Below are 122265 nucleotides of genomic sequence, written 5' to 3'. Positions count from 1 at the left end.
CAAGTTCCTTGGGGAAATGGATAAGTAACTTATTCAATTTCTCTAGTCTGGGAAACTGGTTGTTTCAAGGAATCCTGACTATCCTATTTGGAATTCTAATAATCTTTGTGTGTTTTCAATTGATTTCTTGTTGTATCCAAAACTGCACAAGACACACCATCCATCAGGTTACCCCTAACCAGAGTGCTAATCTAATGTTGTTAAATGTCACCAGTGAAAGTAATGAAAAAGAACGATTGATATATGGAATCCAGTAAGTCATTGGTCATGGGCGTAGCCTTGACCAAAAGGGGGGATTGTGGAAGTATAACATTGTATAAGTATAACGTTGTATAAGGGGACATGCTGGATACATTGTATATGAGAGGGCATGCCAAAACATGTTACAAAGTATCTGAGGGAGCACACGTAGGGACAGTTAGCTTTTGAATGGAGAAGCAATTAAGATAGAGCCAGCACATCTAAGAAGCAGGCATCAGAATGGAAGGTGTGAAGGGCAATTAGTTAAGTTAACTGGAAGCTGTTAAAGGAGATTGTTAAGGGTGGCAGGTAATTGAAGATACGTGACTGGTCTCAGGGATCTCGAAGGGTGGTGACTAAAATCTTTTTCTTCTTTTGTCTGTAACTTCTCTGTAACTTGTTCTCCAAAAAACTGTATAAATTAAGAGACACAAGCCCCACTCGGGGGGCTCACTTCTAAATGTATTAGCAGAGCAGCTTTGCTAATAAAACAGAGTGGTCTGATAAATTGTGAGTCTGAGTCAAACTTTGACAAGTGTGAGACAATATATTCAAGTAATCTTTAAGAAAAGTTTTGTAAATGAGTTCTAATAGTTCATGGATTAGGGATCCAATCTTATGGGGTGCTAGGGGCTTCTGTGTAGATTATTTAGGTTAATCTTTCTATCTACTCAGTGGGACTCAGTGCTCAGTCTAGAAGATACCATCAGAAATGCTTAGTTTTGCAGTTCTCAAACTGTGGATTTGTGTCTCCAGAGGTAACATGCTTCTTAACAGGAAAAATGTTTTTAAATAAATAAATATAGAGAGGTGAGAAATAACAGACCTCAACTCTATTGTCCCTCTGCAAATTTGTGTACACAGAGTCAACCCCTTACCTCTCTTTAAAAGTGAAAAGTTTCAAAAAGTTCAATGAATAGAAGATTGTTGGGGGCGGAATAGATCTGGACAAGTAGAAGAAGTCTGGAGATAAATGTGAGAAGCGAGGGACATAAGCTTTTTTGTTAAACTATTATGTTTGCTGTTGAAGAAAAAAAATCCAGAATACTTAACGTTGTTGTTTTAGTTAAATAAAACAATTTAAATGTCCATCTGGTGATGTTCTCCTAATACAGCCTGGCAAAAAAATCCTCCAAACATTATTGTTTAACCTGTTGAATTAGAGAGAGTTCACTTCCCAATGACTTCCTAAATATCTGCTTCAATTATCTTTGGTAAATGAAATAATCAAACAATCATTTATTTTCTGATATAGCTGTAAAACTCATCTGAAAAGTTTTCAAAAGAAATCACTGTTTAAAAATGTATAAAAATGAAACCTACATCTATCTCTGAGTTGTGAAGAATATGTGTTAAGGTTATAACAACCAGCAAGAATGCACTTTTATGTAGAAAACCATTGCTACAAAATATGAGCACCACCTGGAGACTGGTGGCGTATGCATCCAGCACTCTTACAAAAACAGAATGCCATTATGCCCAAATTGAAAAGGAAGCTTTAGCCCTGGTACATGGTTGTAAAACAAAGATCGTTCGTTCATTTATGGAAGACGAGTTGTTGCAGAAATAGACCACCAGCCTGTGATATCAATGGCAAAGAAGGGCTAGTGGACACTCTGCCCAGGTTACAATGACTGGTTTTCAGATCCAATTGTCTGATTTAGAAATAGTCTAAAAACAAGGAAAAGAGTAGGTGGTAGCACACTGTAAAGAATTGGGACCTATCTTATAGGACATACCTCCTACCCGGCCAGGCGTTGCTCTTGCTGAGCCAGCTCACCCCCTGGGGACAGTGTACCGAAGCTCTCACAGACTCCAGGGAAGCAGTTTCCAGCAGAGTTAGGTATTATTTTAATTTATTTCACGGCTTCTTAACAAACTAATCAAACTTCACTGCCTCTTTCCTCAGAGCCCGCACATGCTGAACAGTCACTTCCCCAAGTCTGCCCGTCACACCACTAAGCTCAGCAACCCAAACGTTCCTGGCTCTTCCCTTAGAGCCTCGATAATACAGTTGCTCCAAACCAGTGACCCCTCAGCTTTCTAGGAAGTGTTGCTGACCCCCTCCCTCCAAATCCTGCTGCCCTCTTTTATGAGAATCAGCCAATTAAGTGCCAGCTCTTTTCCCCAGGTGCCGTGGATGGGGCTAATCAGCCAGCCAGGTGCTGGCCTCTGACCACAGAGGAATGGTATCTCTCAATACCTTCATACACACACATTGTCCAGACCACTTGATCAAACTGGAGTAGAAACAGAGGTGAAGTCAGACAGAGTGCATGTCCACTTGATAAAGAATTGTCCCGGCTCAGAAAGGATGTGGAATGAATTTGCTGGGACTATAGCTAATGACTAGACTTTACAGAGGGTGATCAAGGCTATTACCACAGGGTGGACAGGACATCACGTATCAAGTCCATATTTCCAGTTCAAAGCAGAACTGTCTCTCATTGATAGTGTATTGTTTAGAGAAAATAGAATAATAATAGTGCCTAAGATGTTACAGGCTGACATGCTCACAAGAATACACGAAGGCCACTTGGGCATGGAGAAATGTAACCGCAGAGCTGGAGAGATACTGTATTGGCCACAAATGAACAATGAGATGGAGAAAATTGTTAAAATGTGTGAAACATGTCAACAGTACCAACCTAAACAGAAAAGAAGAGCCTATGCTGGTATACAATGAACAGATAAGGGCATGGTCCAACGCTGGTGTGGAGTTAGTTACATATGCAGTAAAGACTATGTTTTGATTTTGGATTATGATTCTCATTCTCCAAAGGTTGTTTCATTAGAAAATACCACATCAAAATGTTATAATGTGCATGAAACCCATATTTTCCAGCCATGGAATCCATGAAGTGATTATGTCTGATAATGGTCCACAGTTTGATAGACATGAATTTAAATAATTGGCTGCAGTGTATGGGCTTAAGCAGGTAACTTCCAGTCCCAAGTATTCTCAAGCCAACCGTTTTGTAGTGAATAGCGTGAAAATTGTGAAAAGACTTTTGAAAAAGACCCCTGACTCAGGTACAGAGCAGCATCAATGAATCGTGGGCTGTCACTTGCAGAGACATTGTTGGGCAGGAAGTTGAGAACAAGACTCCATAACTTAGTCGTGAACCCTAATGGCAATACTGACTTAGGTGTCCATAAGGAACATTGTAAGCGTAAGCAAAAGATATATCATGACAGCAGCTCTAGTGTGTTGGAGCTGTTGAAGCCCAGCGATTCAGTGTGTATTCATGATAGTTCTTGCCAGGCACAGAGGCCAGTAGTGATTCATGGTCACCGCACTATCAGATGAAGTACAAACTCCTGCAGGGCATACATTTTGGAGGAACAGGAGACATCTGCAACTCTTTCCTGAAGAAGAGGGAGGTAAGGTGGCAGATTCTTCACTGGTTTCAGAGTAACAGCCGTGTTAGTCTGTATTCGTAAAAAGAAAAAAGAAAAGGAGTACTTGTGGCACCTTAGAGACTAACCAGTTTATTTGAGCATGAGCTTTCGTGAGCTACAGCTCACTTCATCGGATGCATAGCATATCGTGGAAACATAACCAAATTGCACATTGCAAGGGTGAAGCTTGTTTGTGCAGAAGCCAGCGCACGCTTGGGAGCCAGGTCAGTTCAGTGGAACCAATTCCTGCAGTAGCCATGAACCACCACACCCCTCGCCCCGTCTGACCCACATGCTCAGCACACTGCACTGATAAGTGCACAGGCCCATCAGCTTTTCTCTCTTTCTGAAATTTTACTTTCTTCCTTCGGCGCAGAAGGAAGAAAGTTCCATTAGCCAGTTGCTTGTTTCTCTCTCACTGGAAGGTGCTCAGGTGGTGATGAGCACAGTATGAGCCCTGATTAGAATAGATGCACAGAGGATCCTCCACCTGGATTTCTGAATTACAGCAGTATGGTGGCCTTAAAGGGACATAGCATTATCAATGGAAATGCCCCAAAGGGCAGGGAAAACCACCCACATGTTGTCTCCTGTCTGTGTTTGGGTGAGGGGCTATTGGGAGCCAGACCTGCCCAAACCTCAGGCCTTTAGGTCCACTCCAGATGCCCTGCAACTTTTCAGGACTTTCAGACATGTAGCCCCAGGAGCTATGGCTGGTGTTGGAATCAAGGAAGGAATCAATTGAATAGAGAGGTAACAGAGAATCATAGAATCATAGAATCATAGAATATCAGGGTTGGAAGGGACCCCAGAAGGTCATCTAGTCCAACCCCCTGCTTGAAGCAGGACCAATTCCCAGTTAAATCATCCCAGCCAGGGCTTTGTCAAGCCTGACCTTAAAAACCTCTAAGGAAGGAGATTCTACCACCTCCCTAGGTAACGCATTCCAGTGTTTCACCACCCTCTTAGTGAAAAAGTTTTTCCTAATATCCAATCTAAACCTCCCCCATTGCAACTTGAGACCATTACTCCTCGTTCTGTCATCTGCTACCATTGAGAACAGTCTAGAGCCATCCTCTTTGGAACCCCCTTTCAGGTAGTTGAAAGCAGAGATATGGGTCCTCTCCGGAAGGCTGCTGAGACGATGGTCCTGGAGTTACGGGCCCCACAATTGTCTAGATTCATTTAAAGCAGGGGAGGTGTGTGACATTACTGACAAACTGGGACCATATAGTTCATTGTTGCAACCAAGGTCCTGTCGTGGCACCAAATCTTCTATAAAGGGGGTCATATACAGTGTCTAAGACAAGGTTATGGTTTGCTGGTTATGATTATGCTATCTGGGTGCATGTATCATTTTTGTATTTAAAGTTATAAGTATTGACTCTATACTGTCTGTATTTCAAACTTGTGCCGTGCTTCTGGGTGACACCCCAGACAACTAGAATTAATAATTTCTTTGCTGTACTGGAGAATCCCAGCTTCTCCCAGCTCGGCGTGCTTTGGAGAAAGATACGTTCGGCCATAAAATTTATTCCCATCCATTCCCTTGTGCTGATCTACCGGACGCTCAGTGCTGCAGATGTAACTCTCCACCTCTACCTGATACCCAACGACCACTCACTGAGGAAGGTAAAACACAATCCGATTTATATAGCACTCCCACTGCCAAGATGGCTGGGCTCTGCCCAGCTGTTAGAGTGAAAATGAGCCACATAAATACACTGAAACAGCTAAGCAAAGTACTGAAAAGCCAAGCACCATGCATTGCTCAGAGAGGGAAAGGGAGAGGCCTGCCTGCCAGCCACTGCCACTAAGGAAACCAGAAAACATCTCTAACAGTGGTAGTGGTCTGTGCAGGGGATCTGAAATTTCTCTCACTGAGGGTTTAATACTGCCACCCATCGCTGTCATATTTGAGCAAAAGGTCTAGAGGGTCAAATCCTGCTGATGACCCAGTGGGGATCCTTATGGCTGCACCTGATGGAGTCTTTTTCCCTTTTTTTTAACTGGATTGTTTAATTCACAGAGTAAGAACATCCTTAAAAACCAGTTTCATAGTTTAAAAACGTATGGTCAATTATAACTTGACAGAACAAATCCCAGCTTTTCCACACTGCGGTCACGTTTCACCCATTTTAATTGCTTGTGTCACACACTGGGAGGTGTGAGGGTTAATAGATGTGGCTGTAGCCCACTGGTGTGTGTGTAATACCCCATGGTGGGGGACTTGTAACACAGACTCACCAGAGGGCTATGTGGACTGTAGTCTTTTCCCTTTCTGATGCTTTGTGTGAACAGAGAGCTGGCTGCAGTTCAATGATCCCTGTTCATACTTCTCAGAAATGACAATGCTTTAAATTGACAGGCCATTGAAGAAGAAGAAATGAAGTGGAAGTTAAGGCATGTGCCCAAGCCTCCTCAGACTGACCCTCTGTACTTTGGGTCTTGGTACCAGGTGTCCGGGCCATCAGATCTTGAGATAACCCCGACAGTAAGTGGGACTGTCCCTGGCTAGCACTAAGGCAGGAAACACTGGGATTCCCTGCCCCAGAGCTGCTGTCAGAATCCACCTTACTAGTATTCAGAGTAAACAGGGACAGTCATTTGTGTTGTGAGGTATTAATGGGATCAAATACTTAACTGGTGATTCTTGTCCCCATGAACAGGGTTAAACTGATTAGGTTTGGGATTGTAGAAGGGTCGTCAGTGGGCTGGGTGGCCTAGTGCTTAGTGTCCACTTAGCTGGGGGTGGGGTAGAGGTAGGGGAGCCCGGGCCCAGCCACTCCACTGGGCTCTGACCCAGGAGGCTCAGCAGCAAGGAGGGTTGGGGACCCCCTGTGTTACCATCCCTGCGTCGCTTCCTACCACTGCTCTCTCCACTTCTGGTCCCAGACAAGGAGAAAGAAAATATAAAAGGGAAACCAAACTGTCAGCCCCAACCAGGCTCAGCACACAGTCCTGGAGGCGTCAGGGAGGCGTCTCTGACATCTTTGCATGAGCCTCCAGCATGTCTGCATTCCTCCCTGTCCCAGCCTTCCTCTTCTGACCCGGGCTGCTCCCTTTTCAACCCTGCCTCCAGCTGGAGCATGCTCTGCAGGGCTGGAGGGGCAGGGTGGGGCTAGCTGGGCCCAGTATTGTCCTTTAACCCCTTCCTTCCCAGTGTGGGGTTTGTATACCCCACACAGGGATCAAGAAGGAATTTGTCCCAAAGCTATATTGACAGGGACCTAGGAGGTGGGGTTCACTTTTATCTGGAGCATTGGACAGTGATCAGACCCTACAGTCAGCTGTAGGTGTCCCACTATCAGCTCTGGGAGATGTTCTGTGTTTCTCTGCTGGGTTTCATGTAGACCTTTACATTCGGTCCCAGACTAACTGCAGCAGCTGGCCTTTCAGAGGCTTTGGCACATGTCACATCTTGTGTCTAACCCTTTGATACTGAGATTTGTGATTTCCTGAAGGTACTCGGTCAGGGCCCACCTACTATACAAGTGCTACCATATCATGAACTGGTTACAAAAGTTTCTTCCTGACACAGTTAAAGCCTGGTTCTATTTTGCAGTGTAGACATGATCTTAACCATATCCCTGAACTGTACAGCAGCCCTAAATTGTCCAAGGTTTTGGCACAGCTCAGGGACACGCATAGACTCATAGATAGATATTAAGGTCAGAAGGGACAATTATGATTATCTAGTCTGACCTCCTGCACAATGCAGGCCACAGAAACTCACCCACCCACTGCTGCAATAAACCTCTCACCTATGTCTGAGCTATTGAAGTCCTCAAATCATGGTTTAAAGACTTCAACGTGCAGAGAATCCGCCCAAGTGACCCGTGCCCCATGCTGCAGAGGAAGGTGAAAAACCCCCAAGGTCTCTTCCAATCTGCCCTGGAGGAAAATTCCTTCCCGACCCCAAATATGGCGATCAGCTGAACACTGAGCATGTGGGCAAGATTCACCAGCCAGATACCCAGGAAAGAATTCTCTGTAGTAACTCAGATCCCACCCCATCTAACATCCCATCACAGGCCATTGGGCCTATTTACCATGAATAGTTAAAGATCAATTAATTGTCAGAATCATGTTATCCCATCATACCATCTCCTCCATAAACTTATCAAGTTTAATCTTGAAGCCAGATAGGTCTTTTGCCCCCACTGCTTCCCTTGGAAGGCTATTCCAGAACTTCACTCCTCTGATGGTTAGAAATCTTTGTCTAATTTCAAGTCTAAACTTCCCAACGGCCAGTTTATATCCATTTGTTCTTGTGTCCACGTTGGTACTGAGCTTAAATAATTCCTCTCCCTCCCTGGTATTTATCCCTCTGATATATTTATAGAGAGCAATCATATCTCCCCTCAGCCTTCTTTTGATTAGGCTAAACAAGCCAAGCTCCTTGAGTCTCCTTTCATAAGACAGGTTTTCCATTCCTCGGATCATCCTAGTAGCCCTTCTCTGTACCTGTTCCAGTTTGAATTCATCCTTCTTAAACATGGGAGACCAGAACTGCACACAGTATTCCAGGTGACGTCTCACCAGTGCCTTGTATAACGGTACTAACACCTCCTTATCTCTACTGGAAATACCTCGCCTGATGCATCCCAAGACCCCATTAGCTTTTTTTACGGCAATATCACATTGGCGGCTCATAGTCATCCTGTGGTCAACCAATACTCCAAGGTCCTTCTCCTCCTCCGTTACTTCTAATTGATGCGTCCCCAGCTTATAACTAAAATTCTTGTTATTAATCCCTAAATGCATGACCTTACACTTCTCACTATTAAATTTCATCCTATTACTATTACTCCAGTTTACAAGGTCATCCAGATCCTCCTGTATGATATCCCGGTCCTTCTCTAAATTGGCAATACCTCCCAGCTTTGTATCATCCGCAAACTTTATTAGCACACTCCCACTTTTTGTGCTGAGGTCAGGAATAAAAAGATTGAATAAGATTGGTCCCAAAACCAATCCCTGAGGAACTCCACTGGTAACCTCCTTCCAGCCTGACAGTTCACCTTTCAGTATGACCCGCTGTAGTCTCCCTTTTAACCAATTCCTTATCCACTTTTCAATTTTCATATGGATCCCCATCTTTTCCAATTTAACTAATAATTTCCTATGTGGCACCGTATCAAACGCCGTACTGAAATCTAGGTAAATTAGATCCACTGCGTTTCCTTTGTCTAAAAAATCTGTTACTTTCTCAAAGAAGGAGATCAGGTTGGTTTGGCACGATCTACCTTTTGTAAAACCATGTTGTATTTTGTCCCATTTACAATTGACCTCAATGTCCTTAACTATTTTCTCCTTCAAAATTTTTTCCAAGACCTTGCATACTACAGATGTCAAACTAACAGGCCTGTAGTTACCTGGATCACTTTTTTTTCCTTTCTTAAAAATAGGAACTATATTAGCAATTCTCCAGTCATATGGTACAACCCCTGAGTTTACAGATTCATTAAAAATTCTTGCTAATGGGCTTGCAATTTCATGTGCCAATTCCTTTAATATTCTTGGATGAAGATTATCTGGGCCCCCCGATTTAGTTCCATTAAGCTGCTCAAGTTTCGCTTCTACCTCGGATGTGGTAATGTCTACCTCCATATCCTCATTCCCATTTGTCATGCTACCATTATCCCTGAGATTCTCATTAGCCTTATTAAAGACTGAGGGTATGTCAACACTGCGGAATTAGGTCGAATGTATAGAAGTCGGTTTTTTAGAAATCGGTTTTATATATTCGAGTGTGTGTGTCCCCACAGAAAATGCTCTAAGTGCATTAAGTGCATTAACTCGGCGGAGTGCTTCCACAGTACCAAGGCTAGAGTCGACTTCCGGAGCGTTGCACTGTGGATAGCTATCCCACAGTTCCCGCAGTCTCCGCTGCCCATTGGAATTCTGGGTTGAGATCCCAATGCCTGATGGGGCTAAAACATTGTCGCGGGTGGTTCTGGGTACATATCGTCAGGCCCCCGTTTCCTCCCTCCCTCCGTGAAAGCAAGGGCAGACAATCGTTTCGCGCCTTTTTTCCTGAGTTACCTGTGCAGATGCCATACCACGGCAAGCATGGAGCCCGCTCAGGTAACCGTCACCGTATGTCTCCTGGGTGCTGGCAGACGCGGTACGGCATTGCTACACAGTAGCAGCAACCCATTGCCTTCTGGCAGCAGACGGTACAATATGACTGGTAGCCGTCATCGTCATGTCCGAGGTGCTCCTGGCCATGTCGGCTGGGAGCGCCTGGGCAGACATGGGCGCAGGGACTAAATTTGGAGTGACTTGACCAGGTCATTCTCTTTAGTCCTGCAGTCAGTCCTATTGAACCGTCTTATGGTGAGCAGGCAGGCAATACGGATTGCTAGCAGTCGTACTGTACCATCTTCTGCCGGGCAGGCAAGAGATGACGATGGCTAGCAGTCGTACTGTACCACCTTCTGCCGAGCAGCCATGAGATGTGGATGGCATGCAGTCCTTCTGCACCGTCTGCTGCCAGCCAAAGATGTAAAAGATAGATGGAGTGGATCAAAACAAGAAATAGACCAGATTTGTTTTGTACTCATTTGCTTCCCCCCCCCCCCTGTCTAGGGGACTAATTCCTCTAGGTCACACTGCAGTCACTCACAGAGAAGGTGCAGCGAGGTAAATCTAGCCATGTATCAATCAGAGGCCAGGCTAACCTCCTTGTTCCAATAAGAACAATAACCTAGGTGCACCATTTCTTATTGGAACCCTCCGTGAAGTCCTGCCTGAAATACTCCTTGATGTAAAGCCACCCCCTTTGTTGATTTTAGCTCCCTGAAGCCAACCCTGTAAGCCGTGTCGTCAGTCGCTCCTCCCTCCGTCAGAGCAACGGCAGACAATCGTTCCGTGCCTTTTTTCTGTGCGGACGCCATACCACGGCAAGCATGGAGGCCGCTCAGCTCACTTTGGCAATTAGGAGCACATTAAACACCACACGCATTATCCAGCAGTATATGCAGCACCAGAGCCTGGCAAAGCGATACCGGGCGAGGAGGCGACGTCAGCGCGGTCACGTGAGTGATCAGGACATGGACACAGATTTCTCTGAAAGCATGGGCCCTGCCAATGCATGCATCATGCTGCTAATGGGGCAGGTTCATGCTGTGGAACGTCGATTCTGGGCTCGGGAAACAAGCACAGACTGGTGGGACCGCATAGTGTTGCAGGTCTGGGACGATTCCCAGTGGCTGCGAAACTTTCGCATGCGTAAGGGCACTTTCATGGAACTTTGTGACTTGCTTTCCCCTGCCCTGAAGCGCATGAATACCAAGATGAGAGCAGCCCTCACAGTTGAGAAGCGAGTGGCGATAGCCCTGTGGAAGCTTGCAACACCAGACAGCTACCGGTCAGTTGGGAATCAATTTGGAGTGGGCAAATCTACTGTGGGGGCTGCTGTGATGCAAGTAGCCCACGCAATCAAAGATCTGCTGATATCAAGGATAGTGACCCTGGGAAATGTGCAGGTCATAGTGGATGGCTTTGCTGCAATGGGATTCCCTAACTGTGGTGGGGCCACAGACGGAACCCATATCCCTATCTTGGCACCGGAGCACCAAGCCGGCGAGTACATAAACCGCAAGGGGTACTTTTCAATAGTGCTGCAAGCTCTGGTGGATCACAAGGGACGTTTCACCAACATCAGCGTGGGATGGCCGGGAAAGGTACATGACGCTCGCATCTTCAGGAACTCTGGTCTGTTTCAAAAGCTGCAGGAAGGGACTTTATTCCCAGACCAGAAAATAACTGTTGGGGATGTTGAAATGCCTATAGTTATCCTTGGGGACCCAGCCTACCCCTTAATGCCATGGCTCATGAAGCCGTACACAGGCAGCCTGGACAGTAGTCAGGAGCTGTTCAACTACAGGCTGAGCAAGTGCAGAATGGTGGTAGAATGTGCATATGGACGTTTAAAGGCGCGCTGGTGCAGTTTACTGACTCGCTTAGACCTCAGCAAAACCAGTATTCCCACTGTTATTACTGCTTGCTGTGTGCTCCACAATATCTGTGAGAGTAAGGGGGAGACGTTTATGGCGGGGTGGGAGGTTGAGGCAAATCACCTGGCTGCTGGTTACGCGCAGCCAGACACCAGGGTGGTTAGAAGAGCACAGGAGGGTGTGGTACGCATCAGAGAAGCTTTGAAAACCAGTTTCATGACTGGCCAGGCTACGGTGTGAAAGTTGTCTTTGTTTCTCCTTGATGAAACCCCCCGCCCCTTCGTTCACTCTACTTCCCTGTAAGCTAACCACCCTCCCCTCCTCCCTTCGATCACTGCTTGCAGAGGCAATAAAGTCATTGTTGCTTCACATTCATGCATTCTTTATTCATTCATCACACAAATAGGGGGATGACTACCAAGGTAGCCCAGGAGGGGTGGTGGAGGAGGGAAGGAAAATGCCACACAGCACTTTAAAAGTTTACAACTTTAAAATTTATTGAATGCCAGCCTTCTTTTTTTGGGGCAATCCTCTGTGGCGGAGTGGCTGGTTGGCCGGTGGCCCCCCCACCGCATTCTTGGGCGTCTGGGTGAGGAGGCTATGGAACTTGGGGAGGAGGGTGGTTGGTTACACAGGGGCTGTAGTGGCAGTCTGTGCTCCAGCTGCCTTTGCTGCAGCTCGACCATACAGTGGAGCATACTGGTTTGGTCCTCCAGCAGCTTCAGCATTGAATCCTGCCTCCTCTCATCACGCTGCCGCCACATTTGAGCTTCAGCCCTGTCTTCAGCCCGCCACTTACTCTCTTCAGCCCGCCACTTACTCTCTTCAGCCCGCCACCTCTCCTCCCGGTCATTTTGTGCTTTCCTGCACTCTGACATTATTTGCCTCCAAGCATTCGTCTGTGCTCTGTCAGTGTGGGAGGACAGCATGAGCCCAGAGAACATTTCATCACAAGTGCGTTTTTTTTTCTTTCTAATCTTCACTAGCCTCTGGGAAGGAGAAGATCCTGTGATCATTGAAACACATGCAGCTAGTGGAGGAAAAAAAAAGGGACAGCGGTATTTAAAAAGACACATTTTATAAAACACTGGCTACACTCTTTCAGGGTAAACCTTGCTGTTAACATTACATACATAGCACATGTGCTTTCGTTACAAGGTCGCATTTTGCCTCCCCCCACCACGTAGCTACCCCCTCAACCCTCCCCCCTCCCTGTGGCTAACAGCGGGGAACATTTCTGTTTGGCCACAGGCAAACAGCCCAGCAGGAATGGGCTCCTCTGAGTGTCCCCTGAAGAAAAGCACCCTATTTCAACCAGGTGACCATGAATGGTATCTCACTCTCCTGAGGATAACACAGAGAGATAAAGAACGGATGTTGTTTGAACGCCAGCAAACATACACTGCAATGCTTTGTTGTACAATGATTCCCGAGTACGTGTTACTGGCCTGGAGTGGTAAAGTGTCCTACCATGAAGGATGCAATAAGTCTGCCCTCCCCAGAAACCTTTTGCAAAGGCTTTGGGAGTATATCCAGGAGAGCCGCGAATGCCAGGGCAAAGTAATCCTTTCACATGCTTGCTTTTAAACCATGTATAGTATTTTAAAAGGTACACTCACCGGAGGTCCCTTCTCCACCTGCTGGGTCCAGGAGGCAGCCTTGGGTGGGTTCGGGGGGTACTGGCTCCAGGTCCAGGGTGAGAAACAGTTCCTGGCTGTTGGGAAAACCGGTTTCTCCGCTTGCTTGCTGTGAGCTATCTACAACCTCATCATCATCATCTTCTTCTTCGTCCACAAAACCTGCTTCCGTATTGCCTCCATCTCCATTGAAGGAGTCAAACAACACGGCTGGGGTAGTGGTGGCTGAACCCCCTAAAATGGCATGCAGCTCATCATAGAAGCGGCATGTTTGGGGCTCTGACCCGGAGTGGCCGTTCGCCTCTCTGGTTTTCTGGTAGGCTTGCCTCAGCTCCTTCAGTTTCACGCGGCACTGCTTCGGGTCCCTGTTATGGCCTCTGTCCTTCATGCCCTGGGAGATTTTGACAAAGGTTTTGGCATTTCGAAAACTGGAACGGAGTTCTGATAGCACGGATTCCTCTCCCCATACAGCGATCAGATCCCGTACCTCCCGTTCGGTCCATGCTGGAGCTCTTTTGCGATTCTGGGACTCCATCATGGTCACCTCTGCTGATGAGCTCTGCATGGTCACCTGCAGCTTGCCACGCTGGCCAAACAGGAAATGAGATTCAAAAGTTCGCGGTTCTTTTCCTGTCTACCTGGCCAGTGCATCTGAGTTGAGAGTGCTGTCCAGAGCGGTCAAAATGGAGCACTCTGGGATAGCTCCCGGAGGCCAATACTGTCGAATTGTGTCCACAGTACCCCAAATTCGAGCCGGCAAGGCCGATTTAAGCACTAATCCACTTGTCAGGGGTGGAGTAAGGAAATCGATTTTAAGAGCCCTTTAAGTCGAAATAAAGGGCTTCATCGTGTGGACGGGTGCAGGTTTACATCGAGTTAATGCTGCTAAATTCGACCTAAAGTCCTAGTGTAGACCAGGGCTGAGGCAAAGTATTTGTTTAGATATTGGGCCATGCCTAGATTATCCTTAACCTCCACTCCATCCTCAGTGTTTAGCGGTCCCACTTCTTTCTTTGTTTTCTTCTTATTTATATGGCTGTAGAACCTTTTACTATTTACTGTTGAATCCCATCTATCCTACAAATTGGAACCTGGCTTTAACAGTTTCTAGAACAACCACATTGTAACCAGGTGCCCTGCCATGGCTGTACTTCAGCTCGGACAGACCCTTACGAGTCCTGGCAGCTGTATGTTCCCCTGGCAATTCTCTTGCTGTTCTGGGGAGGAGATGTGGCCTGGTGCATGTGATTGTTCATTCCTGCTCTTGGCTGAGGAGGGAGATTCTCCCAACCCCTTCTCTCTTTGCTTCAGCAACTGCACTTCTGCTATTGGAGCCCAGTGGAGCAGCAGTCATATATTGAGATCTACACCAGGGTGATGGAGAAGGAAATCAGGCTTCATGTGAATGGTCAAGATGATGGCAGCTTGGTCTGGGAGGCCTTGGTGAGGCCAGGTAGGATCAGCAGATTGTAGTTCCATGTGGATGACATTTTGAGCAGAACTTCAGGGGAGATGGGGTGGTTATTGTGAATCATGCTGATGCCGGAAGCACAGTGATCTGGGAAAGGTACAGAGGCCCCGACCCAAAGCCCATTAACGTCTGTGGGAGACTTTCTATTGACTTCACTGGATTTTGGCTGGGGCCCTAAATCAGCTGTCAGAGATTTGCAATCTCCATCGCTGAGGCAAATAATCTTATTCAATTGAACTGAATCCTGTGGATCAAACACCACTAAATCCCCTTCCCCTCTAACCAGGGCAGTTTATTCTCCAACACAGAGATCAGCACCCATTGAAGGGAGCCATGTTTGCTCTGTGGTGGGGATCAGCTGCGGTCCCTGCAGGGAGGGCAGATGTGGGCAGCAGTCTGTCACTAAGGAAAAGGAGCCCGAAAGGGAATCCTAATTTTGTCAGGTCCCACCCCTGAGTTTAATGTGAAGACCTCCCAAGGGAGAGAGGGAGGGAGGAACCAACTGTGGGGGGGGTTGCACGGCTGGTCTCCTGGGTTCCCAGTGCATACATAGCAATGCATCTGACCTTTTAAATTCAATTTCCAATTAAAATAAAATAACCAGGATACACATCACAGTGCAAGGGGGAAAGTGCAGTTCCACACTACAGGCAGAGATAAGAGAAATATCCAGCTTTTATGGTACATGGCCCATTTTAAAAAAATCCAAAATCATCCATTCTACTCTCCATCACTTTTTTAACTCGATGGAGAGAAAGCATCGACTAGCAAGTGATGCCAGGCAGGGAATTCAGAGACTTGTATCACACATTGAACAGGCACTCAAAGGATAGGATAGGATGAGAAAAGAGAGAAAGAAAACACACTGTTAGGGATGGAAAGTGTCACCGAAAATTGCAAAGAGAAGAGCACTGGGTTTGTGGCTGATGTGCGATGAGCGATGTTAAGAGGGGACGAATTCTCTGCTCAAACATCTGGAGAGACTGCACTCATTAAGGCTTCCAGTTAAATTCAGCTGAGAATGTAAGACAAGATTTTGTGTTCCTAATCTCTATGTATCTCTGCCAAGAGCTGCTGACCCTCTCAATATCGTACAGTTAGTGTGAAGAGACTCTCACACACTTTGCATCCTCCCTAAGGAAGTTAGTCCAGCGAGCTCTAAACAGCACCACCTTGCACCCCCAGAGAGAGGGTAACTTATTTCACAGGATGCTCTAGTATCCCCCAGAATAATGGTTAAGTCCTAAACCCCTGCGATGGGACAAGTTCCCATGCAACCTAGGAGGGGATTAATGAGCTTCTCTGCGCACACTCAGCTCAAACCCGATACACCTGTAAGGCCTCTGCGGCCTGGAGAAGGCTGGCTCCTTGGGCAGTGGGAGGTGGCACTCGGAGCGAAGCAGAGCTCCATAGCAAAGCTCCCAAACCCCTGGCCCAAGCAGGGACTGCCCACTAGGGGAGCAGCTGGGGATCGTGCTGCCTGGACTCTCTAGATAAGTAGAGAGACCTTTTAACTTTGGGGTTTTTGTTTTTCTCTTTGAGCCTGGACCCCTCAGACTGACAAGGCGTTACCACCCAGCTCTTGCTCAGAGACTGTTACTCCATTCACCTTACAAGGACAGCGGGTGAATTTAGGCTGACTGAGAGACAATGGGATGGTTATATTGTTCTCTTTTCCATTTAGACTACTGATAAGCCCCAGAAACAGGAGAACTACCCCTGAGACTCGTAGCCAGAGGGACATTCCCTGCCCACTGTCCTTTGGCAGACCAATATTATAGTAACACTTGCAGCCAGAGAAGGGTGTTGGGGACAGAAGAAGTGCATGTCCCCACCCCATGGGGTGATCTGGAACAGTGGCTCTCAACCCTTCCAGACTACTGTATTCCTTTCAGATTTGTCTAACATACCCCCAAGTTTCACCTCCCTTAAAAACTACTTGCTTACAAAATCAGACATACAAATACAAAAGTGTCCCAGCACACTATTACTGAAAAATTGCTGACTTCCTCATTTTACCATATAATTATAAAATAAATCAATTGGAATATAAATATTGTACTTACATTTCAGCGTATAGTATGTAGAGCAGTATAAACGAGTCATTGTCTGTATGAAATTTTAGGTTGTACTGACTTCACTAGTGCTTTTCATGTAGCCTTTTGTAAATCTAGGCAAATATCTAGCTGAGTTGATGTGCCCCTGGAAAGCATCTGCGTATCCCCAGAAGTACATGTACCCCTGGTTGAGAACCACTACTCCAGAGGCATGGTCTGCAACACCCCCAGAATATTTTGATGCTGGTTCCTCCTGAGATTCCAGAAATTATCTTCAGGAAATTAACCAACTCTTTGAAGATTCTGTGTGTGAAGGGAGCTATCCAGTACAGCTTTAGTGACAGGTCAAACACCTGGCTAGCCAAGGGGCTCTTGGAATGCAGAGCCTCTCAGATTGCCCTTAGCCTCTGATAGTCTCCAGTGTTATCCAGGCCTCCCACAAATGAGAGAATCAACTGGCTGCTTGACTGATTCCTTTCTTTTCTCTTCTAGGGGATGTTAGTCTTTCTGCTTTGTCCTCCCAAACGCTCACAGGTCAGTCTGATTTTTACAGAGCTTTGAGTTTCCATAGTCTGAATCCATTCTGTTGGCACATCCAGTCCTCCTGCTTGACACATAGACACTGGAGATGGAAAAAGACCTACTAGGTCACCTTCTCCATCGCTGTGACCACTCTCTGACCAAAATCCCTGTAAGCTAGAGTTAAGGTTGCAAAGACATATCAATTCCCAATGCTCTGCTGAAATCTTATCAGAATATCAAGAGTTGTAAAAAAACCAAAAAACCTGAAAGCCAAAAAATTCTAAGTTAAAGTTTTAAGATTATTAAAAAAACAAAGTGTTCAAAGTTCTTGATAATTACCCAATCCTAACCTTAACTCTGCCATGTGTGCTGCCATACCCTTTATTCTGACCTGTTGAATTGCTTTTGTTGTATCAGTCAGGACTGGGAGCGCTAGAAAATACATGACTTAGAAATTGGTTTCTGCAATTAAAACAACCTTTCCACCCCTGCCCACCCAACCCCTAACAGGGCTGGCTGTGGCAAGCTCGCTCAGAGGCGGCAAGTTATATGGGCCTGTGGTCCCCATGCTCCAATATTCAGGAACATGGGCCTGGCTCCACCAACGTTTGGGCTTATATTTTCAGAGCCGTCCCATCCATAGGACAGACTGAGGCAACCACCCTGGGCCCCACGCTTTGGAGAGCCCTGCGCTTCAGGGGAACCCGGGGTCCAGGACGGCCTGGGGAGGTAGCGGGGGGTTTGGCACCGGCAGCAGTGAGCGACGCAGCCCCAGCCCACCCTGTCTCTTCCCGCTCCGCCCCTCACCCTGCTCCCGCTCCACCCCTTCCTCCAAATCCCCGCCCCGTCTCTTCCCACCCGTGCTCCACCCGCACCCCACCTCTTCCCGCCCCTGCTCTGACCCCTCCCTGCCCCCATTCCACTGAATCCCCGCCCCGTCAAAGAGATTGCACTACACTACTTTGTGATGGGTTCGGTCACAGAGACCCCCTTGGGACTGTCACCTGATGTGCTGAAATTACCTCTGAGCCCATTTTCCCTGCCAGCTTGGGATTCCAGAACCCTGCCTTATTGAGCCAGGCACTCTAGCCTGCTGCAACACAGACCTAGGGTCTGATCCACGTCCCCAAAGCTGGAGACTTAACTAAAAACCACTCGGCACCTGTCTCCAGCACCCAGACACCCAGCTCCCAGTGGGATCCAAACCCCAAATAAATCCGTTTTACTCTGTATAAAGCTTATACAGGGTAAATTCATAAATTGTCCACCTTCTATAACACTTTGATAGAGAGATATGCACAGCTGTTTGCTCCCCCAGGTATTGATCACTTACTCTGGGTTTATTAATAAACAAAAGTGATTTTATTAAGTATAAAAAGTAGGATTTAAGTGGTTTCAAGTAATAACAGACAGAACAAAAAGAAAAGGAGTACTTGTAGCACCTTAGAGACTAACAAATTTATTTGAGCAATAAATTTGTTAGTCTCTAAGGTGCCACAAGTACTCCTTTTCTTTTTACGAATACAGACTAACACGGCTGCTACTCTGAAACCAGACAGAACAAAAGTAAGTCACTAAGCAAAATAAATCAAAAACATGCAAGTCTAAGCCTAATACATTAAGAAACTGATTACAGATAATATCTCACCCTCAGAGATGTTCCAGTAAGCTTCTTTCACAGACTAGACTCCTTCCTAGTCTGGGCCCAATCCTTTCATCTGGTACAGTCTTTGTAAGATCCAGCAGACATCTCAGGTGGTAAGCAGGGGTTTTCTCATGACTGGCAGCCTTTGTCCTGCTCCACCCCTTTTTATATCTTTGGCATAAGGCGGGAATCTTTTGTCTCTCTGGGTCCCCACCCCTCCTTCTAAATGGAAAAGTACCAGATTTAAGATGGATTTCATTATCAGGTGACATGGTCACATGTCACTGTAAGACCCCCTAGTCTCTATTCCCCATGGGCTGGCCCACACGTACACAGGAAGGCTTTCAAGTAACTAAAGCCATTTACAACTGATTGTTTCTGGAGCACCCTTAATGGCCTCCACTTAATATGTTTACATCATTGATACAAGTCTATATCATATTCTCCTAACTTCAGATATAGAAATAATACTTGCAAACAAGTAGGATGAACACATTTAATAGATTACAAGCTTTCTAATGATACCATACAAGGGGTATTTAGCGTAAAGCATATTCCAGTTATGTCATATTCATAAGCATATTTCCATAAAGCATATGGAGTGCAACATCACACAGGGCCCAGTCCAAATCCCATGAAAACCAATGGTAAGACTTCCCCTGATTTCTGTCACATTAGGTTATCAGTCACGCTGGCATGAATCTGGAATAACTCAGTTCTCCTCAGTGGGGTGACCCTGGGCTTACAGTGGTGAATGGGAGAGCAGACATTGGCCAGTTAGCAAATGGGAACCGGATTTATAGACACTCTGGAACTCTCTGGCCTTGGGTTTATTTTCAAACCCTGACATTTTTTGGTTTGCTTCTTGCATTTACCATTCTGCAGCGCTGTGTGCAGTGCGGTGACATGTCACCACTCCCCTAGCTAGCTAGCTTCATTACTCATATGACCCTAGAACCGGAGCCCCTCACAATCTTTACTGTATTTATCCTCCAACACTCCTGTGCAGCAGGGCAGAGCTAGGATCGCCGTTGTACAGATGGGCACAGAGGTGTAGAGAGGCTGAGTGACTTGCCCAAGGCCATGCCAGGAATCTCTGGCAGAGCAAGGACTTGAACCCAGGTCTCAGGCTAGTGCCTGAACCACTGTACAATCTTTCCTCCGCTAGGGAGACTAGTCTGCAGTCTAACGATGCCCCTGCTAAGAACTGGTTTCATGGTTTGGGGGGAGGAATAGCTCAGTGGTTTGAGCATTGGCCTGCTAAACCCAGGGTTGTGAGCTCAATCCTTGAAGGGACCATTTAGGGATCTGGGGGGAAAATTGGGGATTGGCCCTGCTTTGAGCAGGGGGTTGGACTAGATGACCTCCTGAGGTCCCTTCCAACCCTGATATTCTATGATTCATGGTGTACATCCTAAACCTTCCCCGGCTCATTAATGATCACATCGCTAGCTGTACCCCACCATGGGAGAGGCTGCTGGGAGGGCCTGGAATGTGTAGCAGTGTTGGCTGTTGCACCAGAACCTCAGGGTTGTTCAGCAACCCTTTGTCGGTGTCTGAAGTCAAAATGGAGGAGTCCTTACCTACCATATGCAACTGTAAGTGACTTTATAACCTTTCTGCAAAGGCTGTGTGCTTTGGGCTAGCAGAGTCTCATGTACAGGGGTGGGAGCAAGTTCCTGCAACCCAGAATGGCACGGGGGAGGAAGACTAACGCAGGGTTTTATCTCCCATGTACAGCAAAGTAATGCAGGGCTGGTGTCTCCATTAGGTGCAGCCTTCGTGGGGAAGCACCGGAGGCAGCTCCGTGATCGAATGGGACAGATCCAGCCTGTGCTGGTGCGCTTACGGGTGGCCCAGCTACTTAGCAGTGAAGAAGAGGAAGAGGTGAGAAGTGAACAGACAAGTCGAATGATGAACGATGCCTTACTGCAACTGGTTGAGAGGAAAGGAGCTCGGGCCCAAGAAGAACTCTACCAGACTCTCAGAGAGACGGACCCTTACCTTGTACAGGACTTGGAGCAATCCAGCTAGGAACTGGAGATTCTGCTAACTGCCACTGTGCTCCTGGCCGTGCCATTGTCAGGCATCACGGAGCAACATGATTTACATCACGTGAGCTTTTCAAGCCTTCTGACACAGCCGCTGGGCCTACGTCTCACCACTCTGTGCCACACTAGCAGTGCAAAGGAGCTGGAAAGCTGGCTGACCATTCAAGCTGGGGATTCCCATAATAGCTGACTCTCTGACCCCACTCACAAAGGCCCCGGGGGCCCGCCGCAACCAGGCCCAACTGAGAGCAGCCCTGACTCCTAGTCCAGAGCCTTCACCGATAAACCATCTGTGATAAATTAAGGGGGGATAGCTCCCTTTTATGGACATCCAGCCAGCCAGTTAGCTACTTGCTTTACCTGTAAAGAGTTAAAAAGTCTCCCTGCATAGGTAAAAGGAAGGGAGTGGGCACCTGATCAAAAGAGTCAATGGGAAGGCTAGAACTTTTTAAAATTGGGAAAAAAACTTCCCCTTTGTCTGCCTGTTGTTGTTCTCAGGGAGAAGAAGAGACAGGGCTGGAACTATGCTGTAAGAAGCTTGGGCCAGGTATGAAAATCATCTGAATCATACCTAGAAACTACTAATTTGAAACCCCAGATATGTAAGTAGATCAGGAATGTCTAGAAAGACGTGATTAGGTTTATCTCTGTTTATTTCTTTATGCCTTGTGGACTCCTCTGTGCTAACCCCAAATGCTTTTGTTTTGCTTGTAACCTTTAAGCTGGACCTCAAGAAGGTTATTCTTGATGCTTAATTCTTGTAAGTGGGTTTTTAAAAACTAGCAATAGCCTGAGTTTTCAAATCTATTTTCTTTCTTTTTGTTTGTAAGAAAATTGATCTTTTTGAAGAACAGGATTGGATTTTGTGTCCTAAGAGGTTTGTGCACATGTTGTTTGATTAGCTGGTGGCAACAGCTGATTTCCTTTGTTTTCTTTCTCAGCTCTTCCCTGGAGGGGGAGTGAAAGGGCTTGAGGGTGCCGCACAGGAAGGAATCCCCAGGTGCACCTTCCTGGGTTCTCAAAGGGGTTTTTGCACTTGGGTGGTGGCAGCATCTACCCATCCAAGGTCAGAGAGAAGCTGTAACCTTGGGAGTTTAATACCAGCCTGGAGTGGCCAGTATTAATTTTTAGAATCCTTGCAGGCCCCCACCTTCGACACTTGAAGTGCCAGAGAGGGGAATCAGCCCTGACACCATCCTTGCTCCCTAACAAAGGCACTGACACCTATAAGAACTCTTCAGCTGGCTCCCAGCAGCTCAAGGCCTCAACACAGGAAGTGCCTCCTTTGCTGATCTCCCACCCCAAACTGGTCCTTAGGGGCCAGGCTGAACTCGAACCCTTGCAACTAAGGAAGTGTGGCCTCCAGCACAGGGGAATTCTATATTAGACCTCATCTTGACAGATAAAGAGGGACTGATCACAGAACTAAAAATTAATGGTAACTTACATACAAGTGATCATGATTTGATCACACTTACGATGTGCAAACAGAATAAAGTCCAGACCAATGATGGTGCTTCAAAAGGGCCAGTTTCACAAAGCTGAAAACAATTATGAGCCAAATCAGCTGGGAGTAAAAAAGTCAATCAGAAAAATGTGAATGACAATTGGGAATTGTTTAAGGGCACTGTAGTAGAAAGAAAGAGCCTGAAGCATGGGCCTGGTGCAAGGCCTGAGGCCTGAACCAAAGTCAGCAGAAGTTACACTCTGAGCAAGTCAGGCCCTGTCAAAAGCAGATGCTCCCCTGCAAGCCAGTATCCGGTACACAAACTCGGCACCAGTATTGCTGGCATTGCTAAAACACACAGAATACGTAAACACATTCCAGCAGGCCAGCACAAGAACCCCCCAACCTAGCACACAATAAAATGGTGTGACAAAAGTGATGAATGGTGATATTTTGTCTGAAACATCAGGAGTGAAAGTACAAAGCCAGGTGGCAAATAGGATTGTTTTATCTGAAACATCAGGAGGAAAATACAAGGGGAGGTAACAAACATGTCGTGAAACACAAACGGTGATACGTAAGTTGTTTATCCCAGTCTATAAATATTGGGATACCTCACCTTAACCCTTCATCCAGCCTAGGGGGCAGTGGAAAGTCTGACTGAGCTGCATCCATTGTCATAGGCATACATGTCTTAGGGCATGTCTACACTAATGGCTGGATCGACGGGCAGCAATCGATCCAGCGGGGGTCAATTTATCGTGTCTAGTATAAACGCGATAAATCGACCACTGATTGCTCTAGCGTCAACTTCAGTACTCCACCTCAATGAGAAGCGCAAGGGGAATCAACGGAAGAGCATCTCCCGTTGACACACCACAGTAAGGACACCACGGTAAGTAGATCTAAGTACGTTGACTTCAGCTACATTATTCACGTAGCTGAAGTTGCGTAACTTAGATCAATCTCCCCCCATAGTGTAGATCAGCCTTTAGTATCCTTGTAGAGTCTGCCAGGTGCTATTGCTTTGTCGACAATAAACCTGGCCGGGTGCCTTCGCTACTAAACCAAGTCTTGTGGTCATTGGGTAGTTTGATTGAGGTCTACTGTGCCAGCTATCTGCGCAGAGCTGGGACAGGACACAAAGAACACACACACACACAGCCAAACATCTGATGACAGACACTTTACTAGATGCTCAAAAAGCCACAATCGAGGAAGAAGGGTGTACTGGTTAAAAATGCCTGTTTGAGTGGGGAAGTGAAGGCAGCTGTAATATAATACAAAATATAACAAATGAAAGAAAGGGGAAGTTGATAGAAATGAATATAAATCAGAAGCTAAAACTGATATGGGAAGCAAAGCAACACAAGGGGAAATGTATGGCCAGCAGAGACAAGGACAATAAGGAGATTTTTAAGTATATCAAATACAAAAAGAATCCTTACATTCTTTTCTGGTCTGTTACTAAAAGGAAATAGTAGAATTAATTATCAATAATAATGCAGAAAAGGCAGAAGTGTTCAATAAATATTCCTGTTCTGTATTTGGGGAAAAAACCAGAGGATGCAGTCATATCATATGATAACATTTTCTATTCCACTAGTATGTCAGGAGGATATTAGACAGCAGCTACTAAAGTTAGACATTTTTAAATCAGTAGGTCTAGATAACTTGCATCCAACAGTGTTTTAAAAGGGCTGGCTGAGGAGCTCACCGGACTGTTAATGTTGATTTTTCAATAAGTGTTGGCGCATTGGGAAAATTCCAGAAGACTGGAAGAAAGCTCATCTTGTGCCAATAGTTTAAAAGGGTAAACGGGGGGCCCCGAGTAATTATAGGCCTGTCAGTCTGACAGTGATCCCAGGCAAGAAAATGGAGCAGCTGATACAGAATTTGATAGAGAAAGAATTAAAGGAGGGTGTCCTTAACGTGGGTTTATGGAAAATAGATCCTGTCAAACTATCTTGATAACTTTTATTGATGAGATTATAAATTTATCTTTTATTGATGAGATTATAAGATTAAAAGGTCATAGTGTTTGATGCAATATACTTCGACTTCTGTCAGACATTTGAATTGGTCCCACTTGACATTTTGATTTAAAAATTAGAAAGCTATTTAATGAACATGGCACATGTTAGATGGATTAAAAACTGGCCAACTGATAGGTCTCAAAATACAGTTGTAAAGGGGGAATCATCATCATCAAATGGCTGTGTTTCTAGTAAAAAGAAAAGGAGTACTTGTGGCACCTTAATGAAGTGAGCTGTAGCTCATGAAAGCTTATGCTCTAATAAATTTGTTAGTCTCTAAGGTGCTACAAGTCCTCCTTTTCTTTTTACGGATACAGACTAACACAGCTGCTACTCTGAAACCTGTGTTTCTAGTGTGGGCCTGCAGGAACTGGATCTTGGCCTTGTGCTGTTTAACATGTTTATTAATGACTTGGGAAAAAAAACCATAAAATCATCACTGATGAAGTTTACAGATCACACACAAATTGTGGGAATGGTAAATAATGAAGAGGACAGGTCACTGATTCAGAGCAATCTGGATCACTTGGTAAGTTGGGTGCAAGCAGACAATATACATTTTAATATGGCTAAATATAAATGTATACATCTGGGAACAAAGAATGACATTGCTTATCCTGTTTCCAAAAATAAATTAACGCTTTACAGCCGGTGGGTCACAATACAAGGGAGAGGCGAAACTGAGTGACAGATGTTATCCATACAAATAAATCGGAAGAGTGCCAGTTCTCCACACCATTCATATGCCAAATGGAGGACTAGTCTGTGGGATGGTGCAATGGGGTGTACTCCACACACTGGCTCTAAGGGCTGAGGTAGGCCAGGTGGGCCCAATCAGCCAATTAAGTAGCAAAGGGTAATATAGGCTGAGTGGGGAGCTTTGACTAGAGGGAAGCTCACCTGGGTAGAGGTGGGCTGGGCTAGTATAAATCCTGGAAGTTGGCAGTAAAGGAGGCTGGGAGGAAGTTTGTGGTCATGTTCTGTGTATTAGAGAGGAAAGGAGGGAACCCAGGGAAAGAGTAGGACCCTGAGGGCCTGGCAGGAAGGGTGGACCTTGAAGAGAGCAGGGTGGAAAACAGAGCCCATGGGACATGAGGTAGGAAGCAGCCTAGAAAGTGAGCAGCAAGGACTGAACAGACCTTGGCTGCGTGTTGTAGGGTCTCTGGGCTGGAACCCAGAGTAGAGGGTGGGTCCAGGTTCCCTTACCCACCACTAGGGAAGTGGCACTGGTGGGCAGTGAGCTGGAAGACTGCCTGGGTCACTGCAGGAGTGGCTGAGTCTGGACAATGGGTGTGAGGCCTGCCTGGCACCACGGGTAGAAAGTGACTTTGAAAGACACCCTGGAAGGGGAAAACGTTACTAGTGACCTGGCTGGATGGCTGAGTCACCAAGAGGAGGCTGCAGCTCCTGGAACAAGAGGGAGCTACAGAGGAAGACACCAAGTGACAGCGTGCCGCAGGAAGGGCCATTGGCCTGGCAGAGCTAATTCCCAGAGCGGCCAGGAGGAGGTGCCATCCTGAGGTCAGTAGAGCACCCCTGTCCCAGATGGTAAAATGCTTTGAAGACAAGCTGCTTTTAGGACCTTATTTAGATGTTTCAGAGGGAGCCCTGCTGTGTGTGTTCCCAGTTCTGAGGCTAAATGTAAGATGGGGAGTGGGTTGTATCGTTCTGATCTGAAGTGGAGGACAGGTGACTTCGTTCATGTCCCGCCTTTTCCATGCGTTGCTAAAACTCCATCTGTGAGAAAGCTGTTCCCATGATTTGTGCACAGCTCTGTAGAGTGCCCCTCTGGACAATGGCTGGTGACCTCATTTGGATCACAGCTATGGTAGCCATTTGCTCCTGGCCTAGCACCAACTGGTTGGGAGTCCTGAAGATAGCACTGAGACGACAGAGGGCAGCCCCTGACCTGGCCTCAGCACCCTGTACTTGGTCCAGCAACCGCTTGTGGAGTGGTGTACTCTCCTCTCATACTACATGGCTTGCTTCAGCTGGCCACGTGACCTGTATTCCTTTCTATAGCGTCTGGCAGGAACCAGGAGTGTACGTTGCCTTTCCCAATGACTCTGGATAGCCTCAGCTTTCCAGACAGTCTCCTGCAATATTGTTAAGAGTGCTGGGAACTGATCTGCCCAAGTGCTGATCTCGAGGAGCAAAGTCCCATGGACCTGTGTGAAATAGCTTTGTATCCCACTGGGTTTTTCAGAGAGAAGCCCTGAGGCTGAAAGCTGGCCAGGTGAAGGGACCACACCCACAGTACTGGCCTACTTGTTGGAAGCTAACCCCACCCGGAGTTTTCTCACCCAAAGAAGGGGGCTGAGGCGTTTGTCTAGACTCAGCTGCCTGTGAAGGGCCTGCTGAACTGGGAAGAGTGCACACTGGGAACCTTCTGGCCTAATAAAACGGAGGCCAGAGGGCTAGGAGGGAAGAACTAGGCCACTTCCTGCCAGCTTGTTCTTCCACAACTGGGCTGCTCTCCCTTGTCGCTACACAGCCCTCTGCTGGGGCAAGTGGTGAGAGCCATAGCAACCCACAGGAAAAGCTGGGAACAATACCTGGACTTCAGGGCAGGGTGACCCGCAGCAGGAGCTGGGGACAACAGCTGGCTACTTTCCAGCCTTTACATGTGGCAGGAAAACCCTGTCTCTCTGTTACATCTGCCCAGGGTGCACGAGGAGAAATACACCACTATCCTTGCCTAGGGCATCAGCAGAGCTCCTAACAGCACTTCACAGCGCTCAGTACTCTGCCTCTGGTTGGTTTTAACATACAGATTTTCCTGTTGGTCCTCCAACTCTGCTCTGGACTGCTGGCTTCCCTGCCCTAAGGAGCAGGCTGCACATCTACACGGGCGTCCCAACATGGCTCCAGCCTGGCCTCTTCTGCTTTGAGCTGGGGAGCAACGCTGAGCTCAGCTTGCTCTGAAAACAGTTGCAGGGGCTAGCAACCTCCCTGCCCTCAAAGAGCCTGGCCTGGTCTCCCTTCCCCCACAGACCCTTCAGGGAGTCTTCAGGAAGGTACTGGCCAGAGGCTCCCCAGAAGCTGTAGGCCCCTCTAGGCAATATGTGGGGGTGTATTTCCCAGCAGATCTTGGTCTGGGATATCAGCAGGGGTTCCCTGGGAGGAAGGGGGGAACCTGTTACACAGGAGGGAGCTGGGCCCAAAGCCCCCGTACGTTACTGCACTCTGCAGCACTGCCTGCCTCTGTGCTGTGTCTGGTGCCCTCCAGCCACAATCTGTAGGGAAGCAGAGGAGAGGAGCTGGCTGAATGTCACAGATGGCGGTGTGGGCTATGGAGCACGATCACCCAGGTGAGTTTCCCTGGCCGAGCTCGCTCCCTGACGCCAGCTGCTGCTAACACGTCAGCAGGGGCAGCAGAGCTGGGGGACGATCTCTGCAAAGAGCAAACCGCCCTGGGAATTCAACACTAGGCTGGACTGTTTGTCAGGAAAGCAGACAATAGGCTGGCGTTTCCCTCAGCAACACTGAGGAGGAGGGAGGGCCGGGGAGCCGCCGTCCGCTGGGGAGGAACTTCAGGGGGCAGCAGAACCCCCTGCTGCCAGTGCCTACCAGGGCTGGGTCTGGCCCCAGGCTGCTGTGCCCAGTGTGATGGAGCTGTGGTCCTAGCCCACTGAAGAGCTGTAGCATTTGACACCTTCTTTGCACACTACAAGCACAGGGCAATGGTGAATCAGACCTCTGGATGCCAATGACTGCCTTGTCCTCGCGCCTCACTGGAGATCTGAAAGCAGGATCTTCTGCTAAACTGGACAATTCATCCGCAGGAGTATTTATCCTCCTCCCTCCTAACATTGTTTCAGAGCCATAATCAAGAGACTTATGGGAAGTTCAGTTGTACAGAAAAACAATCAACAGTTCCTTACAGCATCCGAGCAGACATCCACAGCCACCCATAGTAACTCTGTGGTGATGCAGAGTTAGCAACAGCATGTGCACTGGGTTGGTGAAGTCTGTCTCTGCCGCTGAGTCAGCCTAAGAGGTCACAGTAACTAACTTCTAGCAACGAGGCGAAGGCAGAAGTCCTACCAAGAGCTCAGCAGGCAGCCTCAGCCAACCATGACACAGTCCCTGTTGTGGAGACTGTTGGACGTGAATTCAGTGGAAGAAAATTAATGCACTTGTTTTTAAGCCTCGCACAACAGCATCAGTTGTTCTTTGTGGCTTTTGTCCTTCCATCCTCTCAGCAGGCAAGGAAAATTTTAAACAATTATGTAAGGTAGGCAACACCCACACTGACAGCCATTCTTTGAGGATCTCCAGGGTCAGGCACACTTGGATGGAGCAGAACAAATGCTTTCAGGACTCTGGCACCTTTCCAAGTACTGGCCCCACCCCAGCATGGATGACAAGATTACCTGTCCTAGCCACGTTATCTAAGTCAAGACTGCTATTCAGCACAACACACACAGGAACACTCAGATGCGATACATAGTGTGAATTTACTGTATTGGCACGTGGCTGGGTTAGCCAATCTGCTTCAAGAGTGCTCAGTGTGATAGAATATGAGCTGCACAAAAATACAGGTAGGCTTGATTCTTCCTTTTCTTCCCAGCCCAAGGGATGTTAGGCTCTGCTTCATCCTCCTAAGGTCATAGGTCAGTGAGATTGGGCAGGGGTTGGAATTTGAGTATCTGAACACAACTGTGCAGGGGGCCATATGGAGTCCTGGATGAAGCACAGCAATGAGAAATGGAAAAGGTAGAATCATAGATATGTAGGGATGAAAAGGACTTCAAGAATCAGCAAGTCCAGTCCCCTGAGCTGCGGCAGGACCAAGTCAACCCAGACCATCCCTGGCAGGTGTTTGTCCAACCTGTTCTTAAAACCTCTAAGGACAGGAATCCCACACCTTCCCTCTGAAGCCTATTCCAGTACTTAACTACCCATAGAGATAGCAAGTTTTTCCTAATATCTATCCTAAATCTTCCTTCCTGGAGATTAAGCCCATTGCTTCTAGTCGTGCCTTCAGTGGACATGGAGAACAATCGATCCATTGTACATCCACACCTTGAATACTGCATACAGTTATGATTGTCCCATCTCAAAAAAAGACATTAGACTTGGAAAACATACCAAGAAAGGCAACAAAAATGATTGGGGATATGAAACAGCTTCCATATGAGGAGAGATTAAGAAGGCTGGGACTGTTCCACTTGGAAAAGAGATGACTGAGGGGAGGTATAATAATCTATAGAATAATGACTGGTGTGGAGAAAGTGAACAGGGAAGTGTTATTTACCTCTTCACTTAACACAAGAACAAGGAGTCACCTAATGAAATTAATAAGCAGCAGGTTTAAAACAAACAAGAATGTAGTTAATACAACACACAGTCAACCTCTGGTACTTGTCAGGGGATGTTGTCAAGGCCAAAAACATAACTGGGTTCAAAAAAGAACTAGATAAGCTCATGGAGGATAGGTCCATCAATGACTATTAGCCAAGATATTCAGGGATGCAATGCCATGCTCTGGGTGTCCCTAAACCTCCAAATGCCAGCAGCTGGCCCTGGCTGACTGGGTGGATCACTTGATAAATTCCCCTGTTCTGTTCACTCCCTCAGAAGCATCTGGCACTGCCATGGTCAGAAGACCGAATACTGGGCTAGACGAACCATTGGTCTGACCATGTATGGCCATTCTTATGACCACAGTCGTCTTTATAACAGCCTTTAACATCTTTGAGGACTGGTATCAGGTCCCTCCTCAGTCTTCTTTTCTCAAGACTAAACATGCCCAGTCTTAACCTTTCCTCATAGGGAAGGTTTTCTAAACTTTTGACCATTTTTTGTTGCTCTCCTCTGGACTCTATCCAATTTGTTCACATCTTTCCTAAAGTGTGGTGCCAAGAACTGGACACAGTACTTCCGCGGAGGCCTCACCAGTGCTGAGTAGAACGGGACAATTACCTCCCATGTCTTTCATATGACTCTCATGTTAGCACACTAGAGACTATTAGCCTTTTTCACAACTGCATCACATTGACGACTCATTCAATCTGTGATCCCCTCTAACTCCCAGACCCTTTTCAGCAGTGCTACCACCTTGCCATTTATTCCCCATTCGGTAGTTGTGTATTTGATTTTTTTTTTTTTTCCTTCCCACGTGTTATACTTTGCACTTATCTTTACTGAATTGCATCTTGCTGATTGCAGATAAATTCCCTAATTTTTCAAGGTCACTAAATCCTGTCCTGGAAGCGCTTTCAACCCCTCCCTGCTTGGTGTCATCTCCAAATTTTGCAAACATTCTTCACTCTATTATCAAAAATATTGACTAGTAGCAGACCCAGGATTGACTCCTGTGGGATCCCACTAGATACACCCTCCCAGTTTGACAGCAAGCCATTGATAACTACTCGGAGTATGGTCTTTCAACCAGTTGTGCATCCACCTTTACTAATTTCATCTAGACCACGTTTCCCTAGTTTGCTTATGAGAATGTCATGTGGGACCACTTGCAAATTGACAGTTAAATAATTTGTCCCCGTATCTTTGCAGCTATTGAAGTTAGGCTGACAGGTCTATAACTCCCCAGGTCCTCTGTTCCCTTTTAAAGATAGGTACTGCGTTGGCCCTTCTCCAGTCCTCTGGCATCTTACCCATCCTCCAGGAGTTCTTGAAGATAATTGCTAATAGTTCTGAGATTTCTGCAGTTAATTCCTTAAATACCCTAGGATGAATTTCATCAGGCTCTGCCAACTTGAACACATTCAACTTACTTAAATATGCTTTAACCTGGTCTTTCCGTATTTTGGCTTGCATTCCTTCCTCCTTGTTGCTAATATTAATGTATTGAGTAGCTGGTCACCATTAACCTTTTCAGTCAAGACTGAAGCAAAATAAGCATTAAGCACATCAGCCTTTTTGATGTCGTCAGTTATTAGCTCTCCTTCCCGCTACGTAGGGGACCTGTATTTTCCTTTGTCTCTCTATTGCATATGAGATTTATCTTATTCCTTCCTGCAACTAAGAAGACTGTCCACTTCTGCATGGATCTGTCACAGATCTCCAACATAACCAGTAAATCACCAGAGTAAAGATAAAACTTCACAAGAAAGGAGTGAAACAGCAATTTTATTATACTCAAAAATGAAGAGTAAAAGACCCAGAACACTTTGTGCTGGTTTCTTACCCTACCAGTTGATTTTGTGGTTATTGTTAAGTACCATTAGAAAGCAGTTAATTCAAGGTCTTAGTCAGAAAAGAATCAAAGTATTATTTGTATTAGAGTGCCCAGGGCTCCTGGTCAGGGATAGGCACCTTACTCATTGTAGCAGGCACTGTCGGCAGTAGGGCAGCATGCACAGTGTTGAATCCCAGAGGATTTGCAGTGGTGTCAGTTCTTGCAGATGCTCCCAGATCGAAGCGGGGGCTGCGGACTTTCAGAGCACCAACGGCAATCGCCTCAACAGGCGATGCAGGCCAGCCCAAAATTACAGCTGTGATGCTATCGCTTCTTGATGGAGGCCAGGTAGGCAAACCAGAAGAGAGAAACGAGGTTTCCAAACAACACCCGAAACTGTGGAGAGAAGTGTCAAGATACAGACCGGCCTGGGGCTGACAGTCCCCTAACTGCAGTTCCTGGGACAGAACTGGGTCACTTACTGCACTGGGACGCGACACCCCCTTTGGATACAGATGTGAGTGCCCGTGTCTTACTGACAAAAGTGTCAGCATCTGTCTGGATTTGTGCAGTCCTTCACACCTGAACAACTGATTGTGGGCAATGGGGCCCTCAACTCTGCAACTAGCTGAGGAGCAGTAACAGATTCAGGCCAAAATCTTAAGCACAAGAGCAATTGAGGGGGTTGCTAGCGTGGAGGACAGAAATATTAAAGGAAGGGGAACTTAGGGTGATTGATAAGGGGACCCTGGACATTATACTAGTGGGGAAAAAAGCCCACGCTATAAACCTGGATGTAGGGCTGCAAAAGTGGTCAGAATTCCCAGGCAAGGACATCATGTGAGCAGGCAGAGACTTACCTGCATAGGGACGTAATTGACATTAATGAACTGGACTGGGGTCCACACTTTCCAGTTCATTTTGAGTGCTACCCAGTAACCACTCTTTATCTTCTCAGCAAACGCAGACAGATCCTTCCCCTGGAAGGCAAGGAACACCGGTGATGGCCAGGGAGGCCAGGCCTAAACTCCAGAGGAAGAGGCCCCGACTCTCACCCTTACAGAGCCCTAAGCCATGTGAGCAAAGGGGTTACAAAGACACAGATCCTAACAGAGCGCAGCCAGAGAGAAGTACTCACCACCTGTGAGACCCAGGTGCACACGATGTGCCAGAGGTGCATCACACTAGCCAAAGCTGGCCATTCCAGCAGAGGGGAACAGAGCAACTGGCCATGCAGCACGCTCAGGAGATCACTAACATCAGCCTGGGGTTTAACATGAGCATCACCGCTGTGTAGCAGGGCAAGCCAAGGCTCAAAGCAGCTGAGTGAGCTACTTCAGAGCTCACAGGAAGACAGCAGCAAAGTAAGAAGATCCCCTGCTCTGACCAACAGGGCCTGTCCTAGATCATCGGTGACCAGGAGCTAGATTCCGTCCAGGCACATAAACACATAGCTACGTCTATCTTAGCTATCTGTAGCAGTATCCAGAACCACACACCAAACCCTACAGCCTGACTTCAGCACACACTGGAGATAGGCACCTACCTCCAACAGGTTCATGACGAAGAAGAAGAGCAGGAGGAAGGGTGGAGCAACAACCAGACGGTCCAGCAGAAGCCTCTTGACCATGGCAAAAGGGACATTCGATGGGATCAGCTGCTCCAGGTACAGGTAGAAATAGTGACTGAGTGGCCCTGTGAACAGGAACCTGACAAACCAGAGGGCATGACTGTGCTTCATCACTGTCCTCCAGCCTTCCCCAGGCTTCCATCCAGCCCCAGCTTAGGTTCTTAGCTGGCCCCATTACCACAGTATCTGAGCACCTCACGATCTTGAATGTGTTTATCCTCACAACACCCCTGTGTGCAGGGCTCTTATCCCCATTGTACAGATGGGAACTGAGGTCCCGAGAGACAAGTGACTTGCCCAAGGTCACAAAGGAAGTCTGTGGGGGGGAAGTACAGTGCTACTGCTCTAACCAGACCATCCTTTCTCTTGCTCCAGAGAGAGATGTTAATGGTGCCATAACAGTGAGGGGGGAAGCACTTTGCAAAGCAGCGTATCCTGCTTCTCACACCCCTCCAGGAGGAGAGCCCACCAACTCAACATCCTCTCTGGACAAGTTCACGCCCATCACCATGGTACTGGAGCACGTTCCAGAGGTGCACTAAGCAATGTAACTAGCACCTGTGACTTACCCATAGATGGCGAATCTCAAGGGCCCGCTCAGGTCCAGGCTTTTGGATGACCCTGGCTTTTTTCGGCTCCTCTCAATGAACTGGGACAGGAGGCTCCCAAGCGCTGACAAAACAGCACTGCAGGCAGAGGGAAGGGGATGAGATCAGAAGCCAGCCAAATAACCCAGAGTCCAAGAGGGAACCTGAGCTCTGAGCATAGCCACTGGAGAAGAGTGCAGTAGCTCCAGGACCAGTCAGATCAGGGTGGGAGCGCTCACTAATAGGCACAGCAAGCTCTGAGGCTTCACACTTCGTGCATGCTCGCAATGAAACCCAGCCAACATGGGGGGCGGCACGGATTCTACATCTTTCATCTAGATTTAGTAGCACTGGCTCGCAGCCCGTGACCAGCGAAATGCTCCCAGCAGCCCACTATGGGGCCCACCACTTTCAACAGAAGAGAATGGTTTTTGTTGTTTTTCAAATTTAAAGCTTCTGACCCTTACGGCTGTGTGGCAAACATGCCCAAACGTGACCCCTCCCCTCTTCCCCCCCCACATGGTGCAGCCTTTCAGACTCAGCAAAGTGCCTGTGCGACCTGCTCCTATTTATCTCAGTGATGTGTTGACTCTGAAGACTAATGATAAAAACAAATGGCAGTGTTGGTAACTATTTTACTACAGACCAACAGCAACAGTATCTGGGTAGTTCACATATGCAGTGCAATGGAAATCAGAGATTCGGTCAGGTTCCCCATTTCCTACAGCTCTCCTCTGCTTCAGCCAGCCTCATTTAAAATATCCCCAGTGATGGGGCCTTCACCCTCTACCTTGGTGAGAAAATTCCAGAGCCAGATACAGCTCACCATCAGGCAGCTCTTCTCTTCCTGATCTTTAAGCCATGTTTTCCTTCTCAGTTTCATCCTCTCACTCCTAGATGTGCCTTGGCGCTCGATGTGAGCTACCAGGGAAAGAGAAGAGTAGGGCAGCAACCACCCCGCAAAGGAGAAGAATTATAGGAGGAAGGAGGTGGCAAATGAGGTACCAGCAGAATTCCACCACCTTGCCCAGGCCCTCCCTCTTTTGAGTCCTGCTTCTGTGGCAGACCAGATCTGTGAACTGCAACCCCATCCATTCAGCAGGGTCTTAAACACCCCTGTAAACTGGCCGCTCTTCTGCCAGCTGCCAAGCTGACAGCCATGCTGTCTGCAGGGTCCATTCACTTGAAAGTGTCCTTTAAATTGCAGCTCTGCTTTGAAAATAGCCCCATGAGATCTGCTCCCGGTGTGTGCCAGTCAGAGCTGCAGGCTTGGGGGGACAGGAAATTTGCGCTGCCCTGAAAAGCCAACACAGCTGAGAGAGAGAGAGAGAGCGCGAGCTAAAGGCTCCTGCTTGTGCGTGGGCAAGAGAATAGTTTGCTGTGGGCCAAATCCTGCTTTCACTGACACCTGTGGCAGCCTTCCGCATTGATCGCAACGAGCATCTGATCAGCCCTAAATTCCATTTGCATACACCTACGCAACCTCACCGGGGCAATGGAATCACAAGCCCCAGCCCTTTTTTACTGGGGAGGGTGCGTGGGAAGGAAAGAGCCCGGCTCTCTCAGCCTGGGGGAGCGTGCTGGGCCAGCGGAGAGCAACACAACACATCTATACCTATCAATGGTCCCAGGTGACTGACAGTCTCCAAGACACCGATTATACTCCGCACTTGGGTAGCGTGGCTCACCAGTGGATCTCAAAGAGCGTTACAAGAACAGGCACTATTATCCCTGTTGTACCAACGTTTCGGTCTCTGCCAGAAATGGACGTTGAAATTCTTCTCCCTGATCCCAAATGCATAGCCCTAACTTCCCCTCCCTTCTGGCTGGTTAGTGCCTCAGGGAGGGGAAGGAAGGCCAAGGCCCATGGAAAGAATAGGCAGTAGCTGGTGAGAAGGAGCAGCTTGTCTGTCTCTCCATCGTACGCCCATGGCACACATCACTGTAGCAGCTGAGCACCTCACAATCTTTAATGTTTATCCTCACAAGCCCTGGTGACATGAGGAGGTGCCATTTATCCCCATTGTACAGATGGGAACTGAGGCACAGAGACTAAAGTGACTTGCCCAAAGTTACACAGGGCAGTCTCTGGCGGAGATAGACTTGAACCCAGGTCCCCCAAGTTCTAGGCCAGCACCCTAACCACTAGGCCACACCTCTTCTCCTTTGGCCCACCCAATCAGAGGCCATGTGGTGGGAAATTGCGCCGATGGCAATGGAGATGGTGAAAGGGAGAAGGCGATGGGGAAAACAGGAGGGGAGGGTTTAAAGAGGGGAACAGCAAGAGAAGAAAAAGCAAGAGAATGCTCTGAGGTTAGCCCAGTTATTCACATTGGGCTGGGTTCCATTTACTCTTCAGCGTATCAGATGGCCACGGGGCAAACACTGAGTACTTCACTCTTCACCACACCTTCAGTCAGGAATCTCCAAGTGCTTTACAAACACTAAGGGCAAGTCTACATTACAGTGCTACATCAGCACCGCTGCAGAGTCTGGTGAAGACGCGCTATGGGAAAGCGCTCTCCCGTCGGCATTACTCCACCTCGGCGAGAAGCGTAAGCTATGTCAATGGGAGAGTGGCTCTCACCATGTGGACAGTGCAAAACTTGTGTCGGTCGGGGGGGGAGGGAGGGGGGGCGAGCTTTTTCACACCCCTGAGGGATGTAAGTTAGATTGACTTAAGCAGTAGTGTAGACCTGCCCTAAGGCTCCCAACCTTCCTGCGAGGCAAGGCAATAGTGTCCCCATTTTAGAGCTGGGAGAAACAGAGATGAAGCAACTTGTCACAAGAGTCAGCAATGGAACCCAGGAGTCCTGACTCTTAGTTCCTCGGCTCCCATCAGCTGCAAATCACAAGCTGGGGCATGTCCTCACCTGAACGTGTGGGTGCTTGGTTTGCCAGCCCCACACTATCACTTGCTCAACACAGATCTGCTTCTCGCCAGCACTATCTCTCGCAGTATACAACATCTCCGTTTCCAGCTCAGAAACCTGGGCAAGGAGTTATCCCACCTCCACCATTCAAACCCAGATACGTCTGTAGCACAGCTTCAGAGTGCATCCCCAGAGCCTGCAAGTCCTCTTTGTACTGCATGGGAGCAAGACCCCTTCACTTCCCCCTTCAGCATGTGCTGGGAGGAGGCTCTGTGGACAGCAGCACCTCCGGGCCTAACAGCCATGGCCCTGCTGACAAGCTCCTGAAGGCTTGGTTAAATCAATAGCAGAGAAAATGCCTTAAGATCTCTGACCAGGGCATTAGGTTGGATCCAGTCTGAACTTTGGCCAGGCAATCAGATTCCTCTTGTTCTGGGGGAAGCATAAAGGAGGCTGTGTTGGTGAGTATCTGAGTGTCTGTTGTGGGGACAGTTTGACCGTGTGCTTGACTGGTTATTTAAAAAGTGTGAATTGGGAGTGCTTTGTTCCAGGTGAGCCTTGAGTGGGCCAGACTGTTATAAAAAGCCAGTCAGCTGCGAACCAGCTGAGCAGCGAACAGCAGAGAGCCTAACAGAGGGAGTTCGCCTGGGGAGAGCCCACTGAGGCTTACATCTTGCCGGCTTCTCTGAGTAGTTACTACAACTCCTAAGGAAGCTCGTAGAAGGAAGTCAATATGGATGGGGAGTGTTCAGCTGTTGTGACCTGCACTGGATGTGCCATGTTTGTCTTTCTTCCACAGGACAGAAACGACTTTGTCTGTACAAAGTGCAAGCTGGTCTCCATATTGGAAGAGAAGGTTCAAGGTCTGGAGCAACAGGTATCGACCCTGCGTTGCATAAGAGAAACTGAAGATTTCCTGGACAGACATCAGGATATGCTTCTACGGGCACAATGTTCTGAAGATTCAGAGCAGGCTGCACTGCGGGGACAGGAGGATGGCGAAGAAATTTGGCAGCATGTGACCTCCAGAAGAAGAAAGGGGAGCGTCCATGTACCAGCAATGCAGATACAGGTAAGCAACCATTTTCATGTTCTCTTTCATGTTCAGGTACTAATGCGGAGAATGGACTAGATGATACATCTGAGGGAAGGGAACAGAAGGAGACTCCGCCGATTGGAAGGCATGAGATGCACTGTCTTAAGGTTGGGGGTTCCACAACCACCGCTCCCAAGAGAAAGAGGCAGGTGGTGGTGGCCGGGGACTCTCTCCTCAGGGAGACTGAGTCATCTATCTGCCGCCCCGACCGGGAAAACCGAGAAGTCTGCTGCTTGCCAGGAGCTAGGATTCACGATGTGACGGAGAGACTGTCGAGACTCATCAAGCCCTCGGATCGCTACCCCTTTCTGCTTCTCCACGTGGGCACCAATGATACTGCCAAGAATGACCTTGAGCGGATCACTGCAGACTACGTGGCTCTGGGAAGAAGGATAAAGGAGTTTGAGACGCAAGTGGTGTTCTCGTCCATCCTCCCCGTGGAAGGAAAAGGCCTGGGTAGAGACCGTTGAATCATGGAAGTCAACGAATGGCTACGCAGGTGGTGTCAGAGAGAAGGCTTTGGATTCTTTGACAATGGGATGGTGTTCCAAGAAGGAGGAATGCTAGGCAGAGATGGGCTCCACCTAACGAAGAGAGGGAAGAGCATCTTCACAAGCAGGCTGGCTAACCTAGTGAGGAGGGCTTTAAAACTAGGTTCACCGGGGGAAGGAGACTAAAGCCCTGAGGTAAGTGGGGACGTGGGATACCGGGAGGAAGCACGAGCAGGAGCGCGCGAGAGGGGAGGGCTCCTGCCTCATACTGAGAAAGAGGGATGATCAGCGAGTTCTCCAGTGCCTATACACAAATGCAAGAAGCCTGGGAAACAAGCAGGGAGAACTGGAAGTCCTGGCACAGTCAAGGAATTATGATGTGATTGGAATAACAGAGACTTGGTGGGATAACTCACATGACTGGAGCACTGTCATGGATGGATAGAAACTGTTCAGGAAGGACAGGCAGGGCAGAAAAGGTGGGGGAGTTGCACTATATGTAAGGTAGCAGTATGACTGCTCAGAGCTCAAGTATGAAACTGCAGAAAAACCTGAGTGTCTCTGGATTAAGTTTAGAAGTGTGAGCAACAAGGGTGATGTCGTGGTGGGAGTCTGCTATAGACCACCGGACCAGGGGGATGAGGTGGACGAGGCTTTCTTCCGGCAACTCATGGAAGATAGTAGATCGCAGGCCCTGGTTCTCATGGGAGACTTCAATCACCCTGATATCTGCTGGGAGAGCAAGACAGCGGTGCACAGACAATCCAGGAAGTTTTTGGAAAGTGTAGGGGACAATTTCCTGGTGCAAGTGCTGGAGGAACCAACTAGGGGCAGAGCTCTTCTTGACCTGCTTCTCACAAACCGGGAAGACTTAGTAGGGGAAGCAAAAGTGGATGGGAACCTGGGAGGCACTGACCATGAGATGGTCGAGTTCAGGATCCTGAGACAGGGAAGAAAGGAGAGCAGCAGAATACGGACCCTGGACTTCAGATAAGCAGACTTTGACTCCCTCAGGGAACTGATGGGCAGGATCCCTTGGGAGAACAACATGAGGGGGCAAGGAGTCCAGGAGAGCTGGCTGTATTTTAAAGAATCCTTATTGAGGTTACAGGGACAAACCATCCCGATGTGTAGAAAGAATAGTAAATATGGCAGGCGACCAGCTTGGCTTAACAGTGAAATCCTTGCTGATCTTAAACACAAAAAAGAAGCTTACAAGAAGTGGAAGATTGGAAAATGACCAGGGAAGAGTATAAAAATATTGCTCGGGGATGCAGGAGTGAAATCAGGAAGGCCAAATCACACCTGGAGTTGCAGCTAGCAAGAGATGTTAAGAGTAACAAGAAGGGTTTCTTCAGGTATGTTGGCAACAAGAAGTCAGTCAAGGGAAGTGTGGGCCCCTTACTGAATGAGGGAGGCAACCTAGTGACAGAGGATGTGGAAAAATCTAATGTACTCAATGCTTTTTTTGCCTCTGTCTTCACGAACAAGGTCAGCTCCCAGACTACTGCCCTGGACAGCACAGCATGGGGAGGAGGTGACCAGCCCTCTGTGGAGAAAGAAGTGGTTCGGGACTATTTAGAAAAGCTGGACGAGCACAAGTCCATGGGGCCGGATGCGCTGCATCCGAGAGTGCTAAAGGAGTTGGCGGATGTGATTGCAGAGCCATTGGCCATTATCTTTGAAAACTCATGGCGATCGGGGAGGTCCCGGACAACTGGAAAAAGGCTAATGTAGTGCCCATCTTTAAAAAAGGGAAGAAGGATGATCCTGGGAACTACAGGCCAGTCAGCCTCACCTCAGTCCCTGGAAAAATCATGGAGCAGGTCCTCAAGGAATCAATTCTGAAGCACTTAGAGGAGAGGAAAGTGATCAGGAACAGTGAGCATGGATTCACCAAGGGCAAGTCATGCTTGACTAATCTAATTGCCTTCTATGACGAGATAACTGGCTCTGTGGATGAGGGGAAAGCAGTGGATGTGTTGTTCCTTGACTTTAGCAAAGCTTTTGATACGGTCTCCCACAGTATTCTTGCCAGCAAGTTAAAGTAGTATGGGCTGGATGAACGGACTATACGGTGGATAGAAAGTTGGCTAGATTGTCGGGCTCAACGGGTAGTGATCAATGGCTCCATGTCTAGTTAGCAGCCGGTATCAAGTGGAGTGCCCCAAGGGTCGGTCCTGGGGCTGGTTTTGTTCAATATCTTCATAAATGATCTGGAGGATGGTGTAGATTGCACTCTCAGCAAATTTGCGGATGATACTAAACTAGGAGGAGTGGTAGATACGGTGGCAGGTAGGGATAGGATACAGAGGGACCTAGACAAATTGGAGGATTGGGCCAAAAGAAATATGATGAGGTTCAACAAGGATAAGTGTAGGGTCCTGCACTTAGGACGGAAGAATCCTATGCACCGCTACAGACTAGGGACAGAATGGCTCGGCAGCAGTTCTGCAGAAAAGGACCTAGGGGTTACAGTGGACGAGAAGCTGGATATGAGTCAACAGTGTGCCCTTGTTGCCAAGAAGGCCAATGGCATTTTGGGATGTATAAGTAGGGGCATTGCCAGCAGATCGAGGGACGTTCCCCTCTATTCGACATTGGTGAGGCCTCATCTGGAGTACTGTGTCCAGTTTTGGGCCCCACACTACAAGAAGGATGTAGAAAAATTGGAAAACGTCCAGCGGAGGGCAACAAAAATTATTAGGGGACTGGAACACATGACTTATGAGGACAGGCTGAGGGAACTGGGATTGTTTAGTCTGCGGAAGAGAAGAAAGAGGGGGGATTTGATAGCTGCTTTCAGCTACCTGAAAGGGGGTTCCAAGGAGGATGGATCTAGACTGTTCTCAGTGGTAGAAGATGACAGGACAAGGAGTAATGGTCTCAAGTTGCAGTGGGGGAGGTTTAGGTTGGATATTAGGGAAAACTTTTTCTCTAGGAGGGTGGTGAAACACTGGAATGCGTTACCTAGGGAGGTGGTGGAATCTCCTTCCTTAGAAGTTTTTAAGGTCAGGCTTGACAAAGCCCTGGCTGGGATGATTTAGTTGGGGATTGGTCCTGCTTTGAGCAGGGGGTTGGACTAGATGACCTCCTGAGGTCCCCTCCAACCCTGAGATTCTATGAAGCTGAAGGGTTAAGTTGGTGCATGGAGTGCTGGCAAGAGCTGCCAACCTGACTGCTCTGGACACTGGTGTTATTCTCTAGACCAGGGGTCGGTAACCTATGGCACGCGTGCCAAAGACAGCACGCAAGCCGATTTTTAATGGCATGCTGCTGCCTGCCAGGTCCCAGCCGCCGGCCCCACTCAGCCCGCTGCCGAACCCAGGCCAGCAGCGGGCTGAGTGGGGCTGTCGGCCGGGACCCAGGCAGGCAGCAGCATGCCATTAAAATTCCTGCCCACCACCCCCAGTGGGGGCAGGGTGAAGAAGCTTGGTCCTGCCGGCTGTTGCTGCAGGGCAGACAAGCTCTCCCCTCCCCCGCCTCTTCCCCCAGCTTGCTGGGTTCCTGCCCCTCCTCCTCTCCCTCCCTGCCACCGATCAGCTGATGGCCCTTGTGAGGGAGTGGGAGAAGCAGAGGGAGCGGGAGAAGCAGAGCCGCAGCGCTCGCGGCTCCGGGGAGAAGAGGAGGGGATGGGGGGTGGAATCAGGGCATATCCCCTCCAGCCCCCTGCCGTGAGCCACTCTGGGCAGGGGGCTGGGAGCAGCCCCACGACCCTAGCCCACACCCCCAGCCCTCTGTCCTGACCCGTACACACCCCAGCCCTGATCCCTGCACCCCCCCACACACACTCCCAGCCCTCTGCCCTGACCCCTGTACCCCCCCATGACCCCAGCCCTGATTCCAACACCCCCCACGCACCCCATGCCATGACTTTCACCCCCCCACATTCCTACCCCCACCCTGAGCACCAAACGGGAGCTCCTGCCCCCCCCCCACATTCCCACCTGCACCCCTCGCACCAAATGGGAGCTACCCAGGTAAGCATGCCACACCCCAACCCTGAGCTCCCCCTCATTCTAGCTCCTAGCCAGACCCTACACCCCAACCCCCAACCCGCTCCTTCACCCCCAGCCCTGTGCTCTCCCACCCTCAGCTCAATGCAGAGAAAGGAAGAGAATGGGCTAGAACCAGGGAGAAGGTAGGTGCCCACTCTACGTGGGCAGGGCCGGGATCCCAGACCAGCAGCAGGCTGAGTGGGGCCAGCAGCCGGGACCCTGTCTGGCAGGAGCCAGAGGATGGAACCCCAGACCAGCAGCGGGCTGAGCCACTCATCCCACTGCTGGTCTGGGGGCCCGGCCACCGGCTCCGCTCAGCCCGCTGCCGGTCTGGGGTTCTCACTGCCGGCCCCTTGCCAGCCGGGGTTCCAGCCGCAGGCCCCGCTCAGCCTGCTGCTGGCCTAGGTGAACCGAACCGCAGGCTGGCAGCAGGCTGAGCGGGCCGGCAGCCTAAGATCAGCATTTTAATTTAATTTTAAATGAAGCTTCTTAAACATTTTGAAAACCTTGTTTACTTTACATACAACAATAGTTTAGTTATATAATATATAGACTTATAGAGAGAGACCTTCTAAAAAAAGTCAAAATGTATTAGTGGCACGCGAAACCTTAAATCAGAGTGAATAAATGAAGACTCGGCTCGGCACACCACTTCTGAAAGGTTGCCGACCCCTGATCTAGACTGTGGTAGCACCTAGGGACCCCAATCATAGGAGCAGGGCCCCACTGCACTAGGTGCTGTACAAACAGTCCTCTGCCCTCCATTATTGACAGAGCAGGTACAGCCCGGGCAGGGTAAGTTTCTCCCATTCCAGCAACACATCTCGTCCCTGCCCTGCAGGGACCTGTCTGGTTTAGAGGGGAGCTCAGTGTCGGTGACCCAGTGAGTCCGTGGTGCCTCTGCTGAGAAGAGCAACCACTGCAGGCTGTGCCGATGTCTTCAGTGAGTGAGCAGGAGAGACCCCCCCCAAAATCACTGCTCACAGGCTGCTGAACTCCGCCCACTGTGACATCTTGTAGGTCTGCTGAATGCAGCTGGCTCAGAAAGCGGCCCAGAGGTAACATCCCCCGCAGCCCATACACACATACAGCCCCGCTTTCCCCTCACTGCCTGTTATAGCCACATGGGTGAGAGGACTGCTGCTGCACCTCGCTAGCAGGCACAAGAACAGGCTGACAAGTGGTGTGCCAGCCCCATGGAGTGCACTCAGACCGGAGAGCAAGGGGGCGAGGGCCAAGCATCCTGCAATCCCACAGCAGCTGGGCCTCTGCCCTGGGAACAGCCCTGCCAGACACCTGGCGCTCTGTCTACATGGGGCAGGCGAGGAGCACAGTGTTAGCTGGCACCATGTTAACCAGGACTCTGCCCTTGGGTACGCCAGGCCAGCCACGTCCAGGGAGATGCAAGCTGGGCCCAGCTAAGGGCAACTGCGCAAACCCCAGCAAAGCAGGGGGGGTTGGTCCCAGTCTCTCCCAGTGGCGGTGGGGGGGGGCTGGCTCCCCGGCTGCAGGGAAGGAGGTCGGTCCCGGTATCCCGCAGGGGAGGGGCTGGTTCCCTGGCTGCGGGGGGGTGGGGTGGGGTCGGTCCTGGTCACTCCTAGGGAGTGGTGTAGTAGTTCCCTGGTTTTTTGGGGGGGGTCGGTCCCGGCTCCCCGGCTGTGGGTGGGGGGGTCGGTCCCAGTCACTCCCGGGGGGGGGCTGGTTCCCCGACTGGGGGGGAGGGGGTCGGTCCCAGTCTCTCCCAGGGGGTGGTGTAGTAGTTCCCTGGTTTTTTTGGGGGGGTAGGTCCCGGTTCCCCGGCTGTGGGGGGGGGGTCGGTCCTGGTCACTCCCGGGGGGTGGTGGAGTAGTTCCCTGGTTTGGGGCGGGGGGGGGGTCTGTCCTGGGGAGGGGGGGCTGGTTTCCCGGAAGGGGGGGGTCTCTCCCGGGGGGAGGTCGGTTCTCCGAGTGGGGGGCGGTCCCGGTCTCTCTGCCCGGTGCTCACCTGGACGCCGCCTTGGTGAGCAGCGGGTGGAGCCGCAGCAGCAGCAGGTACCGGGCGAGCACCCTGCGGGGCAGCGGCCCCGGCGGCAGCGCCTTGGAGAGCGCCGGGCACATCGCGCGGCCGAACTACCCTGGGCTGACTACTGCGCGTGCGCTCTTCGCCTCCGGGCCGGCGGGAGGGGCCAGCTGGGCGGGTCCAAGGGGCGCAGCTCCGAGTGCTTGAGTCTGGGCAGGTAGCTCGGGGGCGGGACCAGACCCGCGCGGGGCGGGGTTATCCGTGTTGGCCCAGAGTCAGTATCGCTTGGAGGTGGGGTTGTGGCTAAAGGGCGGGGCCTGCCTCGGGCTGGGCGGGCCGATGGAGAGGGTGGCCTCTCTCCCATTGGCTCTCGGAGGGGCGAGCGCCAGAAGCGCCCTGTGATTGGCTTAGCGTCCGGAGGCGGAGACTGGGCCCGGCGCCCGCGCAGGGGGCGGAGTCAGGCACATCTCGCGGGAGCTGGGTGCAGCGCGGGAAATTCCACTGCCGGCCGGGGACGGGGAGCTGCCGGCGCCGGGATGGTGCTGAGGAACAGCGGGCGGCGCCGCGCCGAGCCCGCGGGCGGGGACCCCGACACCCCGCGGTGAGGGGCGCGCGGGGGTGGGGCCGGGCCGGGGCCGGGGCGGCCGCGCGATGGGCGGGGATGGGGGGCTCCCCCGGGCAGCCCCGGCCTGACGCGCTGCTCTCCGCAGGGACGATGGCTCCGGGCTCTCCGCCCTCAAGCGCCTGGAGCGCAGCCAGCGGACCGACCGGATGGACGCGCAGTTCGGGTTCGAGCGGGCCAAGGAGCCGGGGGAGAAGACGGGCTGGCTGATCAACATGCACCCGGTAGGCGGGGCCGGGCCCGGCGAGCGAGGGGGACGGGGGGTGGGGCTGCGCGTGGCGATGCCGTTGGCGGGGGGCTCACGAGGCCGCACGGAAGTGGGGGGCTGAGCGGGGGCCGCCTGTGGTGGCGGTGCACAGCGGGACAGGCTGGGCGTGGGGGGGTCTGGGGCGGGGCGGGGGCTGCGGCGTTCTCGGGCTCTGTGCCCTAGGGCGGGGGCTGTGATGTGCTGTCTTCCCCTCTCCCAGGCGGAGATCTTGGACGATGATAAACGCTTGGTGAGCTGTGTGGATTATTACTTCATCCAGGAGGATGGGAGCAGGTTTAAGGTGAGTCCCTTTAACCTTGGGTGCAGAGGACGGAGGACCGGGAGCAGCTGCCGTTGGAGGGCACAGAGGAGTCTGGCTGCATGGTTTGGGGGAAGACTTTGCAGAGCTGTACACTAGAAACCACTTCCTGACTGAAACTGGAGGATTAACACCAAAGGGCTGCTCCTCCTTTGGGCAGAAGTCACATTGACAAAGAGGGTGCAGAAGGGAGTTGGGTGGCTGCATTAAGGGGTACAGATCCTGCAGGTTGCCTTGCAGTTCAGTTGACTGGTTCTCCTTTAATCCCTAAAAGGACATTGTGAGTAACACTAAGGAAACAAAAAGAAAAGGAGTACTTGTGGCACCTTAGAGGCTAACCAATTTATTTGAGGATAAGCTTTCGTGAAGTGAGCTGTAGCTCACGAAAGCTTATGCTCAAATAAATTGGTTAGTCTCTAAGGTGCCACAAGTACTCCTTTTCTTTCTGCGGATACAGACTAACACGGCTGTTACTCTGAAACCTAAGGAAACAGAAAGACAAGCTGGGCAAGGTAATATCTCTTATTGGACCAACTGTCCAAAAGATTACCTCACCCATCTTGTCTTTCTAACCTCCTGGGGCCAACATGGCTACAACAACACCACATACAGCTAAGGAAACAGTCTGATCACCATTCCAGCCTCACGTCTGTGCTGCCAGGTGTAAATAGGGGTGGTTGGCTGGAGGTGGGATTAGGCCCCATGCATAACATATGCCTGCATTGCTGTGTATCTCATGCCTCAGTCAGAGGCAGGTGAGGATATATGCACAAGGTTTGCTCATAATGGCCAGTGATCGCTGTGGTAGCAGGAGGTCAGTGCTGGTCTCATTGTGTGGTACCTCGCTGCTGCGTGGGTGGGTGTTACTATAGTCTCTTCTATGTTCTTGCTCAGGAGTTCTGCTTTTCCTAGGCGTCCAGATGCTTTAATTCCTTCTTGATTAGATTTTAAGGTGGGCAATTTACTCAGCCATGGAAATCTGTCTGTACGGGCTGGAGTGGGAAGGGCCCCTGTTGGACTCTGCTTGAGAGCCAGAGGTGGGTGGGGAGGGTGTGTGTGTGTGTGCCCCTGGACCAAGCTGAACGGTACATGGGAAGGTGTGTGTTAGACTATTGTCTGTGCAAGAGAAAGAGAGACCAGAGTGGGGATATACAGGTCTGTTTGTGTCTCTCACACTAACACATAGCGGGTAATGTGCTGAACTACATGCCTCTCCCCACCTACCCAGTGCCATGCTGACTGTGTCTGCTCTTTTCCAGGTGGCCCTGCCCTATAAACCATACTTCTATATTGCAACCCGGAAGGTGGGTATGGACTCCATGGCTGTGGGGCTGGCAAACAGGGCTTCGGGTAGAGTGTGGAGGCAGACGTGGTTATGAATCAGGGATGTGAGTTAGGCAAGTGTGGGGCTGGGACAGCAGCACATTAACAGCCTGAGAGAGCTTGGGGTGAGGTCCTGGCCAGGGAGAAAGAAATCCATGGTTATAGTTGGGCTTGGAGGGATCAGATTTTTATCGGTAAATGCTGATTTTTGCTGAACACCCACAAACCAACGAAAAATGTTTCCATGGCTAACAATCGAAATTTACAGATAGGCCAAATAAGAAAACTGCTGCTTGAAAAATCATTAGAGTTTGATTTAAGGATGTTTACTTTGTATATTTTGACATGGGATGCTGACAATTTCTGTTTTAACTGTTATGAAGCTTAAACTTCTTGAATTTCAACATCCCCTGTCATGAAATAATTGGCTGGTCACCTTTGCCTACTTTCCTGCAACTGTGAAAATATAAATTGAAAAAAATGTTTTAAAATGAATATTAATATTCATTAAAATGACAAAATATTGAATTCAGCGCTTGTTGCTGTGCTAGTTGAGCTGTCGAGCTGAAAGGAGATGGGAAGCAGCTATACCAAATGTACATGATCTTTCTGATGTGTTTCGGGGGAGAGTTGCTTGTGTTTCTGAATGAGCTGCCCCTCAAAGGACCAGCCACCTGGTACTCTTGCTCAGCGAGCCCTTCAGCACCTAATCAGCAGCCCTCTTTGGCTTCTGCACCAATCCTGTTGCTGTTCAAGGCCCAGTAAATGGCTGAGGGTTCACTGTCCTGTCACTCTGCCCCTGTGGAGAACTCACCTGGTTAGCTGCAAAATTGTGGGCTTGGCTGACAGTTCTGGGGTTTTACATTTTAAAAAACAAAACCAAACTCTTCTGCCAGGGTGGAAGAGATTGGTTTCGAGTCAGGCCACTATTAAAGCCCCTGAACATCTAGAGGTCCAGGACACAGCCCCAGGTAAGACAGTATCTGCAAATCTGTTCTGCTTTGATGGGCAGGGCTTTGGCTGCCCTCTTGAAGCTCTAGTCTCTGTGCAGGGCTGCGAGCGGGAAGTGTCCTCCTTCCTCTCCAAGAAGTACCAGGGGAAAATCGCAAGGCTGGAAACGGTTCCCAAAGAGGATCTGGACTTGGTGAGTAACTACTCTGCCCCCTGCCCTGTTGCTGGCAGGTTGCACAGCTCTAATGGGGGAGCGGTGTACAAGTCTGGGGAGAGTGGGATGCGGGCAGGTCTGTATGCTCTATTCCAGTCCTGTATTCTGCACATACCAGGCACAGGGCCTGGACATTGATCATGGGAAATAATGTTGACTCTTGACAGGCACTTTATCTGTCCCCTACTTTTCTCCCCATCCACACACACCTCAGCCCCTTGTTCTGTGGTCTCTTCTCACCCCATCTCCCCAACTCCTGCTGTCTGTCTTGGTCCATCTCCTTTCTTAACTGCCTCTCGCTAGTACAGTCTCTCCCCACTATTCTCACTATCTTTTCCTCATTGGCTGGTCTGCCCCTTTGTAGCCAAATCACCTGGTGGGCCTGAAGCGGAACTACATCAAGCTATCTTTCAACACTGTGGATGACCTGGTGAAGGTGCGGCGGGAAATCTCTCCTGCTGTGAAGAAGAACAGGGAGCGGGACCAGGCAAGCGACACCTACACGTCCATGCTGTCCAGGTAGATGTTCTCCTCTTTGGCAATACATCTTGAGGGGTTGGTCCCAGGGCCCAGCAGGATTCCCTTATGTTCTTGTACTGTGCTTAGCAAGGTGTTCCCCATGTGACCCAGACCTACCTCTTCTCTAATCAGGACTGAAAGGGTTTAACTCTAGCTCTGTTTCCTTTGCTCGGTGTTAAGTTTACAGGTCCTTATGTCAGTTGCTCTGGATGGGGAGGGAACTCCCTAAGCTGATGCTTGCCCTGGTGACCACAGCAAATGTCCCAGTTCTCCTTTGTCCATGCAGATCCCACTCAAGGTGAGCGTGAGCCTCCTACATGCAAATTTCTTGCACATGAGGCGCATGTGCACCTTGAGTGGGATCCACACAGACAGAATACCACAAAGAACCACCGTAACCCTAAGGGAAGTAACTGTTCTTTTCCTTTTCTGAAGCTGGCTGCTGGATTAATAGGGAAGAGTTCCTTCTGGTGACTGCCCTAACATCTGCTGGTGCTGCACCTCCTAGTGTCCTGTTCATGTCACACTGACTAGAGCTGCTGCAGTGTGTTATCTTCATTCCCCCTGAGTCTGAGACCTGTGCATAGACTGATTATTTAAACCATCCCTCTCCCCTGCACCTTGCAGTGCTCTAATTGGTGGCAGCCTGACCATGGATGATGAGGGGCCCTCGAAGAGGTCTGTCAACCAGATGGACAACATAGTGGACATGCGGGAGTACGACGTGCCCTACCACATTCGTCTGTCCATCGACCTGAAGATTCATGTGGTGAGTGAAGAAGCCGGTGTGCCAGGAGGGACTTGTAACTGGGTAGAACGTTTGTTCTAGTGCTGTGCCCTTGAGGGGCAGAGGTGATGGAAATTCAAGGGTCTCCATGGCAATGACTCAGTCTCTGTGATGTCGGCAATTACTGTTAGCCCTGTTTTTCAGCTGTGGAAACCGAGGCACAGCAGCTAAATGGCTTGCCCAAGGCCACATCTCGATCCAGTGACAGAATTGGGATCCTTAACACCCAGCCCCCTGCTCTAGCCGCTTAGCCTGTACTGCCCTTCTTTCATATGGCATGTATTAGGTGTCAGTTCAACACCCAGCACATGGTACTGGGAGACGCCATGTTAATGCAGCTCCTCTGATTCTCTCCTGCTGCGACAGGCTCATTGGTACAATGTCCGCTATCGGGGCAGCATGTACCCTCCGGAAATCACCCGCCGAGATGACCTGGTGGAGCGTCCGGTGAGTGCTCCGATTAGGGTGGGGCAGTCTGTGCCTCTCCTGCGTGGCTGGTTATTCTCTGCTTGAAGTTGGCTTCCATCAGTGAAATGGTGAGGTTTTCCCAAACGTGGCTGGTCTTGTACCACAGCCTTCAAAGGGATCATAGTGCAAGCTTAGAGGATGGGCTCAAGGTAGCTGCTTGGGTTGATTAGGAGGTGATGTGATCAAGCAGTGTTTCTGCCTCACTTCACTCGAACATTATCTCTGCTCGCACTAGCCTGGAATCACATTGTCCGGATCCAGGCTCCCATGCTGACCTTGATGTGTTGGGTCTTTTTCAGGATCCTGTTGTGCTAGCCTTTGACATTGAAACCACCAAGCTCCCCCTGAAGTTCCCTGATGCAGAGACAGACCAGATCATGATGATCTCCTACATGATTGATGGCCAGGTAACAGTCCAGCCAGGGCTGCTGCTTCCACACACTCCAGCAGCAGTCAGGCTGTGATCCCACCCGTGACTTCAGCCAACTTATCTCCTTTTTGTCTTATTGCATATTGCTTAGTGTCTATGGAATGGCTCAGGGAGTGAAACTAATATCTACACCAGAGACTGCAGGGCTCCCAAGGGCTTTCCTTTCAGTCTTCTCTTACAAAACCTTGCACTCCTCCCATCTGGGGCTGGGGGCCCCCTCTTTGGATGAGCAGCAATACCTGGGAGGGTGTGGGGAAAAATCCAGGACTCTACAGCATTGTCTCTTCCCAGTCCCCAGCACTGAGCCAGAGTTGAGGTCTCCCAACCTGTCAAGCCTGGTGACAGGCACAGGTCCTTGTCTGGCCAAAACAATCTGATTGCACTGGCTAATGTACCACCAGCATCTTCAGCCCCAAGGACTGGCCAAGCTGGCTCTGTGGAGCTCTCCCCAAGTACACTGCACCTGCGGTGCAGGCGTTCACTAGCCCTTCTCCTTTGCTGCCTCCTAGGGCTACCTGATCACAAACAGGGAGATTGTCTCTGAGGATATTGAAGATTTTGAATTTACTCCCAAGCCGGAGTATGAGGGTCCCTTTTGTGTCTTTAACGAGCTGGATGAGGTGAGTAGGTTCGGTTTGGAAGACAAGAGATTCAAATTGCTACCTGTCATCCACTGAGGTCTAGGCAGGCCAGAGAGCTGGCTGCTTCCTTTGGGGATTATAATGTGATCATAGTGCCAGTCACAACACATGAACAGCTTTTGTTTCCTATGTTTAGTCACGCTAGAACAGATCAGGTCCTGCGAGAAGGAGAGCAGAGGGTAGGTTACGTTATATCCACGTCTCACCTTTCTCTTAAATCCAGGCCCATTTAATCCAGAGGTGGTTTGAGCATGTCCAGGAGACCAAACCCACCATCATGGTCACTTACAATGGGGACTTCTTTGACTGGTAAGGATGGAAGTGGAAACCATAGGGCAGTCCCTATGCCAGGGGCAGGGAGTTCCAGGAGCAGGCACTAGACCATGTGTCCCTCCTTCATTTCCAGGGAGTCACAAGGTGACTGTGCAAGGCTGTTCCGATCCATGTTGAGTATTCAGCCACCCTCTGTCTTGGAACACCCTCTCTTAAGAGCTCTTTCTCCATGCTGTGAGACTGATCAAAGCCCGTGGGTCTCAGACCCCAGACTACAGAGTCCTGCAATGTGGGGGAGGTGGGGTGCAGAGCTGCGTCTCTCGCAGTGGGGAAGCAGCTCCTAGCTTTGAAGCAGTGACCCTGGATGTTCCAATCTACTCACTTCTGGCTTTCCAAGCCCTGCTCTGCCACCTGCACAGCCACATCTTGTCTCTGGGGTAAATACCACCATGTTTACATGCTGCTGATCCCAAAACTGGTGGGCAGTGAACAGAGAGGAGACAAAGAAAACTGCAGAGTGAGCTGGGGAGAGGAGAGGAGAGCAGCTGGGGGGCTCTAGCCAGCCTGGGTTGACTGATCATTGAGTCCTGCATCCAGATATAGAATGTCACTGAATAGCCATGCCCATCCTCTGTGTAACTCTGTGCCAAGGGGACTCTTAGGGTCCAAACTCTGTACTGTAGCCGCAAAGGGAAGGGGGCAGGGAGGAGCTCTGGCTTACATGATATATAAAAGAAGCCAGGTTTGAAAGCACTCCTCCAGGGGAAGAGGGTTGAAGGTGCCTGTGTTTGTGAACCCTCTGTACTATCTCAGCCTTCCTCCCCAGGCCCTTTGTGGAAGCCAGAGCAGCAGTGCATGGAATGAATATGTACCAAGAGATTGGATTCCAAAAGGACAGCCAAGGGGAGTACAAAGCCTCCCAGTGCATCCACATGGACTGTCTAAGGTACCAGACGCTGCCTCCATTCTGTGCACCTATGGCTCTGAGTAGCGGAGCACTTTTGTAAAGTGCCTGTTCCCAGAGAAGCGTGGACACTGGCTGGCACGCTGCCCCTCAGGAGACGTTGCTCGCTGGCTTCATGCATAGTGCCTCATTGCATTGGTGGGTCAGTCTGTTATTTGGCTGTTCCATGTCCATTGCTGGGTATGCTAGGGTCTGGGTGGTGCAGCAAGCTAAGGCCTGGACCTGGCAGCCTTCTTTTCAGGAGTTGTCAGCCAAGCCAGAGCACTAGCAGACAAGTCCCAGAGGAGTTGGTCTCATTGCCTAGCCGGTGGGTTATGACATTTCAGCCTGCAGTCTGAGCTCAGGGACCCAGGAGAGGTGGAGGAGGGACATTTGTGCAGCGAGGCAAATCCTCCACAGGGAACTGTGACAGGAATGAGTGTTTTAGTCAGTCCTGTTCCTATGGGATCTGCCGTCCGGATAGCCACCTTCCTCCTGCTGGCAGTCCCAGGATCACGTCCCCTGCACTCAGTGATTTAATGGAGGTGGGCTGGGGCTGGGTGGTGGTTTGAGGTAGCAGAGAATGCAGATGAGCAGAATTGAGGGCACTGGCAGAGATGCCCAGCCCCTCCCTACACTAGGCCTGGCTCCTGGTACCTTGGATGAAGGCCCTCCCCCCACTTGTCTGAGTTATAAAGGTCCTGCCCATGTGGTTCAGGGTTTCCTGGGGCAGGGTGGCTCATGGCTTCCATTCACAGGCCGGCGCTCTGGTTCCTCTCCTCAGGTGGGTGAAGAGAGACAGTTACCTCCCCGTGGGAAGCCACAACCTGAAAGCAGCAGCCAAAGCGAAGCTGGGCTACGACCCGGTGGAGCTGGACCCCGAAGAGATGTGCCGGATGGCTACAGAGGAGCCTCAGGTACTCTCCGCTCTGCAGCCTCTGGACCTAGTGGTCAGGAGACAGGCCCCGGGAAGCCTGGGGCACTGGTCCGCATCACTGATCATTTGGGCTAGTTCTGGGTGGGGATAAATGCCTTTGGCTAATGCAGTGGGCATGGAAGGAAGCTGGAGGGTCATTTTGGCCTCCTGTATTTCTGGCAGCCTTGGATGGGGTTCCCGTGTAATCAGCTGAGCCCGCCCGGGGCAGGGGTGAGGGGATCCCTCCTGGTGCTGTCATGTTGATTTCCCTAACGGGGGACCTGTCAGTCATCTACCGCAGGTGAAGCACTTGGGCCGTAGAAGTACTGTGACGGTGCAAAAGTTCACTTCCACTAAAGCAGGGGGAAGGCTCTGTGTACACATGGACAGGGCGGGGCATCAGCTATGGAGCATTTGTGTGGACAGGAAGCAGTCTCCCCACTCCCAGCACTATGGGGCATATGGGCAGTTACATGGCAAGTGGCCCTTTCCCTCGTCCCCTCAGAGCTGAGGGGCCTCTGAGCATACAGCTCGCAGACAGCCTTTACTGTCTGTGGCTGCCCGCTGCCCACACCCCCCAGGCTGTAGCATGTGCAGCGGGGAACAGGCACGGGGCAGGCGTCGCTCTGCTAGTCTCCTGTGCTGAGCTCGCTTGAACTGATCCAGCTCTTTGCTGTTTCCCATCAGACACTGGCCACTTACTCGGTGTCCGACGCTGTTGCTACCTACTACATGTACATGAAGTACGTGCACCCGTTCATCTTCGCCCTGTGCACCATCATCCCCATGGAGCCCGACGAGGTGAGTGCTCAGGAGCCAGAGCCCCTGCTGGGCCGGGCAAAGGAGCGGAGTGCTCTGTGCCAGTGGAACGCGGCCATGCTGGCAGAGGGTCCCTGTTGCCAAGGGGCTGAGACATGAGAGTGGACTTGGTGGGCGCCCATGTCTGTCAATAGTGGCTGTGGCTCTTGCAGTGCTCGGAGGTGCTGAGCACTGGCAGCTCCCAGTAACTTCAGCTGGAGTTCTGAGTGTTCAGGACGTCTGCTGATCGGGCTCCCACCAGTGTTACACGGGGCTCTGGGCGTTTACCCAGTAGAGGGCACTCTCCTGGGCCACATCAACTCAGGGATCCGTGCAGGAGCTGTGCCTGTGTCTGTGTCTGTGCTAGCAATTTTGAGGAAGTCTCCCCCTGTTGCACTAATACTGGTGGCGATGGGAGGGCTGGGAGACGTGGCACGGGCAAGTTCAGGCACCTACCAGAGGGCAGCAGTGTCAGTGTTAATGCAACAGCCACAGCTTTCTCCCAGTTACTAGTATAGGTGCAGTCTGCAAGACTCCATGTGTTGTTCACAGTCCCCTAAGGGATCCCCTTCCGGGGCAGGGTGTTCTCTGCTTCCCACTGTTACCACAAGCTGGGAGTTGCCAAGCCAAGCACCTTGTCCCACTGACACGTGGTGCTGTGACAGGGCTGGCTCCCCTGGGTGGCTTGGTCTTGGTTGTGTGTCCTGACGCTGGGTGCCCCTATGTCTCTCCCTGCAGGTGCTACGGAAAGGCTCAGGGACGCTGTGCGAGGCGCTGCTCATGGTCCAGGCCTATCACGCCAACATCATCTTCCCCAACAAGCAGGAGCAGGAGTTCAACAAGCTCACAGAGGATGGGCATGTGCTAGACTCGGAGACCTACGTCGGGGGCCATGTGGAGGCGCTAGAGTCAGGAGTCTTCCGCAGCGACATCCCCTGCCGCTTTAAAATGGTGTGAGCCTAGGTGTGATCGCCCCTCCCCCAATCTCTGGGGTGCGGAGGGGTGTAGAGAGCACATCTGGAGACTCCTCCCCCCGGCCATTAGTAGTTACTTTCCTTGGTGTTTTCTGTTGTGCTGGGATCCTCTGGCTCTGGGCCCCTGAATCCAGACATGGCTCAGACGGGCTTTCCGGAGCTGGAACTAACCAACCGAGCCAAAGGGAATGTCAGGATCCCCCTGCTCTCCCTCCTGCTTCAGCCATGCCTCTCCTTGCTTTGTCTCTCACCCACTCTCAACTGGGTGCTGCTTTCCACAGCACTCCCTGTACCCACCCTCCCTTTCCACCTGCAGTCCTGGGTGCATGCCGCTCGCTGTGTGTTTGTTGGGCTTTTAGACTGTACGATCCTTGGGGACGGGGGTCTGTATAATGTGCTGTGTATGGATCCAGTGCTATGGAATAGGTCAGCCCAACAATGATCGTTCCTGCTGCAGAAGATAGGGCGGCACGTAGGTTGAATACAAGAGGACCTCCTTGTTAGAGCTGACCCTTGGGTTCTAGGGACAGCAAGGGTGTACTAGGAGCTGACGACTAGGTCAGCTTTGTCCCAGGTGAAACTCTGGGGTGTGTGGGTATGCTCATAATCCTGGAAACATGGCTTTCTGGCTGTGAGAAGCCTCCTGTTTCATGCCAGCTTTGTGGCAGACCGTATGGCAGTTGTAGAGCCTTGTAGGGAAATGCTGCATCTGCCTGGAGGGCTCTGGCTGGATCTGGGTCTAGGATGCACAGTGCCTGCCAAGGATCTGCTGGTGACCTACACTGTTCACAATCTGCTTGTGCCCCCATCTCCTTCAGTGCAGTTAGACCCTGGGTTGGATTGTCTCTCCTCATCACAGGCAAATGTATGGCCCTTACCATGGGGAGGGAAACACATCCTCGAGTAAGCTGTAGGTCAATGTGGAGAGTGGCTTGTTGCATGGATGCCTTCCGTTGTCCTAGGCCCATCTAAAGCAGACAGAAGAATGGGCAGCTCAATAGGAGTTTGTAGTTGCTTTCGTCCCCCAGGCCAGCGAGGGAGGTTGGGTGAGAGGAGCTGGAGACAGCCTCATAATTACTCATTCTAATGTCCCCCCAGAACCCTGTTGCCTTCGACTTCCTGCTGCAGCGTGTAGAGAAAACCCTCCGGCATGCCATTGAGGAGGAGGAAGGTTTGCCACTGGATCAAGTCACCAACTTCCAGGAGGTAGCTTGGACCTAGTCCTGATTCCTGCCTGTGTGGGGGTGTGACACGGCTTGGGGCCTGTAGGAGGTAGTACATGGTGTTTCTCTAGACACACACAAACAGGAAATGGGCTTATCATATAACCGCTTTAGCTATTGTACTTTTCAGCCCTTAGTTCACCTCTTCCCTGCCTGGCCCCCCTCCCCCGCATACCTCTGCCTGGCCCCATTTCCGTTGTATTAAATAGTTGACGTCAGAAACTGTCTCCTGTGACTGAGGCTAAGGGGAATCAGTGCTGCTGAAGATCAGAATGCAGCCCATTCTAAGCTTCGTGTGCCGTTAGCTCTTTCTCCGGGTCCTCGTGCGCTCTGTGGTCATAGGAAGGTGGGGGGAGGGATAGCTTAATGGGGGGAGGGCTAGCTCAGTGGTTTGAGCATTCGCCTGCTAAACCCAGGGTTGTGAGTTCAATCCTTGAGGGGGCCATTTAAGGATCGGGGGCAAAAATTGTGGATTGGTCCTGCTTTGAGCAGGGGGTTGGACTAGATGACTTCCTGAGGTCCCTTCCAACCCTGATACTCTATGATTCTATGAAAGTTGAATGACATACTTGTCCCTGTGGAGGGGAGCCCGTGCTGCATGCTCTGCTCAGTTGCTGATTCACTCCTGTCTTGTTTCTGCCTCTTCCCCTCACCGCAGGTGTGTGATGAAATCAAAGTCAAGCTGAACTCCCTGAAGGACATTCCTAACCGGATCGAGTGTCCCCTCATTTACCATCTGGACGTGGGGGCCATGTACCCCAACATCATCCTTACGAACAGGCTGCAGGTAGGTAGCAGGCAGCCTCCTCCTGGGTTTGCATCCCAGTGGGACACGGCTCAAAGACAGGGCAGCTAACTCCCTGCTCAGGAGGAAGTGCGGAAGCAGGGCTGGGTACTGTCAGTTGGGCATTTGGCAGGGCCTGCTATAAATATGGCTGCCAGCGGGTCAGAGGAGAGAAGCCTCTGAGGAGGCAGAGCTCTGAACCCAGTTGCTAGAGGCCTGGGGTTAGAGCCAGGTTCTCTGATATATATATCTCTCTCTCTCTCTCTCTCCAGCCCTCAGCGATGGTGGACGAGGCCACGTGCGCTGCCTGTGACTTTAACAAGCCAGGTGCCAATTGCCAGCGCCGGATGACCTGGCAGTGGAGAGGGGAATTTAGTGAGTGTTGCTCTGCTGCTTGCAGAGGTTCCTTCGTTGTGCTACCCTGCGGGGAGACCCTGGAGCCTGGCCTAGGAACAGTCCTGCCCTGACTCCTGCTCAGACATGCTCATGGCTGTCCTTCCCTTGCAGTGCCCGCTAGCCGCAGCGAGTACCACCGCATCCAGCAGCAGCTGGAGTCAGAGAAGCTGCCCCCGCTCTACCCGGACGGCCCGCCTCGTGCTTTTCATGAGCTGTCCCGTGAGGAACAGGCCAAGTTTGAGAAGAAGCGACTGGCGGGTGAGAACTAGCTTAAAATGACACTTACGAACTCTGAGCACGTGGCACCTTGTGGTTCAGTTTGCTCCATCGGGATGCTGAAGGGTCGCTTCTCCTAAAGATATTTCTCCAGATTAGCTTCCCCTCTTTGCCTAGTCCATGCTGATACAATCTGCGGGCTCTAAGGGATAACCCACTGCCAGCTTGTAATGGCACTATAATTTAGAAACTGGCTACGCAGGCACAACTGGCTTTCTCCCTTCCATCTGTCATCCTACACCCTTCTCTGTCCATGTGCTGAGTGCTCTTGTAACCAGCTGCTTCTTCCTAGCTGCTGAAGTTGGAGTTACTTTGCGTGCCAAGACAGATCATGTCTGCTCTCAGCAGGCTGTTACGCCAGCTCTCTTCTGAGGGTCCCCATTGGGGCTGGGCAGTGAGTTTCTAGCCCTTTGGGTTGTGAAGAAAACCCTCCATGGCTCCCTGCTGTAGTCTGTGGACAGTGCTCTGGATTCTGTATGAGACATGATCAGCTGCATTCATCTCTGATGAGTTTTAACTCTGAAACCTAATGATGAATAGCAATGTCAACACCGTGAGCATTTTTAATGCTCGTGAGCCACTGTTTAGCAGACCCATCCCCCTATTCCAGGGCTGTAGGCCAAGCCTGGGTTTGAGAGGAGCATGAGGTGAGCACCATCCCTCTTTTTGTATGCCCCCCATCCTGACCCCTGTGTTGGCAGGTGCTGTTTCTCTCTGCTGTTATGGCCTGCCCCGTGCAAACCTTAGTTGCTGCCGCCATCCTCCTGTGCCCACCTGTCGGGGTGAGCCACCCCTGTGGTCTCTGGCTAAGCTGCCTCTGCTGTCTCTCTGGCACAGATTACTGCCGCAAGGCCTATAAGAAGCTACATGTCACCAAGGTGGAGGAGCGCGTCACCACCATCTGCCAGCGGGAGAACTCGTTCTACGTGGACACCGTGCGAGCCTTCAGAGACCGTCGCTATGAGTTCAAGGGGCTGCACAAGGTGTGGCGGTCGGATCCCTCTGTCCTGGGTGTCACTGGGGTAGCCACGAGTTCCCTTTTCCTGGAAGAGCTGATCTCTGCTTCCAGAAGCAGCTAGGCTGTTCGTTCATCCAGGGTTGGCTGTTCACCTCGCTGTGCTCAGGAGCTCTGAGGCCAGCTTGCTGAATCGGACCCAAGCTTAGAGCAGAGACGGGTCACTCCATGTGGCAGTTCCGGGAGGGCTGAGGGGACATGCCTGGGTCTCACCACTGATCCATCTTACTCAGTAAGCAGCAGCTGTGAGGCATGAACAGCTCCAAGACCCAATCACTTGCTACACCGGTGAGCTGAGTGGCTGCATATTTAGTTCATCCGGGATTCAGCCAACCCTGCATCCAGGCATCCTGTTTCCTTGCCCTGGGTTCAGTTTGGGGCAGCACATTTAAACTGAGACAGCCATGAGGTGAGAGGACTGCAGACTAGAGACAGGCTGGGAGGGGAAGGCTGAGAGCTGGGTGAGGGAGAGATGGGAGAGGGGGACCCTAAGCATACAAATTGCTCTAAAGGGGACAGGGATCGGCTCCCCTCCTCCCTGGAGGCAGGGAAATGCTGCAGCAGAGCAGTACAGCAAGAGGGATTTTACTGTAGGCACTGGGGTGAGCTGGCTGTGGAGTCCCAGCTACTGGAGATGGGGGCTGGGCTGTGGATGCTCATCGAAGGGAATGGCACAGAGCTGGGAATCAAAGCCCATCGATTGGTTTTATTCCCTTTGCTGAGCTGTACGATGCCTAAGACTCTGCAGCCCCTCGCTTCCGGGCCCAGAGAGCTGCAGATCAGCTGTCCACCTCTTGTGATGTCACGCTCCTGTCCCAACACCAGTCGGGCCCTCCAACAGAGAGCGGTTGGGACCGGATGTTCCTAATGCATGTAGGAAAAACCGAAAGATCTTTGAGTCTGTCTCCAAAAGGGCTCAGCAAAGGCCCAAACCATCTTTTGCTTTGCAGCTTATCTTTAGTAATTGCCTCAGTCCTGCCCCCAGGCACAGGGGTGGGCTAGAAGGCCCTACCAACCCATATGGCTCTGCTGTTGGATTTTATCCCATCTCCTCCCACCTTTGCAGTTTGCTGGCGTCTGTGCAATGAGATGGGGGCAGAGCTGATCGAAGGCAGCTCGGCTGCTGTTGTGTGACATCTGCGAGGAGCGTGTTCTTCAGAGCTGAGGGTGAAGCAGGAAAGCTCCTCTCCATCTAGCATGAGATCTTGTTCCCTATGTCCCGGTGAAAGGAATGTAGAGTCTAGGCAATTGATCCCGGAGCACCCATGCCTTACTGCGGGCTGTTATCTTGGGGAATAACTGGATGCTGCTAATGTCTGTAGCGGCTGGGCAGGAGCATTCTGACCTGTGCGTGGCGCGCGCGCGGGCTCTCTCTCTCTCTCAGGTGTGGAAGAAGAAGCTGTCTGCGGCCACAGAGATGGGAGACGCCACCGAAGTGAAGCGCTGCAAGAACATGGAGATCCTGTATGACTCCCTACAGCTGGCACATAAGTGTATCCTCAACTCCTTCTACGGCTACGTAATGCGCAAAGGGTGGGTGCTGCCTGCCGCCCTCTCTGAGGGGAGCTAGACACACGCTCCTCCTTGCCACACCCCTGCTGGGAGATGCTTCAGGAGGGAGGGGTCGCTTTAGGAGGGAGGGGTCACTCCAGTGATTCTGCCCACTCCTTCCCCAGCTTCTCACTAGTTTTCAAGCCTGTGAGTGCTCCCTGTACCACTCCCCTTACTGCTGTTGTTATGGCAGCACCTAGAAGTCAATCCAGAGCAAGACCCCTTGTTCTGGGCCCTGAACAACCAGAAATAGACAGTCCCTGCCTCAGAGAACTTACAGCCTAACCAGACAAGTCATGGGAGGGGAAGGGGATACAACCTATCACTGGGTGTCACTCTCTTGCTCTTCAGCCTTCCCTTCTGGGGCTCCTTGCCATGCCCTTTCCCCAAAGGTTGGCATGAGCTCACTGCCAGCTCCTGTTCATATCTGTCCCCTCTCTCCACTAGGGCCCGCTGGTACTCCATGGAGATGGCTGGGATTGTCTGCTTCACTGGAGCAAACATCATCACCCAGGCCAGGGAGCTGATCGAGCAGATTGGGTAAGTGCTGGAGGGGGTTAATGACCATGGGGCAGGGGCCTGTGGGAGGATTGGGGGAGAGGCCTTGGCTGCAGGACCATCCCGGTGGGACACATGGCATGAGGGCTTGTGAATCACAGCAGAGATGTGGGTTACAAAGGCTCTGCCACCTGCAGGTTCTTCCATCCAGCTGCCCGTGTTAACTGGGTGTGCTCTGCAGAAAGGGCCTGCCCTTCTCTCTGCCAAGCTGTGCTCTCTCGTCCTAGGAGGCCGCTGGAGCTGGACACAGACGGAATCTGGTGTGTCCTTCCCAACAGCTTCCCAGAAAACTTTGTCATCAAATCGACCAATGCGAAGAAGCCCAAGGTGACAATCTCCTATCCTGGTGCCATGCTGAACATCCTGGTGAAGGTAAATCCAGCCCCACCGTAGACCAGCTGGGATGGGGTGGAGAGGGAAGGACAGGAGAGGAGGACTCCAGCGGACCTGCTCTCCCAAAGGGGAGAGTAATCTTGGCCTTCACCCACGCGTGGAGCCAGTGAAGGCTGCTCTGCCTTTGTTGAGAATTACAGGTGTTGGGGGCCACCCTATAGGGCAGCTTCTGTTCCAGTACTATCTCACCACGAATGAACAGGCCCTTGGAGCTTCACTTGCTGCTTGCCCAGTGCCAACCTGTGGAATCACTAGCACAAGCCTGGCACCTTGAGGGTGGGGGAGAGAGTCCCAGAAACCTGCAGCACAGTGCAGATGCCAGCTCATAGAGAGCAAGAGCCCAGGATTTGTGTGTGCACACGCTCTCTTCAGTCTGTGCACGCTGGCTAAATGGTACCATGACCCCAGGGACCCATGCAATGCCCCTTCGCCTGTCTGCCGGTTCCCAGCATAGAGCCTGGCTTTGGACCTTCAGAGACTGGAGTGCAGCATGCTGACCTCTGCTCCTCACTCTAACACAGCACGGGGCTGAAGGCTGCCTATACCCCATTACTGCCTCACTAAAGCCTCTGTCAGGATAGTTTTCTGCCACCCTCTCCTCCTCTGGTCCAAACCCAGCGCACCCTGCTCCTCTCTGTCCAGCCCACCCTATACCAGTCCCCCACTGGCTGGAATCAGAGTGAGGTGCTCTGTAAAGCTTTTATTTTGTGTCCTGCTGAAGTGCAGACCAGGAGGCAAGACTCAGTCAGGCATCTCAGCGAGCTGGCAGATAGGTGCTCCACCCTAGGGTCGTGGGAGTGTGGCTTGTCCTGTGGGGTGCCAGGCTGGTGCCCATTGCCCTGGTGAGGGAGCAGGGAGTGTTTGCTGTCCTTCCCTGCTCGTTTGTGGGAGCAGCGGGTCCTTGGGGGGTCACTCCAGGTGGGTGTGTTGGGGGAATGTCCCCCTTTTGCCCCGCGGATTGCCAGGCCAGCAGTGCAGTGAAGTGGTCCCATGACGCTGTGTTTATAGGAAGGCTTCACAAATGATCAGTACCAGGAGCTCGTGGACCCAGCTTCGCTCACCTACGTTACCCGCTCAGAGAACAGCATCTTCTTTGAAGTGGACGGGCCATACCTCGCCATGATCCTCCCAGCCTCCAAGGAGGAGGGCAAGAAACTGAAGAAACGGTGAGTGTCACTTTGCTCAGAGGGAAGAAGGGAGGTGGGCAGGTTGGCTGTTCGTGCTCTCCTTCAGTCTGATAGGGGCGTGAGGCAAGCCAGACCCTGCTTCCTTACCTGCTCAGCACTGCACAGAACTCATGAAGTGCAACAGTCCAGATTCCAGCTGCAATGTGAACGAGGCTCTACTGCACCCCAGGGCTGAACTGACTTCACCCGCAGTAAAGTGGGGTGAGCCTGGCCTCGGGAGCACCTTCTATTGTTAACTCTGGTTCACCCGTAGGAAGGTGTGAAACGTGCCAGTAGGCCAGAAGAGTGCCTAGCATTGCTGGGGTAGCCTTAGCTCTGTTTGCTGGCAGAGATTTTAACTGGGCAGCCTCCATGTTACATCAACAGAATCTTTTGAGTTATGTTGGACCTGATTCTCCCTTGACTTGCAGCCCAAGCAACCCCATTGAAAACCTGGGAGTGTAGGAATGGCCAGATGGGCTTAGACTAGTGACCCATCTAGTCCAATGTCCTTTAGAGGACAGAGCAAGGAAACTCACGCTGGGCAGCTATGAAATATTATTAAGTGAGAGCTTGACATGAGGGCTTAGATCCCTTCCAATTCCCTGTAACTGCCGTTCTCCTGAGCCACACAAATATCTGATCGTTGTTTGAATCCCACTAGCCTTCTGGCCCCAGGAATGTGCTGTGGCAGTTCTTCTCCTGGATTTCCTGTCTGTCAGCTCAGCAGCAACGACAGGGCCCAAATGAGGTCTTGACACCACTTTGTCTTGTACCAGCTTCATGGCTTTGGTGATCTTTAATCGTCTCTGTTCTGTGTCATTCTTCACCGTGTCTATCCAATGTATCCTTGGTCTTTCTCTGTTTCTGGTTCCTTGCACTCCTGGTACATATCCCCATGTGTGGTATCCTTCTTGAAGTGTCCAAACCATCATCCTCCTCTTTCTTGAATCTTCTGTAACAGCGTTATTTCTTGCCCTAACCATTTTCTTCTCTTTGTTTGTTTGTTTTCTGCAGTCTTCTGTTTTCCCCTCAGCCGGTTCATTTCCGCAGTCAAAATCTTGTGTTCGTCGGCTTTTCTTATACTCCAGCAGTATTGGCATGAGGGTGCCTCAGATACTCTGGCTTCTGCTTTTATCAAAATGTCTTTACCCTTCTGCAAGATCTAGAGTTTTCCCAAAGTGGTAACAGCTAGACAGTCTTTTTTTTATCTTCTCAAATCCCATTCTTCAATACTAGTCCTTTAAGGTACACAGTTTGTTCTAGTTCTCTCTCTGAGTTTGATCTTTACCTCTTTCTCTTGTCTTCCAGTTGCCATAGTATTTGTCTTCTCCATGCTGCTCTTCAGTCCAAATGTTCTGCTGTCCCAGTTAACCTCATCACTTATTCTCTATAAATCATCCTAGGTCAATGCTGTGAGTCAGAATCATCGCTAATTGAAGGCTATGCACTGTCCTACCACATAACATGACTCCTCCCATTTCATCTGTCAGTGCTACAGCCATGACTGCTTCCAGGACCAAGATCTGATGAGAGCGTCCATCCTTGTCTCACGTCTACAGTTGCTCTGCACCATTCCATTTGCTTCTTTTCTGCTCTCACCACACTCAGAAACTTGCTGTGGATATTTGCTCCATTCTTCATGGATGCCATATGTTCTCATAGCTTGCCATAACCCTCTCTGCCAAATGCAATCAAAAGACACTGAAGTCTGTTGTAACAGATTTGGTTGTGTTCTATGTACTTCTCTGATATCTGGCTCATCACAAATAACTGATCTATTGTGCTTCATCCTTCTTGAAATCCCACCCATTTCTCTGCAAGCACTGCTTCGTTCTCGTCTGCAGTGCGTTGGGGAATGCTTTCCTGGCGCACTCAATGAGCTGATTCTTCTGTCATTGCTGCACTGACTCTTCTCCTTTTTTATATATCAGACCTATTATCGCTTCTGCCCGTTCACTTGGCACTTGCTATGTGTAGATCTCTGCCTGGCTTGTGTCTCGCCTTCACCATGTGTTCCTTGCCTGCTTGCAGCGATGTGACGAAGTGGGACTGTTCTTAATATTTCCTCTGAATACTGTAGGGGTGCCTCAGTTTCCCCTATGCATTTCTTAAGTTTCTAGATGGTGGGATAAAAGGGTGTAATTGTTGCAGAGCAAAGGGCCAGTGTACATAAATGGCCAACACTCTGGCAACTGATGGCCTGGGCCCTTCCCCCCCTGCAAGGTGATAGCTAAAGGGTTGGAGAACAAAGGAATCAAATGACCTCCTGGCCCGGGAAAGGGACAAAGCCCAGAGGATGGGGGGCTGGAGGGGGAGTCAGTTTGGGGCTGGCTGGGGATGTGGAGTGAAGTGCAGATGTGGTTGTCTGGCTCACTGCCCCCCAAAATGGACCTGGCTGAGGGGTCCTGTTCTCTGTACCTATAAGCTCTGTTTTAGACTGTGTTCCTGTCATCTAATAAACCTTCTGTTTTACTGGCTGGCTGAGAGTCACGTCTGACTGTGAAGTTGGGGTGCAGGACCCTCTGGCTTCCCCAGGACCCCGCCTGACCGGACTCGCTGTGGGAAGCGCACGGAGGAGCAGAGGAGGCTGAATGCTCCGAGGTCAGACCCAGGAAGGTGGAAGCTGTGTGAGCAGTGTGTCCTGCAGACAGGCTGCTCCCAGAGAGGAGATTTCCCCAGAGTCCTGACTGGCTTCGTAGGGAGCAGTTCCAAAGCATCGCCCGGGGACTCCGTGACAAGCAGCTCTGAGCTTACGTCGGCACCTTTTTCCTTTAAGTTCTTTTGCTACTTCTAAGAATTCCAGCATCTGTTCTCCCTGGTTTGTGCTGAGCAGCTTCTCCAGGATGGTTTTCCCCATGTGTTCTGCACTTGTTACAGCTCTTCAAAGTGTTCTTTCCATCACTTACTCTTTGCTTATTCACCCCCCGTTATTATTCCACACTTGTTTTTCACTGCCGACATCTTCATCTCATTTGTCCCCCTATATTGCTAATTTCTCTTATATTGAAATATAACACCTGTCACATTTCTCTTTGTGGATTCTTCTGCTTTCTTACATTGTTCTCTTATCCAGTTGCTTCTGTCTCTTTGCTTCCTGTTTTGTGTCTCTGGTCAGCCGACTGTACTCAGCTCTTAAACGTACATCATCCTTTTTTGTTCTCCTTTAGCTTCCTATGCTTGTCACTGTATTGCAGCACTTCATCTGCTATCCGCCTTATTTCCTCTCTTTGGCCTTGCAGCCCAACACTTACTCACCCACTCTCATAATCCCTTTTTGTACACGGTTCCCACGTCTCTTCAACATTCATTTCTTCTTTTAGCAGAGACGTGATGTTTTTCCACATGGCGTATTTTTAGTCTCTCCTGATACCCAGCTCTTTCAATTTGTCTGCATCATGGATCTTGGTTTTTGGCACTTTTTAGATTTCTCTCAGCCTCAACCTCATTGATGCCAGGACTAATTTATGATTTGATCTGATAACAGCCTCAGATGATCTCCACACTTGATTTATATCTGCAATTCACAAGTACAAAGTCGTTCATGTTCTTCGTTTGCCCCTCGGGTGATATCCATGTCCACTTCCTCTGCCACTTTCTTTGTTGAAATAGTGTGTTCGCTGTCACCAGGCTGTTACTTAGGCTACTAAATTTCTGCCTTTCTCCTCTTCTGTTTTCTTCATCTACATCTGCCTATTGCTCCAGTCCTGGAATTCCAGTCCGATCCTACTTTTGCTTTAAAATCTCTTGAAACTCCTTGTAATGTTTTCTGTAGATCTTTATAAAATTTGTCAATTTCTTCCTTGGGCACTGCTGAGGTTGGTGCATATTTGTACTGTTGTAACTGCTCAGATATGATTCTGAATCTCATCTTCGATGTACAAGGAGATAGCAAGCTAAATGCTGTAAGAACCTGTCTTGCCTTCAGCTTTAGCAGCAATGCAACTCCATCCTGATGCCCGCCATCTTCTCTTCCCACTGTGGATGTCCCATTTGCATCACAGTACAATTCTCCTTTTGCCTTCCCATCTCATTTCATGGTAAGGGAATCCAGTCAGGGGCCTGCCAACGCCTGTTAAACTGAGGGGCCATCTTCTTGCTCAACCCTGCTCAGTTCCTGTTTGCAGGTAACTTGCTGAAGGATGGGGGCAGGTGCAGTTGCTGTTCTGGGTGGACACCTTGGCCTCTTACACACTGAACCAATTGCTGCCCAGAGGTCCTGCCAACATGTCCCATAGTCACATGGATGGTGGATGGCCTTCCATAATTCTCTGCATTCACGCTCCCCTGGAGGCCCCGGTGTGGGACTGACCCTCCTTTGGCATCTTCAGAGTGATGTGGATACTCTTGACCTCTTCTCCATGTGCCCAGCTTGTTTGGAGAGCATGGCCCTGGGAGGCTCGAGCTGGTTTGTGTGCACCCATGTGCACTGGTGATTACTAGGGCAGGGGATGCGAACTGCAGAGAGAGCCACGGCTTGCGGTTGGAGGGGTGTGTCCTTGTAACAAGTGATGCTACAGCATCTCTCCTCTCTGATTACGCTATCAGCTTCCTCTGCCCCTTTACAAGCAAGCAGCTTCCTCATCCTCCCCTGGGAAGCTCTCCAGAGCTCTGCCCTGCTTTTCTCACCCCCGTCCTGCGCCATCCGCTTCTCCCTGCTTCCTAGGCGTGGAGCAGTGCCCCGTTCAGTATCCACCCCCTGCCTGTTCTGTCCCACACACAACTCCTGGAGGCCCTCCCTTGTCTGGAGCGTTCTGGGAGCTCTGTGGAGCAGGGCTCTGTTATCACTCAGCCCCTTGACTTTTAGCTGTGTGAATTTGGGTTTGATTTCTAGCACCACAGTCCTTGGCCAGCCTGACAATGCGGCTGGGGGTGTCCAAGAGCACAGCAAGGCCCATCTTTACTGGCAGGGAAAGGACATCCCCTGGAGTGCTGGGCAGTCTCTCACAAGCTCTGTCTCCCAGGTACGCAGTGTTCAACGAGGACGGGTCCCTGGCTGAGCTGAAGGGGTTTGAAGTGAAGCGGCGTGGGGAGCTGCAGCTGGTTAAGATCTTCCAGTCGTCCGTGTTCGAGGCCTTCCTGAAGGGCACCACACTGGAGGAGGTTTACGCCTCCGTGGCCAAGGTGGCTGACTACTGGCTCGATGTGCTTTACAGCAAGGTGAGTGCCCAGCCTCTTGCTTCTCTGTGCTGTAACGTGGGCCCTGGAGGGGAGATGGGCGCAACCCCCTGGATGGGAGGACAAGGGGTGCACTGGTGCCCTGCCGCCAGGAGCTAAGGGAGAGCAGCAAGGGGAGGACAGACGTTCTCTCCAGCGACCTGCTTGTCCCCTTGTTTCCCCAAGGGCCATCCCGGCTCTATGGCTTTGGTTCTGTCTGCTGCTCCTGACGTCAGAGGAGAACAGGACCCGTCGTTGGGCTGTGTTTGCAGCACTCCCTTGGCTGCTGTTGTCCGTGTTGGGCTAATATTTGCCCTTCTTCTTCAGCAGCTCCCATCCCGGGATGAGTCTAGCCCCCTGCCCAGAGGTGGGTCACGAAGTCATTCCCATCCACCGCTTAGTCACTCCCCAGCTATCAATCTCAAAGACATGTAACAAGGCAGAGCCAGGATACTGGGTTCCCCTCCCCGCATCCTGCAGGGAGGTCAGAACCCGGTGTTTGACATCAGGCTGTTGTCAGGGAAGTGGTGGTGTCAGACTGGGCGTCCTGAGCTCCGCCCATGGAGGAGGAGGAAGGCCTGATCGAACACGCCCAGCCTTGGCCAGCCCCGTAAGAGACATTACTGAAGGATGGAATCAGGTGGTTAAGTAGACGTCTCTTTGTAGCAGCTCTGATTCTTCTGCGCGTTCCCCCAGCAGGGCAGTGCTGCTCAGCTCTCACTGGGTTCATTTCACGGTGACCCTCGCAGGGTAGGACGTGGCCATGAGGGCTCTGTGGAGTCTGGCCACCTTCCCTGGGTCAGAATCGGAGAGCTCTGACATAGACAAAGCCAAGAAATTGGGGAGAGTGGGTAACTCTAGGAAACAAATGGGGGCGCAGGGTCCCCAAGGGACACTTGGGAGCTTCCAGTGGCCGCTCTCATGCCTGATCAAGATGATAAAATGCCCCTAAATTGCCATAACATGACAATGTAAAACAGGGTTGTCCCCAGACACACACACACCTGCCCCCTCCAGCGAGGCAAGCTGTAGTCAGTGTTCTCAGTATACCTTAGATTGTAAGATCCATGGCAGAGAGCGGGTGGCAGAGAGCATCTCGTATAGTCCCTCCTCCCCCCCCCCCCCCCCCCCCCCCCCCCCCCCCATAGAGGACCGTATGCTCCTGCAGCACTAGTTAATAGCAACAGGGTTCCCACAGACGCACTCTCTCCCCAGGCTGCCAACATGCCGGACTCCGAGTTATTTGAGCTGATTTCCGAGAATCGCTCCATGTCCCGCAAGCTGGAGGATTACGGGGAGCAGAAATCCACCTCCATCAGCACGGCCAAGCGCCTGGCCGAGTTCCTGGGGGATCAGATGGTGAAGGATGCTGGGCTGAGCTGTCGCTTCATCATTTCCAAGAAACCGGAAGGGTCACCAGTCACCGAGAGGTAAGTCTGCTTTGAGAGGCACTGGGGCCCACCACAGGGCGCAGGGGCAGACCATAATGAAGGCAAGGGGGTAAGATGGACCCTGCACCTGCTAGCTGCAAAGAGCCCCAATGGGACACTCTGGGGAGGACAAGCCATGACGGTCCTTGGCCTCCCTGCGGGCTTGGAGAGGGGGTTCTGTGCTGCCAGCACCCAGTGGATGATGAGTGTTCCTGTGTTCCCCAGGGCCATCCCGCTGGCCATCTTTCAAGCCGAGCTCACTGTGCGGAAGCACTACCTCCGGAAATGGCTGAAGAGCCCCTCCCTGCAGGACTTCAACATCCGAACGGTAAGTGATCCGGAGACACCGGTACCAGCTAGGAGCAGCTCCCTCCTGGGTGTTACTGTGGGGGTGACTGCCCGTCACTGGCACCTGACCAGGGGTGTGGCTAGTACATGGGCACAAAGGGGCTGTGCGGACCCAAACTCCCTGCGGCTGTGTCTCTCAGCAAGGTGTAGCTAGTGAGCCCGCTGCTCTGCCTTCCCTAGTGCTAACTGTCACCCTGTCCCTGCACCCAGATCCTGGACTGGGACTACTACATCGAGAGACTGGGCAGCACCATCCAGAAGATCATCACCATCCCTGCAGCGCTGCAGCAGGTGAGGAGCCGGCGGGGCGGCTGGGCCTGGAGGGGCTGGGTCCCTGGCCTCCCCTCTGCAGCCGGCGTGACAGGCCATGTCCCTGCAGGTGAAGAACCCCGTGCCCCGGGTCCGACACCCCGACTGGCTGCACAAGAAGCTCCTGGAGAAGAACGACGTGTACAAGCAGAAGAAAATCAACGAACTGTTCACTAGTGAAGGCAAGAGACAGGTAATGGGGGTGGGGCTGAGACACAGCAGGGGACTGGCCGATGTTGTTTGCCTAGGCCATGTGGGGCCCTGTCTGTTCCTGCACCCTGGCCACTACGGCTGAGCCCCCCTGCCCTTGTTCCCACCCCAGGTCACTGCCAACCAGCCCCAGGAGGGCACCCCGTGCACACAGGTTGCCGACATGGAGGATTTTGGGGCTGCCAAGCCCCTGCAGCTGTCGGTTCCCGTCGCCAGTAAGCGCAAGCGGGTCCCAGTGGAAGGGGAGAGCCAGGAGATGTCTCAGAACCTGGAGCTGACCCAGTCCTGGCGGGAGATCCTGGGCCCGCCCCCACCCACTGGCACCACAAAGGTAAAGCAAGCTCCAGTGGGAGGCAGGGCAATACTATGAGATGTTCATGGGGAGCACGCTGGTCTGGGGAGCGGTAGGGGGGGAATGGCAGGCCTTAGCCCAGCTCCCTGGCCATGCCCAGAGCCTGTCCTGGCTGGGGAGTAGGAGGGGCTGGGTTGTAGCAGATATCCATGTCTCAGGGGATTGCCCTGACCGTGCTGGGCATGTTTGCAGCTCCTGGTCACAGTAGCTAATACTATCTCCATGATCCTCGCCCCAGTCACCCCCCTTTGCTCTCCGCCCAGGAGGAGCGCCTGGCCTGGCTCCGGTACCACAAGAAGAAGTGGGAGCTGCAGGCGCGGCAGCGCCAGGTGCGCCGGAAGAAGCGGCGGCTGGAGGATGGCGAAGTGGTGCTGGGTGGGGGCGTGATCCGGGATGGGCCCTCCAAGGGGCTCAGCAGCTACCTGCGCAGGACAGCACGCAGTATCCTGGACCTGCCCTGGCAGATCGTGCAGGTAGCAGGCAGCAGGAGGTGGGGTGTCTCTGCTGAGTGTGTCACGGGTGCTCAGCCCCCGGTTGGAAATCCCTCCTGCAGACTCCCTGAGCCGCAGCTGGGTGAATCCCAGGGAGACCAGACGGGACCTCCCAGCCCAAAGGCCAGGTGGCTCTGTATGGACACTAGCTCCCATGACAGAGAGGGGGCTCGACCCATTGTCCTTGGCCAGGATTGCTGGGTGGGAGAACCCTGCTCATCCACTGTGGCTCTGCCATTGAGCCCAGCGACCTGGGGCGGGGAGAAAAATAGCGTCTGGACCTTGGCCTGGAGCCTCTTGGGGCTGTGGGCTCCTCCTTCCGTTTGGGCGCTGCCTCTCGCTGCTGCAGTGCCCGTCGTGGCCTTTGAAATCTCCTGCCTGGCCTGGAACTGCAGCCTGAGCATGTGACAGTGATTGGCACCTTGCCCAAGCACAGAATGCCTGGCCAGGGGCCAGTGCTGGCCAGGATCTGCTGGCCCTTGTCACACACTCAGAGCAGAGGGCCCTGGTGGCATGTGCGCAGCTCCTTTCAGAAGTGGTGTCACTGACTGTAGGCTCCCTGAGCCGCGCCTATGGAGCAGACTTCAGTGGGGATCTCCCCTGGCTCAGGGCCTGGATTTGAGCTAGGAGGGGTTGGTCTCCAGCCCCAAGAAGAGAGCACCCCGGGGGGCAGTAACTGAGCGTGTGCAGGGGATCGGGGGGCGAAGGCACGGCATGGCCAGGCCGCCCCTCCCTCTCAAGTCCGAAGGTTGAGAAAACATCCAGTGTGGCTAGCGGCTCCAGAGGGAGGGGCAGTATCCTGAGTAGGGGGCCCGACAAGCCCATGGGGGAAGAGTGAGTAACTCTCTGCGCGCTGCCTCCCACCGAGCGTCTGAGCCGCCTTCCCGCCTGCAGGTTGTGGAGACCAGCCAGCCGGGCCTGTTCAGGCTGTGGGCTGTCATCGGGAGTGACCTGCACTGCATCAAGCTGAGCATCCCGCGGGTCTTCTACGTCAACCAGCGGGTGGCCAAGCCAGAGGAGGGAGCCGCCTACCGGAAGGTGAGGGGACTGCCCTCGGCTCCGCCGGCTGCACACGGCAATGAGTCAGCTGCCTGGGGAGTCAAATCCTGTCAGCCACAGGCGAAGTGCAGACAGTTTGCTGTGCAGACCCCTCTACCCAGCTCTGCCAGCGCCCCTCAGTCCCAACCTGCAGCCCCTGCTATCCCAGCCCTGTCCCCGCACTGCGCTGCCAGCACCCCTCAGTCCTGACCCACTGCCCCCTGCTCCCCCAGCCCTGCTCCCCCACTGCGCTGCCAGTGCCCCTCAGTCCTGACCCCCTGCTATCCCAGCCCTGCCCCCCACACTGCTCTGCCAGCGCCCCATAGTCCCGACCCGACCCGCAGCCCCCTGCTATCCCAGCACTGGCCTACTGAGCAGAGGCAGGCAGTTATGGTGATTTTGAGATGTGCACAGTGGATGAATCCACCGGACTCCTTTACACGTGGGAATGGGCTAGCGCTGGGAGGTGGGTGGCCCATTCAGCCAGGGCCTGAGCCAGCTCTGGTAGCAGCTGTAGTTCTGTAGCTCTCCTGGGGACGATTGGGGCTCCCCCCACCCATGGGAGGGGTGCAGACTGGTGTATGGTTGTGTGTCTTCCTGGCAGGTGAACAGGGTCCTGCCCCGCTCAAATCTCCTCTACAACCTGTACAAGTACTCCGTCCCCGAGGACATGTATCAAGAGCACATCAACGAGATCAATGCCGACCTGTCTGCCCCAGACATCGAGGGAGTGTACGAGACTCAGGTGATTGCGCCTGGTACTCAGTGGGGCTCTTCCCGCAGAGACAGACCTGGCTTCTAAACTGCAGGCCAAACCTGGCCTCAGGTGGGGGATGGGAACACAGGTTCCCGTGGCCCACTTGGATGTTACCCCAGCCCGCCTCAGGCCTGGGAGCCTCCTGCCTGCAGCATCAGGTGCCCTGTCACCAGAGGCGTCTAAAACACAGCCTTTCCCCCCAGTGCCCAGGCTCGACAGGGCTCTCCTTCACAGACCTGCAGCAGCATGTGCCATCCTTCTGCCCGGGAGCTGTGGGGTGAGGGAAGGGGAAGCAGGTCGCCAAGTGAGATCACACAGGGAAATGGGGCAGTGCAACAGAACTGTCCGAGCAAGCCACAGTCCCTCCCCCGGTGACTGCCCCTCTGGACCGCCCCCACCCACATGAAGAGCTGCTGGCCCAGCAGCTCTTCCTGTGACCAGGGCTTCCTAAGGAGGCTGATGAGCTCTACCCCTCCCTAGGTGCCATTACTGCTGCGCGCCTTGATCCACCTAGGCTGCGTGTGCATGGTCAGCAGGCAGCTGGTCAGGCATCTCACCGGCCGCGAGGCTGAAACCTTTGCCCTGGAGCACCTGGAGATGCGCTCGCTGGCCCAGTTCAGCTACCTAGAGCCAGGTAAGGCCCTGAGGCTGGGTGTGTTGGCAGGAGGGCTGCAGGGCCCAGCCCCAGGGCTCTGACCTGTCTGCTCTGCGTTCCTAGGGAGCATCCGGCACATCTATCTCTATCACAACTCCCAGGGCAGCAAGGCGCTCTTTGGCCTCTTCGTCCCATCGCAGCGCAAGGCCTCTGTCTTCGTGCTGGACACGGTAAGGCTGCGGGCAGGCGGGGTGTCTTTAGAGGGGCTGGGGCGCTCTGTGCTGCTTTGGATCGTAGCTTCCCAGTGGACTCCAGCAGGAGCGAGGCAGCGCTGTTCTTCAAACCCCTCTCAGCGTGGAGAAATGCAGCCTCCCTGGCCGTGAGGACTGGGGGCCCTGCTCCTCCCCCATGACCTGCTCTGCCTTTGGCACAGGTGCGCAGTAACCAGATGCCGAACCTCGCCAACCTGTACTCGTCGGAGCGCAGCACAATGCTGGAGAAGCTGGGCGAGGAGCTGCTCCCGCCGGACAAGCACACCTTCGAGGTGCGAGCCGAGACCGACCTCAAGACGGTCTCCAGGGCCATCCAGCGCCTGCTGCTGGGCTACAAGGTAGGAGCCTGGCGAGTGAGCCGCAAGGCTGCCCCCAGCCACTGGGCTAGGCTAGACACACAGGCGCAGCAGTAGACCATTGGCGGGTGGCACAGCACTTCACACCCGCCCCCAGGCCCTGGCTGGCCAGCTGTTGCCCTATCTGGTGCAGTCTCTCCCCAGTGCAGGACAAGCCTTGCAGCTAGGCTTCCTGACTTGTTCCTTGGGGCCATGTCCCCACAGCCTCTGCTCCCAGGGGTCCCAGAATGCACTGGGACCTGCCAGCTCTGCAGGGTGCTCTGACCCGCTGCAGGGGCAGGTGTGATCAGCCATGGGCACTCGCTGGCCAGGCTGCAGTTTCCCCACCTAGACAGAGGCCTCCGCACCCCCCAGAGGGGTTGTCCTGTGTGCCCCAGCCAGCCCCAACTCCCCTCCCCTCCCCCCTGATGCAGGACGAGCGCAGGGGCCCCACGCTGATTGCTGTGCAGTCCAACTGGGACGTGAAGCAGCTGGCGAGTGGGATTCCCGTCTTCGAAGAGTTCCCCTTGGTTCCCGTGCGGGTGACGGATGACATCAGCTATGCTGTCCTGGACTGGCAGCGCCATGCTGCCCGCCGCATGATCCGCCACTACCTCAACCTGGACACCTGCCTGTCCCAGGCCTTCGAGATGAGCAGGTGAGCCGCTGTCTGGGGACAGCGTGGGTGGGGGAGGGTGCCTGGCACAGTGGGAGCGCCAGGAGCTGTGGCTGGCTTGTCCTGTGTCCCCGAGATGGGGCAGGCCAGTGTCAGAGCCCTGCCTAGCCGCACCCCTCGCCTTCCCCGTCCCAGGTACTATCACATCCCCATCGGGAACCTCCCCGACGACATCTCCACCTTCGGCTCTGACCTCTTCTTCTCCCGCCACCTGCGTCGCCACAACCACCTGCTGTGGCTCTCGCCCATGGCTCGCCCGGACCTCGGGGGCAAGGAGGCGGACGACAACCGGCTGGTCATGGAGTTCGACGACAGAGCCTCGGTGGAGATCAACAACCCGGGCTGCTATTCCACCGGTGAGGAGGGGGCTGCGGAGGCTGGGCTGCTGCTCAGGGAGTGAGAGGCAGGGGGGGTGGGGTAGGGTGTTTGGGGGACTGCTCAGCACCCTGCCACCGGCCCATCTTGGGCTGCCATCCTCTTGGCTAAGCCAGGGTCAAGGCAGTTGATACTGTGGCTGGTTTATGGTGAAAAGTGACATGGGCAGAGCTACGTTGTGAACCCACCCCCTCTGCCTCATGCAGCCATGCCGACATAGCCCCAGTGTAGACACAGCTGTGCCGTCCAGGGAGGGTAACCGAGAAACCCCGTCTAGCGGCTGCGTCTGCACTCTGGGCTGGGCTGGTCTCTGGAGATGGGAAACCCCCAGGGAAAGCCGGGTGCTGCTGGCACCAGTGGATAGAGGCTCCAGAACCCCCATGGTCACCCTGGCTGTCCTCGGAAAGTCAGCCCATTATTGTGAAACATTCAGAACAAGGCTGAATAACACCGAACAGCCTGCCTGGGGGCCAGGGTCCCTGCGGCTGGAGACACCGAGCCTCTTTAAATGCCAGCAAATAGCGAAATCTTGGCTGCGGCTAGTGACTGATCAACAGGCTAGTGGTTGTGCGGACCAGGCAGCTGTCCTGCCTCATCAGAGGGTCTGAAACAGTTCAGGGCCCTCCATTTCCACAGCAGCCACTGCTCCAGATAACCGGCCCCTGCCGCCCACTCCACAAGCATCGTGCTGTACAAAGCCACAGGGTAGCTGTACACTGCAACAGTTACATTGTAAATAGCTCCATGCGGGGTTCGATTGTGTGGAACCATTGACTTCAGTGGGGCCAGGAGTTCGCTGTGCTGGGGCCGGGGGGCTTCCCTCCAGCTGACAGGCTGCTTGTATTCAGTGTGCCTGGAGCTGGACATCCAGAGTCTGGCTGTGAACACCATCCTGCAGTCCCACCACATCAACGACATGGAGGGAGCCTCCAGCATGAGCATCAGCTTCGACGTGATCCAGCAGGCGTCTCTGGAGGACATGGTGACGGGGAACCAGGCCGCCAGCATCCCGGCCAGCTACGACGAGACCGCCCTCTGCTCCAACACCTTCAGGTGTGGCCACGCAGCTGGAGTACAGGCCAGGCTCTGCCAGGCGCTCTGCGAGGAGATGCCTGGCGGGGGCTGGGGGGCGTTTGCCTGCCCAGCAGGTGTCTTGCAGCAGCTGTTTGAAGGGCATGGCTGTGGGTAGCCAGGAGCATGACTTCGGGCTCCAGGGAAGGGGGGACCTTCCCCCCCACCCCATTCCCCAGGCCTGTAGGTGGCGGGGGGAGGGGACCTGGAGGTTTGGCCTCTGGCTGTGGTGGGGAGGCAGGGACACCAGAGTGGGTGGGGGGTGGGCACCCCTGGGTTCCTCCAGCAGCATTTGGAGGGGTCAGTCTCCGGCTGAGGCCTGTGGGCTTGGCCGGGAGCTGAGCGAGGGCTGATCTCTGCTCTCCTGGCAGGATCCTGAAGAGCATGGTGGTGGGCTGGGTGAAGGAGATCACGCAGTACCACAACGTCTATGCCGACAACCAGGTGATCCACTTCTACCGCTGGCTCCGCTCGCCCTCCTCGCTGCTGCATGACCCGGCGCTGCACCGCACCCTGCACAACATGATGAAGAAGCTTTTCCTGCAGTGAGTGAGGGCAGAAGGGCTGGCGGGGGGTGCGGTGTGTCACCCTCTCATGGTGCCAGCTGCAGCCGGGTCCCCTGAGCTCCACGGCAGGTGGGTAGGGCAGGCCCCAAAATGGACCTGGTCACCCCACTCGCTGCTGTTCTCCTCTGGGTCTAGGGAGAGGGCCTGGCCCGCCCGTCGGAAGCGCTGCCAGCCTCTGCGGTGCTGTGGGACTGCACCTCAGGTTGAGCACCACTAGGTGGCATCATTAATGTGCTCAACAAGTGGGGCCTTCTGGGGGAGCCGTGCTGGAGCCGGGGGGTGGAGGGGGAGCTCGTGCTGGAGCCCGGCGGCTCCCAAACGTCACTGGTTCATGTAGCACCTTGAACAATGGCTGTGAGGTGACGGGCTGGAAGATCAAGCTCACATGTGGCAGTCTGGGAACCTTGCACTAGATCCCCTGTTCTGCAGTGCACTGTCTCCCCTCTCCCGCCCAGAGCAGGTGATCAATGCTGAGAGATTCAGGGTACTGGGTGCTGGGGTGACAGAGTGCCCCCAGCGGGCCTGGAGGGCATGGCCTGTGCTGGGGAAGGGGCCTTCTCCCATTAAACACAGGAGACGAAGAGCTGCGGGTGATGGCAGTGCCTTTGCGTGGCTGTTGAGGCGCTGATGTGCTCTCCAAAGCATAGTGCATGCACCCCAGCCGGCTGCACTGGCCACACCCATGGCCAGGCCTCCTTACCCAGCACCCTGCCGAGGGGAGCTCCCTTCAGAGACTGGGACTGAGCACGCGATGCCCGATGGGCTCCGCTACTGAGACTGCTCAGCCAGCGCGTGCCCATGGAGGGGGCTGGAGCCGGCAGCATACGGGCCAGAGCTCTCTGCGGGGGCAGCGCCTGCCTCACTTGCTCCTCTCCCCTTTGCGCCCTTCCCCCAGGCTGGTGGCTGAGTTCAAGCGGCTCGGCTCTTCCGTGGTTTATGCCAACTTCAACCGTATCATCCTGTGCACCAAGAAACGGCGCATCGAGGACGCCATTGCCTATGTGGAGTACATCACCAACAGGTGCGGTGGGGCCCCGGGCAGCTGGCCAAGTTCCCCTGGCCCAGCAGCGGAGAGGCTGCTGCCGACGGCTCTAGCCAGGACGTGGGTGGGAGCTGTGACTCTGTGGCTCAGAGCAGGAGTCAGTGGTTCATGGAGTTTAAAACCAGGCATGCCCAATAGATCATCTGTGCAGTGGTGGTGTAGCCGTGTTGGGCCCCGGACACTGGGCAGGCCAGCTGCGGTAGGTAACAATGTCTCTGCCCAGCAGAGGTTGGGCCAATCAAAGATATTCCCTCGCCCACTGCATCAGCCAGTCTGACTCCTGCATAACCCAGGCTAGTGAATTTCCCCCAGTGCCAGCTACACACCACGGCCTGGCTGCCTCTCAGCATGCCGGAGCTGGCTACCTCCAAGCCATTAGAGTGCAGGGGCTCCCCACTGGCCTCTGGGTCTGGGGGTGCTCGGGGTAGGGGGCAGCCTGATGAGCACAGCATGTTGTCGTCCTGGAGCCCCTGGATCAAACATGCCCCTTCGTCCCCAGACCTGGAGCCTCTGTGGGGCAGACCCAGCACCCATGATGCCCCTGGTCAGAGCAGAGCCACACTCCAATCGTCTTATGCCAGGCCCACTCCCTGAAGAGGGTCTGATGTGAGGGGGCTCGGCTGGCTGGCTGGCTGAGGGAGTGGCACCCCCACGTGGGGCACACATCCCACACTTCCCTCCTCTCTTGGGCCCCAAGGGGACTTCCCTCCGAGGTGTGGGGTAGAAGGCAGAGCCTGGGCAGGCTGCAGTCTCTGTGTGTCGCTGGGTGACCGCCATCTCTTCCCCTCCAGCATCCACTCGAAGGAGATCTTCCACTCCCTGACCATCTCCTTCTCCCGCTGCTGGGAGTTCCTTCTCTGGATGGACCCGGCTAACTACGGGGGCATCAAAGGGAGAGTGCCCTCCAGCGTCCCCTCTGGGGAGGTAAGAGCTCAGGGCAGGCTGGAGCACACTGTAGAGAGGGGAGCAGGGGCTGTGCCAGGTGTGGGGGCAGGGGGATGGGTTCTCACTGCTGGGCATGGGGACTGTTAGCCCCCGAGGGAGGTGAAATGGGGCCAGGAATCAGGCATGTAACTGTCCAGCACTTGGCTCTTTGGTCTAGACCGACACCAGCAAACGGCAAGCGGGTGCTGAGGAGGGCAGTGAGGAGGAGGAGGAGGCTGAGGAGGAGGAAGAGCCAGGGGAGGCCAATATGGAGGATTTGCTGGAGAACAACTGGAACATTGTGCAGTACCTGCCCCAGGCAGCCTCCTGCCAGAACTACTTCCTCATGATTGTGTCGGGTAAGTGCGCCCCCTGCAGGGCTCATGGGGGGCTGCCTTCCCCAAGCACTCACTGCTGCCCCCAACAGGAGCCAGATCCAGGCTCTTCCCTGCTGCCCCTTGAGATGCTCAGTGCTGCCCCCTGGTGCTCAGTGGAGGCTCCCCATCTCTGTCCCTTAGGTTGACTGTGTTGTGATAGCAACTGGGAGCCCCAGACCCGACACCATTGTGCTGTGCGCTGCACAGACACGGCCCATGGAAGGGGCCCGCGGGTGGGCAGCCTAGCTGAGGGGGCTTCCCGGGAATGGGGGTGGTGCACGCCTGCCGGAGCATTCTCTCCTGTCCGCCCATCAGGCGGTGCTGTGCCCAGGGGCCACTCCCAAGCACCCCAGGGTGCCGCGCTGGGATTGTGATTGGAGCCTTGCCTCTGCCCCCCTCTTCCCAGCCTACATCGTCGCTGTGTACCACAGCATGAAGGCGGAGGTGCGGCGCAGCGCCCCGGGGAGCACGCCCATCAGGAGAGCCAGCAGCCAGGCCTCCCAGGAGGCTGCGGGTGAGGCGGGCGCCATGCCTGGTGAGTTCAACTCTTCCCTTTGCCCTAGGGGCTGCAGCCTGCCGGACGCTGGTGTCTGGGGTGAGGCGAGCTGGCCCCGTCACGCCGCAGTCTGGCTCAGGGCGCCCTTTCCCCTTGCCCTCCCAGGCGTGATCACCTTCTCGCAGGACTACGTCTCCAGCGAGCTTACCCAGAGCTTCTTCACCATCACCCAGAAGATCCAGAAGAAGGTGACGGGCTCCCGCCACGCCACGCTGCCCTCAGACATGTTCCCAGCGCTGCCCGGCTCCCACCTGCCGCTCAACAACCCGGCACTGGAGTTCATCAAATATGTCTGTAAGGTGAGTTGTGCGCCCGCTGCGCGGCAGAGCCCTGGGCCTGCTGGGTCAGTAGGGCTCTCTCCTTCCCCCTGCGCCCAGGACTCTGCCCCAGCCGGAAGAGGCACAGCTGCCCTCCTGGGATCCAGTCAGGCTGGGGGAATCCCCGGTCTCTCTTGCTCTAATCTGCAGCTTGTCCATGCCACTCCCCTTCTGCAGAGAGCAGAAGGGCCTGAGGCAGGGTTCCAGCCCACGAGCTCCCCCAGGAAGGATTTACCCCTCCTCTGCTGCCCCAGTCAGCTGCCATCGCTGCCCCAGGGACTCCCCAGCCCATGCAGGGCAGTGTCTGCAGGCCGTGTGGGGGGCTACAGCCCTGTGAGAGGAGCACAGACCCCCCCATCCCCTTTGCAGCCGGTGGCCCATGCGGCTCTCCCCTCTGGCAGGTGCTGTCCCTGGATGCCAACATAACCAATCAGGTGAATAAACTGAAGCGGGACCTGCTGCGCCTGGTGGATGTGGGTGAGTTCTCGGAGGAGGCCCTGTTCCGGGACCCCTGCCGCTCCTACGTGCTCTCCGAGGTGATCTGTCGCAACTGCAACTTCTGCAGGGACCTGGACCTCTGCAAAGACCCCAGCCCCTGCCAGGTAACAGACTGCCACGGAGGCTTGCTAGGCTCCCACGCTGCACTCTGGCTAATGCCCAGCTCCTGCTCACCCTGTCTCTGCCCTTAGGATAGAGCTGTGCCCCCCAGCTGGGTGTGCTCCAACTGCCAGGCGGAGTATGACCACAGCTCCATCGAAGTGGCCCTGGTGGAAGCCCTGCAGAAGAAGCTGATGGCCTTCGTGCTGCAGGACCTGGTGAGAAGCGGGGAGAGGGGCTGTCTCAGCAGGGCCCTCGCTGCTGCTAATGTCCAGCTGCTGCCTGCTTCAAATGGGGCAGAGCTGCCCAAAAGCCTGGGCATGGGGCTGCTGTCTGCACAGTGGCGGGGGAATGGGGCGGCCCAGCACCCTCTGGCCGGCACAATTGCAGTGTGCTTAGCAGCCACAGTTGGGGGGACCGGGGGAGGTTGGCTTCAGCCTCAGGGACACACAGCACCCCTCTGCAGGGCCCTGCGGGCCACTGGGGTCAGACAGAGCGAGCCTGTCCCCTCAGCCTGGCGCTGGGGGGTGGGGCCCAATCCCAGGGCTATCCCCTGGCCTCAGCAAAGCTCCTCTGCTCCCAGGCCTGTGTGAAGTGCAAAGGCGTGAAGGAGACACACATGCCCATCTACTGCAGCTGTGCGGGAGACTTCACCCTGATGATCCAGACCAAGGTACACACTGCCCCCATTGGAGCCCTAGCCCCACTGTGCTCCCTGGGAAATGATGGCCAGGAGTCCAGCAAACCCCGCCCCCTCCTGGCCCAACCTCTCCTCCCCTGTGCCCGCTGGCTCCTCATGTCCTGCCCTCTGCCTGGCTGCCCCGCCCAGGTGCTGGCACATGTGCTCCCCACCCATGCTGCAGTGCTGTGCCTCTTGCTGTGGGCTGCCGCCCGGCCACCTCTCCTGACTGCTCCCTCTGCGCCCGCAGGCCTTCGTGGAGCAGATCAACGTCTTCCACAGCATTGCCCGGCACTACGGCATGGCCCACCTGCTAGAGACCATCGAGTGGCTGCTGCAGCTCAACCCGCAGCTCCGGTGATGACAGAACAGCCCCCTTCCCCACTGCTCTGTGCTCCGCTGCCATGGGCCCCAGGAACCAGGGGGGTCTCTGAGCCCTACGCCGCAGCAGCTCTTACCACTGGCTGTTGGCACCCATCAGCCATGCCCCTTGGCTTTCCTGCTGCCAGCTCAGAGGCCCTGGAGTGTTACTGAAGCCGAAGTACCAGCTTGGCCATGCTGGAGGCTGTAGAGGAACTGAAGCTCTCCATGCTGCAGGGCAGCCCGAGGCCTGGGCAGCGCCCTCCCCTACTGGGCAGCGCCATGCTGCCCTGGCACTGACTGACTGTAGGCTCTCGCTGGCTGCCGTTGTAGAGGAACAGCAGGAGTGAAGCCAGGGGCAGTCCCTCCTCTCAGCGGGGCTCCTTTCTGTACCCCTGTCCCTGCGTGCAGGTGGGTGGCCCTGGGCTCCTGGGACTCCCCTCTTGGGGGGATGGGGGTTGATGGTTTTTATGAGGATTTTTGATAAGTCTGTGAATAAAGAGTTGCTATGACGAGTGCCGGGCTGTTGGGGGCAGGCGGGGGGCAGCGCGTGCATGTGTCACACTCCACCCAGGCAGAGTGCCCTCCCCTCCCCCAGCTCAGGGGCATGGCCAGCCTTAACTCCTACCTGCTCGGCCCGGTAGTGCAGTGTTGAAAGTGGCTGTGCAATGGTATGGACCCAGAATGGGGGCTGGCAGTGGGGGGAGAGGGCCAGCTCCCTGTAGGGTAAATTGGGCTGCATCCCTGGTACGGAAGGGAGGAGAGGCAGCTGCCCCACAGAGGATCGGGGCCATTGGCCATATGTTAACACTGGTGACGTGGCACTGGAGAGCCCGGCCCTGCTGCACACGGCAGTTACTGGGCCTTCGGTCTAACTGCAGCAGCACTGTCCTCCTGGGGGCCAGGCCCTCAACCAGCACGTGGGTGAGGGGCTGAGTGATTAATCTGCCCCACCCCCACAGAATGGGCAGGATGTGAATATATGGGGGCAGGACAGAAGGGAACAAGTCTCTGTGCTCTGATTGGCCGAGGGGGTTGGGGGCAGGGCCTAGTTCACACTTGCAGGCTGATCTCCTGGTTCCATCTCGGGTACCAAGGTGTACAGGGGTGGTGACTGATTCATGTCCCCCTGCCAGCTGTCATGGCACCTGCTATCCCAGCTACCCGGCCGTGCCCATCCCCACGCCAGCAGGCCACCCTCCCCAGGATGCTAGCTGCTTCCGCAGCCTAGCCTGACCTACTGCTCTGTTGCTTTCCCTGGGCAGGGCAGGACTGCAGTGCTCTTCTGAGGGGCTGGGCCCCAGCTCCGGGCTCTGCACGCCTGGGTGCTTGAGCGGGGCCATAAAATCCCCTGCTCCCAGGAGAGTCCCCGGGCCAAGGAGCCATGGGCTAAGTTCCCTGTAAACTGCGCAGCTGTGCAGCAGCCTATTAAGCGCTGCGCAGGAGCTCAGGGAACCCGCCCTGCCAGGACCTGCCATAGTTAGGGCACCCCTCCCCTGGCCCCTACCTAGGCCTGTCTTCAACCTGCCGCAACCACCGCACCCCTCCCCCAGCCCCAACTTAGCCTGGGAGTGGCCGTGGTTTGGGGGAGGGGCACTATCCCACAGTCCCAGCCCAGATGCTGCTGCAGGGAGAGAGAGCTGGGGGGAGTCCTCTCCCTGCCGTAGCCCTGGGGCAGCCTGTACCCCAAACCCCTCATCCCTGGCCCCACCCCAGAGCCCACATACCCCCAGCCGGAGCCCTCACTCCCTGCACCCCATCCCTCTGCCCCAGCCCTGAGCTCCCTCCCACACACTGAACCCCCTCAGCCCTATCCCTACCACATGAATTTTGTTGTGTGACACGTGACCTTCATATTGGTGCACATATCATCTCCATATTGGTGCACAAAATAAAATTCATTCCACACGTGGGTGGGAAAAATTAGGGGGACACTGGCCATGGGAGGTCGGCTCCTGACTCCTGGACCCTGTCCCCAGTGGCCGGGTGCACGGGCACGTGGCTTCGTCCAGCCTGGGCTGCAGGAGGATTTGCTCTGTTTGCTCCAGCCTGAGCTACCCCCGACAGAGCTCTTCTAGTGGAAGCTGCAGGTCTGGGTGTTTCCATTCTTTGCACAGGCTGCCCGGGCCCTAGGCTTGTCCTCATGCAGCAGCCTCTGCCCATCTTCATGGGCGCCCCAGCCTGTGCCCAAGGTACAGGGCCTTGCCTTGTTTCCTCAGTTTCCCCATCTATAAAGTGAGGCTAATGCTGCTGACCTTGGTGAAGTGCTCTGAGCTCTGCTGCTGAAGAGCCCTGGGGCCGAGCTAGGGCTTGTGATGGGGAAGCTATTGCAGCTGTAGTCAGGACAGTGATGGTGCTGGGCTCACAGTGTAAGCATCAGCCATTAACCCCCAGGGCAGGTGCACCAGCCGTGGGGGCTTTGTAAGCTTCCTCCCTGTGTGCCCCTCCCCCCGGGTGGCTCTGCCTAGTCAGGAAGGGTGCTTTGCTCTAGCCTGGTCCATCCTGAGCCTTTGCTGAGACTGGCACTGCCAGGGCTGATTAATGCCCAGTATTAGCAAGTGGGGTGGCCTGTCCCACTGGAACCTGGTCTGAGAAACCACTTGGCTCATGCCAGGCATGGTGCCATCCAGCCCAACTGGCTGGAGTGGGGCTGTTGACTCAGGGTGGAGGGGTAGGGGAGGTTAGATGTTAAAAACACTCCTGGAAGTGGAGACTGGCTTCCCCAACTCGTGCCCTGCTCCCCCTCTGCAGCTGCATGCAGAATCCTTTGCAAAGGCCGTGGGGCAGAGCCAGCCAGGGGTGCGGGGCACTGGGCTGGGGAGCTGGGACAGCTAACGGGCAGCTGGTGGGACTGCCCTGCATTTCCAGATGGTAGCCAGCAGGAGGAGCTGCTGATCTGTTTTTGCAGCCTTTAGAGTAAGAGCCGTGTTAGTCTGTATTCGCAAAAAGAAAAGGAGGACTTGTGGCACCTTAGAGACTAACCAATTTATTTGAGCATGAGCTTTCGTGAGCTACAGCTCACTTCGTCGGAAAGCTTATGCTCAAATAAATTGGTTAGTCTCTAAGGTGCCACAAGTACTCCTTTTCTTTTTGCAGCCTTGTTTGTCTGGTGCCGGAGCCTGGCCTGGGAATGATCTGGTCTGTAGGTTCCCATCACCGGAGTCTCTGAGCGCCTCCCATCCGTGCATGTGACTAACATCTTGTGTGTCCCACTCCCTTTCAGCCACCAGACTCTGTGCCACCCCCACCCCCTTTGCGACCCACTTTATCGCTCTTTGGCCAGCCACGTGCCCAGGTATTTGTGGCCAGTTTCACCCCACCCAGCCCCACCTTGTGTTATGAAAACAGTCTGCAGGGACCCTCCCATTCCTGCTCCCTAATTCCTTACCCCGCTCACTTCCGCTGGGCTGCCCCAGCTTGGTCGTGGAAAGCCAAGCCCCTGTCCTCCTAAAGCAAACCCCTATGGCAAACCCACTCCCTGGGGATGGGATGAGGGCAGGAAGGAGCTGCCATTTCTAGAGCTGCTCAGAAATCAGCTGTTGTTTGTGGGAAATTTGGAAACAATTCTGAAGTCTCAGAAAATGTCCCCCAGCTTCTCTGATATTTTACTGGCGGGTGTTCAAAGGGGCTTTTTTTCAGGAGCCAACACTGTCCCCTGGAAAATGGGCCTTCCTGGTTTTTTCATTAAAGAAAATAAACACTCAGAGCTGCTGCCCTGCGGCCACTGCTCCTTTGGGGCGAGAAGCCGCTTTGAGTGAAACCTTTGGCGTGTCAGTTTCATCCCAGCTGGCACTGCCCCCTCCTGTACCCAGGCTCTGTACCTCGTCCCCCCGATCTGTACTGAGGCAGAGCCCAGCCATGCAGGAGCAGAGGACAGCCAGGGGGCTTCGAGCAGATCCCAGGCCATCCTAATGACGGGCCTGTCGCTGCAAACCCACATGTGTGATCCCACCGCGACGAGCTTCTGCGGGATGGGGCTGTGAGCCGAAGGAAGGGGCAGGGAGCACCTCTTGCAAGGGCCAGATGCCCATTAATCAGTGTAGTTGCAGCTCCTTAGCTCCCCTGGCAGGAATCAGGAAACTGGAGCTGGCTGGACAGTGCAGGGAAACCCGACCCTAATGGGCCTGCTGCACCATGGAATCGAGTTAGCGGAAGGCGCTGACCTCCCTTTCTGGGAAAGAGATTCTGGCAGGTGGGCACCCGCTGGGGCTGTGGTTAGCGAGGTTGGTGAGTTACACACACGCTCCTAGCTCCTCTTCTAGGGCACAACCCACCCTGCCAGCTGGGCTTGGCTCCGCGCTGCCCCCCCGAGGGCTGAGATACGGGGCGTGTGGGGGGGTGGCTCTGGGCAGCTCCTATGTGCTGCCGGAGGAGACCAGTGCAATCAGGGATGGGACTGGACACTTGCTGGGCAGCCAGGGGCGGGGATGGAGAGAGCCTGGGCCACAGCTGGGGGCCTGGTCACTTCCCTCTGGCCAGCGCTGAAGGGTCTCAGGGATCCCCTGCCTGTGGCCACCTGGTGCAGCAAGATTGCCCCTCACTCTGGGGTGAGCCAGAGATCAGTGTGGGGCTGCTTGCTCACCGGCCCCAGCCGGGTCTGGGGCATGTGGGGCAACAGGGGAGCTAGGGAGACAGTGTGGGCGACGCTGTCTCCAGCTACTGTTCTGAGTGGTATCAGGGCCTTGGAGAGACACCCTAGCATAGTGTCTAGCGCAGCCTGAGGCCTGGCTGGGAGCTGCTGGGCCCAGCTGACAGGGCAGGTGCAGGCAACCGGCCATGTGTTACTGCAGCACGAGTCTCCTGCTCCCAGGGGTGGCCAGACAGCAGCTTCAGGGAGGAGGCTAGAGGGCCCCATGCTGCAGGCAGCCAGGCCTGTGGGAGCTGTAGAGATTCCTGCAGGGCAGCAGCCAGGGTGCCAGTTCCATGTTGGGATCCTAACCAGGTTTCCAACCTCCCAGGACTGCCCTTGAGTCTCCAGGAATTACATACAAATCTCCAGGAGGCTGCTGAGAGCCCCCCGGGAGACAAATCCTAGGGCAGTCTGAGAATGGTGAATCCCATTTACGCATGGCCCCACAGCATGCCAACATTTTTATGGCTGACTTAGAACAACGCTTCCTCAGCTCTCGTCCCCTAGTGCCCCTACTCTACTTGTGTTACACTGATGACATCTTCATCATCTGAAGGAGGCCCTTGAGGAATTCCACCTGGATTTCCATAATTTCCACCCCGCCATCAACTTCCGCCCAGACCAGTCCACGCAAGAGATCCACTTCCTGGACACTACATTGCAAATAAGTGATGGTCACATAAACACCACCCTATACCGGAAATCTACTGACTGCTATGCCTACCTACATGCCTCCAGCTTTCATCCAGGACACATCACACAATCCATTGTCTATAGCCAAGCCCTAAGATACAACCAAAATTGCTCCAGTCCCTCAGACAGAGACAAACACCTACAAGATCTTTATCAAGCATTCTTAAAACTATAATACCATCTGGGGAAATGAGGAAACAGATTGACCAAGCGAGAAGGGTACCCAGAAGTCACCTACTACAGGACAGGCCCAACGAGGAAAATAACAGAACACCACTGGCCAGCACATACAGCCCCCAGCTAAAACCTTTCCAGCACATCATCAACAATCTACAACCTATCCTGGAAAACGATCCCCCACTCTCATAGATCTTGGGAGACAGGCCAATCCTCGCTTACAGACAGCCCCCCAACCTGAAGCAAATACTCACAAGCAACTGCACACCACACCACACCACAGAACCACTAACTCAGGAACCTATCCCTGTAAAAGGTTTCAGAGTAACAGCCGTGTTAGTCTGTATCCGCAAAAAGAAAAGGAGGACTTGTGGCACCTTAGAGACTAACCAATTTATTTGAGCATGAGCTTTCGTGAGCTACAGCTCACTTCATCGGACAACTCTGCCTCCACATCTACTCTAGCGACACCGTCAGAGGACCCAACCACATGAGCCACACCATCAGGGACTCGTTCACCTGCACATCTACCAATGTGATCTACGCCATCATGTGCCAGCAATGCCCCTCTGCCATGTACATTGGCCAAACCGGACAGTCTCTACGTAAAAGGATAAATGGACACAAATTGGACGTCAAAAATGGTAACATACAAAAGCCAGTAGGAGAACACTTCCATCTCCCTGGACATTCAATTACAGATTTAAAAGTAGCCATCCTTCAACAAAAAAACTTCAAAAACAGACTTCAAAGAGAAACTGCAGAGCTACAATTCATTTGGGCTTGAATCGGGACTGGAAGTGGCTGGCTCACTACAAAAGCAACTTTCCCTCTCTTGGTATTGACACCTCCTCATCAGTTATTGGGAGTGGACCACATCCACCCTGACTGAATTGGCCCCGTCAGCCCTGGTTCTCCACTTGTGAGGTAACTCCCTTCTCTTCAGGTGTCAGTATAATAATGCCTGCAGCTGTAATTTTCACTCCATGCATCTGAAGAAGTGAGTTTTTTACCCACAAAAGCTTATGCCCAAATAAATCTGTTAGTCTTTAAGGTGCCACCGGACTCCTCCCATTTATACAGTAGGCCAGCCGGTGTGTAAAATGCCAGCGTGAGGTGCATTTGCCTGCCCAACAGTTGCACCGTGCGTGCATTTCTTTACCTTGTGTGGCTGCGGCTTTGTCATGCCGTAAAGCCTGTGCACATAACTGAGCCACACAGGCACGTTCACGGTGCTTAGGTCTACACTACGCTACAACGGCCTCGCACGTTCAAAAAACGAGACCAGCCATGGATGGTGGTGAGGGCTCATCAGAACAGAGCAGTTCTGAAAGGCCCATCAAAAAGACAAAGTCCTGGTGGTGTTACAATGAAAACCCTGACTATAAAACCTGGCTTTACAAAGTCGATGAATTTACAACCAAATGCATTGTGTGTCTGTGATGAAGCGGGACTGTTCTTAATGTTTCCTCTGAATAGTGTGGGGGTGCCTCAGTTTCCCCTATGCAGTTCTTAAGTATCTAGGTGGTGGGATAAGGGTGTATGATCATTGCAGAGCCCTAGAGGACAGGTATGTGCAGGGATCTGGACACAGAGAATGGCCGACACCCTGTTTCCTGGCAACTGATGGCCTGGGCCCCCCCCCCCCCGCAAGGTGAGAGCTAAGGGGTTGGAGAACAAAGGAATCCGGTGACCACCTGGCCTGGGAAAGGGACAAAGCCCAGAGGAGGAGGGGCTGGAGAGAGTTTCAGTTTGGGGCTGGCTGGGGACATGGAGTGAAGTGCAGATGGGTTGTCTGGCTCACTGCCCCCCAAAATGGACCCGGCTGAGGGGTCCTGTTCTCTGCACCTACAAGCTCTGTCTTAGACCATGTCCCTGTCATCTAATAAACCCTCTGTTTTACTGGCTGGCTGAGAGTCCCGTCTGACTGCGGAGTTGGGGGGCAGGACCCTCTGGCTTCCCAGGACCCCACCTGGGCGGACTCGCTGTGGGAAGCGCACGGAGGAGCAGAGGATGCTGAATGCTCCAAGGACAGACCCAGGAAGGTGGAAGTTGTGTGAGCTTTTTTGCCCTGCAGACAAGCTGCTCCCAGAGAGGAGATTTCCCCAGAGTCCTGACTGGCTTCGTAGGGAGCAGTTCCAGAGCATCGCCCAGGGACTCCATGACAGTGTCGTCAAGCGTTTTCCATTCATAAGGCTAATCAATGAGTTTTTGTTGTATCTCTCATTTTCTAAGGTTATGCTATTGTATTCTCTGTATTTTAAAATAATGGCATTAACTAATGCCCAGGCCGGTATGCACGCACACATTTTAAACAATTTATTTGAGCATAAGCTTTCGTGAGCTACAGCTCACTTCATCGGATGCATTCAGTGGAAAATGCAGTGAGGAGATTTATATACACACAGAACATGAAACAATGGGTGTTACCATACACACTGTAAGGAGAGTGATCAGGTAAGGTGAGCTATTACCAGCAGGAGAGAAAAAAAAACCTTTTGTAGTGATAATCAAGGTGGGCCATTTCCAGTACTCCTTTTCTTTTTGCGGATACAGACTAACACGGCTGCTACTCTGAAACCCGACCCATTTAAACGTGCATTAACAAGCAAAGGCACCTAAACCTCATCTCGCTATTTATAAATAAGGTTCACATTACAACTGAGATTTTGCAGTCTTGTTTATTTGTGCAATATGCTTAAAATGTGAAATTATGACTCATCCGATGCTCCTTGTTTCCTCCAAAGGCAGAATGATGGCTCTGGAGTGAGGTTCAGAGCACAGTAGGTCAGACATTAATGCCATTACATCATCAAATGAAACCTCCCGGAATAGATCCCCCAGCTTCTGCTCCTGGCCCCCTTCCCAAGCCCCAGCCTGGTGCATCATCTCTGACCTGACCCTGGGCACTCTTTGGAACAAAGCCCTGGTCTCCTCACTCTCCTCTTCCCAGGGCAGCTGAGCTGACCCTGGATGCCTTTAACAGCAAAAAGACCTCTCCTCTCCCCTCCCTGTCCAGTCCATTTTCCGTCCCCATCTCCAGCTGGCTCCGGGAATCTCCTCGAATGGGCCCATGGGGCTTGGCAGCCCTGAGTGTGCCCCCCCACCCCCGGGAATGTTCCCACCCCTAACCCTTGCCCAATCCTGCAGGGGACTGGGGGGCCCAGCCGTGTTAGTGAAGCCAAGCTGCCAGCAGCCAGCCCTGGGTTCTGGCTGCCCCGGCCCATGCCTTTGCCTCCCGGGTTGGAGCCAGAGGTCACAGCGGGAACCTGCTAATGCACTGGGATTTGCCACAGAAACAGAAGAAACAGAAGAGCCAGAAAATGTGATTATGCTCAGAACCTCTCCCCCACCCCGCTTGCTCTGATTCAATAACCTCCAAGTCTCTTTCTAATTGACTTAGCGTGCTGGCCGGGCACTTAGTGGCACCAGCAGCCCACGCTGAGTGGAAGCTGGGGGAGATGCAAGTCAAAAGGAGGCACAGGGGTGTATCAGGCATGTGATGCCATCACAAGGGCAGACGTGACGGCAGCCCTGGCTCGGGGCTGTCTGGTGAGTCGGGCATCAGCTGGGGCAGCTGCAGTCGCTCTGATGGCTTTCCCTGCACTGTCCAGCTGGGGGCAGCGTCTTTCTGCACTTCCTGTCCCAGGCTGGCAGGCAGGGTGCTACATGCTGCTGGGCCCCGTGCAGCAGGGTGAGGAACCTGAGAGCCGCCCACTGCATCACAACACGGGCTCGGGCTGCAGGTGGCTACCTTCACCTTGGCCAGCCCTGCTCAGAGCAAGAGCCGTGCACCAGGCTGGTCGTGCCCCTGTGGCCTCCTGCACCATGCGCCTGCAGCCCCTCCACAGCTCCCAGCGGCTGAGCTGAGCTAGGGGTAGCAACGGGGGCAAGGCCCAAGCAAACCAGCTCAGTGCTTGGCTGGGCCACACCACAGCCACACTTCACAGCTCGGTAGCGTAGATGGGCCCATAAACACCTGCCATGTTGCAGCCACACTGAGCAGAGAGTTCCCAGCACCCAGCTCACCTGCCCCATGGATGCTTTGAGAGCTCCATGAAGATGCAGTAGAAGCGAGCCGGGGAGGTTGCAGCACCTAGCCCAGTGGGGCCCTGATCTCTCTGGGGATCGGGACACTCCGGTAAAGGAAAGTACTCCTGTATGGCCCCGCTGGTGTAGGGTATGGGGCTGGGCACCAGCCCCTGGAAAGGACCTGGGGAGATGATGCAATGATCCAGAATCTGCCCCGCCCTCCCCCCCAGCCCACTCCCATGCCCCAGCATCACCATGCTCCCAACCCAACCCAACCCACCCAGCTGCCTGGCATCTGGTCATGTGGCCTATGCCCTCCCCCCTCTCTCTGGGTACGGGCCACGTGGGGCCTGCGCCGTCCTGCCTGGCACCTCTCTCTGGAGGACCTCAGGGTTCTGGCAGCTACGTGCTCGCCCGTGAGCCTGTCATGGCACGGGGCAGCGTTCTGTCATTGCTGCTAATAGATGCGGCTATCGCAGCCTTCCCCACAGCGCCCCCTGCTGGGAGAGGCTGGAGAACCGGGACTGCCCCCCACCCCGTCAGCACTCCAACCCTGCTCCTTACAGCGCCCTCTGCTGGGAGAGGCTGGAGAACCGGGACTGCCCCCCCTTTGTCAGCACTCCTACCCTGCTCCTTACAGCGCCCCCTGCTGGGAGAGGCTGGAGAACCGGGACTGCCCCCCCCGTCAGCACTCCTACCCTGCTCCTTACAGCGCCCCCTGCTGGGAGAGGCTGGAGAACCGGGACTGCCCCCCCCGTCAGCACTCCAACCCTGCTCCTTACAGCGCCCCCTGCTGGGAGAGGCTGGAGAACTGGGACTGCCCCCCCCCGTCAGCACTCCAACCCTGCTCCTTACAGCGCCCCCTGCTGGGAGAGGCTGGAGAACCGGGACTGCCCCCCCCGTCAGCACTCCAACCCTGCTCCTTACAGCGCCCCCTGCTGGGAGAGGCTGGAGAACTGGGACTGCCCCCCCCCGTCAGCACTCCAACCCTGCTCCTTACAGCGCCCCCTGCTGGGAGAGGCTGGAGAACAGGGACTGCCCCCCCTCTGTCAGCACTCCTACCCTGCTCCTTACAGCGCCCCCTGCTGGGAGAGGCTGGAGAACCGGGACTGCCCCCCCCGTCAGCACTCCAACCCTGCTCCTTACAGCGCCCCCTGCTGGGAGAGGCTGGAGAACTGGGACTGCCCCCCCCCGTCAGCACTCCAACCCTGCTCCTTACAGCGCCCCCTGCTGGGAGAGGCTGGAGAACAGGGACTGCCCCCCCTCTGTCAGCACTCCTACCCTGCTCCTTACAGCGCCCCCTGCCGGAAGAGGTTGGAGAACCGGGACTGCCCCCCCTCTGTCAGCACTCCTACCCTGCTCCTTACAGCGCCCCCTGCTGGGAGAGGCTGGAGAACTGGGGCTGCCCCCCCTCTGTCAGCACTCCTACCCTGCTCCTTACAGCGCCCCCTGCCGGGAGAGGCTGGAGAACCGGGGCTGCCCCCCCTCTGTCAGCACTCCTACCCTGCTCCTTACAGCGCCCCCTGCTGGAAGAGGTTGGAGAACCGGGACCGCCCCCCCTCTGTCAGCACTCCTACCCTGCTCCTTACAGCACCCCCTGCTGGGAGAGGATGGAGAACCGGGACTGCCCCCCCTCTGTCAGCACTCCTACCCTGCTCCTTACAGCGCCCCCTGCTGGGAGAGGTTGAAGAACCGGGACTGCCCCCCCTCTGTCAGCACTCCTACCCTGCTCCTTACAGCACCCCCTGCCGGGAGAGGCTGGAGAACCGGGGCTGCCCCCCCTCTGTCAGCACTCCTACCCTGCTCCTTACAGCGCCCCCTGCTGGGAGAGGTTGAAGAACCGGGACTGCCCCCCCTCTGTCAGCACTCTTACCCTGCTCCTTACAGCGCCCCCTGCTGGGAGAGGCTGGAGAACCGGGACTGCCCCCCCTCTGTCAGCACTCCTACCCTGCTCCTTACAGCGCCCCCTGCTGGGAGAGGCTGGAGAACCGGGACTGCCCCCCCCGTCAGCACTCCTACCCTGCTCCTTACAGCGCCCCCTGCTGGGAGAGGCTGGAGAACCGGGACTGCCCCCCCTCTGTCAGCACTCCTACCCTGCTCCTTACAGCGCCCTCTGCTGGGAGAGGGGTGGCCAGGCAAGGGAGCTGTGAACACTCCCCAGCCCCTACTCCTGCCCCAGCCATCCAGCCCCTGGGCTGAGACTGGCAGGGCCTGGAGTAGGAGACACTAGCACCCCCCACAGCCAGTGTTACCACCCCATTCCAGCCTAGTGCCGTTTCCCGAGCCACGCGGCTGGACCCTTCTCGCAGCAGCTCAGCACCATTCCAGCCAGTGCAAATGCCAGCAGATGCCAGGCTCATGGCTCCGAGTCACTCCCACTGCATTGGGCATTGGGCACTTCCTCGGCACATGGTTCAGAGGGTTTCCCCTACAAGGACGGCCAGGAGGTGAACAGCCAGCAAGGGCTGCTTGAGTCGACAGTAGGCACCTGAGTGCAGGACCATGGGGGGCCGGAGGTAGGTCTGGAGCGGGGAGAGGGCAGTCCTTTTCCCCGGTTACAGTGACATGAGAGGGTTAGTGGCAGGGTAACGTGACAACACAACTGTCCCCAGGAAAGCAGCCGGCCAGAGGCCCACAGCGCCGGGAACCCAGCGAGCCATGCGGGCTGCCTCGCATGGGCAGCTCGTCACCCGGCTCACGGCACGCCAAGCAGCTTCGGAGTTAGCCCATCTGTACCACAAGGCATTGCGCCCATCAGCCTCCTGGGAGCCTCTGCGCCTGCAGGGCCCGCTGGTGATGACCCCAGCTCGCCTGGCTGGGCCAGTAACACCGTGTGCCCGAGTTCATTTCCTAGCTGTTTGGTAAAGTGACGGGGCGGTGGGGGAGAGGGCAGGCAGGCATGGTGGGACAGCCCCTTGTGCCAGCGCTATCAGATACCGCCGGCTTGGCCAGCACGGCCTTGGTGCCACCAGCCCTTGCCTGGCTGTGAACTCAACCAGCAGCACCCACCGGTACAGTGCTTCCCTGGGGGCCGAGCCAGCCATTCTGCCCTGCCTGGGCAGGTCTCACTTCTCCAGCCATGCCAAGGCGCCAGCCCACCCTATGGCCTAGCCGTGCTGCACAGTCAGGGTGCACAAAGGGGACGGGCTCTCACCTCACAGCCCTCCTGATTACCACATGGGCCCCTGCCCCCCCAGCCACGCAGAGCCCGTGGGACAGCTCAGGGCCTAAGGTGAGCTCTGAGAGTCTCTGGGGGGGGCTGGTCTGGTTCCTGTGTTTGTGTGCCCCAGGCTACGCTCTCAAGCCCGCTCTTCAGCAGTGACTAGTGATTTGGGGGCATCTCCATTTTCAGGGGCTCAGCCTGAGCTGTTTTTCACAAGATGGGGGCTCAGCACTTCCTGGAAAATGAGGTGTCTCAAGCTGGGGTCCCCAAAACCTGAGGGCCCCCCCTCAAAATTAAATCTCTAGCCCTTATGATTGTGACAAAACCCTCCAAAATATGACCCAAGTGTCACTGATGCTGTGAGCTCTGCCGGAGTCTGCAGAGAGACTGAAACAGCAGCTCTGAGAGGGGTGAAGTGCTCTGGTCATCTCAATGTTGTGTTACCTCTGAAACCTAATGAAGACTAGTCAAATGTCAGTACCGTTCACTAAGTTGCTGCTGCTCAAAGCCAGCCAGAAGGATGAATGGTGATCACGCGATGAGGAACTGCCCTGTGAGTGGTGGCTTGTCTGACATCATGAGTGGGCATGGCTGGGTTTGGGGGTGGCCCATGGCAGAGTGCTACCAGGTTTTACAGCCTCAATTCCATGGGGTGAGCAGACTCCAGCAACTGTGGAGGAAGGGGAGCCCGGGGCGGGGCAGGGGGCTCCCTTAGGGGGAGAGTAGCAGGGAAGAGGTGATGCCCCAGGAAAGGACAGTGCCCATGTGCTTCCTGCTGGTTCTGTTCCCCCTCAGCACGTGGCACCCAGCGACCCCAGCGACCCCCGGGTCAGTGCGAGTTAAAGAGCCAGCTGGGCCGGGGGAGGCGGCTGCAGCCTGCAGACCAGCCTCTCTGCGACTGGGCTCCTGGGGCCGACCTGTCGCCCCATCACAGCCCCCGGGCACCTTCACTGCGGGAGGGGCTGGTGCTGGCAGAGCAGGGGGTGTAGAGTGGGGCTGGTACCTGTCCCATGCTGCCCCCGTGGCAGGTCACCTGGCACTCCAGCCTCCAGGGGATTTCAGCCTAGCGCTGGGTTCTCACCCCTCCAGTCAGTACTTGGGGGCAGCCCCACTGAGCCTGCCCATTGGCCCTGTGTGTCCCCGCCAGGGGCTCCCCGCTCTCCAGTCCAGCCGCAGCAGCAGGTGGCGGGCAGCAGCAGCTCAGAGCTGGCCGGGGCCCGTGGGGTTGGCTGGCGAGGAGGCCTGGGTGGTGCAGGCGTTACCACTGCAGCCTGGCGCCGGGGTCCTGTCCTGGCCAAACAGAGGAGAGATGGGGCAGTTAGTGCCCAGGCCTCGCTGCACGGCCCCACCCCAGGGCACAGGGCATGGTGAACAGCCAGGAAGAGGCCCGTGGGGTGGCTCAGGCAGGCTGCTGTGCCCAGCTCCCTCAAGGAACGCCCAGAGCCAGCAAGGGCAGGGAGAGCCCATCCGGCCTGGTCTCTGGGCACTGGCTTGCGAGGTGCCACGCGGCTCCATCTGTGATGGGCAGAAACACAATGTGTGACAGCAGCTGCAGCGCAAGGGGGCTGGGGCGGGCAGGGCACCAGCCATCCCTGCCCAGCAGGGCTCATGGCCCCCTTCTCCGGGGTCTCCCCTTGAGGCCTGTGCTAATTTCACACTCACTCCAGCCTCCCCTGGTAGCAAGGGTCCCTGTGGGGGTCTCTCGCGCTGCACGCACAGGATCTCTGCTGAGCTTTAATTCAGCGTAGGGGGAGGTGCCCCTGGGTACTCCCTCACTGCCCTTGAGCCTGGAGATGCCCAGTCACAGCGGAGGCGGTGGACTCTAGTGGTGAGAGCAGGGTGCTGGGACTCCTGGGTCCTATGTCCTGCTTTGCCCTGCCTTGCTGTATGATATGGTGAGTCGCTTCCCCCGTGCCCATGGATGAGGGCACCTCTTGGCCTGGGGAAGGGAGAGCCCTGGCAGGAGCAGGGCAGGGTCATAGCGAGGGGCCGGGATGGTACCTGATCGAATTTCCGGGCGCTGTACATCTCATTCTTGTTCAGGAAGGTCAGTAAGATCCAGTCGCAGAGGAATGAGCCCTGGGGAGCAGGAGAGCTGGGTTAGTGCCCGAGGGAGGCCCATGCCAAGCACCCTGGGCACGACATACTCACCACTCCCACTGAGGTCAGCGCCGTGGCCAGGTTAATGATGGTGGGGATCAGGCTGAACTTCCCTGCCTAGGCAGAAAAACAGAGCTGTCAGCACCACGTTCATCAGCCCCTGCCACCCGTTCCCCGCGGCTTAGGGTTGCCAACTTTGTAATACAGTATCTAAAAACCTGGCACTCCTCACCGCCTCTACCCCGTCCCTTCCCCCTGGGCCTTGCCCCGCCTTGTCCCCCCCCATGCCCCTTCCCTACCCCTTCCTCCTGAGGCCCCACCCCCTCTTTCCCCCTCCCACTGTCACTCGCTGCTCTTTCCCTCTCCCCCATCCCTGCATGGCTGGGGAGGGACCTGTCTGCAGAGCCGGGGCTGGGAGCTGCAGCTGCCCAATGCAGGTAGGAGGCAGCCCCAGCGATGACCCGGCTCCTCTCCACCTCCCTCACCAGCAGTAACCGGACTTTGGGTGTCCAGTCAGTAGATCTGACTGGACACCAACAGGTCCCCTACCAGACATCTGGCCACCCTACTCGTGAATGTCAGCAACTCGGCCCAGCCTGGCATCACAGGGTCCCTGCAGTGCCAGGCCCAGTGCAAGGGAGGGGGCACTGGGCAGGGTCCCGCAGTGCCAGTGCAGGGGAGGGGGCGCTGGGCAGGGTCCCTGCAGAGCCAGACCCAGTGTGGGGGAGGGGGCGCTGGGGAGGGTCCCGCAGTGCCAGGCCCAGTGGGGGGGAGGGGGTGCTGGGCAGGGTCCCTGCAGAGTCAGGCCCAGTGCAGGGGAAAGGGGTGCTGGGCAGGGTTCTCTTCCCACCTGGCCATGCACAATAACGTCGATGCGGATCCCGTAGGCCTTGATCAGGCTCCGCGTGTTCGTCCCATTGCAGTTGTAATATTTGGCAAACCTGTGCAGGAGAGAGCGGGGATGAGGGGCAGTCAGAGCGGAGTGGCCAGGCCCGAGAGCAGGGGTGTTGCAGGGCCCTGGGGCTCACCGCCCCAGAGGAACAGGGGGACAGGTCACCTGTAGTTGTAGCCAGAAGACACCTGAATCCTCTTGGGATCCAGCCTGTGGAAGGAATAGCTGGGGTTGCACGCAGAGTCGGGCAGGTCCAGGTTACAGTTCCAGTTTATGATCACCCCGATAACGCCGCCCTGCAGGAGACAGAGAGCAGGGCAGGACCAACACACCTCTAGCAGGACCTCAAGCCGCCCTGGGCAGCACCCGGGGTCCTGACTTCCAGCCTGTTGCTCCCCCCACCCCCCCAGACCTCCTTGCATCTCAGAGCTTCCCTCTCTGCTCCCCGTATCTCCCTGCTGCCCGTCCGGCCAGACGCTTTCCCTCCTGCTCGCCCGGCAGGGCCCACCCAGCACCGGAGGGCAGCCGCCGGGCTCCGGGAGCTGCCTGCCAGCCCAGCTCAGCCCAGCGCCCGGCAGGCTCATGCTGAGGCGAGGGAAGCGCGAAGGAGCTGGCTATCCAGGCCCAGGGGGCGTGTGTGGAGGGGACTCAGAAAGCGAGCGTGTGGCTCTGGGGTCAGAGGGGACCCAGCGGCTGACCACTGCCCAGTAGGGGGCATCCTGAGAAGAGAGGCCAGGATGGCACAAGGCTCTGGGGAGTGGCAGAGAATGGCCAGTGGGCCAAAGGGCATTCACCTGCCAGGCCCTCCTGCAGCAGCTGGTGCCCCCTGCAGGTACCCGGGCAGTGCTGGGCGCAGGGCGGTCAGCCAGATTGAGCGACATGCTGGGCTCCGCACAGAGCTGCCTGCAGGCCTGTGCTGCCTGTCTGACGGCTTCCCAGCAGCCCGCCACAGGGTCTCTGCCGGCCAGGAACTTCCTGCCATGGCGCCTGCTCAAGTCCCCCAGACCCTGAACACTCCTGTGCAGGAGGCAAGAGCAGCAGCAGGACGGAGGGGAGGGATAGCTCAGTGGTTTGAGCATTGGCCTGCTAATCCCAGGGTTGTGAGTTCAATCCCTGAGGGGGCCATTTAGGGGATTGGGGCAAAAATTGGGGATTGGTCCTGCTTTGAGCAGGGGGTGGGACTAGATGACCTCCTGAGGTCCCTTCCAACCCTGATATTCTCTGGGCCTGAGCTGGAGCCTTCCTTTGGGGGAGACCTGAGAGCCATGTCCCTGAGAGAACCCAGCCCAACCAGAGACCCTGCAGTGGCCACACCTGGCCAGAGACTGTCACCAGGTGAGGGTCCCCCCTCCCCTCACAGCGTACCTGGTCAGCCAGCGCGGTGAAGTTCTCTCCTGCCTGCTCCACAATGGAGCCCAGCCGGAAGATGGGGCAGTACAGGTCAGTGGTCTCGTTGAAGGTGCAGTCTTTGAGGTAGCCGTTCTTATCGTCCTTCACGTTCCCTCTGAGGAGACACGCCGAGAGCTGCTGAGTATCTCACCCGCCATGTACATGAACAAACCCAGACCCCCATGGGACCCACAGCTGCTAATACCTGTGCACACTCACAAACACAGGGTTGCCAACTTTCTAATTGCTGAAAACCGAACACCCTTGCCCCACCCCATGTCCCACCTCTTCCCCTGAGGCCCCTCCCTCACTTACTGCTCTCCCCCCTTCCTCCTTCGCTTGCTCTCCACCTCCCCCTCCTTGCTCGCTCCCCCCTCTCCCGGGACTCACCTGCTGCCTGCAGAGCCAGGCTGGGAGGAGCTGATGTGGAGCCTGCCCAATCGGGGCACAGCGAGGCAGGGAGTGGACAGGATTCCCCCCACCCCTGCGGCCAGCGCCAGCACCTACCACTCTGCCGGAGCGGCTGGAGCCGGGTTCTCTCACTCAGCAGTTGAGAAGAGAGCAGCTGCCCCAGGCTCCAACCGCAGCTGCTGCTCTAACTGCAGGTAACCGCACTTTTAGCATCCAATCAGCTGTGCTGACTGGACACTGCCAGGTTCCCTTTTCGACCGGTCAAAAACTGGCCACCTGGCAACCCTAAAATACACCCCCCTGCAGATGCACAAACACAGAGCTACAGAGCCATTTGCACACACACACGCTCACCCCCATGCACACACACACCCCCACAGCCGTGCTCTACAGACTCATCTCTAGCATGTGCTGGTCTGCGGTGCCCTGGCCCAACCACAATGGCAGCAATGGTCAACCTGGCATCATTCAGCCAGCTGACCAGGCCCTGCAGACACAAACCACACACCTCCTCACACACCCCCAGAGCAGCACCCAGGCAATGTCTCCCCCCGGTGCCCATGCGCCAGTGTTCTCGTTCCCTCCTCCCCGTCCCGGCTCTGTTCCTGACCAGCACAGCCTGTTAACCCTCCCCCAAGGGGGGCGGTTGGTGTGAGACCATGGGGGGCACAGCCACTCGCTGGTCACTGCTGAGCCATACTTGGAGAATCCGAAGCGGGGGAAGTGGATGTTGTTCTTGATCAGGACGGTGAACTGCGCGGCCATCTTCCCCAGGGACTCACTGGCGAGGCCAGAAACAAGTGTCAGCTCTTCACTGGGCAGGGAGTTCCTCCTCCCCCAAGCCCCAGGCATCATCCTCCCCACCCCCACAAGTGACGGCCCCCATCTACAACCAAAACCCCATCACCCCAAAGCATGTGGAGGTCCCTTCTTCACCATGAGGGTGCTGTGTCTCCCCCACTGTTGACACCCCTCTTTCCTGGTGCTAACTCACCCCTGATGAGAAGGGGGGGGTCCTGCCTCTCCCCAGGCTAGCACCCCCTCCCTGCCCAGCTCTGTCCCCCTCTGGGGTGTCCCACTGGAGCTGGGTGCTGGGGTGAGGGTTAGGTGGCATCCCAGGGCAGGAGAAGGGCTGAGGGGCTCCCAGCTGTGCCTCCTTCCCAGGGGCCATGAACATCCCCCTGTCTGTAGGTCCCCCTGCACTCCCAGCAGCCCCTTCTCTACCTGACCGTGTGTCCGTCTTCCACTGGACACCAGGCGGAGACCTCGCAGGTCTTCCCCGGCCCGCTGTAATAGGGGACGCAGCGCCCCGTCCTTTCTCCTACAGGGACAGACAGACAGATGGACTGAGAGCGCGTCCCCTGGGGGTGGCAGGCCCCGCCCTCCCTCTGGCTCTGTGGCAGCTGAATGCCAGTGTCCAGCTGTCCCTGACCCGTGCCCATGCCGCCATCCCAGCTGCCAGCCAGCACTGTTCACTCACCGTTCCCCAGCATGTCCATCTCCCCAGCCACACAGTCGCTGTCAGAGCTGCAGGCGGCGTCAGGGACCTCCAGGCTCTGCAGGGGCAGAAACCAAGGTGTCACCGGGAGAGGGGAGTGTGACGCTCTGTACCTCAGGGGAACACCCAGCACCCCCATGTTCATCCTTGTAAAATGATTGTGTGGTATCCAATGCAAAGTTTGTCATGTCGGGTGTCTTCGGAAGGCTCATGATGCACTGAGCATGGTTGTTCGAGTGATGTTATAGTAATTGTTACAGTAAAGTTATAGGTTATAATTTCATGTATATAGTTATGAGGCTAAAAATGTGTCCTCATGGCATAAAGCAAACCCAGGCAAAAACTCTCCAAGAGCAGAGGGGCAGTTCACACCTCATCAGGGCATGGATGGGACAAACCCAGCCCAGCCTCACAGGAACAATGGACACCGGCTTAGGACGCAACAAAAGAATCTGTTAGACTCTCGAGGGAGTCACCCCTCTTCCTTTGGGCAGTTTGGGACTGCGATGAGGTAATAATGCTCACCTGACTCTGAAGGAGGTGGGCGGGGGGCAAAGCCATGAGGGAAGAAAGGATATGATAAAAGGGAGAGATGTTTGCCATGCTCTCTCTCTTCCACCTACATCTACAGACACCACCACCACCAAGTGACTGAAGCGCTGATCAAAGGAGAGAGCCTGGCTGAAAAGCAACCAGCCAGCCTGTGGTGAGAAGAATCTAAGTTTTTAAGGACATTGAAAGTGTTAAGCTCAGCTTAGAATGCGTTTTGCTTTTATTTCATTTGACCAAATCTGACTTGTTATGTTTTGTCTTATAATCACTTAAATCTACCTTTATAGTTAATAAATCTGTTTGTTTATTCTACCTGAAACAGCACATTTGGTTTGCAGTGTGTCAGAGACTCCCCTTGGGAGAACAAGCCTGGTACATATCAATTTCTTCGTTAAACTGACGAACTTATATAAGCTTGCTGTGTCCAGCGGGCATAACTGGACACTGCAAGACGGAGGTTCCCAGGGTTGTGTCTGGGACTGGAGATATTGGCTAGTGTCATTTGCTTGCAAGCAGCTGGGAGCAGCTGACATGCCAGAGGCTGTGCGTGAACAGCCCAGGAGTGGGGTTCTCACAGCAGAGCAGGGTAAGTCTGGCTCCCAGAGTCAAGGATTGGGGTGGCCTAGGAGATCACTGGTCCAGACAACACCAGTGGGGAACGTCACAGAAAGGGACCTCTGGGGCCCTGCAAAGAGGGCAGAGCTGCGGGAGGGGAGCGATGGGACTGAGCCAGTCCCCCTACCCAGCACCCTCCCTCTCACCTCCACCTCAGCCACCCCCTGCAGCCTGGGATGCCCCTCGCATTGGGTGACCTCTGCCCCCCGCACTCTCTATTATGCCAGCAGCAGGGAGCTGAGCAAGATCAGCCCAGACCCAGGTGTGGAAATGGGGCAAAGCCGAGCAGAACGCCTGGGCGACGGGACCCAAAGAGGCCAAGTTCTGGCTGAAAGACACACCACAGCTCCCATCCCCTGCAACTGGCATTGCTCCCTCTCCCGGCCTGGGGGCTGGTCTAGGTACCATACCAGCCACTGTGCTCCTGCTTGTCAATCACCCTTGGCCCGGAGGCTGTGGGCGTTATGCAGCCAGCTGGCTGGGCAGGGCCGGGGAGGCAGCAATCCCTGGTGCAGCTCTGCGGGCAGGGACCAAGGGCTCCAGAGGCTTTGTCTGCACTAGATGCCCTCAAAGCAAGTTAAAAAAGTCTGGATTGGATGAATGGACTAGAAGGTTGATAGAAAGCTGGCTAGATTCTCGGGCTCAACAGGTAGTGATCAATGGCTCCATGTCTAGTTGGCAGCCAGTATCTAGCGGAGTGCCCCAAGGGTCGGTCCTGGGGTCGGTTTTGTTCAACATCTTTATTAATGATCTGGATGATGGGATTAATTGCACCCTCAGCAAGTTCGCAGATGACACTAAAATGCGGGGAGAGGTATATATGCTGGAGGGTAGGGATAGGGTCCAGAGTGACCTAGACAAATTGGAGGATTGGGCCTAAAGAAATCTGATGAGGTTCAACAAGGACAAGTGCAGAGTCCTGCACTTAGGACGGAAGAACCCCATGCACCGGTACAGGCTGAGGACCGACTGGCTAAGCAGCAGTTCTGCAGAAAAGGACCTGGGGATTACAGTGGACGAGAAGCTGGATATGAGTCAGCAGTGTGCCCTTGTTGCCAAGAAGGCCAACGGCATATTGGGCTGTATTAGTGGGAGCATTGCCAGCAGATCGAGGGAAGTGATTATTCCCCTCTATTCGGCACTGGTGAGGCACATCTGGAGTACTGTGCCCAGTTTTGGGCCCCCCACTACAGAAGGGATGTGGACAAATTGAAGAGAGTCCAGCGGAGGGCAACGAAAATGATTAGGGGGCTGGGGCACATGACTTACGAGGAGAGGCTGAGGGAACTGGGCTTATTTAGTCTGCAGAAGAGAAGAGTGAGGGGGGATTTGATAGCATCCTTCAACTACCTGAAGGGGGGTTCCAAAGAGGATGGAGCTCAGCTGTTCTCAGTGGTAGCAGACGACAGAACAAGGAGTAATGGTCTCAAGTTGCAGTGGGGGAGGTCTAGGTTGGATATTAGGAAACACTATTTCACTAGGAGGGTGGTGAAACACTGGAATGGGTTACCTAGGGAGGTGGTGGAATCTCCATCCTTAGAGGTTTTTAAGGTCAGGCTTGACAAAGCCCTGGCTGGGATGATTTAATTGGGGATTGGTCCTGCTTTGAGCAGGGGGTTGGACTAGATGACCTCCTGAGGTCCCTTCCAACCCTGAGATTCTATGATTCTATGAAAGTGCTGCTCATGGGAATGTGGGTCTGGGGCTGTCATGGGCCAACTGAAAACATGCCCCAGTCCCCCATACCCAGCCTCCTTCCTCTGCATCATTTCGCTGCTCCCAGCCAGCCAGGCCCCCTGCCTCCATCCCCCACCCATGCCCTCCACACAGCCCAGTCTGTCTCTCTCACCTCGGGGCAGGTCTCCAGAGTCTGGGAGTGGGTGACTTCCACCCGGGTGAGGATGCTGAACACGCTGCCGCCCTGCAGAGCCGACAGGGAGAGAGAGACGTTTTCCATGGAGCCCCCCACCCCTGTTTCCCCACTGGGGTGCCCTGCTGGATCTGGAATGAGTGAGATCGCTGGAGAGAGCCCTGCAGCGCTGGAGGGCATCCGCCCGGCCAGCCTCAGCCAGCAAGAGAGCAACCAGCTGCCTCTCCTTACTCCAAAGCAAGGGAGGGCTCGTAAATCCTGCCCCCCGCCTGGGCCAGTCCCTTCACCACTTCCCATCCAGGAGCCACGCTGGGCTGGCCCCATGGCACATGGTTCTAGGGGCTCGCGGGGGCTTGCTGGGAGTGGGAAGGGCTCCCTATGGCAACCAGGCAAGTCAGCGCAGACACGGGGATTGGCACAGCGCAGGGAGCCCTGGGGGTGCAATGGCGGGGGGGTTGCAGGGACGGGCGCTCTGTGCAGGCTCCAGCTCCGTGCAGGGCTCAGCGGGGGCCCTGGGGGCGCAGTGGCGGGGGGGTTGCAGGGACGGGCGCTCTGTGCAGGCTCCAGCTCCGTGCAGGGCTCAGCGGGGGCCCTGGGGGCGCAGTGGCGGGGGGGTTGCAGGGACGGGCGCTCTGTGCAGGCTCCAGCTCCGTGCAGGGCTCAGCGGGGGCCCTGGGGGCGCAATGGCGGGGGGGTTGCAGGGACGGGCGCTCTGTGCAGGCTCCAGCTCCGTGCAGGGCTCAGCGGGGGCCCTGGGGGCGCAATGGCGGGGGGGTTGCAGGGACGGGCGCTCTGTGCAGGCTCCAGCTCCGTGCAGGGCTCAGCGGGGGCCCTGGGGGCGCAATGGCGGGGGGGTTGCAGGGACGGGCGCTCTGTGCAGGCTCCAGCTCCGTGCAGGGCTCAGCGGGGGCCCTGGGGGCGCAATGGCGGGGGGGTTGCAGGGACGGGCGCTCTGTGCAGGCTCCAGCTCCGTGCAGGGCTCAGCGGGGGCCCTGGGGGCCCAATGGCGGGGGGGTTGCAGGGACGGGCGCTCTGTGCAGGCTCCAGCTCCGTGCAGGGCTCAGCGGGGGCCCTGGGGGCGCAATGGTGGGGGGGTTGCAGGGACGGGCGCTCTGTGCAGGCTCCAGCTCCGTGCAGGGCTCAGCGGGGGCCCTGGGGGCGCAGTGGTGGGGGGGTTGCAGGGACGGGCGCTCTGTGCAGGCTCCAGCTCCGTGCAGGGCTCAGCGGGGGCCCTGGGGGCGCAATGGCGGGGGGGTTGCAGGGACGGGCGCTCTGTGCAGGCTCCAGCTCCGTGCAGGGCTCAGCGGGGGCCCTGGGGGCGCAATGGCGGGGGGGTTGCAGGGACGGGCGCTCTGTGCAGGCTCCAGCTCCGTGCAGGGCTCAGCGGGGGCCCTGGGGGCGCAATGGTGGGGGGGTTGCAGGGACGGGCGCTCTGTGCAGGCTCCAGCTCCGTGCAGGGCTCAGCGGGGGCCCTGGGGGCGCAATGGTGGGGGGGTTGCAGGGACGGGCGCTCTGTGCAGGCTCCAGCTCCGTGCAGGGCTCAGCGGGGGCCCTGGGGGCGCAATGGTGGGGGGGTTGCAGGGACGGGCGCTCTGTGCAGGCTCCAGCTCCGTGCAGGGCTCAGCGGGGGCCCTGGGGGCGCAATGGTGGGGGGGTTGCAGGGACGGGCGCTCTGTGCAGGCTCCAGCTCCGTGCAGGGCTCAGCGGGGGCCCTGGGGGCGCAATGGTGGGGGGGTTGCAGGGACGGGCGCTCTGTGCAGGCTCCAGCTCCGTGCAGGGCTCAGCGGGGGCCCTGGGGGCGCAATGGTGGGGGGGTTGCAGGGACGGGCGCTCTGTGCAGGCTCCAGCTCCGTGCAGGGCTCAGCGGGGGCCCTGGGGGTGCAATGGTGGGGGGGTTGCAGGGACGGGTGCTCTGTGCAGGCTCCAGCTCCGTGCAGGGCTCAGCGGGGGCCCTGGGGGCGCTGGTCATATGTCGGCAACGTGCTGTTATTAGCACTGGCACACAGCATTGGCACAGCCAGCGTTAGCGAGGTGCCCAGAGCAGCCCCCCCCCTCGCCTGTCTGGGGGCTGTCACAGTCTGGTTGCTTCCAGGGGGACCTGGCACCAGGCAGGAGCTCTTACAGCCTGTGTGGGAGTGGGCGAGTTTGTGGGGGAGGGGCAGTGCTTTGGCTTCCCAGACGGGAGTGGGGGGGCCACATCAAAGCCTTGTGGGGTGCATGGGGGAGGGGCAGCGTCACTGCCTTGCCTGGCAGGGGGAGGGGGGTCGTGTCAGGGCCTCCCAGAAAGGGGGGCAGATCACAGCCTTGCGGGGCACGGAGGGGGCAGCGTCACAGCCTTGCCGGGGGGCGGGGGAGGCGGGTGGTAGTGTCAGGGCCTCGCAGAAGGGGGGGGCAGATCACAGCCTTGCCAGGGGGGGTGGGGTGGTAGTGTCAGGGCCTCGCAGAAGCGGGGGGCAGATCACAGCCTTGCCAGGGGGGGTGGGGTGGTAGTGTCAGGGCCTCGCAGAAGGGGGGGCAGATCACAGCCTTCCAGGGCATGGGGGGGGCAGCGTCACAGCCTCACCTCGGCAGGTTTGACGTACTCCTCCACGTCCCAGACCCTGTTGTGCGAGCGGGCGACGCCCTTGACCTTGGTGACCACGGAGCTCTCGGGGCCCGTCTCGCTCTCCTGGTAGCCCTTCTGGATGATGAACACGTACCTGGGGGGCAGGGGAGCCATCAGGGACATACATCCCCAGCAGCAACGTATCCCCCCACCTCTGCCTGCCCTATGGCTGGGGAATCCAAAACACAAGGGCTTCTCCCCCTCCCCGGCAACGTGCCACCCCCATGCTCCCTGCACCGCTGCATTATCCACTCCCCCGCCCTAAGCCTTGTTGGTGCCAGGCAGCTCCTGGGAGCCAGCCCCTGGGAGCCAGCCCCTTCCCATCACAGGTCCCGGCCCACACCAAGGGCGTCGGGGGCCTGGGAGCACCAGGAAGTAGCAGGCAGTGACAGGAGGCCAGCGGAAGCCAGTGAGGGGGCCGAGAGAACCTGGGGAGAAGGGGAGCATGGACGGCTGTGTGGGGAGTGGTGATGGGCTTAGGGAGAGCGGGGCAGAGAGAAGCCAGGAAAGGGGGTGGCTGGGGACTCCGGGGAGCTGGTCTGTCGGTGTTGGGGGTTCCTGCACACACCCACCAGGGCTCATCCGTCTGGGTGAGGCTCATGCATGTGACAGGTCTGTCTCCACGGCCTGCAGGGCAGGTGAAATCCCTGGTCTTTGCAGATAGACCCTCTAGCCTAGGGCGAGGAGCCGGCCTGCAAGCCAGGGGACCACGGCTCTAGCCTCGGCTATTTACTAACTGCTGTTAGTGCTTCTGTGACCTTCATAACCCTCATTATTAACCGAGCCCTCAGGCCCCGACCTGGCCACTCACCCATGTCACAGCTCCAGGGAGTGAAAGGCGCAACGGTCCCATCAGGTCGGGACAAAATCCAGGTCTCGCTAGGACGGGGGAAAGTCTCACCCCTTTGCCACAGTGCCTTACAGAGGTAATGTGACAATTTATGTGCTTGATTGGGCTGTGTGTAACTGTTAGCCCTGGGATTCTTACTCTGGGCCCTACAAACCAGTATGTAACTACCCTGCCCATCCCATATTGCTAAATGGGTGGAGGGGCCTGGCTGGATCTCACCTAGCTGGGAGGGGGTCCCGGAGGGGTCCTGGCATAGAAAAGGGAGTCCCAGTGCAGGATCTTTGGGGCCAGAGACAGCTCCAGGAACTAGGCCAGGGCAGGGATTCACACTGTAAACACCTCCAGACCAGTGCGGGCTGCGTTTGACTGATCCAGGGCCTGGAACTTTTCATAGATTCCCAGGCCAGATGGGACCCTATGGCACCGATTGAGAGACGCTGCATGAATCTGCTCCTACAGCCAGGAACAGGATCCTGGAATCCTGCTACCGACCACCTCTCAAATAGCAGGTGTGTTGGGTCCCCCTCAGGCCCTGGCCTACTGGTTGCATTCAATAGCTGGCTAGACAGCAAGCATCGTTCTGGGTAGTGTAACAGTTAGTGCTTCTTCAGGCCGGGATGTCTCAAGGCCCTGCTAGCGAAGCCTTTCGCCTGCAGGTCACCAGAAATCCTGGATCGCTCAGCCGGGGTTCAGACTTATTTCCAGCTAACAGATGCTGGGTGGTGCCTCTTGGAGCGGAGGTGGGTGGGTCTCTGTTCCAGAACCCCTGTCACACACTCCCAGCCCTGCTTTGCGCTGGTGAGCAGACTCGGCAGAGAGGCTGAGAAGTGCACTGGCCATGGGCTGAACTATGCCACAAGGCAATCGTTTCCGGATCAGCTGAGCGGTGTGTGCGACTGTCCTCCTGGGAGATCTCATTCACCAGCATGTGCGCGCGTGACATGGGGGGTGGGAAAGAGGAGAGCGATTGGGTGTGGGGAAGGAGAGTGCATGGGATGGGAGAGCTTTTAGTGGAAAGGGAAGTGAGGATGGGCAGAGTTCAGAGAGAGTGGGACTGGGGGATGTGAGAGAGGGGAATGGTCCGGGATGAAAAGAGGGAGAAGAAAAGAAACTGGAAAGTTAAAGGAGGGAGGAAGAGACCACAACATAGACAGGACAGTAGGAGAAAATGACTATTAAACAATCTAGAAAAAGGAGATTGAGAGGGCACTGGAGTGTGAGAGACAGAGCAGAGCAAAGGAAAGAGGGGAAAAGGAAAAAGAACTAATCCTTTTACTACATTTGTACTAGAGTCAGACAATATTTTTTGCCAAAAAACCCCAAACCCACGCACGTTTTTATTTGAGTCAAAATTCCCCCGGGGGGGGGGAGGCGGCGGAAGGGGTATGCAAACCAAAAAATGTTTGGTGAAAAGCTTTGCTTTTTGGAAAAGATGCTCAGTTTTTGATTTTCCAAAGGCAAAAAAAAGTTTTTGATTTTCCCAAAACTGATTTGTTTTTTACGAGAAATGATTTTTGAAACCTGTACATTTTTATCAAAAATGTTTTGATCAAATGGAAAATGTTCCGGTTTGGATTGTCATTGAGAGGAAGAAAACAAAACATGCTAATGGGAAACTAAAACCCCCAAAGTCTCCTGCAAACCATAATTGCCTTTTATTCACCAGCTCTCATATTTCCGGAGTCGGAAAGGGTAGGTGCAAAGTGATGCAAGATTTAACCATATTGAAAAGGGCTGGTGCTAGCAATGTGCCCAGGGCGGACTGGCTACGCTGCCCCTTCTGCCTTGTCTCTTCTGTGTTGAATAAAACACTCCCTGTTGTTCCCTCCACCACACACACACACCCCCACTCTTTTTCTCTGGTTGCACCTATGTGGCTCACCCAGCTAACAAAGTACCTGCTGCAGGACCCTGTCCTAATCCCAGACCCCCCCCCATGTCATTGTGGGGCCAGCAGGACGCTCATGGTAGTGGGGCTGGACAGAACCTGGCATCCCCTCCCTCCTGCATCTAACCACACTCTGTCTCTTCCTTGTTATGGGGCGAACTGATGCCTCAACAGCACAGGAAAGGATTGAACAGCAATCCTTGGGCCTGATCCTTCTCTGGTGTAAATCAGCAAATGGCTCCAATGCAGCAGAGGATCCAGCCCCCCACTCAGTTCTCTGTGCAGGTGCTGAGGCTGGCGTTCCTCTGCCTGCCCCCTCAGCTCTCCCCACCCCATCTCTCCCAGACCCACACGCTGGCTCAGCCAGGGACCTACCAGATGAAGTAGAGCAGGATCAGCAGCTGCACCCCTCTGTACATGATGCCGAGGTTGCGGTTCTTCACCACGATCACTTTGGGGGTCTCGTAGTTCCAGAACTCCCAGAAGCAACGCCGGCAGCCCACGGCCCCGGGCCGCCTCGCCGGGGGCTCCTCCATCCGCAGGGGGAGGATCTAGGGAAGCCTCTGGGCTGAGATGGGATCTCCACTCCCTTGCCTTATACTGGGAGAACTGGGAGGGTCCCAGTCCTACAGCAGCAACAGCCTCTCTGTATTGGTTTATTCTGGGATCTCCACGGCTCCTGCCTGCTCTGAAGCTGCCGTTATACTGGTTTATACTGGGATCTCCTTTCTCTCCGTCTGCAGGTTCATGCTCTGAGCCTCACTGATGGTAGCAGCACCTCCCATCTCCTGCCTCTCTCTGACGAGGGCACGGTATGGACTGGTCATCCTCAGCTCCAGACCAGGCAGCTGGACTAAAGGAATCAATCCCCTGGGGTGCCTGCAGCTGCCCATCTCTGCAGCACTGATGCCCCCTTGTGGCCAGAGTAGATATTCCTGCTCCACACCAGCCGCAGGTTTCAGAGTAGCAGCCGTGTTAGTCTGTATCCGCAAAAAGAACAGGAGGACTTGTGGCACCTTAGAGACTAACAAATTTATTAGATCATAAGCTTTCGTGGGCTACAGCCCACTTCATCGGATGCACAGAATGGAACATAGAGTAAGAAGATATAGATATACATACAGAGAACATGAAAAGGTGGAGTAAGAGGCTAATTAATTAAGATGAGCTATTATCAGCAGGAGAAAAAAAACTTTTGAAGGGATAATCAAGATGGCCCGTTTCAGACAATTGACAAGAAGGTGTGAGGATACTTAATGTGGGGAAATAGAGTCAATATGTGTAATGACCCAGTCACTCCCAGTCTCTATTCAAACCCAAGTTAATGGTATCTAGTTTGCATATTAATTCAAGCTCAGCAGTTTCTTGTTGGAGTCTGTTATTGAAGCTTTTCTGTTGCAAAATTGCCACCTTTAAATCTGTTACTGAGTGGCCAGAGAGGTTGAAGTGTTCTCCTACTGGTTTTTTAATGTTATGATTCCTGATGTCAGATCTGTGTCCATTAATTCTTTTGCATAGAGACTGCTCCATCACCCCCAATCCTGGAAGAGGAGTGGAAGAAAGCTCGGCTTGTGGCCGACCCAGGTAAGCTTGACATTGATCCCAGTAAGGTTAATGGAGCAGCTGTGATGGGACTCAATTAACAAAGAATTAAAGGAGGGGAATGTAATTAATGGCACTCAACATGGGCAAATGGAAAATAGAGCCTGTCAAACTAACTTGATGGCATTTTTGGATGATATGATGCGTTTGGTTGGTAAAGGTGATAGGGTTGATGTAAAACACTCAGACTTCGGTCAGGCATTTGATTCAGTACCACAAGATATTTTGAGTCTAAAACTAGAACAAGAGAAAATCAGCATGCCATATGTTAAATGGATTAATCACTGCTGGAATGAGAGGTTTCAAAATGTAATTTGAACCGGGGAATCATCACTGAGGGGAGGTGTTTCTAGTGGGGTCCCACAGGGATTGATTCTTGGCCCTATGCTATTCCACATTTTTATCGGAGACCTGGAAGAAAGCATAAAGTCATCACTGAGAACGTTTGCAGATGACACAAAGGCTAACGGAGTGGTAAATAACAAAGAGGACAAGTCACCGATACTGAGCAATCTGGATTGCTTGGTATGTTGGGTGGAAACAAACAATATCTGTTTTAATACTTCTAAGAACTAGGAATGCAGAGCATACTTACAGATGGGAGATTTTAACTTGGGGGATAATCAGCTGAACAGTGCTCCCCTGTGGGCAAAAGGGCTAATGTGATCCTGGGATGTATAAACGGGGGAATCTTGAGTAGGAGCAGAAAGGTTATGTTATCTCTGTATTTAACACTGGTGCAACCACTACTGGAATCCTGTGTCCAGTCCTGGAGTCCACAATTCATGAAGAGAGTTGATAAAGTGGAGAGGGTTCACAGGAGAGCCAGAAGAATGATCAAGGGCTTGGAAAAGCTGCCTTATAGTGATAGACTCAAAGAGCTCAATCTATCTGGCTTATCAAAGAGAAGTTTAAGGGGTGATTTGATCACAGTCTAGCAGTACCTACATGGGAAGCAGAAATTTGACACCAGAGGGCCCTTCACTCTTGCAGGCAAGGTAGAACAAGATCTGATGTCTGGAAGTTGCAGCTAGAAAAATACAGGCTAGAAATAAGGCATCGTTGGTAACGTCGAGGAGGGTAATTAACCATTGGAACAATTTACCCAAATCAGGGTGGAGTCTCCATCACTGGCCATTTTTAAATGAAGACGGGATTTTTTTTTAAACATCCGCTCTAGCTCAAGCACAGCTATTGGACTTGACGCAGGAATTTATTTTAGGGCAGGGCTCTGGCTTGTGCGATACAGCAGGTCAGACCAGATGGTCACAATAGTCCCTGCTGCCTTGGAATCTAGGACTCCCCAACAGGATCCGGCCCTTGGGGTCAGGAATTTTTCCCCTTCAGAGTTTGCTCTGTAGGGGGATTACAGGGGGCACTTGGCAGCACTCCAGGGGCTCCGCAAGTGGCATTTGCCCTTGGAGTTTTCAGGGCTCCAGGACTTAACAGGCCCGGCACGAGGGTTACACGTTTCTACAAAGCTTTAGTTTGTGTTGGGTCTTTCATACAAACTGCCCCACAAAACCTTCCCCGAGTGGGATACTAAATGGAATGCTAGTGTGATGCAGAGGCTGCCATGTAAAGGGTTAACGTCCCAGCGTCAGGTTCCAGTGGTAACAGTCATGGCCCAGAGCGGTGGTCCCCAAACTTTTTACTTTGTTCCCTCCATTACCCCTGTCCACGCCCCAAGCCCCCCCAGAGCCAGGAGCAGGGCTGCGGCTCTGGGAAGGGGGGACACAGACAGAGGTAAGGGGGCTGAGGCTGGGGCCACAGCTGGGACCGGGGGTGGGGGCCAGGCCAGGAGCACAGCCGAGGCCAGGGTCCAAGGCCGGCAGTCAGGGTTCCGAGTGTGGGGCCAGCAGCTGGGACCCCGGGTTCGGGGCCCGCAACAGAGCCCCGGGCTCGGGCCTGGAAGCCAGGGCCAGCAGCCGGGCCCAGGGCCATGAGCAGAGCTCGGTGGTGCTCCCTCTCTGCCCACCCCCAGGGGGTGCACCCCAGAGTTTGGGGACCTCTGGCCCAGAGGATTATAGGGAATGAAAAGACCCCCCCCAACTTTTGACTCTCCCCTTGGCCTGGCTCTCGGTCTCATGCTGACACCTGCTCCTCCCTCACCTTATTTATAGCTGCACGTATGTCTGGGGTGCTGTGGAGGTACCGAGCACAGCACATCTCAGCAACTTCTGTGGCCCCAGTACCTAGGGGCGCCAACCCTCCCGATTTCACCGGGCGCCTCCCGGAATCAGGCTCTGTCTCCCACAGGCTACTGAAGCCAAACCAGGAGATTTTAGGTCGCTAAAAGTCGGGCAACACAGCAGGGCCAAGGCAGGCTCCCTGCCTGCCCCGTCCCTGCACCACTCCCAGAAGCGGCTGGCACATCCCTGTGGCCCCTGTGGGGGGACAGGGGGTCTCCGCGTGCTGCCCCCGTCCTGAGCGCCAACTCTGCAGCTCCCATTGGCTACAGTTCCCAGCCAATGGGAGCTGCAGGGGCGGTGCCTGCAGACAGGGGCAGCACGTGGACCCCCTATCCCCCGCAGGGGCCACGGGGACGTGCCGGCTGCTTCTGGGAGTGGTGCAGGGCCAGGGCAGGCAGGGAGCCTGCCTTAGCCCCACTGTGCGGCTGACCAGGAGCCGCCCGATGTAAGCGCCACCCAGCTGGAGCCCGCACCCCTCACCCCCTGATGCACCCCAACTCCCTGCCCCACCCCGGAGTCCCCTCCTGCACTCAAACTCCCTCCCAGAGCCTGCACACCTCACCCTAGGGTGACCAGATGTCCCAATTTTATAGGGACGGTCCTGATATTCAGGGCTTTTTGTTATATTAGCACCTATTACCCCCCACCTCCTGTCCCGATTTTTCACACTTTCTATCTGGTCACACTACCTCACCCCCTCCTGCACCCCAATCCCCTGCCCCAGCCCGGAGCCCCCTCCTGCACCCAAACTCCCTCCCAGAGCTTGCACCCCACACCCCCTCCTGCACCCCAAACTCCCTCGCAGAGCTCACCCCCCTCACCCCCTCCCTCACCCCAAACCCGTGCCCCAGCCCGGAGCCCCCTCCTGCACCAAAACTCCCTCCCAGAGCTTGCATCCCACACCCCCTCCTGCACCCCAAACCCCTGCTCCAGGCTAAGCCCAGAGCCGCTTCCCACACACTGAACCCCTCGGCCCCAGCCCAGAGCCCGCATCCCTTCCCGTACCCCACCCCCCCTGCCCCAGCCCGGTGAAAGTGAGTGAGGGTGGGGGAGAGCAAGCGACGCAGGGAGGGGGGATGGAGTGAGTGGGGGGAGGGCTCAGAGAAGGGGTGGGGCAGGGGTGGGGCCTCAGGGAAGGAGTGAGGCAGGGGCTGGGCAGGATTTGTGTGATTAGACAGTTGGCAACCCTACCAGCACCACAGTATTTACTGTATTTATCTTCACCTGCCCCCTGTGCAGCAGGGCAGGGCTGTTAGCCCCCTGGTACAGATGGGAGCTGAGGCACAAAGGCCCAAATCCACAAAAGTATTTAGGCACCAACATCCTTTGATTTCATTGGAAGTTCGGAGCCTCAATCCCCTGAGGGTCTGGGACAGGGAGACACACCCAAGGTCACAGAGTGAGTCTGTAGCAGAGCTGGGAATGGAAACCAGGTCTTTGGAGTCCCATGCTGGCACCCTGACCCCTGGATTTAGGGTTTAGTTCAGTTTTCACTTAAAGGAGGGCTTCAGTGGCCAAAGAATACCCGGCAGCCTCCCCAGAATCACTGCACTGACACTCGGGAACTGAAGGAACCTTCCGAGCACGGACAAGTAAATCCTCACCAGTTGCGTTACAATTCACATGTCAAAGGGTCTGTAGCCAGACAGACAGCCCCCCCCCCCCCCCCAAGACCAGCATTGCTGGGAACACACGGAACAGGGCACTTAACATGAATTCCAGCACAGCCTTTGAAGCTGTGAGAAGCACAGGTGTGCTGCTACAATGTGCCTCTGGGAACATATACAACGATTAGGCTCACAGCAGGCAGAGGCGCTGTGACAGACATGGCTCTTAGCCCCTACTAAATAGCATGATGCACACACACCAACATCCTAGGTGGGAAAATATTTACCCTAATAAAAGGAATGTCCAGTAGTCAACACTTATTGTTTCTCTCCCTTGCAAGTGTAAACTACTCTTGCGAGAGCTGGCGTCGCCCAGACAGACCAGCCCCAATTTGGCATAAGAAAGGAGAAAGAGAATAAAGGAGTACAGAGGTATAAGTAGGGGACCTACAGCACCATGATTTTTGAGTGCTTTTCACTATCTATCTGCTGGTCAGATAAGTGACAGCCTCCTAAGGCTTCTGCAGCTAAGAGGGTCCCTAAGCCTTGTCCCTTATTCGTCTTTCCGCGGAATTGAGTGACCGATCCTGGCTTGGCACCGCTGGAATCGAGAGATGCAAGGAGGGTAAGAAGCACCCACACCTGATCTCCTATCTTTAGTGTACACATATTTTGAAATAGAGCTCTATACTTTGTTTTCTTTCTTTGGGATTGTAGCTTCAGTTTTGTAACTTGTTTGTGTGTGTAACATCTCTACATTTAAATAAGTAGGCACTAGCAATTTTGTAACCACATGATCAGAATCTAGTTTAATAAATTTTGGTAACCATTTATGCATAAGCCTGACTTGTTTCTCTGATTTACTGTGAAGCAGCCAACACAATTAAAGAACCTCAGCCGTTTTGGCTGTAAAGCCTGGCCATTAGGTGAGAGTACTAAGAGCCTAGCGTTGAGTTGTGCCGCCTCCACGGGGCAAACTCTTGGGGCACCTGTCAGTCAATCCTGACTGCCCGCTGCGAAGGAGCTCTGAGCTCTAGCAGTTAAAGTCACGGGTGTGGAGAGGCTCTTAGTGCTGCCATTGGGGCACCTGTCAGTCAGTGTTGACTGCCCGCTGCGAAGGAGCTCTGAGCTCTAGCAGTTAAAGTCACGGGTGGTTAGGACCTTGGGGCATCCGTCAGCCTAGCCCGGGCTGCCCGCCGCGAAGGGACAGTGCGTCCTAGCGGTTAAAGTCACGGATGGTATAAACGGGCATAGCTGGCACCTCACCAAACATCCCTGGCCATCGGCTAACAGATTTGGCGTCACGAACAGGATTGTGATATAGGCTGCACTACAGTAACACAATGAAACCAGTCATGATAAACACCACAGATTTCCCTGAGCTAGAGAAAAGTTTGACCCAAGAGGGATGGGGAAATCCTCTGTGGGGCAAAGAACTGCTGGAGAAATATTGGGGAAAACCAGCAGAGATCTGGCAGCATTTCTGTAATTGGAGAACTGCCTGCAAGATGAAGAAAGGGAAAGGAAAAGGTGCTTGTATATGGCTGCTTACTAACATTTGGCAAGCTGCCTGTAAGGATTATCATAGTCTGGCAATAGAATTTAATAGGCTACAACAGGAAAGGGACACACTGCGCAAGGAATGCCAGAATTTAGATACCAGAGTAAGAACACTGAATAGGGATATGGAACATCTTCAGAAAAGATTACTTCCCTTAATTGAGAAAGAAGGGATAGAACGAAGGGAAAAGCTGGAGACTAAAACATGCAGAATCAACCAGGCTAAAGTTGAGACTGCTCTCTGGCTAGACCCTGAGGAATGGGATGGAGACATTTGGGATTCAGCACATGAGTCCCCCTCCTCTGAGGAGGAAGGTCCCTCTGTAAAATTAAGACCAGCTATCACACAGCACAAATCAGAAGAACATGAGGGAAATTTGAGTGGGGCAGAGCTGGATGAAGAAGGGGATGACAATGATCCATCCACCTCTTCAAAAACAAAGAGGGGAGGTAAAAAGGGAAAAGGGAATAAAGCTCCAACACACTTTACCAAAATTACCACCTGCCAATATACTCCCATGGAGTTAAAAACAATCCAGGGAGATTTTGCTAAAAAGCCTGAGGAAGGTATAATAGAGTGGCTGGTCCGCCTCTGGGACACTGGGGGTGGATATATACGCCTGACAGCCCAAGAAACTGAGCGCCTTAACTTAGGTGCAGGAATATTCCTGGAACATTCAGAGGGGATCACCCCTAAAACACTTTGGTCTCTGGCTTGTCGATGGGCAAGAGGAATTTACCCAGCAGACCGAGATGAACGCACAGTAATGCACTGGACCAACATAGATGAGGTAAAAGCAGCTCTATTAACTGTGGCTGTCATTAGCATGCTTGGCCAAAACCCTCAAGAGTTAACCTATGAAAGTCCATGGGAGGGTCAGGTAAATGTAGATGATCTCAGACCTCTGCTTAAGGGAGCTCCGAGTAACCATAGGGCTATGGCACTGTCCCTTAGATCAGAAGCTGCAGCACATAACAGTACCTTTCGGGCACTGCTAAACCTTCTGGTGTCATACTTTAGAGAATTCGGAGACATCAGAGCACTGACAGGCAAAGCTAAGATGCGTTCCCTTCAGGGAAACAAGGGGGCACCATCTAAAGGACATAAGAACAAGCGAGAGCCAACCCAGGAGGAAAAGGAGCTTAGAGCCAAGTTGTGGAGACAATGTCTGGCTTTAGGTTATCCCAGAGAGGTGATAAATGGACTGCCCACAGAGCGGCTAAAATTATTCACCACCTTCAAAAGAGCTGACTGGGAGACAACTAATGCTACTCCCAGTGCACCTCTGCAGCTCTCTCCTCCTCCCCCTCCTACAGACACTCTGTATACTCCATTGCTCCAGCAACTGCAAGAGTTACCAGAGCAGGGAAACTAGCTTGCGGGGGTCAATCTCCTGTCCTAATAAACCAGCTTAAATCCAAAGAGGAGAAAACAACAGCAAAAGACCCCCGGATACATGTAACTGTAAATGACAAACACATTATTCCTTTCTTAATGGACACAGGGGCTCAAATGTCCATGATTAAGCGAGAAAGTTTTCAGGGCTTGCCACTTACTGGCCGAAAGCAGGTACTTGTTACAGGAGTAAATGGCAGTACCATAACTTACCCATTAGTTAAGATAAAACTGGATATCCCATTGCAACCCCAGCATCAGCCCCGAAAATATGAGGTGATTTTGGGCAATGCCAACATACTGGGCATGGACGTTTTAAGAGGAAAGAAGGGAAGGATTAATGGGGAAAGATGGGCTTTTGGAGTCAGTTCTGTTCCTCATGCCACCCACCTGGAAGAGGAAAGCCCTCCCCACTATTCTGTAAACTTACTTAGCAGCGCGCCTGCTCTCCCGCCCTCAACAGTAACAAACATAAAGCAGTATAATGTCCCAGCTGAGGCCATAAGCCCTGTTACTGACCTGATCAAAGATTTGGAACAGCGAGGAATTTTAATTCGTACCCACTCTCGCTTTAATTCTCCTGTGTGGCCCATCAAGAAGCCAAATGGCAAATGGAGACTCACTATAGACTATAGGAAGCTAAACAGTAACACTGGACCATTAACTGCAGCAGTCCCTAGCATAACAGATATTGTAAACACCATACAAACCTGGGATAAACCCTGGCTAGCAGTATTAGATGTAAAGGACATGTTCTTCATGGTCCCTTTGCAACCAGCTGACCAGGAAAGATTTGCTTTTACTTGGAGAGGTGTACAATACACTTTTACCCGAATGCCACAAGGGTTTAAACACTCACCCACTATTTGCCATGGGGCACTGGCAAAGGTCCTAGATGACCTTATACTGCCAGCCAATGTACAAACTGTGCAATACATTGATGACATCTTAATAGGTGGGAAAACCTCAGAAGAGGTACAGGAGGCTATGAATCAAATCAAAGAAGCACTAGAAGCCCTTAATTTAGAGTTACCAGCTGAGAAATGCCAAGGTCCCTCCCAAGAGATAAAATTCTTAGGTACTGTATGGATGGGAGGTAGGAGGTCTGTGCCTAATGACACTGTGCAAGAGCTAAATCAGGCACCCTCCCCTGAAAGTAAAGATCAATTGAGACAGATTTTGGGAACCCTGGGGTTTTGGAGAAAACATGTACCTGGCTTTGCCATTATAGCCAGACCATTGTACAATTTGTTAAAGAAAAGTGCTGCCTGGGAATGGGCTCCTGCCCATGAGGAAGCCCTCAGGCAACTGATAGGGGAGATACACACCTATCAGGCTCTGGGTCCCATACATCCTGAAGCCCCATTCCATTTGTACCTAACTGTGGGAGCCACTGGAATGTCTTATGCTCTCTGGCAAGAAAGTGACACTGCTCCCAGACGACCAATTCAGTTTGGTTCCAAGTCATGGCAAGGGTCACAGGCTAACTACACGCCTTATGAGAAGGTGCTCCTGGCAGCTTACACAGCCTTGAGAGAAACTGAGGAATTAACTCAGGATAAGGACATCACAATTCACACTCCTCTTCCAATCATTAAACCTATATTGGAAGGGAAAGAGTTACCACCTGGTGTAGCACAAAAAATGACTATCCAAAGATGGGCACTTTACATACACCACAGGGTAGGTAGTGCAGACACTGCACAAAACCCCACTATGATTCAGGAATCCCTATGGAAAGTAGGAATGCCTGATGAATACCGCCTACCTCCACAGCAGTCTCCTATTAAGGATGCTGCCCCATTTGATCCTTCTAAGCCTGAGGGAGTATGGTTCACTGATGGCAGTGCCAGGCTGGTTAAAGGAAAATGGAAGGGAAAAGCTGCAGCAGTGCCTGCAGACACCTCTGCAGCACCCCTAACTGCTGAAATTGATGGGTCAGCACAACTTGCAGAATTGGCTGCAATTAAACTGGCTTGTGAAGCAGGAGCCACCGCAGTATATACGGATTCCTATGCGGTATGGGCAGGTGCCACTCAGTGGATCACTAACTGGAAAAATAACCACTGGGAAATAGGAGGTAAACCAGTATGGGGACTGGAATACTGGAAGTGGTTATATCAGCATGCCCTGCAACAACCCCTGTCTATAGGACATGTCTCAGCTCATCAGAGGAATAATACCCCAGCTGCACAGTTAAACAATTTAGCCGATGCAGCTGCCCAGCTCTTTACCACACAAGTAGAATGGGAACGCTTATATTCATGGTTACATGATAATTTAGGACACACAGGAAGTGATGAGTTAGTTCGGCAAGCACATATCAGGGGGTGGCCTATCACCCACAGACAGGCTAGAGACCTGGTGCAAGCCTGCGCTATTTGTGCTGAGACTAGAAAACATATAGCAGAAGGACAAAGGTTTGCCAGGCTAAGAGATGGGAAAACACTATGGGCAACCTGGCAGGTCGACTATGTCGGACCGCTGCCCACTACAAGGCAGAGGTGGAAATACATCTTGACTGGGGTAGAAATTGTTTCAGGGATTGGTTTTGCATATCCAACCCGATTGGCAACAGGGTTGTCCACAATTATGGGACTAAACCGCTTAACAGCAATTGTCCCAATGCCTCAAGAAATCCAATCAGATAATGGTTCGCATTTTAAGAATAAACTTGTAAGGGAATGGACCCTTAACCATGGAGTCCAATGGACCTTCCACCTTCCATATCGACCTCAATCTAATGGCATGGTCGAGCGCTGGAATGGGTTGCTAAAGAATCACTTGAAGCCTACTGACGGCACATGGGGAGACAGACTGGACGAAATGGTGCAGAGATTAAACAACAGACAGACTCCTACAGGAAGTCCAATCAGCAGGGGATTCTTCCCTACAGGGAAAGCTATCTCCCCTGCCAGAACACCACTGCACAGTTCCAAGTATGCTCCCGGAGACACTGTGGTGATTAAACACCCAGCCCTGGGAACCTTTACCTGTGTTTTGCATGCCTATAAAGAGAAAGGTGTATGGAGTGCCTTAAATGCTGATAAAAGGCTAATAACCATTACAGAGGCTTGGATCGCATCCAAGACCGGCTGACCATGTGATTTATTGCAGGAATGGTCCCATGGTTCCGAGCAACCTGCCAGCTAACCTGTCAGCAAAATGGACCATGCAGCAGACCTGTTTGATCACTAGAGACTACTATGGACTGTTGATATATTTGCCATTACTTATAATAGCAGGTGTAATTTTTGCTTTTGGTTTTAAAATAAGTTTTTTAGCTAGACCACGACCCACCAGAGATATGTTCCTGCAAGCCCTCATGATCCTTCTGTTGGCTCCAGTCACCTTGGCAATACCAGAACATCCTCTTCGGGGAGCAATCCAAACCATCGCCTCAGCTGCTGGTGCTACAAATTGCTGGATGTGCACCTTGCTAGATTCAACCAATGGACTGGGAATTGAATTTGTACCACTCAGCCTAAATGATTGGTGGAACAAAAGCGACATCTTTCAGTGGGGACCAGCATGGTACACCAACAACCCTCACATTGACTCGGGGGAGGTGGGACAATGGCATCGCACTGTTTGGGGACGGCCTGTGAAATATGTAACGGGATCATCTAAAGAAGTTTATGTAAATCATTCAGGGCAAATAGAGCAAGATGTGGTTGCTATTAAAGGTGCAGTTAAAATTTTACATGCAGTGGCTGAGAATGGACAAACCTCATGGATGCAATGGTTAGCTCAACACTTGGGATTTTCCCTCTCCCCGTTTTTACATTCGGTTGTAAATACTGTTTTAACCATTTTAATTATTGTAATTGTTTTTTTGTGTAACTTTATGTATTATGAAGCGTTTGATTCAAACTGCTCTTTCCTCCACACAAATCAGATACCTAGAGCTAAAAAGGGATCCTAACCAATTCCGCGAACCCTCATCCTCTAATTTGGTTGTTGGGTATTTCTAGATTTCCCCAAGGAGGGCAAGAGGTGCTGGCATCACCGCCACCTTGCAATCTGGGATGTAGTGTGGTGCATCAGGGGGTGGAATGTAGCCAGACAGACAGCCCCCCCCCCCCCCCCCCAAGACCAGCATTGCTGGGAACACACGGAACAGGGCACTTAACATGAATTCCAGCACAGCCTTTGAAGCTGTGAGAAGCACAGGTGTGCTGCTACAATGTGCCTCTGGGAACATATACAACGATTAGGCTCACAGCAGGCAGAGGCACTGTGACAGACATGGCTCTTAGCCCCTACTAAATAGCATGATGCACACACACCAACATCCTAGGTGGGAAAATATTTACCCTAATAAAAGGAATGTCCAGTAGTCAACACTTATTGTTTCTCTCCCTTGCAAGTGTAAACTACTCTTGCGAGAGCTGGCGTCGCCCAGACAGACCAGCCCCAATTTGGCATAAGAAAGGAGAAAGAGAATAAAGGAGTACAGAGGTATAAGTAGGGGACCTACAGCACCATGATTTTTGAGTGCTTTTCACTATCTATCTGCTGGTCAGATAAGTGACAGCCTCCCAAGGCTTCTGCAGCTAAGAGGGTCCCTAAGCCTTGTCCCTTATTCGTCTTTCCGTGGAATTGAGTGACCGATCCTGGCTTGGCACCGCTGGAATCGAGAGATGCAAGGAGGGTAAGAAGCACCCACACCTGATCTCCTATCTTTAGTGTACACATATTTTGAAATAGAGCTCTATACTTTGTTTTCTTTCTTTGGGATTGTAGCTTCAGTTTTGTAACTTGTTTGTGTGTGTAACATCTCTACACTTAAATAAGTAGGCACTAGCAATTTTGTAACCACATGATCAGAATCTAGTTTAATAAATTTTGGTAACCATTTATGCATAAGCCTGACTTGTTTCTCTGATTTACTGTGAAGCAGCCAACACAATTAAAGAACCTCAGCCGTTTTGGCTGTAAAGCCTGGCCATTAGGTGAGAGTACTAAGAGCCTAGCGTTGAGTTGTGCCGCCTCCACGGGGCAAACTCTTGGGGCACCTGTCAGTCAATCCTGACTGCCCGCTGCGAAGGAGCTCTGAGCTCTAGCAGTTAAAGTCACGGGTGTGGAGAGGCTCTTAGTGCTGCCATTGGGGCACCTGTCAGTCAGTGTTGACTGCCCGCTGCGAAGGAGCTCTGAGCTCTAGCAGTTAAAGTCACGGGTGGTTAGGACCTTGGGGCATCCGTCAGCCTAGCCCGGGCTGCCCGCCGCGAAGGGACAGTGCGTCCTAGCGGTTAAAGTCACGGATGGTATAAACGGGCATAGCTGGCACCTCACCAAACATCCCTGGCCATCGGCTAACAGGGTCCGCTAAAAATGTGAGTGTCCTGCCTCAGAACCGCCCGGTCCCCAGAGATCTCAGCTCAGCACTGACTGTCAACACCCACCTTCGCGGAGCTGAAGCTTGACTAGATCTGTTGCAGCAGGGAGTTTTTGACAAGACGATATTAGGCATTAACGGGCATTTCCTCCATGTTGATGCCTATGTGGAAGCCACCAAGGGAGAAACTGGAAGCTTTAATCTGGGCATGGAGGCAGGGAAAGAATTCTGCCTTCTCAGTGGGGGCTGGGGCATGCTGGACAGGAGTAACTGGCCTCCTGCCCTCTCTCTTTGA

The 122265-nt window shown here is 53.8% G+C and overlaps 3 protein-coding genes across 3 annotated transcripts; 1 reads left to right on the top strand and 2 right to left on the bottom strand.

Annotated features, from left to right (window-relative positions):
* Window positions 1-30037: 30037 nt before the first annotated feature.
* On the bottom strand, window positions 30038-44543 carry PXMP2 (peroxisomal membrane protein 2). The gene is made up of 5 exons (XM_074972433.1): window positions 44275-44543; window positions 33816-33932; window positions 33163-33325; window positions 32477-32596; window positions 30038-32012 (listed from the first exon to the last, which is right to left on the bottom strand). Exons 1-5 carry the CDS (start codon window positions 44385-44387, stop codon window positions 31941-31943), a joined length of 585 nt encoding a protein of 194 aa, XP_074828534.1. The 5' UTR covers window positions 44388-44543; the 3' UTR covers window positions 30038-31940.
* Window positions 44544-44778: 235 nt separating this feature from the next.
* On the top strand, window positions 44779-81397 carry POLE (DNA polymerase epsilon, catalytic subunit). Its single transcript, XM_074972677.1, has 49 exons — window positions 44779-44890; window positions 45000-45135; window positions 45379-45459; window positions 46737-46781; window positions 47852-47944; window positions 48330-48484; window positions 49112-49253; window positions 49638-49718; window positions 50039-50146; window positions 50679-50789; window positions 51034-51119; window positions 51910-52029; window positions 52811-52943; window positions 53630-53743; window positions 54479-54691; window positions 55813-55920; window positions 56596-56724; window positions 56994-57096; window positions 57229-57375; window positions 58231-58376; window positions 59793-59941; window positions 60407-60499; window positions 60745-60889; window positions 61919-62076; window positions 67041-67236; window positions 68449-68663; window positions 68889-68991; window positions 69222-69302; window positions 69391-69513; window positions 69643-69861; window positions 70146-70355; window positions 71268-71411; window positions 72016-72156; window positions 72649-72802; window positions 72887-72993; window positions 73197-73373; window positions 73805-74028; window positions 74182-74402; window positions 75270-75474; window positions 75864-76037; window positions 76954-77079; window positions 77892-78024; window positions 78203-78383; window positions 78808-78936; window positions 79063-79256; window positions 79676-79876; window positions 79964-80089; window positions 80455-80544; window positions 80801-81397. The coding sequence occupies exons 1-49, from the start codon at window positions 44826-44828 to the stop codon at window positions 80909-80911; spliced, it is 6846 nt and encodes a 2281-aa protein (XP_074828778.1). The 5' UTR covers window positions 44779-44825; the 3' UTR covers window positions 80912-81397.
* Window positions 81398-94881: 13484 nt separating this feature from the next.
* LOC141999287 (P2X purinoceptor 2-like) lies at window positions 94882-108709 on the bottom strand. The gene is made up of 13 exons (XM_074972544.1): window positions 108651-108709; window positions 105496-105631; window positions 102912-102983; window positions 99878-99953; window positions 99622-99718; window positions 99098-99178; window positions 97963-98101; window positions 96763-96893; window positions 96556-96646; window positions 96099-96123; window positions 95757-95822; window positions 95607-95684; window positions 94882-94895 (listed from the first exon to the last, which is right to left on the bottom strand). The coding sequence occupies exons 1-11, from the start codon at window positions 108692-108694 to the stop codon at window positions 95788-95790; spliced, it is 927 nt and encodes a 308-aa protein (XP_074828645.1). The 5' UTR covers window positions 108695-108709; the 3' UTR covers window positions 94882-94895; window positions 95607-95684; window positions 95757-95787.
* Between the last annotated feature and the right edge of the window lie 13556 nt (window positions 108710-122265).

The sequence above is a fragment of the Natator depressus genome, chromosome 15 (assembly GCF_965152275.1).
Source record: "Natator depressus isolate rNatDep1 chromosome 15, rNatDep2.hap1, whole genome shotgun sequence".
Lineage (NCBI taxonomy): Eukaryota > Metazoa > Chordata > Testudines > Cheloniidae > Natator > Natator depressus.
The sequence above is the reverse complement of the archived record's forward strand: the minus strand, read 5'-3'. Positions and strand labels throughout refer to the sequence as shown.

What these genes read in the sequence shown, in the direction of transcription:
- PXMP2 (XM_074972433.1), bottom strand. Translation starts at nt 44,387, where the DNA reads ATGTGCCCGGCGCTCTCCAAGGCGCTGCCGCCGGGGCCGCTGCCCCGC. An exon ending in CTCACCAAGGCGGCGTCCAG is followed by an intron (nt 33,933 to 44,274) that starts GTGAGCACCGGG and finishes CTCTGCCTGCAG; the next exon opens with TGCTGTTTTGTCAGCGCTTG. An exon ending in TCGTCATGAACCTGTTGGAG is followed by an intron (nt 32,597 to 33,162) that starts GTAGGTGCCTAT and finishes CTTGCCTTCCAG; the next exon opens with GGGAAGGATCTGTCTGCGTT.
- POLE (XM_074972677.1), top strand. Translation starts at nt 44,826, where the DNA reads ATGGTGCTGAGGAACAGCGGGCGGCGCCGCGCCGAGCCCGCGGGCGGG. An exon ending in ATGACCTGGTGGAGCGTCCG is followed by an intron (nt 49,719 to 50,038) that starts GTGAGTGCTCCG and finishes GGTCTTTTTCAG; the next exon opens with GATCCTGTTGTGCTAGCCTT. An exon ending in TGAGAAGAAGCGACTGGCGG is followed by an intron (nt 57,376 to 58,230) that starts GTGAGAACTAGC and finishes TCTCTGGCACAG; the next exon opens with ATTACTGCCGCAAGGCCTAT.
- LOC141999287 (XM_074972544.1), bottom strand. Translation starts at nt 108,694, where the DNA reads ATGTACAGAGGGGTGCAGCTGCTGATCCTGCTCTACTTCATCTG. An exon ending in AGTACGTCAAACCTGCCGAG is followed by an intron (nt 102,984 to 105,495) that starts GTGAGGCTGTGA and finishes TCGGCTCTGCAG; the next exon opens with GGCGGCAGCGTGTTCAGCAT. An exon ending in GAAGACGGACACACGGTCAG is followed by an intron (nt 99,179 to 99,621) that starts GTAGAGAAGGGG and finishes TGGCCTCGCCAG; the next exon opens with TGAGTCCCTGGGGAAGATGG.